This window comes from Artemia sp. Qi Xiang Cuo, chromosome 4, assembly GCF_049724085.1.
Source record: "Artemia sp. Qi Xiang Cuo chromosome 4, ASM4972408v1, whole genome shotgun sequence".
Lineage (NCBI taxonomy): Eukaryota > Metazoa > Arthropoda > Branchiopoda > Anostraca > Artemiidae > Artemia > Artemia sp. Qi Xiang Cuo.
Genome location: NC_142797.1, coordinates 58,436,250 through 58,580,428, shown reverse-complemented (window position 1 = coordinate 58,580,428; position 144,179 = coordinate 58,436,250). Strand labels below are relative to the sequence as shown.

At 34.4% G+C, this 144,179-nt stretch overlaps 1 long non-coding RNA gene across 1 annotated transcript; it reads left to right on the top strand.

Annotated features, from left to right (window-relative positions):
* Nucleotides 1-41,322: 41,322 nt before the first annotated feature.
* Nucleotides 41,323-98,024, top strand: LOC148953280 (uncharacterized). The gene is made up of 2 exons (XR_016141631.1): nucleotides 41,323-41,374; nucleotides 97,476-98,024. It is a non-coding gene; the product is annotated as an uncharacterized LOC148953280 (long non-coding RNA).
* The last annotated feature ends 46,155 nt before the right edge of the window (nucleotides 98,025-144,179 follow it).

Here is a 144,179-nt window from a genome sequence, read left to right as displayed (position 1 = left end):
TTTTTATAAAACAATATGTAAAATTTTTTTTTTTGTGTCCATATTATTTAATCTTTCAATGAAATTTTCTATTATTATTGTTTCTTTTTTATTATTTAACAAAAAAGCTTAATATTTTATTCGTGGGTGAAAAAAGTAAGAACTTCAATTTGGAAAATGGGCCCAGGAGGGATATATCAGAAAGTAACGGGCTCTGCAATAGTCTATGAAGAGTATTTCTTGGTTTCTAAATATAGAAAGAGCTGTAAAGTAAAGTTGTGGGTGAAAAAGATAAGTACTTTTCTCTGAAATGGTCTTTGAACAGTATTTATTGGTGCTGAGGTATCCAAAAAGCTGTAAAGTATAGTTGTGGGTGAAAAAGATAAGTACTTCAAGTTGGAAAATGCGCTTAGGAGGGACATTAAGAAAGTAAGTTGCTCTGACATGGTCTTTGAAAAGTATTTCTTGGTGTTGAGGTATCCAAAAAGCTGTAAAGTATAGTTGTGGATGAAAAAGATAAGTAGTTCAAGTTGGAAAATTGGTGGATGAGTCCCCTATATAAATTAACGTGCTATGAAATAGTAATTGATATTTGTTTCCGTTGGGTGGGGATAAAAATTTTTTTAAATGTGGTGTTTTGTTGAAATGAATCATTAAATTAAGAGGGAAAATGGGTTTATGTAGCACATTAAGAAAGTAAATTTATCTTAAATGGTATTTGAAAAGTATTTAGTTGAGTTGAGTTATGCACACAGCTGTAAAATAATCGTTTTGGGTGAATAAGAAAAGTACTTCAACCTGAAAAATGGGTTTATTATGGACATAAAGAATTAACCTTGACCAGATTTTTTATATGAAATTTATTTATCTGAGTTTAGTTAAACAAAAATATGTAAAGTATCGTTTAGTGTGAAAAATATAATTAATACAAGATGGACAATGGGTTTGGGAGTGACATTAAGAAATTAAGGTGCTCTGAAATTGTCTTTGAATAATATTTCTTGGTGTTGAGGTATCCAGAAAACTGTAAAGTATAGTTTTGGGTGAATAAGTAATGTACATGATGTTGGTATACTTGTTTAGGAGTAACATTAGGATAGTAACGGGCTCTAAAAATTTCGTTGAAAAGTATGTCCTGACTTTGATACTTCAATTAAGCTTTAATATCCAGTTTTGGGTGGAATAGATAATTCCATCTTGTTTAAAAATTTATGGTTAAAGGTCATATATAAATTAGCGAGATCTCATATTTGCTTTGTAAAGATTTTACTGGTATTGAGGTATCCTAGAAACCGTAAAGTATAGTATAAGGAGAACGCGACTAGTGCTTTAAGTTGTAGATCGGTCTTAGGATGAACATTAAGGCATTATCTTGCTCTTAAATGCTCCTTGAATAGTATTTCTTGGTGTTGGGGCTGACAAAAAGCTGTAAAGTATTGTTGTGGGTTAAAAGTATAAGTACGTCACGTTGAAAAATAGGATTTGGAGGGAACATTAAGAATGTAAATTGCTCTGAAATGGTCTTTGAAAAGTATTTCTTGGTGTTGAGGTATCCAAAAAGATGTAAACTATAGTTTTTGGTGAAAAAGATAAGTACTTCAAATTGGAAAATGGGTTTAGGAGGGACATTAAGATATTAACTCTCTCTGAAATGCTCTTTGAAAACTTTTCCTGGGTGATGAATAATCCCAAAAACTATAAAGTATAGTTCTGAGCGAAAAACAAAATTTATTCAAGTTGGACAATGAGTTTATGAGGGACATTAAGGACGTAACTTGCTCTAACATTTTCTTTGAAAATTATGTCTTGGTGTTGAGGTATAAAGAGAGATGTAAAGCATAGTTGTTTTAGAAAAAGATGTATACTTCAATTAGGAAAATTGGTTTAGTAGGGACATTAAGAAAGTAACTTGCTCTGAAATGTTCTTTGAAAAGTATTTCTTGATGTTGAGGCATACAAAAAGCTGTAAAGTTTAGTTTTGGGTGAAAAAGATAAGTACTTCAAGTTAGAAAATAGGTGTAGGAGGGACATTAAGAAAGTAACTTGCTCTGAAATTGTCTTTGAAAAGTATTTCTTGGTGTTGAGGTATCGTAATATCTGTAAATTATAGTTGTGGTTGCCAAATATAGGTTCTTCAAGTTGGAAAACTGGTGTAGGAGGGACATTTAGAAAATAACTCAATCTGAAATGGTCTTTGAAAGTAGATGTGTGTTATCATTTATTCAACTATCTGTAGAGTATAGTTGTGGGTGAAAAAGATAAGTACTTCAAGTTTGAAAATGGGTTTAGGATGGACATTAAGAAAAAAAGTTGCTCTGAAATGGTATTTGAAAGGTATTTCTTGGTAATGAGGTATCCAAAAAGCTGTAAAGTATAGTTGTGGGTGAAAAAGAGAAGTATTTCAACTTGTAAAATGGGTTTAGAAGGGACATTAAGAAAGTAACTTGCTCTGAAATGGTCTTTGAAAAGTATTTCTTTGTGTTGAGGTATCAAAAAAGATGTAAAGTATAGTTGTGTTTGAAAAAGATATGTAATTCAATTTGGAAAATGGGCTTAGGAGCGACATTAAGAAAGTAACTTGCTCTGAAATGGTCTTTGAAAAGTGTTTCTAGGTGATGAGGTGTCCAAAAAGCCGTAAAGTATGGTTGCGGGTGAAAAAGATAAGTACTTCAAGTTGGAAAATGGGTTTAGGAGGGACATTAAGAAAGTAACTTGCTCTGAAATGGTCTTAGATAAGAATTTCTTGGTGTTGAGTTATCCAAATTTGTGTAAAGTATCGTTGTGGGTGCCAAAGATCAGTAATTCAAGATGGAAAACTTGTTTAAGGGGGACATTGAGAAAATAACTTAAACTGAAATGGTTTATGAAAAGTATTTCTTGGTTCTGAGGTAACCAAAAATATGTAAAGTATAGTTGTGGGTGAAAAAGATAAGTACTTCAAGTTGGAAAATGGGTTTAGGAGGGACATTAAGAAAGAAACTTGCTCTGAAATGGTCTATGAAAAGTATTACTTGGTGTTGAGGTAACCAAAAAGCTCTATATTATAGTTGTGGGTGACAAAGAAAAGTACTTCAAGTTGGAAAATGGGTTTTGGAGGGACATTAAGAAAGTAACTTGCTCTGAAATGGTCTTTGAAAAGTGTTTCTTGGTGTTGAGGTATCCAAAAATCTGTACTGTAAATTTTTTTGATAAAATTAAATGTAATTTTTTGCTGATTTTTTTTTTATGTGGGAAATTTATTTATTATCGTTCAATGACAAGTTACTTTATAGGTATTTATTGGAGCTGATTTATCCAAAAAGATGTAATTTATAGTTGTGGTGAAACCCAAAAGTACTTCATGTTGGAGAATGGGTTTTGTAGGGAAATAAATAATTAATCTTGCTCTTAATATTTATTTGAAAAGTTTGTCTTTGTTATGAGGTTTAACCAAATCTTTAATATCTGGGTGTGTGGGGTATTGATCATACCATCTAGTATAAAAGGTGATGGAGGATAAAGAGAAATACATTAGATTTATTTGAAATGTTCATTAGAAATTATTTATTGGTGTTGAGGTATCCAAAAAGCTGTAAAGTATAGTTGTGGGTGAAAAAGATAAGTACTTCAAGTTGGAAAACGGGTTTAGGAGGGACAATAAGAAAGTAACTTGATCTAATATGTTCTTGGAAATTTTTTTCTTTGGTTTGAGGTATCCAAAATACTGTAAAGTATATTTTTGGGAGAAACACATAAATACTTCAAGCTCAAAACTGAGTTTATGAGGGACATTTAGACAGAAATTTGCTTTTAAATTTCCTTTGAAAAGTAATTCAGGGTGATGAGGAATCCAAAAAACTGTAACGTATAGTTGTGGGTGAAACAGATAATTACTTCAAGATGGAAAATGATTTGAGGAGGGAGACTAACAATTTAACTTGCTCTATAATTGTCTTTGAAAACTACTTTTTTTTGTAGATTTATCCAAAAAGCTTTTATGTATAGTTGTTAGTGAAGCAGATAAGAACTTTAAGTTGGAAAATTGGTTTAAAAGGGACATTAAGAAATTAACCTGTTCTGAAATGGACTTTGAAATGTATTTCTTTGTGTTGAGGAATTAAAAAATAAGTAATGTATATATCTTGGAGTAATATATATTGTCTAAAGTTTGACCATGGGTGTAGAATGGACATAAACAAAATTAAATGCTCTGAAAGGGTCATTGAATGGATTTTATTTGTAATAATATATCCAAAAAGCAGTACAGTATCGTTGGTGGTGAAAAAGAGAAGTATTTCAATTTGTAAACTGGGTTTAGGAGAGACATTAAGAAAGTAACGCTCTGAAATAGTCTTTGAAAAGTATTTCTTGGTGTTGAGGTATCCAAAAAGCAGTAAAGTATAGTTGTGGGTGAAAAAGATAAGTACTTCAAGTTGGAAAATGGGTTTAGGAGGGACATTAAGAAAGTAACTTGCTCTGAAATGGTCTTTGAAGAGTGTTTCTTGGTGATGAGGTGTCCAAAAAGCTTTAAAATATAGTTGTGGGTGAAAAAGATAAGTACTTCAACTTGTAAAATGGGTTTAGGATGGACATTAAGAAAATAACTTGCTCTGAAAAGATATAATAAAGCCTTAAAAAAGTATTAAAAAATGAGGAGGGGACTCTTTGGGGGCCCAGGGGGGGAGGCATTAGGGGGTCCGGGGGGCCCTTGGGGGCCGGGTGGTCCTGTGGGGACCCAGGAGGGCCTTTGGAGGTTCGGGGGACCCTTGGGGGCCGGGTGGTCCTTTGGGAGCCTGGGGGACCTTTGGGGGCTTGTGGCTGCCTTCGGGGTTGGGGTTGGGGGATTGGAGCCCTTTGGGGTTGGGGTAGGGACTTCACGACACTGTTCAAATGGAACTTGTGTATTATAACGACCACACTCAAAACCTCTTCTAAAACATCTTCTAAAATCATTTTTTAAAATGTCTCTAACTGTTTCGCCGAAATAATTCCCTAAAATTTCTAAAACACTTTCTCCCAAATAACCCCTAAACGTAATTTATGCGTGTTCCTTTTTTTTGGCATCTCTGCGTTGTCACATTTGAAATTACTGGGAAACCCTTTCACGCGTTAATCTCTTCATCGCTAAGATGTTTCTTGGAGAATTGTTTCCATGGCGAAGTTTATTAATATCTTTGGAGTTCGACCAGTAGAATTGTTTCCGGGGCGAAATTCATTAATGTCTTGGGTCTATTCCTGGAGAATTGTTTCTGGGCGAAGTTTTTAATGTCTGACAGATGATGTCATGGGTGATTGATTTGTCAAAAAAGGGGAATTAATTTATTGTTTCTAAGGGGAATTATTGATTCACGAAAGGGGAATTGAGGTCATTGAATCTTGACATTCGTCTCGAGCGTGCACTTGGCCAAAACATCAACAACATCAAATAAATCGACCTTGGAAAAAGAGGTCATTGACAGATTAACCACGTGTTCTCCCTAGGGACTCTATGCCCATATTTGGTGTGGGCGTGGGACCTTTAGGGTCCTTTCTACTAATGTTTAGGAACAGGTAGGGAATCCCCGCTCGTTTGGAATGGTACCAATGAAAGGCAAGCAAAACTCTCTCCCATCCCTCCAAAAATATTTTATTCAGAGATTTCTTGTTAAAAAATTATCCAATCACTAATTAGAATCAATCACACACCTATTATTCAAACATTAATTAATATCGTTCACAGTGTCCAATTTGCGAATTCCTTATCCCTTTTTGCAAATGTCGATCAAACAATTCCGATTGTAAAAGCGTGTTTAATCACGTTGCATAAGTACATGCTCTGAAAAGGTGCCAAGGAACGTAATCTCCCCAAACACGTCAAACTGTTTCCATGTGCAATTGATATCAATAGCAATCTACCTTGGAAAGCTGCCAAGGAACATAAAGGACCAGAATTCCATAGATACACCCTACTAAAGTTTTTGTTTCAGAAAGATTTTGAAGTCGTGCAGGACGATGAAAGAAATTACCAAGAATTCTTACGGCTATATTTTGCAATGTCTGGAGGGGTTTAAAATGATTAGGAAATGTATTTAGGTAAATAATGGGACAATATCTTAGGTATGATTATATTAAAGAATGATAAAGAATTTGAATAATTGAAAAAGGGAAAAAATACTTTAATCGATGTAAACATCCTAAATTTTGGGCTAATTTTATAAGGAGATGGTCAGAATGACTACGGAAACATAAACGCTCATCAAGAATAATCCCAAAATATCTATATATCTTAAACCATCTAATTCTACACCCAGAAACAACTAACTCATCAATCCCAACTTTAGCAACTCCTTGCTTAGATCTCCCAAAAACCATAAATTCTGTCTTAGACAAATTAAGAACTAGACGATTACAAGAAAACCCCTGGATAGCTGAATTCATTTCAGACGCCATATTCTCGATCAATAATGAAGGGGTTTTAGCTTCAACAGATACCACTGTATCATCTGCAAACATAACTGCTAGGCTATCCTTAGAAGATAGACAATTAGGGAGATCATTTATGTATATATATATATATATATATATATATATATATATATATATATATATATATATATATATATATATATATATATATATATATATATATATATATATATATATATATATATATATATATATATATATATATATATATATATATATATATATATCAAAAATAGTAAGGGTCCAAGTATAGACCCCTGGGGCACTCCAATAGCATCCAGGGAGTTAGGCTGAGACAGATGGCCTTGTAGGTCTACTTGGAATCCGCGATTTCGTAGATACGACTTAATTAAATTTAATGCCTTTCCACGAATTCCAGAGTTATTCAATTTTTCAAACAAAATGGAATGATTGAGAGTATCAAATGTTTTTTTTATATCGTAGAAAATGCATGATACATAATTACCATAATTACCATGATTCACTGGAATCATTAGTTTTAAGCAAAAGGGCTGCAACTGCTTGTTCAGTAGAATGACCCGATCTTTAGATTTTTAGATTTGGTTAAGAGATTTTTTTTATCCAAAAAAGACAAAATTCTTTTGTGAAAGAACTTTTCCATAATCTTTGACAAAGGAAAAAGTATTGCAATAGGTCGGTAATTATCAGCATTAGTTTTATCACCTTTTTTATACCGTGGAATAACTCGGGCAATTTTCCATTTAGTAGGGAATACCCCAGAAGATAAAAAAAAAATATATATATAAACAAGAGGTATATGAATTACAGATGCAAGGTGGCTAAAAGATTAGTACAGTGATCTATTTTGTTGCTTACATCTGACATCCTTTTCTAGTTGATTCGCTTAAGGGGAAAAATGGAAGCCACTCCTTCCCCCTCCCCTACAGCAGTTATATAGGTTTTGGAAAAGGTATACCTAATGTGCTAGCTTTTACTTCAGACTAAGTATGGGCATGGAAAAAAACATACAACAGAAGTTTTTAAAGAAAAGTAAGGAACCTTTGTAAACTAACGATAAACAAAAATTAAGTGTAATAAATTTTTAAGCTAAAATGGCCATAGATCGCTATTAATAAATAAATGAAATTGAAAATGAACATCACAATAAATAAGCAGGTTAAACTCAACACAAGCAGAAACTACCACGAAGAGGAGTAGGGCTAACTACCCCTTTGCCTTAAACAACTTTTATTTTGAATTGTTTTTTTTTTTATTTCTCATAAAATCAAATAACAAAAAATCAGTATCATAGCTAAGATCACTGAAAAGAACAAATGAACATGGATTGACAGTATGATATACTAATATTCATCCGGAAACTCTCGACAATTTTGGAAGTCGTAAAAAAGAATACGTTTAAAATGTATTTTTTTTTCTTCAGTAAAGCGCAAGTTTCCTTCTGGTCTTAAGAGAGCACAAGGGGCATTAGCCCCACTCCTCTTTCTGGTAGTTTCTGTTTCTGGTTGTTTCTGGTAGTTTCTGTTGTCTGGTTGTTTTAGTTGCTCTTTTATTACAAATGTTATTCGTTTTGGGTTTAATTTATTTATTGACAGTAACTTATGGATATTTTATACTAAAAAGACAATTGACCTTATTTTTCTTCATCTTTGGTTTCGATGTAGCTCTTTACTTTTCTTTGTAAAACTTCTTCTGTGGAAAAAGTTTTTAAAACTTAATTTCTATTCGTTTTTAATCAACATACTCCTTTCGGTTGGTTAAGAACAGAATATTTAAAATCCTCTCGTTTATTCTCTATAAGGATCTAGATTTTGGTTGACTATTTATATGTTAGACAACATTTTCTGACAATTTTTAATAATAGTTCTTCTATATTGGTTTGGACGCATGGGCACGTGGAAAATTCAAATATATGGGTTAAAAATCTTCATAATCTTTGTGGTTCTATAGGGTTGACGGAAGTATAACTCGCATCATGTTACAACATTGAATAGCCTATAGGCAAATATTAAACAACCGTCCCCTTCCACATGCCCTAAATGTTTCAACATGATTCTCTTAACCTTTTCTGAAATATCACAGATACACCCTTTTGTCAACCCTTGATGGGAATAACATCTTTTGATGTAGTTCAACTTCCCCCTTAATACGTCCTCACAGTTTTGACTTAAAACTTTTAGCCTTTCCTGAGATGTAACAAGTATACACTGCCCCTCCACAAATGGAGGGACATAGTGTCTCTTGATTCTGTTTATCATTCCCAAAATATACCCTAAAGCTTCATTTTAATACCTTTAGTTGTTCCATGATATTACATAGGCACCATTTTGACAATTTTGATACGCATATTCCCTTTTATTTAGTTGTAAATCCCCCTCAACTTTCCCTTAAAGTACCAAATTAATACCGTACTTTATTATCGACATATTGCATCTCTACAATTTTGACAACATGGATGCACTTAGAATATTTTGATCTAGTTTAGTAGCAGTAGCAGCAGTAATAATGGTAGTCGTGGCAATAGTAAGAGTCCCAGTCACAGTGGCGGTAGTAGTGGTAGCAGTTGCAGTAGTAACAGTCGCAAGTAGTCGCAGTTACAAGGAGTCACAGTCACATGTAGTCATAATTGTTGTTCCAAGTAGTCACAGCAGTAGTCGTAACTAGTCTTAGTCTCAAGAAGTCACAGTCGCTGTGTCAAGTAGTGGCAGTCACAGTCCCAAGTAGTTGCATTTGTTAGTTGTCATAAGTAGTAGCAGACAGAAAAAGTTGTTTTAATCGCAGTTATACGTAGTCACAATTCAAGTTAAGTAGTTGAAGTCGCAGTCATAGGTAGCTGGAGTCGCAGTTGGAAGTTGCTAGAGTCGCAATTAGTCGCAGTCGCAAGTATTGGCAATCTCAGGTAGTTACTTACTCAAGCAGTAAAAAGTGAACACAGTCGCATGCAGCCTCAGTTGTAAATGTCGCAATTGCCTTCATAAATAATCGAAATAGTGGTAGCATATGTAGTAGTTGCGGTTTTAGTACGAATAGCAGAATTTACAGCAGTATCTGTAGAAGCCCTGAAACTTTAAATTTAATATTATCAGCTGTTCTAGGAATCTTGCTGACAACGCTTTTTTGCAATCTTGCATGTATATAGTGTATTTGCTTTTAGTTCCACATGCACAATATATCCCCTGAAACTTTCACCTTATTGCCTGCCCTTAGCCATTCCATAGAAATCACAGATATGCCCTTTTAACAACCATATCTACTTAAACATCCCCCAAAAACATACTTTAAAAGTTATTATGTAATACTACTAACTTTTCCTGGGATGTTACACACACGCTCTTTTGACAATCTGGATACACATAGTATCCTTTTGACTTGGTTTTACATCCCCATCAGCCTTCCCTGAAAATTAAAACTAATACCCTATTTTGTTCCTGAGCCATTGTATCAATATTTTTAAAACGTGAATGTACTTAAACTATTTTGATTTAGCTCAATTTACGCTCCTATTTTGATTTAGTTCCTTTTGACCGCCTGCATACACATAGCGTGTTTCAATTTAATTCAACATTTCCCTAAACTTTTCCGGAAAATTTCTCTTTAATACGCTTAGCCTTAGTGGTAGTATTAGCAGTAGCAGTAGTAGTAGTAGCATAAATACGGTTCCCTTTGGTTGGTTTAACATCCCCTCTCTCAGTATACACTGGAAGTTTCAACTTAATACTCTACGCTGTTTCTGGTATATCGCCAATACGGCTTTTGACAATGCTTCGTTACCTGCTTCGAAAAAGTGTCCTTCAGTTGAGTTCAACATCTCCCTCAACATTCTTCAAAAGTTTCATCGTAATACTTTTAGCTTGAATAGTACTAGTAGGAGCAGTCAGAGTAGTAGTAGTAGTAGCTGTATTAACAGTGGAAGTTGCAGTAGTAGTAGTAGTGGCATTACCAGTTGTAATAGTAGTAGTAGTAGCAGTAGTAATAGTAGTAATAGTACCAGTTGTAGTAGTAGTAGCATTAGTGTTAGTATGTATATGGTACCTTTTGGATAGTTCAATATCCCTCTAAACATGCGCTGAAAATTTCAACTGAAAACTCTACGCTGTTTTCCAGATATTGTGTTTGTATGCCCTTTTGGAAATCTGCATGCAAATAGTTTGTTCTGATTTAGTTGAGACTTCCCCTAAGCATTTACTAAAAGTTTCACCTAATGTTATTCAACTCAGTAGTAGCAGTTGTGGTAGCAGTAGTTGTATATGCATAGTGCGTTTTGGTTATTTCAAATCCCCCCTCAACATACCCTGAAATTTTCACCGTAATACCATTAGCTTTACTAGTAGTAATAGTAGCGGTAATAATTGTAATAGTAGTAGCAATAGTAGCAGTAGTATTAGTAGTAGTAGTAATAGTAGTAGTAGTAGTAGTAGTGGTAGTAGTAGCATTAGTATTAGCTGTGGTAGAAGTAGTAGTTGCAGCATGCAAAATTGCTTTTTAGTTAGTTCAACATTCCCCTGAACAGGCTCTGTAAGTTTCAACATAATACTCTGAGCCGTTCTTAAGGTGATGCTTATGCGCTCTTTTGGCAGCCTGCATGCACACAGTGTGTTCTGGTTTAGTTCAAATTTTCCCCATTATTTTCTGAAGTTTTTAACTTCATACCCCAGCCTTATTGATAGACGTAGGGGACAGTAGTGGTAGTTGACGTACTACCTGTAAAAGCAATAGTAGTAGCAGTATGATTAGTAACAGCAGTATCAGTGGTGCTAGCAGCAGCAGTCGTATAATTATATTGCTTTTTGATCAGTTAAACATCCCTCTCATTACGACCTGGAAGTTTCAACTTATTACCCTAAGCCATCTCCAAGATATTGCTGATATGCCCATTTGACAACCAGCACGCACACAATGGGTTTTGATTCAGTAAAACTTTTCTCTCAAAATTCCCTGACATTCTAAACTTCACTCCCTTAGCCTAAGTGGTAGAAATCGTCACAGTAGTGACAGTAGGATTACTAGTAGTAGTATAGTAAGAGTAGTAACAATATTAGTAGTAACAGTAGTAACAATAATGGTAGTAGCAGCAGTATTATGCACATATTACCTTTAGGTCGATTGATCATCCCTCTCATCATGCCCTGGAAGTTTCAACTTAATACCCTAAGCCATCCTTAAGATATTGTTGATACGTCCTTTTGACCACCTGTATGCAACACAGTGTCTGTTTTATTTAGTTCAATTTCCCCCTTGACATTTTCAGAAATTCCCACCTTAATACCTTAGCCCTAGTAGTAGTAAAAATGAAAGTAGTAGTAGAAGTTGTAGAAGAAGAAGTAGTAGCAGCAGTATTAGTAGTAGCAACAGTAGAAGTATCGATAGAAGTAGTAACAGCGAAGTTTATAGAAGTTTTTTTAGCAATTGATCATCCCCCTCATCATTATCAGAATCTTCCAACTTAATACCCTAGGTTATTCCTGAGATACGCTCTTTTGACAACCTGCATTCACATAGTGCCTTTTAATTTAGTTCAACACTTTCCTCAACATTCTTTGCAAGTTTCACCGAAATTCCATTGGCCTTTTTGGACACGAAGGGTCAACCATAGCCCCCTATCCTTGTAACAAATACTATATTTAAACATTGGGAAAATTGCATAACTTGTAGTCTAGGCCCCAAGGGCTCTGGGGGAGGGGTTTGTTATGCTTAGAGGCTTAGCTATTCAACTTTTCAACTATGCCGAACAAGATGACTATCTAAAATATTGATTGGATGTCTTTTGGGAAAAATGTGTGATTAAGGGAAGCTGGTTGCCCTTCAATCAATTTTGACTCTTAAAAAGGGCATTAGAACTTTCATTTTCCAATTAAATGAGCCCCTTTCATAGTTTCTACTACAGCTCATTCTATACGGAGTGCCTTGGTAAAAAAAAAAAAGTAATGCATTGTACCCACTTCGCTCTTTTGAAACGTCACTTGTTTGAAACGTCAGTAATTGGCAACCGTGCTTGAAGATAAGAAATTTCCACTACTTTAAGCAGCTTGGTAACCATAAAAAATACTGTATGTAAACAATAGGCGAATTGTATAATTGATAGCTTTCCCCCAAGGAATGTGGGAAAGGGAGGGGGATTGTTATCCTGAAACGCATATTTATTGGACTTTTCGACAATGCTTAGCAAAATGGCTATCTCAAAGTTTTGATCAGATGTCTTTGGGGAAAAAAGCTACGTCGGTGAAGAGCTGGTTACCCTCCAATCAATTTCGGTTTTTGAAAAGAGTGCTAGAACTTGAAATTTCTAATCGAATGAAATTTTCCCTTTCTCAAAACGTCAGTAGTTGGCAACCCTGCTTGAAGGTGGGAAATTTTCAGTACTTATGACACTTTGCTAGCCACACCAAATTAGCTTCTACTTTGAAACTTTGATTGAAAGGACCAAAAATCCTGCTGGAAACTTCTTATCTATTCCTCGAGGGAACGTTCATCTCACTGGTGGTCTGTCAAAACTACAACCCAAGGATGGCAACTTTTTTGGTTCTAAAGAACCTTTATGAGTAAAGGAATACCAAGTTCCTCACCCCCCCCCCCAAATGGATGGTATTGATGATTTGCCAATTCATGATGCTCGCAGTTTAATAACCCATATTCATAGCTGCTAAAAATTTTAAAATGCACTTGAAAAAAACTCAATTGGGAAATTTTTTTTATTTAATTTCCAGCAAGAAGTAAGGTGAAAACTCCCATGCATTGGACAAGTATTTGATACTGATGTATTTTTTTTTTCTTTATAAGTTGCTCGTTTGTTTTGGAAACATCGAATGATTTGCCATTAATCCCGTGTAGCACTCTATCAGCTGAGGGCAGAGAATCAAGAGATCAGTACCTACGCTACACGGAACATTTGTCTGTATACGAAGAAATCTTTAAAATCTAACTTTATTATAATTATATATTCTTATAACTAGATTATATAGCTAGTTAGCCTATATAGCAAAGACTTGTCTGCAACCTTTTGCAAAGTATTCTGATGACAACGTCGTTTCTAAGACCACCTATTTAAGCAGTGATAGCAAAAGTTTCAATCAAGTCAAAAATGATCTCTTTAGTTTGAATATTAAAAGAAAATAGGAAGCACCCCGGTTGAACAATCTTTTAATCTAGGGTTGCTGCAAAGACTGCTTTATAGTATGGTCTACTCTTTGCTTCATATAAGGACAATTTAATACATAGTGTTCATCATTTATTTTGAATTTTTGTTGTTTTGCTTTTGAATATTTAAAGAAATGAGAAATTCTTTTGAAGAGCTTTCTTAAGCTGTTCCTTGGGATTTCTATCTAATTTCCTTTTTCCGTCTGTATCACTGCATTATATATAAAGAGAAAGGCGTTAAGGGACCATGCAATTGTATAATTGTGGCAATTATTTTTAGTTCCTCTTTTCTCTTGGGGCAGGATAACGATAACGAGACTTTTATCAGGCAGATTTCCATGCCAGAACGAGTTCCTGAATCCCTTTAGCTTGGAATTAATGAGCCTAGGGAATAAGAAAAGGGAGCAACAAGTGAATTTATGTGGGAATGGTTGGATACTAAGAATTAAATTCACTGTTACTTTGTTGTAGTTCTAATGTAATTGGTCTGTAGATAACACTGTATCTAATTTCCTTATTTTTCTTGAGGCAGGGAAAATATTATTCTACGTTTTAAAGGATTTCCCTCGTCTATTAAATGAATCTTAGGTCTTTATTTTGTTTTAAATAAGTAAAAAAATGCTTATGAGCTTCAAGAGAAAAAAGAGAAGAACATTTAAAAATTATACAACATTCGGAGAGCCAACATAAGACAACGCCGTTGACAACAAGAAAAGGGAACAAGAGGTCAAACTACATGGGAGTACATTGCCCTCTATTCTGATGTCAGTAGACATTATAAGAAAATTTTAAGCAAGGAAAGGTTTGTCGATATTTATTTATGGATCCTTTTGCTGAAACTGAAATTTTGTATATGCTGTCAATTATGATGCATTCTATCTATAAACTACGATAAACTTGTATATGACCGGTATACAGTTCCCCTCGGTTGAAAATGTCAAGATGTAACCTAATTAATGTGATGCTACAGTAAACATGGAAATTAATCCACAAATGTTCGCTCCTTTTAACTCAGCGCCTAAGGGATTCGAGCATATGAAAAACGCCACTAAAGCTGAATTTTATGTAGATAACATTCATAGTGCTGTTATGTGTTTGATATACTTTATCAGTAACATGGTTTTGCTGTCCAACACCTATCATAGGCAGCGTGATAGCGTTGCCTAAGTAAAGAACGATGTTGGCACAATGTACTATTATTTTTTGTTTTGTTTAGATCAGGGCACTTCGTATCGAAGGAGTTGTCGTAGAAACTTCAAAAAGGGCTCATTCGATTGCAAATTGGAAAGGCTTGTGCCCTTTTTAATAGCTGAAAGTGATTAAAAGGCAACTAACATCCATTCCAAGCTCACCATTTCACCAAACACATCCAATCAAAGTTTTGAGATATACATTTTGTTCAACGTAGTTGCAAGATCTGGAAATTAAGTCTTTGAGGAGGACACTCCCCCCCACAGTCCTCAGGGCAAGGGTTGTAATTTATGCCCTGGGGGCAAATAAGGCTCTTATTGAAAGCGTTGTCGTAGGAAGTTCAAAAGGGGTTGATTCAATTGGAAATTCAAAGGGCTAGCGCCCTTTTTAATAGCCGAAAGTGATTGGAGGGCAAGTAGCCCCCCCTCTCACGCCCAACATTTCCCAAAACACACCCAATAAAGATTTGAGATAGCTATTTTTTTCAACGTAGTTGAAAGTGCTTGGAGTTAGATCATTGAGGATGACCGACCCCCCACGGCCTTCAGGGCGAGGGTTGTAAGTTATGCCCTGGGGGTATATCAGTTTTTTTATAGAAATTGTTGTCGTAAAAACATTAAAAAGGGCTCATTCAGTTGGAAATTGTAAAGGCTAGTGCCCTTTTTATTAGTTGAAAGTGATTGGAGGGCATCTATCCCCCTCTAACCCCCACCATTTCCCCAAACACATCCATTCAAAATTTTGAGATAGCCATTTTGTTCAACGTAGTTGAAAGTTTTGGAAATTAGGTCTTTGAGGATGATGACCCACTCAGAGCCCTCAGGGCAAGCGTTGTAAGTTATGCCCTGGGGGTGTATGAGGTTCTTATAGAAAGTGTTGTCATAGAAAGTTCAAAAAGGGCTCATTTGATTGGAAACTCAAAGGGCTAGTGCACTTTTTAATAGTTGACAGAGATTGGAGGAAAGCTAACACCCCTCTCACGCCCACCATTTCCCCAAATACATCCAATCATAATTCTTAGATAGCCATTTTATTCAATGTAGTTGAAAGGTCTGGAAATTACGTCTTTGAGGATGAAAAAAAACCACACCCCTCAGGGAAAGGGTTCTAAGTTATGCCCTCGAGGCCTATAAGGTATTTATAGAAAGCGTTGTCGTAGAAACTTCGTTGTCGTAGAAAAGGGCTCATTCAGTTGGAAATTCAAAGGGCCAGTGTCCTTTTTAATAGTCGAAAGTGATTGGAGGGTAACTAACTCCCCTGTGACGCCCACTATTTCCGCAAACGCATGCAATCAAAATTTTGAGATATCCATTTTGTTCAACGCAGTGGAAAGTTTTGGAAATTATGTATTTGAGGATGACAAACCCCCCAGAGCCAGAGCCAAACCCCCTAGGTTCTGAGGATGATAACCCCCCACACCCCTGAGGACAAGGGTTGTAAGTTATGCCCTTGGGGCATATATGGTTTTTATAGAACCTTATACGCGTTGTCGTTGAAACTTCAAAAGGGCTCACTTTATTGGAAGTTGAAAGGGCTAGTGTCCTTTTTAATAGTAGAAAGTGATTGGAGGGAAACTAATCCCCCTCTCATCTTTTCAACGTAGTTGAGAATTAAAGAGATTAGGTCTTTAAGGATGACAACCCCCCACAGCCCTCAGGGTAAGGGTTGTTAATTATGCCATGGGGGCATATAAGTTTTTTACAGAAAGCGGTGTAGTAGAAAAAAGGGCTCATTCGATTGGAAATTGAGAAAGCTAGTGCTCTTTTTAATAGTCGAAAGTGATTGAAGGGCAAAAACCCTCCTCTAACGCCCACCATTTCCCAAAACAAAATTTTAAGATAGCCATTTTGTTCAACGTGGTTGAATATTCTGGAAAGTAGGTCTTTGAGGATGACACTCCCCCTACAGCCTCTAGCAACCCCCCCCCCCCGCGCCCATAATTCTCCCAAACGCATCCAATCAAAATTTTGAGATAGCAATTTTGTTCAGCGTAGTTGATTTTTAGATAGAAAATATGTTTTTTAGGAGGACACTCCCCCAAAAACCTCAGGGGAATGGTTTTAAGTTATGCCTTGGGGGCCTATAAGCTTTTTATAGAAAGTATTGTCGTAGAAACTTCAAAAAAGACTCATTCGATTGGAAATTGAAAATGTTAGTGTCTTTTTTAATAGTCGAAAGGGATAGGAGGACAACTAACCCCCTCTGACGCCCACCATTTTCCCGAACATATTCAATCAAAATTTTGAGATAGCCATTTTGTTCAACCTAGTTCAAATTTGCAGAAATTATGTCAATGAGGATGACAAACCCCCCACAGCCCCCAGAGCAAAGGTTGTAAGTTACGCCCTGGGGGCATATAAAGTTTTATAGAAAGTTTTGTCATAGAAACTTCAAAAAGGACTCATTCAATTGGGAATTGAGAGGGTTAGTCCCGTTATTAATAGTCAAAAGCGATTAGAGGGTAAATACCCCCCCCATGCCCATAATTTCCCCAAATAGCCATTTTGTTGCTATTGATATAGCCATTTTGTTGAACGTAGTTGAAGGGTCTGGAAATTATGTTTTTGAGTATGACAACTCCCCCCACAACCCCAGGGCTAAGATTGTAAGTTATGCCTTGGGGGCATATAATGTTTTTTATAGAAAGTGTTGTCGTCAAAACTTCAAAAAGGGGGTCATTGGATTGGAAATTGAGAGGGCTCCATATCATCGTAACCCCATGCCAATCCTTTCCCCAAACGTTTTCGATCAACATTTTGGTAGGGCCATTTTGTTCAACGTAGTTTAAAGGTCTGGAAATGATGCCTTTGAGGATGACAATCCTCCTCCCCCCCCCATAGCCCTCGGGACAAGCGTCCTAAGTTGTGCGCTAGGGGCATACAAGGTTCTTATAGAAAGGTTTGTCGTGGAAGCTTCAAAAAGGGCTCATTCGATGGGAAATTAAGATGACTAGTGCCTTTTTTTATTACTCAAAAGTGATCAGAGGGCAAATGCCCCCCCCCATGCCCATCATTTCTCCAAATACTTACAATCAAAATTTTGAGATAGCCAGTTTGTTCAGCGTTACAGAAAAATCTGGAAATTATGTTTTTGAGGATAGAAAATTCCTCCAGCCCTCAGGGCAAGGGTTGTAAGTTTTGCCCTGGGGACATATAAGGTTTATATAGAAAGTGTGATCATATAAACTTTTGAGGCGGCTCATTAGATTGGTAATCAGAGGCTCTTGTGCTGTTTTAAGAGTCAAAGTGATCGGAAGGCAGCTACCACCCTCCCTTCCCCCCCACACATGTCAAATTGTCCCAAAATGCATCAAAATAGAAATTTTGAGATAAGCACTCTATTCAAAATAGTTTAAGTATCATATAACAAGGCTTTGGGGTTGAAACAAACCCCAGAGATTAGGGGCAAGGGTTTTAAGTAATGTCAAGGGGATATTTAAGGTTTTTATGGAAGGATGGTTGTTTAACTTTAAAAGAGGCTCAGTCTTTATCCCTGAAAAAGACTATGTCAGTTTAAAACGAACAGAAACTAATTAAAAAACTTTTTCCACGAAATAAAATTTTCAAGAAAAGAACTCCATTAAACCAAAAATGAACAAAAATAGAATCAAATAATCTACGAAGCATACAACTACCACAAATCAGTATCAATAACCAAATGCAACCCAAAACAAACCCAGAAATTAAAATAAATAGCGTCCAATAAGAGTCCAACTTAAAACGAGCAGAAATTAACACGAGTGGGGTTCTAAGCCACATACTTTCTAAAATACAGAATATATTTTGTACTTTACTGAAAAAAATCTCTTAAATGTTTTCACTTCTATAACCTTAAGAAATCAAAAATTAATTAAGATTTTAAGGAATAAATATCAGCAGATGCATATTGAACTGACAGTGCACATTTTTTTCAGTAAATTAATTCGATTTTTTTTTCAGTAAAGTACAAATTATATTCTGACTTTTAGAAAGCATGGGGTTTAGAACCCTATTCATAATCATTTCTGCTCGTTTTGAGTTTGACTCTATTATGTATTTTAATTTATGTTTGTTTTGGGTTTCATTTAGTTATTGATACTGATTTGTGGTAGTTGTATGCTTGGTAAATGATTTGATTCTATTTTTGTTCATTTTTAGTTTAATAGAGTTCTTTACTTTTTTTTGAAAAACTTGTTTTGTGGAAAAAGTTTTTTTTTTAATTAGTGTTAGTAAATACTCTATTGCTGTAACCCAAAATGTTGCATACAGTACATGCAGTTTATTTATGCAATTTATACCTGTCAACGCAGTGGTGTAGATCTAGCAAAAGTAGTGTAGATCAGAGGTGGCTCAATTGCTTGGAAACTGAAAGTTCCACTTATTTTGGTTACAGTCAAAAGTGATCGGAGGGCATATACCCCCCCCCCACAACCTCTTTCCTTAAATGCCTTCGGTCAATTTGAGATAGTCCTACGATATGAATAGGACTTTGAAATAGTCCTACGACCAGATAACAAAAACTTCGGGGTCAAAATAACCGTTTAGTTAACGGTTTAGTTTAGTTTTAGTTAAGAGTTTAGAGTTTTTAGCTTAGAGTCTTAGTTTAGAGTTTTTTGTTTAAGTTCTAGTTTAGTTTAGAGTTTTAGCTTAGACTTAGAGTTTTAATTATAGTTCTAGTTTATTTTATTTTTAGTTAAGAGTTTATAGTTTTAGCTTAGAGTCTTAGCTTAGAGTTTTTGTTAGAGTTCTAGTTTAGTTTAGTTTTAGTTAAGAGCATAGAGTTTTAGCTTAGAGTCTTAGCTTAGAGTTTTTGTTAGAGTTCTAGTTTAGTTTAGTTATAGTTAAGAGTTTTGAGTTTTAACTTAGAGACTTAGCTTAGAGTTTTAGTTTAGTTTAGTTTTACTTAAGAGTTTAGAGTTTTAGCTTAGAGTCTCAACTTAGAGTTTTTGTTAGAGTTCTAGTTTAGTTTAGTTTTAGTTAAGACTTTAGTGTTTTTAGCTTAGAGTCTTAGTTTAGAGTTTTTGTTGAAGTTCTAGTTTAGTTTTAGTTTAGAGTTTTAGCTTAGACTTAGAGTTTCAATTAGAGTTCTAGTTATTGTAAGGAGGCCTTATTTTGTGTAAATTTCGTAACTCAATTTTATTAAAGCTTGGAATTCTCTTTAGCTTCATAGACCAGAAATATAGCGACAATTTCAAATTAGCTTGAATTTGAAATAACTTCTCTTTGCGTAACTAGCCATAAATCTTTTAGTGACACTCTTTGTCCAAGAATCAAACGAACTTTGAACCCGTGATATGTAAAGCCCTAATTTAGACCAGTTTTTCAAGTCCTTGAAAGACTGGAAAGAAACTACTTTTAACAAAAGGTGGTTGATTGGCTAGGAGAGAGAGAAGGTCGCTAAACGGATCAAGTAGCAAAAAGAATATAACTTATGGATGAGAGACAAATGGGGGTAGTTTTGCCTCGGAAACACGGTAGTCTTTTTTTGGAAACCGAACAAAGAGTAAGTGTTTACTTTGTAATAACGATAAGCTACCACTGTCTGTCTGAAATTCTCCTTGGGGATAAAAGTTTGAAGATAAAGGTTAAAAATCAGAAGATAAACCTCTAAAAAGGCTTTCTGTCACTTGGAAATAATTTTAATACATATATAAGAGAAATTGATGATTTGGGACTTATAGTTTCATTAGTATTACCATCTAGTCAAGACTTGAGCCATTTGGATAAAAGAGCATTTTTTAAGGCTATAATAAGCCAAATTAAATTTTTTACCAGAAATTTAAGCTTCGAATAACTGAGGGTTTAAAGAAGGAAGGAAACCTCAACCAAGAAGAGAGAAAGCTAGGAGAGCCATTTGGGCTCCCCCTTTTTCAGCCTAGAGTCCCTTGAGGCTTAGCTTCACTTTATAAAGACCTTATATCCAAAAATTGGAATTATCGGAAAATAACATTAATTAACACCCCCGTTTGTGCAATCTTCAGATGTTTATACGAAGAGGAACACCGTCCCCTTTTTCATTCTTTCATTTCGTTAACCCCGTATTGCTTGTTTATACAAAGGTGACCTTAATGTTTATACAGGTAGGTTTAGGGGAAAAGGGAACAATATTACAAGCTTAAGAATTTCTAAACCTTTATGTCCAGATATTTTCAATTAAGTTTCCCTGCTAAAATTAAAGCTTAATAAATGTCAAAGGAATACACAATCCTATCAAGAAATAATAAAAGAATATCTTGGTTTGGGTCAATGAAAATTTGAATTAAAAGCAAGTACGGTTATTCTTAGCTTAGCTCAAAAATAGCTTAAACTAAAGGATTTTTATAGCCCAGAACTCAAGCCTTGACTAGCTGTTCAAGTGTAACCCCTTTAAGTTGAAACATTCGTTAACTTAGGACTAAATTAATCTTTTTCTTTTCGGTATATATTGGTGGATTTGAACAAGTAGATCATTTGACCTTAGAAGAGGTTTGGAAATAGTCAACATAGATAGAATTAGAATATTTTTCCTTTTATCTTATTTTATAAATAAAATCAGTTGTCACTGAATTCTGAGTACCAATTCTTACCCAAGACTCAGTTTGTATCACGCTACCAAATTTATTAGCCCTTCTAGTAGGGGCAACCTTACAACTGGTGGCAGTGGATGGATTCGGTACAACTGGTCGCAGCGGTACTCAGATTCGGTACAACTGGTCGCAGCGGTACTCAGATTCGGTATAACTGGTTGCAACGGTACTCAGATTCGGTACAACTGGTCGCAGCGGTACTCACATTCGGTACAACTGGTTGCAGCGGTACTCAGATTCGGTACAACTGGTCGCAGCGGTACTCAGATTCGGTACAACTGGTCGCAGCGGTACTCAGATTCGGTACAACTGGTCGCAGCGGTACTCAGGTTCGGTGCAACTTTCGTTTAAGTGGGGGAGGATTAATTAAATTCACGAAATTTGATAAAATTTAGTCCTCTGTTCCTCACAAGAAGGCGTGTATTCAGTTTTTGAAACCTATCCAAGACAGAGAAGTTTGAAAAAGTGTCCATTAAGGGATATTTTAACCTAAGGGGGAAGCTCAGACAGACTTTTATCTTTTATCTTCCTAAGATTCTTTCTTTCTTCTCCTTTTCTTTCTCTTTGCTACAAGTCTAGTGTCCGTATCATCTGTAGCTTGCTTAAATCCTTTTTAACACTAGTGTCATAGTTTAATCATCTTAAAAAGTGTAATTACAATATTAGCCTTGAGGGTTAATTTAAATCGAGATATTAGAGCTAATTCTTATGCAAATTATAAACTAGCTCATTTTGTAGTTTGAAACAATTTAAAGGTTCAAACGGTTTCCACATTAAGAGTTTATAAGGATAGAAAAATCATGAGTTCAAATGAAAACAAAATCAAAGAGTTAGAAATTGCACTACAAGACGCACAGTCTAGAATAAACGCTCTAGAAGGGCAATATAGAGATGCAACGGTCAAAAGTAGGCTTCAAAACCTATTTGTGGAGCAAGCGCCTCCCATCTCGTTACTAACATATCCAAATGAAATCCATTCATGGATTATCACACTTAAACAAATACAGAGGAGTTTAGGGAAAGATGATATTGCTATGATAAATCAATCTATCTGTTATACAAGAGGAGAGATACAAAGATTCACAACAAGTTTAGATATTCCCAAAATTAAAGATTTAGACCATTTAGAAAAACTTCTAAAAGAAGCCTTTTTACATGAAAAACCAGCTGCACAAAAACTACAAGAGCTGCTCTCTGAAAAACAAAGGCCAGCTGAGTTAGTACACCAATTTTACTCCCGGATTAGGGGAAAGGCAATAGATTACGCAAAAAATTCTCCTGGTATAAGAGCAAATGACATTACGATGAGTATTTTTAAGAGTGGCATGCTCCCTTCCATCGGAAGAAGAGTATTAGAACAATCTAAGGCCTCGGACGACCAAGATGAATTATTAACACTTGCAAAAAGATTCGAAGCAATGGATTAAAAATATAGGGACTCCCCAGATATGTCCCTGGGAGCAGCGGTTGTAGACTTAAGAGACAGAAATTCTGCTAAAGAACCTGGAGTTAACCACAGAGTAGAATATAAAAACAAGGGCAATTTAAAGTATGAAAAGGGAAAATGTTTTAATTGTGGGAGACTGGGACACATGAAAGTGGATTGCAAAATCCCAAAGTGTACAAATTGTGGAAAAGCCGGACATTATCGTAATGATTGTTGGCAAAATCTAGCATGTATAAGCTGCCAAGAATTTGGGCATAGTGCAGACAAATGTATGGCACCAAATCCTATTGAAAAAAAACTAATCAGGCCAGGACTTAGAGGAGGTACGTTCCAAGACAGAAAATAAAATCACAAACCCTCTCTCTAAACAACATGAAGATATTTGTTTTAGTGCGTTACAGGAAAATAAAACTGAACCAAGTTCTTTCCCATTTATGTGGACTGCTAAAATAGCAGACCAAAATTTTGTAAAATGTTTTGTAGATAGCGGGTGCCAAAGAAGCTTATTAAAGGAGGAAATATTTCAAAAATTCCCAGTAGAGGTTCGTAGACGCCTCAAACCATCCTCCCGAAATGTAAAATCTTTAAGTGGAGAGACTTTACCACTAATAGCAGAAACAGGCTAGTGGGAACAGAAACAGGCTAGTGGGAACAGAAACAGGCTAGTGGGAACAGAAACAGGCTAGTGGGAACAGAAACAGGCTAGTGGGAACAGAAACAGGCTAGTGGGAACGGAAACAGGCTAGTGGGAAACAGAAACAGCCTAGTGGGAACAGAAACAGGCTAGTGGGAAAAGAAACGGGAGTCACTAGCACGGACAAGACTAGGACTATGAAGGTCACTAGCACGGAAAGACTAGGACTATGAAACAGGAGTCATTAGCACGGACAAGACTAGGACTATGAAGGTCACTAGCACGGAAAGACTAGGACTATGAAACAGGAGTCACTAGCACGGACAAGACTAGGACTATGAAGGTCACTAGCACGGAAAGACTAGGACTATGAAACAGGAGTCACTAGCATGGACAAGACTAGGACTATGAAGGTCACTAGCACGGACAAGACTAGGACTATGAAACAGGAGTCACTAGCACGGATGATTGAGAGGAGTTTTGTTCTGAATATGAATGAATATCTAATCTCGTTCAATAGGTATTTGTCAGCCGATAAATATGTATAAAAGAAAAAGAAAAAAAAAAGTCGTTCAATAAAGTTCATCAGAAAATTATTCTTATAGGAGACCCTATCTAGTGTTACCGGAATTATATAAAAACGTGCTTTTTTTACACCAGTTGAAAACTTATAAACGACGGTTAGTAAATATAAGACAACTTAAAAAGATAAACAAGGAAGTGACAAAAGGTTCAATTCAAATAAAAAAGGCAGTAAAGAATTATGAACTCTGTTTGAGAAGAGTTAAAGTTAGCGTTAGTTACCCCACTCTTTAGGGATAATATTTTCCCTTATGACCTTTTCACATTCGGTCAAGTGATACCACAGAAAAAAGGCGACTTAGCGCGAATGGTGACCAATGCACATTAGTAAAAATATAGTAGTAGGACCTTCTAAGGAACAATGATAAAACTAAATTGCATTGCCCATAGGATTCAGAATATTGCTGAATATAAAAGGCACTTCCGACAGGATTTAAAATATCCGTCAAATAAAGGATAAGAATTATAGAAATTTTATAAGAGACTTCTTAGAATACAGCCATACAACAGCTTAAAATAATAATAATTTTTGATTTCTGTCTCCAACAAAGGAGATGAATTCAGAATATTCGAAAGGTTCGAAATTTTCATAACTCGTAATTTGTTTAAAAATAGAGAACGGGTACAGATTTTTTTTCCTTTCATCATAGATTGTATTTGTCTTTGATTTTTCAAGTCTTCCATTGTTACTAGACCTTTTGGCACCTTTAAATACTCTTTCCAGTATTCACTAATAATTAGAAAAAAAATTGTGAATACAGTTTGAAAAGGCCAAAATAAGAAAAAAGGCATTCACCTGTTCGTAGGGGTAAATTATTATATTTTCTTTTTATTAAAGATGTGCTCAATTTTAATCTTAATGTTATCAAAGAGACGATTTATATGTGCTTGGCAATACAAGAGCAGGGGTTTCATTTCGGATTCCGCAAAACAACAAAAAAAACTCGTCGATAAGAAATATCTGCATGAACTCATAAGGATTCTGGCTGAGAACTTTGTATAAGTTCTACTACATTAGGAAGACTAAACTGAATATTTAACTTTTATTTACTTTTAGAATAGGTTGAGTTCAACCATTGGCCTAGATGAAGTGAGGAAAATTCGAGTTTCCTTACAAGAAGAAAAGGAAAGATGTAACAACATATTGGACATCACGTATAACATTTTTACACTCTTTATATATATAATAGGATTTCTTTCAGTAGGACTGATATTCAGAAAATTAAGAAGTTTATATACTGGTTATAGAGACCAAAATCTTCAGGGGTTCAATTTAGAAGTAGTGTAAGGAGAAATTGAGTTACACTAGATATTAATAAATTTGTGTTTCCTTCTGTTTATTCCTTTTCAAAACAAAAATTATACTAAGATTTTAAGGGAGGAGATTGTAAGGATTTTGTGTAAATTTCGTAACTCAATTTTATTAAAGCTTGGAATTCTCTTTAGCTTCATATACCAGAAATATAGCGACAATTTCAAATTAGCTTGAATTTGAAATAACTTCTCTTTGCGTAACTAGCCATAAATCTTTTAGTGACACTCTTTGTCCAAGAATCAAACTAACTTTGAACCCGTGATACGTAAAGACCTAATTTAGACCAGTTTTTCAAGTCCTTGAAAGACTGGAAAGAAACTACTTTTAAAAAAAGGTGGTTGATTGGCTAGGAGGAAGAGAAGGTCGCTAAACGGATCAAGTAGCAAAAAGAATATAACTTATGGATGAGAGACAAATGGGGGTAGTTTTGCCTCGGAAACACGGTAGTCTTTTTTTGGAAATCGAACAAAGAGTAATTGTTTACTTTGTAATAACGATAAGCTACCACTGTCTGTCTGAAATTCTCCTTGGGGATAAAAGTTTGAAGATAAAGGTTAAAAATCAGAAGATAAACCTCTAAAAGGCTTTCTGTCACTTAGAAATAATTTTAATACATATATAAGAGAAATTGATGATTTGGGACTTATAGTTTCATTAGTATTCCCATCTAGTCAAGACTTGAGCCATTTGGATAAAAGAGCATTTTTTAAGGTTATAATAAGCCAAATTAAATTTCTTCCCAGAAATTTAAGCTTCGAATAACTGAGGGTTTAAAGAAGGAAGGAAACCTCAACCAAGAAGAGAGAAAGCTAGGAGAGCCATTTGGGCTCCCCCTTTTTCAGCCTAGAGTCCCTTGAGGCTTAACTTGACTTTATAAAGACCTTATATCCAAAATTGGAATTATCGGAAAATAACATAAATTACCACCCCCCCCCGTTGTGCAATCTTCAGACGTTTATACGAAGAGGAACACCGTTCCCTTTTTAATCATTCTTTCATTTCGTTAACCCCGTACTGCTTGTTTATACAAAGGTGACCTTAATGTTTATACAGGTAGGTTTAGGGGAAAAGGGAACAATATTACCAGCTTAAGAATTTCTAAACCTTTATGTCCAGATATTTTCAATTAAGTTTCCTTGCTAAAATTAAAGCCTAATAAAGGTCAAAGGAATATACAACCCTTTCAAGAAATAATAAAATAATCTCTTGGTTTGAGTTAATGGAAATTGGAATTAAAAGCAAGTACGGTTATTCTTAGCTTAGCTCAAAAATACCTTGAACTAAAGGATTTTTATAATCCAGAACTCAAGCCCTGACTAGCTGATCAAGTTTAACCCCTTTAAGTTGAAACATTAGTTAGCTTAGGATTAAATTGATCTTTTTCTTCTCGGTATGTATCGGTAGATTTGAACAAGCAGTTCTTTTGACCTTAGAAGACGTTCGGAAATAACCAAAATAAGTAGAATTAGAATATTTTTCCTTTTATCTTATTTTATAAATAAAATCAGTTGTCACTGAATTCTGAGTACCGATTCTTACCCAAAACTCAGTTTGTATCACGCTACCAAATTTATTAGCCCCTCTAGTAGGGGCAACCTTACATTTAGTTTAGTTTTAGTTAAAAGTTTAGAGTTTTTAGCTTAGAGTCTTAGCTTAGTTTTATTTAGAGTTCTAGTTTAATTTAGTTTTAGTTAAGAGTTTAGAGTTTTACCATAGAGTCTTAGCTTAGAGTTTTAGTTAGAGTTAAAGTTTACTTTAGTTACAGTTAAGAATTTAGATTTTCAGCTTAGAGTCATAGCTTAGAGTTTTACTTAAAGTTATAGTTTGGTTAAGTTTTAGTTAAGAGGTTCGAGTTTTAGCTGAGTCTTAGCTTAGAGTTTTTGTTAGAGTTCTAGTTTAGTTTAGTTTTAGTTAAGAGTTTAGAGTTTTACCTTAGAGTCTTAGCTTAGAGTTTTTGTTATAGTTCTAGTTTAGTTTAATTTTAGTTATGAATTTGATGTTTTACCTTTGAGTTTCAGTTAGAGTTCTAGTTTAGTTTACTTTTAGTTAAGAGTTTAGTGTTTTACCTTAGATTCTTAGCTTAGAGTTTTAGTTAGAGTTCTAGTTTAGTTTAGTTATAGTTAAGAGTTTAGAATTTTAGCTTAGAGTCTTAGCTTAGAGTTTTTGATAGAGTTCTAGTTTATTTTAGCTTTAGTTAAGAGTTTAGAGTTTTTAGCTTAGAGTCTTAGCTTAGAGTTTTTGTTGAAGTTTACTTTAGTTTCAGTTAATAGTTTAGAGTCTTAGCTTAGAGTATTTGTTAGAGTTGAAGTTTACTTTAGTAATAGTTAAGAGTTTAGAGTTTTAGCTTAGAGTCTTAGCATAGTGTTTTTGTTAGAGTTCTAGTTTAGTTTAGTTTTAGTTAAGCGTTTGGAGTTTTACCTTAGAGACTTAGCTTATAGTTCTAGTATAGTTTATTTTTAGTTAAGAGTTTAGAGTTTTTTATCTTAGAGTCTTAGATTAGAGTTTTTGTTAGAGTTCAAGTTTACTTTAGTTTTAGCTTAGAGTTTGGAGTTTTAGCTTACAGCCTTAGCTTTGATTTTTTGTTAGAGTTCTAGTTTAGTTCAGTTTAAGTTAAGAGTTTAGAGTTTTTAGCTTAGTCTTAGCTTAGAGTTTTTGTTAGAGTTCTAGTTTAGTTTAGTTTTAGTTGCGAGTTCAGAGTTTTACCTTAGAGTTTTAGCATAGTTTTTGTCGAAGTTCTAGTTTAGTTTAGTAATAGTTAAGAGTTTAGAGTTTTAGCTTAGAGTCTTAGCTTAGAGTTTTTTTTAAATTTGAAGTTTAGTTTAGTAATAGTTAATAGTTTAGAGTTTTAGCTTAGAGTATTAGCTTAGAGTTTTTGTTAAAGTTTAAGTTTAGTTTAGTAATAGTTAAGAGTTTAGAGTTTTAGCTTAGAGTCTTAGCTTAGAGTTCTAGTTTAGTTTAGTTTTAGTTAAGAGTTTAGAGTTTTTAGCTTTGATTCTTAGCTTAGAGTTTTAGTTATTCTAGTTTAGTTTAGTTTTAGTTAATAGTTTAGAGTTTTAACCTAGAGTCTTAGCTTAGAGTTCTAGTTAGAGTTGAAGTTTAGTGTAGTTACAGTTAAGAATTTAGAGTTTTAGCTTAGAGTCATAGCTGAAAGTTGTAGTTTAGTTAAGTTTTGGTTAAGAGTTTCTAGTTCTAGCTTAGAGTCTTACCTTAGAGTTTTTGTTAGAGTTCCAGTTTAGTTTAGTTTTAGTTAAGAGTTTAGAGTTTTACCTTAGAGTCTTAGCTTTGAGTTTTAGTTAGAGTTCTAGTTTAGTTTAGTTATAGTTAAGAATTTAGAGTTTTAGCCTAGAGTCATAGCTTAGAGTTTTAGTTAAAGTTATAGTTTAGTAAAGCTTATAGTTTGTGTTAGAGTTCTAGTTTAGTTTAGTAAAAGTTAAGAGATTAGAGTTTTAGCTTAGAGTCTTAGCTTAGAGTTTTTGTTAGAGTTCTAGTTTAGTTTAGTTATAGTTAAGAGTTTGGTGTTTTACCTTAGAGACTTAGCTTAGAGTTTTAGTTTAGTTTAGTTTTAGTTAAGAGTTTAGAGTTTTTAGCTTAGAGTCTTAGTTTAGAGTTTTTTGTTGAAGTTCTAGTTTAGTTTATAGTTTTAGCTTAGACGTAGAGTTTTAATTAGAGTTCTAGTTTAGTTTATTTTTAGTTAAGAGTTTATAGTTTTAGCTTAGAGTCTTATCTTAGAGTTTTTGTTAGGGTTTTAGTTTAGTTTAGTTTTAGTTAAGAGTTTAAAGTTTTAGCTTAGAGTCTTAGCTTAGAGTTTTTGTTAGAGCTCTAGTTTAGTTTAGCTATAGTTAAGAGTTTGGAGTTTTACCTTAGAGACTTAGCTTAGAGTTTTAGTTTATTTTAGTTTTACTTAAGAGTTTAGAGTTTTAGCTTAGAGTCTCAGCTTAGAGTTTTTGTCAGAGTTCTAGTTTAGTTTAGTTTTAGTTAAGAGTTTAGTGTTTTTAGCTTAGAGTCTTAGTTTAGAGTTTTTGTTGAAGTTCTAGTTTAGTTTAGTTTTAGTTTAGAGTTTTAGCTTAGACTTAGAGTTTCAATTAGAGTTCTAGTTTAGTTTAGTTTTAGTTAAGAGTTTAGAGTTTTTAGCTTAGAGTCTTAGCTTAGTTATATTTAGAGTTCTAGTTTAATTTGGTTTTAGTTAATAGTTTAGAGTTTTGCCATAGAGTCTTAGCTTAGAGTTTTAGTTAGAGTTAAAGTTTAGTTTAGTTACAGCTAAGAATTTAGATTTTTAGCTTTGAGTCATAGCTTAGAGTTTTACTTAAAGTTATAGTTCGGTTAAGTTTTAGTTAAGAGTTTTGAGTTTTAGCTGAGTCTTAGCTTAGAGTTTTTGTTAGAGTTCTAGTTTAATTTAGTTTTAGTTAAGAGTTTAGAGTTTTACCTTAGAGTCTTAGCTTAGAGTTTTTGTTAGAGTTCTAGTTTAGTTTAATTTTAGTTAAGAATTTGATGTTTTACCTTTGAGTTTCAGTTAGAGTTCTAGTTTATTTTAATTTTAGTTAAGAGATGAGTGTTTTACCTTAGAGTCTTAGCTTAGAGTTTTAGTTAGAGTTCTAGTTTAGTTTAGTTTTAGTTAAGAGTTTAGAATTTTAGCTTAGTGTCTTAGCTTAGAGTTTTTGTTAGAGTTCTAATTTATTTTAGTTTTAGTTAAGAGTTTAGAGTTTTTAGCTTAGAGTCTTAGCTTATAGTTTTTGTTGAAGTTATAGTTTAGTTTTAGTTAATAGCTTAGAGTGTTAGCTTAGAGTTTTTGTTACATTTGTCGTTTATTTTATTAATAGTTAATAGTTTAGAGTTTTAGCTTAGAGTCTTATCTTATAGTTTTTGTTAGAGTTATATTTTATTTTAGATATAGTTAATAGTTTGGAGTTTTAAACTAGAGACTTAGATTAGAGTTTTAGTTTAGTTTAGTTTTAGTTAAGAGTTTAGAGTTTTTTAGCTTAGAGTCTTAGCTTAAAGTTTTAGTTAGAGTTCTAGTTTAGTTTAGTTTTAGTTAAGAGTTTAGAATTTTAGCTTAGAGTCTTAGCTTAGAGTTTTTGTTAGAGTTTTAGTTTAGTTTTAGTTGAGAGTTTAGAGTTTTTAGCTTAGAGTCTTAGTTTAAAGTTTTTGTTGAAGCTCTAGTTTAGTTTAGTTTTAGTTAAGAGTTTAGAATTTTAGCTTAGAGTCTTAGCTTAGAGTTTTTGTTAGAGTTTTAGTTTAGTTTAGTTTTAGTTAAGAGTTTGGAGTTATAGCTTAGAGTCTTAGCTTAGAATTATAGTTAGAGTTGAAGTGAAGTTTAGTTAGGTTAGGTTAAGTTAGGTTAGGTTAGGTTAGGTTAGCCTACGTACGCGCGCGTACGTAGGCTAACCTAACCTGACCTAACTTAACCTAACCTAACTTGATCTAGCCTAACCTAACCTAACCTTACTCGCCGGGAAAACCCCCCATGTCGACTTTGTACCAGTTAGATTAGGTTAGCTTATCATGAGCGCTCATGATAAGCTAACCTAATCTAACCTAACTTAAACGTGGAGAAACCTAACCTCTGGCCTAACCTAATCTAACCTACGGTTTTGGTATTTCTATGCAATCTTGTGTAATTTTGTGGTTATGCTAGTTTAGACTAAACTTCAACTCTAACTAAATCTCTAAGCTAAGATTCTAGGCTAAACCTTTAAGCTATAACTCTTAACTAAAACTAAACTAAACAATAACTCTAACTAAAACTCTAAGCTAAGACTCTAAGCTAAAACTATAAACTCTTAACTATAACTAAACTAAACGAAACTTAAACCCTAACTAAAACTCTAAGCTAAGACTTTAAGGTAAAACTCTTAACTAAAACTAAACTAAACTAGAACTCTTAATAAAACTCTAAGCTAAGACTTTAAGGTAAAACTCTAAACTCTTAACTAAAACTAAACTAAACTAGAACTCTAACTAAAACTCTAAGCTAAGACTCCAAGCTAAAACTCTAAACCCTTAACTATAACTAAACTAAACTTCAACTCTAATTAAAACTCTAAGCTAATACTCTAAGGTAGAACTCTAAACTCTTAACTAAACTAAACTAGAACTTCAACAAAAACTCTAAGCTAAGATTCTAAGATAAAACTATAAACTCTTAACTAAAACTAGACTAAACTAGAACTCTAAGTAAAACTCTAAGCTAAGACTCTAATCTAAAAACTATAAATTCTTAACTATGACTAAACTAAACTTCAACTTCAACAAAAACTCTAAGCTATGACTCTATGATAAAACTCTAAACTCTTAACTAAACTAAACTAGAACTCTAACAAAAACTCTAAACTACGACTCTAAGCTAAAAACTCTAAATTCTTAACTATAACTAAACTAAACTTCAACTCTAACTATAACTCTAAGCTAAGACTCTAAGCTAAAAACTCTAAACTCTTAACTAAAATTAAACTAAACTTAAACTCTAACAAAAACTCTAATCTAGGACTCTAAGCTAAAACTATAAACTCTTAACTAAAACTAAACTAAACTAGAGCTTCAACAAAAACTCTAAGCTAAGACTCTAAGCTAAAAACTCTAAACTCTTACCTAAAAATAAACTAAAATCTAACTCTAACAAAAACTATATTATATTAAACTGATCTAAAAAACTCCAAAATATTAACTAAAACTAAACTAAACTAAAACTGTAAGATAATTCTCGAAGGTTAAACTCTAAACTCTTAAATATAAGTAGAGTCAACTAGAGATATCACAAAAAGTCTAAGCTAAGACTCCACGCTAAAACTCTAAACTCTTAACTATTACTAAACTAAACTTCAACTCTAACAAAAACTCTAAGCTACGACTCTAAGCTAAAACTCTAAACTATTAACTAAGACTAAACTAAACTAACACTTCAACTAAAACTCTAAGCAATGACTCTAAGCTAAAAACTCTAAACTCTTAACTAAAACTAAAATAAACTAGAACTCTAACAAAAACTCTAAGCTAAGACTCTAAGCTAAATAACTCTAAACTCTTAACTAAAACTAAACTAAATTAGAACTCTAACTAAAACTCTAAGCTAAGACTCTAAGGTAAAACACCAAACTCTTAACTAAAACTAAACTAAACTAGAACTCTAACAAAAAATCTAAGCTAAGACTCTAAGCTAAAAAAACTCTAAACTCTTAACTAAAACTAAACTAAAACTCTAAGCTAAGTCACTAAGGTAAAACTCTAAACTCTTAACTATATGTAAACTAAAATAGAACTCAAAACAAAAATAAACTAGAACTCTAACAAAAAATCTAAGCTAAGACTCTAAGCTAAAATTCTAAACTCTTAACTAGAACTAAACTAAAATAGAACTCTAACAAAAACTCTAAGCTAAGACTCTAATATAAAAAACTCTAAACTCTTAACTAAAACTAAAATGAACACAAACTCAAATCTGAGACTCTAAGATAAAATTATAAACTCTTAACTATTACTAAACTAAACTTCAACTCTAACAAAAACTCTAAGCTAAGACACTAAGCTAAAACTCTAAACTATTAACTAAAACTAAACTAAACTAGAACTTCAACAAAAACTCTAAGCTAAGACTCTAAGCTAAAAACTCTAAACTCTTAACTAAAATAAACTAGAACTCTAACAAAAACTCTAAGCTAAGACTCTAAGCTAAAATTCTAAACTCTTAACTAAAACTAAACTAAACTAGAACTCTAACTAAAACTCTAGGCTAAGACTCTAATGTAAAACACCAAACTCTTAACTAAAACTAAACTAGAACTCTAACTGAAACTCAAAGGTAAAAAATTAAACTCTTAACTACAACTTAACTAAACTAGAACTATAACAAAAAAACTCTAAGCTAAGACTCTAAGATAAAACTATAAACTACTACTAAACTTAACTTCAACTCTAACATAAAGTCTAAGGTAAGACCCTAAGCTAAAACTCAAATCTATTAACTAAAAATAAACTAAACTAGAACTTCAACATAAACTCTAAGCTATGACTCTAAGATAAAAACTCTAAAATATGAACTAAAAATAAAATAAAAAATAACTCTAACAAAAACTCTAAGCTAAGACTCTAAGCTAAAATTCTAAACTCTTAACCAAAACTAAACTAAACTAGAACTCTAACTAAAACTCTAAGCTAAGACTCTAAGGTAAAACACCAAACTCTTAACTAAAACTAAACTAAACTAGAACTCTAACTGAAACTCAAAGGTAAAACATCAAACTCTTAACAGAAATTAAACTAAACTAGAACTGTAACAAAAAAACTCTAAGCTAAGACTCTAAGCTAAAACTCGAAACTCTTAACTAAAACTTAGCCAAACTAAAACTTTAAGTAAAACTCTAAACTATGACTCTAATCTAAAAATCAAAACTCAGAACTATAACTAAACTAAACTGCAACTCTAACAAGACCTAAAAGATAAGACTCTAACCTAAAACTCTAAACTTATAACTGAAACTAAACTAAACTAGAACTCCAACAAAACTCTAAGCTAAGACTCTAAGCTAAAACTCGAAACTCTTAACTAAAACTTACCCAAACTATAACTTTAAGTAAAACTCTAAGCTATGACTCTAAGCTAAAACTCTAAATTCTGAACAGTTACTAAACTAAGCTAGAACTCTGAATAAAACTCTAAGCTAAGACTCTAAGCTAAAAACTCTAAACTCTTAACTAAAACTAAACTAAACTAGAACTCTAACAGAAACTCTAAGCTAAGACTCTAAGCTACAAAACTCTAAACTTTTAACTAAAACTAAACCAAACTAAAACTCTAAGTTAAGTCTCTAAGGTAAAACTTCAAACTCTTACCTATAACTAAGTTGTGGGTGAAAAGGATGGGTACTTCAATTGTAAATTGGGTTTAGGACGGTCACTAAGAAAAGAACTTGTTCTGAAATGCCTTTTGAAAAGTATTGCTTGGTGTTGAGGTATCCAAAAAAACTGTAATGTAAAGTTGTGGGTGAAAAGGATGGGTACTTCAAGTTGTAAAATGGGTTTAGAAGGGACATTAAGAAAGTAACTTGCTCTGAAATGCCTTTTGAAAGGTATTTCTTGGTGTTGAGGTATCCAGAAAGCTGTCAAGTAAAGTTTTGGGTGAAATGGATGGATACTTCAAGTTTTAAAATGGGTTTAGAAGGGACATTAAGAAAGTAACTTGCTCTGAAATGTCTTTTGAAAAGTTTTTCTTGGTGTTGAGGTATCCAAAAAGCTGTAAAGTAAAGTTGTGGTGAAAATGATTCGTACTTCAAGTTTTAAAATGGGTTTAGAAGGGACATTAAGAAAGTAACTTGCTCTGAAATGTCTTTTGAAAAGTATTTCTTGGTATTGAGGTATCCAAAAAGCTGTCAAGTAAAGTTGTGGATGAGAAGGATGGGAACTTCAACTTGTAAAATGGGTTTAGAAGGGACATTAAGAAAATAAATTGTTCTTAAAAGATATAATAAAGCCTCAAAAAAGTATAAAAAATGGGGAGGGGACTCTTTGGGGGCCCGGGGGAGGCATTAGGGGGTCTGGGGGACCCTTGGGGGCCAGGTGGTCCTTTGGGGACCCGGGAGGACCTTTGGGGGTCCGGGGGCCCTTGGGGGGCCGGGTGGTCCTTGGGGCGCCAGGGGGTCCTTTGGGGGGGCCGGGGGACCCTTTGGGAGCCCGGGGGAACCTTTGGGGGCCGGGGGCTTCCTTCGCCGTTGGGGTAGGGGACCTCACGAAACTGTTCAAATGGAACTTGTGTATTATAATGACCACACTCAAAACTTCTTCTGAAACATCTTCTAAAATCATCTTTTTAAAATGTCTCTAACTGTTTCACCGAAATAATTCTCTAAAATGTCTAAAACGGTTTCGCCCAAATAATCTCTAAACGTAATTTCATCGTGTTCCCTTTGTTTTTGGCATCCCTGCGCTGTCACATTTGAAATTACTAAGAAACCTTTTCCCGCGTTAATCTCTTCATCTCTAAGTTCAAAACATTCACCGGAGTTTCTTGGAGAATTGTTTCCGGGGCGAAGTTTATTAATATCTTTGGAGTTCGACCAGGAGAATTGTTTCCGGGCGAAGTTTTTTAATGTCTGACAGATGATGTCATGGTTGATTGATTTGTCAAGAAAGGGGAATTAATTTGTTGTTTCTAAGGGGAATTATTGATTCACAAAAGGGAAACACGTGATCCTGTTTCCTATTCCTGGATCTTAACATTCGCCCCGAGCACGAACTTGGCCAAAACATCAACAACAACAAATAAATCGACCTTGGAAAAAGAGGTCATTGACCCACTTTGATTAACCACGTGTTCTCCCTAGGGACTCTATGCCCATATATGGAGCCCCCCTGGGAGTACTAGGGTCCTTTCTACTGAAGTATAAAACAAACCCAAAACGAACAGAATTTAAATAAACAATGATAGCTGGCAAACATACAATAGGTACTAATATAAATGAATAAATAAATCACAAAATGAGTGAAACTTTAATTGAACATGAAAATCAAACTTGAAACGAACAAAAATCACTACAAACAAGAATTTGGATTTTTCCTACTTCTCTGTTGTAAAAGTTTAAAACCTTCGTCATTGGCGCTTCGGCGATTTTTCGTCATTGCGTCATTGACGCGTTACTTAAAACAAATTACATTACAAATATTTTCTTTTGTACTTATACAACATTGAAAATAAACATAAAAATTACAGTAAAAATCAATTTTGAACTGATGAGCTTTCAGCAATTAAAATCGTCATATATCAAGTATTCAGTTTACTTATCTGTTCTTTCAAGACTTTTCAAGACAAATAAAGCTTCACTACAAGCAAGAGTTTGGATTCTACCCCCTTCTCTAACTGTAAAAGTCTAAAGCCTACTGCGTCATTGATGCTTCACTGAAAACGAATTATATTTCAGATGTTTTCTGTTTCCAGCTGTTACAGCATTGAAAATTAAAATTAAATTAAAGTGAAATAAAATCATGATCTGATGATCTTCAACAATTAACAGCTTTTAATATTAAACATTCATTTTAATTCTATTTGTACTTTCCAGGACTGCTCAAGAGACATACAGCATAGATTTCAGTAAAGTGCCAATGATGCAGTAGGTTTTAGACTTTTACAGTGACAGAAGGAGACAAAACCTAAACTTTTGTTTGTAATGATTTTTGTTCATTCGAAGCTTGAATTAAATATTCACTTTAACCTTCACTTGTTTTGTGATTTATTGATTCATATTATATTAGTACATATTTTAGATGTGTTTGGTATGATTGTTTATTTAATTTCTGTTAGTTTTTGGGTTTGATTTATGCTTCAATAACAAAATATATTTGTTCATTTTAAGCTTGAGTTGCATATTCAATTTATTCTTTACTCGTTTTAAAATTTATTTATTCATTTATATTAGTACCTGTTGTATGTTTATTCGCTATTATTGTTTATATAATTTCTGTTCGTTTTGGGTTTCATTTATTCTTTAATAGTAATTACTGGTCATTTTGAGTTTGAGTTATTGTAGGTTTCTATTTCTTCTGATGTTAAGTTTAATATGGCTTTTATTTTTCTTTAAACAACTTCTTTTTTAGAAAGTTTTTTTTTTAATTAATCAATAGAAAAGGGAATTGTGAGCCCAAGGCCAATCCAACAGCCAATCTCAAGGGAAAATGTTTGAGAATGCTCCAAATTTCACAATGACGAGTGAGTGCAATTTGACTTAAAAGTAACGGTTCAACAAACCCAACCAGGCACGTACAAGAAAATGTGTTTCAGAGGAGATGCGTCATTTTGGAGGAAAGGGAAAGATCTGAAAAGAATGCTGAAAAATAGGGGAATTATACTATATACACTTGACATTGTAGAAAACATTGTATACCAAGATATTTAGGGCGTATGCGTGTTCCTTAGGACCTAAAATTTGGATTGTTTCTGCTTGTTTTTACATCCGATTCTGTAATGAATTAATTATGTCGGCATTTTAAATAAGCGGTTAGTACTAGTTATTTCTGACTTTGAGTTTTTTTCTATCGTATTAAGAAATGATCAACATATGGGAAAACCATGCTGGCTTATTAATGATTCTGTTGCCATTCTGCTTGCTTATTAATCATCACGACTGGTTATTAGCTTCAATTTAAAATTAGGCAGGATAAGTCAGAAAGTGTGACAACTAAAAACTGAATTGAAATACTAGTATGACGTTGAGATAGTGGCATAAGAACCTGACACAGGTCCCGCATTGCTTAATGCCTATAAATAGTTTATCATTGAAATTCTGTTGGTACTCCAAGCCATGGTTCCCTTTTTCTGATTTTACTTCGGATGATTCTCAACCTTTTGAAGGGATTAATTAAAAAAAAAATCGGTTTCTAAGAAAAGAAAAGGTTTCCAAAAAATAGGTTTCTTGAAGAAAAGTAAACAGTCGTACAAAAAACATAGACGACCAGATTTAAAGTCATGTAAGATTTTAAATTTAAAATTAGCAGGAATTGCTATAAAAAAATAAATAAAACCCGAACCAAAGAGAAATAAAAATGAATAATTGTATCAAACATAAAATGACGAATAGGCCCAATTCTATAAATAGATGGAGGGATTTTAAAGTGAAGAGAATTGGAAATCAATAATCAGGTTAAACTTAAGATGAAGAGAAATTGCCACAAAAATGAGTAGGGATACCCTCCCCCTAAAATTCTAAAGGCCAGATCATTTTTTGTGATCTACTGAAAACGACTTGTATTTTTAGTTGTGTGTTTTTTTATTTATTAGAACATCTCAAACAATACAACAAAAATACAATCTTAAGGCTAATATTTTATTAAAAATAAGAGTGGTGTTACCTCTCTCCTTCTCTTTGTCTCAAACCCTCAAGACAACTTGAATATCATCTACATTTCATTGAAAATGATAAGTTTCTAACTTATTTGTTTTAACATCCAAAGCAAGAAAAAAGAAAGAAAGAAAATCATAACATTAAGCAAGATCAAACAGTTTGTGGTAACGAACTGCAACTAAGGAGCGATGCGGTTCAATAGTAGCCAAAACTCTAAAGATACTGAGTCTTGGTAACAATGGATATATCAAAGGAATTAAATTATGATGTTTATTCAAATAGGCCTATATGTAATTCATCAAGTTTAATGCCACCCATCAAAATTTACGAGCCTGAGAAAATTTGTCCGATTTTTGAAAAAAGGGTGGAAACAACCCCAACACATTAAGTGATCTTAATGAAAATCACACCATCAAGTTCAGCATATCAGAGAATCTCATTGTAGAGGTGCAGGATCCTATATATAAAAATTTGGAATTTTACGTTTTTTGCCAGAAGCAAGATCACGGATGCGTGTTTATTTGTTGTTCTTTCCCAGGGGTGTTTGAATTGGGAGAGGGGTCATTTGATCGGAAATAAAAACTTCCAGTACCCTTTCTAAGTGACCAAAAATATTGGAAGGCAGCTAGCCCCCTTCCCACGTCCAATTTTCCCCAAAATCTTTCGATGAAAATGTTGAGCTTCTTATTTTGTTTATCATAGTCGAAAGGTCTAATAACTATGTCTTAAAGAATGACTTGATGTCCCACAGCCCCCAGGGGAAGGGGTTTGAACTTTGCCCATCGTTTACATATGGTTTTGGCTATTGGGAAGCATACAGATACTTTTTAGAGGAAGGGGGGGGGGGGGAGATTTTCTGGACGAGGGGGAGTGTTTCATGGGAGGATTCTTTTACGGATTAATTTTTTTAGGGGAAAAAATTTTCCATGGAGGGGAAGCTGGAATTCCGAGCATTATTTAAATAAGATAGAAATTAAATATAAAAAAACAAGTTTTAAAACTGAAAGTAAGGTGCAACATTAAACATTTAAACGAACCAGAAATCATTATGCATATTAGGGAGGTTGCCCCACCCTCAATATCTCACTTTTACGCTAAAGTTGTTTTCCTAACTATAAAAAAGCTTCGTATTCTAATTAAGCGACCCTTGCGTTTCATGAATCATTCTTAAATAGTAGGAACAAAACGTCAAACTTCAGTATATAGATCGAGTTATTGAGGAGGGGGTAGCCTCCCTCATTTGCGTAATAATATCTGTAAGTCTTAAGTTTGAAACTTGCTTAATTATTGAATAGAGCAAATAAAAGTAGACTGACTGTTTATTATATACTGCTACTGATTCCTGCGAGTATAAGAATTTTTTTACCTTTTTTTAAATGTTGCAATTATAAAAAAGGTATTGTTTAAAATCTATTTTGCTTTCAGTAAAGCGCAAATGATTCCCTGGTCATTAGTAGGTCTTGTGGGCGTTAGCCCTGCTCGTTTTTGTAGTAATTTCTGTTCGTTTTTTTTTTAATTGAATATTCATTTAAACTTTTGTACGTTTTGGAATTTATTTGTTTGTTTTTTCTTGGTGCAATATCCATTTAAATCTTCGTCCGCTTTGGCTTTGATGTATTCAATGATAATTATTTCTAGATGTTTTAAGATTAGGCTAAAATTCAAGCCCAAAGGAGAATTTGTTGCTCAATTATCAAAACATAAGACTTAGTGGGGGTTAGAGCTATTGGTAAAAAAAAGAACGGTACTTGAAAACAGGGCATACCTTATATAGTGAAATTACTTTTAATTTAACTCTTGTCATCATTTAGTAGCCCTGATCATCAGTAAGTAACCCTTATCATAATTTATAATTGAAGTTAAATTTTACATTGATTTTAAGAAACGGGCTAGTAAATGCCGTGACCGCATTTGCTACAATAAGGTTATTAATGCCCGTTAAAAAAAAAAAAAACTTACTGAAAGCAAATACCAACGTTAAAACTGAAATCCAGCATTAAAAACCTTTCAGCCCCTCGCTCCTAACGCTAAAATTTGTCTAGTGCTATTCTGAAAACAATTTATGTTCCAAAAAATATATCGACTTGAGGGGCACGCCAGCCTTCTTAGTATGCATGATAACTTGTGATTGTTTCAAATCTTTATGTCACTTGTTAACTTAATTTGAAAAGAAAGATTAATTTTAGTTTCTGTTTATGCTTAGTATCATTATTATTATTAAGGAGGGAATCACTATACTGAGTCGAGGCTCAGGTCACAAAGAATGCCTCTATTCTTAATCTTCTATCTATAACTATCCTAAATAAAAGGGAAGTGCCTGACCAACGGCATATCAAGCAATCTCGTTCAGTGGGGGGGGGGGGTCATGAAAAACGTATCAAAAATTTGTATGGAAGCATATTTATTACTTTTTAACAAGTCGGACAATAAATTAAGGGGTGGAGGGGGGGGGGGGTTAAACCCGGTAACTCTCCCCTGGATACGGCCTTACTCATGACCCTTCAAATTCTCACTCTTTAGGCTAGAACTTTCAGGGTAAAATTGACATTTTGGGTCTAAAAGTATGCTATTTGGGGCTTTATCAAGATCCTCCATAGAAAAAACATTCAAAGATCCTCGTTCCCCACCCCCATGTTGTTCTGTTACCATGCACGACTGTGGTCTATGTGTTAGAGGTCTATACCAGAAAGGGCTTGATTAACAGTTTTGACTACCAGGAGATCGGTAATGTTATTAATATATGATCTAACTTTTGCAATCTGAATTTTTGGGCCATGCCCCTTATTAACATACTTTTTTAGTAGAGCCTTGCTAGAGATAAAGATATGAAACTACTGAAAAATGAAGTAAAGAAAAGAAAAAAACTCCAAGCTCTAGCTGTGGTGTGAAGGCAAACGGAAAGGAACGTCATGAATGGAACTGGTCATTGTGTTGTGTATGCATATACTTTATGCAAAATCTTATACTTTAAGGAAGCCTGTAGCAATATACTGTCCCTGGGCTATATCTTTTAATTTATACTATTTTTATTTATAACTTTACTATTATAATTAAATAATTATTTATAATTATTCTCTTTATGTAATACATACTAGCCAAATGCTTTTTTTTTCTTGTCAAATTCAGGTTTTAATTCAATGAGCACATAGAATACATAATGAAAGATTTGCGTAACAGAAAAAATGGTTTAAATTACACTCGTTACTCTTAAATATATAAAGGCAAATGATCTGTGTCACTTAGCTAGTTCAATCAACTGATTCTTCAGTGCGGTGTTTGGAATATAAAAATGATAATATACAAGGTAGTACTTCCAACCTTGAAAAATTCTCACAAGAAAATTCGAAAATTCAGGAATTGTGGAAATTCGGTGTCTAGTCTACGTAGATGATAGAGTGTTTAGCTAACGTAGATAACTTTTTTTTAGCAGCTCTAAGGAATTTGGTACTCTGGACGATAGATAGAAATAGCAGTACCAATATAATACGATTCTTCCATTATCTTAAAAGCGTTATAACAAATTCGATTAATTGTAATTAAGCTTACTGCTTGCAAATGTGTACACATAACATAAATCATGCCGAATATGAAAAATTCAGTTAAAGTCATGTAATTTTTTTAAATTGAACAATAAGTTATTATTAAAATGTGAGTCCCTGTAAACTAGTATGTCCAATCTAGCTGCCCAATTTGTCTCTTTCATACGGCAGACTTTGACTACTCTCCATGACATTGTTATTCAATGATTGATAATACCCATGATTAAAAATGTTACCATATTTGTTATACATGTTACCATTCCCAATGATTGTTATCCATGATTAATGATACAAACAAACTTCCAAAATCAAAACAAAATTATTTTAGTATTAGACTGAGAACAATTTCTTTTTTATTCATTATTATATGGAAGCTTATTAAGATATTGAAAATACAAATGGAAGGGCATTTGAAAACTGTTGAGGAAAAAGTTCACATCTGAGGCAATGCAATAGCGTTGCCTATAGTAAAGGACATACGGCTCCAATGCTTTATTATTATTAATTAAAAAAAACTTTCCGAAAAATAATTTTTTAAAATAAAATTAATGGCCATTTTAAAATTATGATCAGGAGATAAAAATACCTTTTAAAATTCAAACTCAAAACGACCAGAAATTACTATTAAAGAATAAATGAAACCTAGAACGAACAGAATCATACCAAAAACACACAACAAGTAATAATATAAATGAATAAATAGAGATTAAAGCAAGTAATGCTTAGATTGAATATGAAAATCATGCTTAAAACGAAAAAAAATATTTTCCTTTTGAAGTATAAATGAAACTTAAAACGAACAGAAATTAAATAAACAATCAACGCAAACAAACATACAATAGATATTGATGTAAATTAACAAATAAATCTTAAAACGGGTGAAACTTAAATTGAATATGCAAATCAAGCTTGAAACGAACAAAATTCACTACAAACAAGAGTTTGGGTATGACCTCCTTCTCTCACTGTAAAAGTCTAAAACCTACTGCGTCAATGGCGCTTTACTGAAAACTATATGCAACTTCAGCAGTCTTGGAAAGTATTAACATAATAAAATTGAATATTTGATGTATAAGTATATTAATTGTTGAAAGACCCATCAGTTCAAGAATTTATTTCACTGTAATTTTATTTTTATTTTCAATGCTGCAAGAACTGGAAAAGAAAATATTTATAATATAATTCGTTTTCAGTTAAGCTCCAATGACGCAGTAGGCTTTTGGTTTTTATTTACAGTTAGGAAAAGAGGCAGAATCCAAACACTTGTTTGTAGTGAAACTATATTCGTCTTGAACAACTTTAAAAAGAGCTAATAAATTAAACTGAATATTTGATGCATAATGATATTAATTGCTGGAAACTCATCAGTTCAAAATGTTACTATAATTTTAAAGTTTATTTTCGATATTAAGTACAAAAAAAAATATTTGTCATAAAATTGGTTTTCAGTAAAGTGCCAATGACGCAGTAGGTTTTAGACTTTTACAGTGAGAGAAGGAGGTCATACCCAAACTCTTGTTTGTAGTGAATTTTGCTCGTTTCAAGCTTGATTTGCACATTCAATTTAATTTTCACTCGTTTTAAGATTTATTTATTAATTTACATTAATATCTATTATATGTTTTTTTGCATTGATTGTTTATTTAATTTCTCTTTGTTATAAGTTTCAGTTATACTTCAATAGGAAAATATTTTGTTTCGTTTTAAACTTGATTTTCATATTCAATCTAAGCATTACTCGCTTTAAGATCTATTTATTCATTTATATTATTACTTGTTGTGTGTTTTTTGCTATGATTGTTTATTTAATTCTGTTTGTTTTGGGTTTCATTTATTCTTTAATAGTAATTTCTGGTCGTTTTAATTTTGAATTTTAAAATGTATTTGTATCTGCTTAGCTTAAGTTTAAAATGGCCTTTACTTTTCTTTGAAAAACTTATTTTTCGGAAAGTTTTTTTTAATTAGCTTATGTTCGTTTTTGATTGCAAAAAGTTTCAAGTTTTTAAAAATTCATTATTTTAAAATCAAATATTCATCAAAGTATCAAAACAGGTATCAAAGTACCAATATCAAAGTGAAAAAACGGCTTTGTGTCAACCTCGGAGTTTTTATTATCTAATGTTTGAATTATTTTTAACAAAATGGTCACCTCAAATTTTATCGGATGGGTTTATCCATCCGACAAACCCAAAAGCATGGAGGGCGGGAGGGGCTAGTTGCCCTCCGATTTTTTTCACTCTGAGAAAATGAACTACAACTTTTAATTCCCATTTAAATTAACCCTCTCTGAGGTTTATACGAGCATCCCTTTCATAATAACCACATACAGCCCCAGGACATAGCTTAGAATGCCTACCCGGGCCCTCGGGGGATCTGTCTACATCGGAGTTTTAGTTATCTGACCTTTGGATTATTTTGAAAAAAGTGGCTCTCTTAAGGTTCTTATCGGATTGGTTTGAGGAAAATTGGGCGTGGATAGGGGGGCTAATTGCCTTCCGATCTGTTTTGTGAACGAGAACTTTAAAGTCACTTAAAAAGTGAACGAGAACTTTCAATTTCCAATCATATAAGCCCTCTCCAAAGTTTATACGAGCATACCTTCCGTAAGAAACATATATGCCCCCAGAGCAATTCTTATAACGCCTGCCCCAGACCCTGGAGGGGTTGTGTTGACACAGGAGTCTTTTTTTATCTGACCTTTGAACTATTTTTAACGAAATGGCCATACGTAAAGGAGTTTTTGTTATATGATCTTTGAACTATTTTAAAAAAAATGGCTACCTCTAATTTTTTATCAGATGTATATGGGGGGAAAGGGCTTGGGGGGGGCAGTTGCCCTCCAATTAATTTTGACTCTTTAAAAGGGTACTAGAACTCTCGATTTCAAATCGAATGTGCCCCGTTTGAAGTTTGTACGACGACCTTTTCTATATGAAGTGCCTCTGGGAAAAAAGGGACTGTGGGGGGAGGCTAGCTGCCCTTCAATCACCTTTGACTCTTAAAGAGTGAATTCGAACTTTCAATTTCCAATCAAATCAGCCCTCTATAAAATTTATACGAACATCCCTTCCATAACAACCATATATGCCCCCAATGCATAACTTACAACGCCTGCCCCCGGGCCCTGGGGACTGTGTCGACACCGGAGTTTTATTATCTGAACTTTGAACTATTTTTAACTATATGTTTATCTCAAAATTTTTATCTGATGTATTTAGGGTGTGGAGGAGGGGGGGGGCTAGTTCCCCTCCGATCTCTTTTGAATCTTAAAAAGCGAACAAGAACTTTCAATTCAAATCAAATGAGTCCTCTCCAAAGTTTATACGAACATCCCTTTCATAACAACTATATATGCCCCTAGATTATTACTCATAACGCCTGCCTCCATGCCCTGGTGAGTTGCGTCAACACAGGAATTTTTCATATCTCACCTTTGAACTATTTTAATGAAATGGCTATTATAAAAATTTTATTGAATCGGCTCGGGGAAAAAAGGGCGGGGAGGGCTTGTTGTCCTCGGATATCTTTTGGCTCTTAAAGATTAAACTAGAACTTTCAATTTCCAATCAAATGAGCCCTCTCTGAAGTTTTTACGAGCATCCCTTTCATAAAAACCATATACGCCCCCTGGACAATACTTACAACGCCTATCCCCCGTGCCCTGGGGGGATTTTTGTATCTAATTTTTAAACAATTTCCAAAAAACTGGCTATCTCAAGATTTGTAGCGGATGGGTTTGGGGAAAAAAGAGCGTGGGGGAGGCTAGTTGCTCTGAACACTCTTGACTCTTAAAAAGTGAACTAGAACTTTCAATTTCCAATCAAATGAGCCTCTATCAAGTTTATACGAGCATCCCTTTCATAAGAACAATACATGCCCTTAGGGAATAACTTAGAATGCCTTCCCCTGGGCCCTGGGGGGTTGTATTGACAACGGATTTTTGTCTTATCCGACCTTTGCACTATTTTTAACGAAATGTCTATCTCAAAATTTTCATCAGATGGGTTTGTAAAAAGAAAGCGTCGGGGGGGCTAGCTGCACTCAGATCTCTTTTGAATCTTAAAAAGGGAACTCAAACTTCCAATTTCCAATCAAATGAGCCCTCTTTGAAGTTTATGCGAGCATTCCTTCCATAAGAACCATATATGGCCCCAGGGTATAACTTACAACGCCTGCCACCGGGCCCTGGGGACTGTGTCGACACCGGAGTTTTATTATCTGAACTTTGAACTATTTTTAACAAAAAGTCTATCTCAAAATTTTTATCTGATGTATTTAGGGCGGGGCGGAGGGGGGGGGGGGGTAGTTGCCCTCCGATCTCTTTTGACTCTTAAAAAGTGAAAAAGAACTTTAAATTTACAATAAAATGAGCCCTCTCCAAAGTTTATGCGAGCATCCCTTCCATAAGAAGTATATATGCCCCTAGATTATTACTTATAACGCCTGCCTCCATGCCCTGGTGAGTTGCGTCAACACAGGAATTTTTCATATCTCACCTTTGAACTATTTTAATGAAATGGCTATTATAAAAATTCTATTGAATCGGCTCGGGGAAAACAGGGCGGGGAGGGCTAGTTGTCCTCGGATATCTTTTGGCTCTTAAAGATTAAACTAGAACTTTCAATTTCCAATCAAATGAGCCCTCTCTGAAGTTTTTACGAGCATCCCTTTCATAAAAACCATATACGCCCCCTGGACAATACTTACAACGCCTATCCCCCGTGCCCTGGGGGGATTTTTGTATCTAATTTTTAAACAATTTCCAAAAAACTGGCTATCTCAAGATTTGTAGCGGATGGGTTTGGGGAAAAAAGAGCGTGGGGGAGGCTAGTTGCTCTGAACACTCTTGACTCTTAAAAAGTGAACTAGAACTTTCAATGTCCAATCAAAAGAGCCTCTATGAAGTTTATACGAGCATCCCTATCAAAAGAACCATACATATCCTTAGGGCCTAACTTAGAATGCCTTCCCCTGGGCCCTGGGGGGTTGTCTTGACAACGGATTTTTGTCTTATCCGACCTTTGCACTATTTTTAACGAAATGTCTATCTCAAAATTTTCATCAGATGGGTTTGTAAAAAGAAAGCGTCGGGGGGGGCTAGCTGCACTCAGATCTCTTTTGACTATTAAAAAAGGAGCTCCAACTTTCAATTTCCAATCAAATGAGCCTTCTTTGAAGTTTATACGAGCATCCCTTCCACAAGAACCATATATGCCCCAGGGTATAACTTACAACGCCTGCCACCAGGCCCTGGGGATTTTGTCGACACCGGAGTTTTATTATCTGAACTTTGAACTATTTTTAACAAAGTGGCTATTTCAAAATTATTATCTGCTGTATTTACGGTGTGGAGGAGGGGGGGGGGGGCTAGTTGCCCTCGGATCTCTTTTGACTCTTAAAAAGTGAACAAAAACTTCCAATTTCAAATCAAATGAGCCCTCTCCAAAGTTTATGCGAGCATCCCTTCCATAAGAAGTATATATGCCCCTAGATTATTACTTATAACGCCTGCCTCCATGCCCTGGTGAGTTGCGTCAACACAGGAATTTTTCATATCTCACCTTTGAACTATTTTAATGAAATGGCTATTATAAAAATTTTATTGAATCGGCTCGGGGAAAAAGGGCGAGGAGGGCTAGTTGTCCTCGGATATCTTTTGGCTCTTAAAAATTAAACTAGAATTTCAATTTCCAATCAAATGAGCCCTCTCTGAAGTTTTTACGAGCATCCCTTTCATAAAAACCATATACGCCCCCTGGACAATACTTACAACGCCTATCCCCCGTGCCCTGGGGGGATTTTTTGTATCTAATTTTTAAACAATTTCCAAAAAACTGGCTATCTCAAGATTTGTAGCGGATGGGTTTGGGGAAAAAAGAGCGTGGGGGAGGCTAGTTGCCCTGAACTCTCTTGACTCTTAAATAGTAAACTAGAACTTTCAATTTCCAATCAAATGAGCCTCTATGAAGTTTATACAAGCATCCCTTTCATAAGAACCATGCTTGTCTTCAGGGTATAATTTAGAATGTCTCCCCCCGGGCCCTGGGGGGTTGTATTGACAACGGATTTTTGTCTTATCCGACCTTTGAACTATTTTTAACAAAATAGCTATCTCAAAATTTTCATCGGATGGGTTTGGAAAAAGAAAGCGTCGGGGGGGGCTAGCTGCACTCAGATCTCTTTTGACTATTAAAAAAGGAGCTCCAACTTTCAATTTCCAATCAAATGAGCCTTTTCTGGAGTTTATACGAGCATCCCTTTCATAAGAACCATATATGCCCCAGGGTCTAACTTACAACGCCTGCCCCCGGGCCCTGGGGGGTTGAGATGACACCTGAGTTTTAATTATCTGACTTTTGAGCAATTTTTAACTTAATGGCTATCTCAAAATTTCTGTTGGATGCATTTGGGGAAAAAGGGGCGTGGGGGGGGGGGGGTAGTTGCCCTCCATTCTCTTTTGATTCTAAAAAACCTGAACTAGAACTTTCAATTTCCAATCAAATGAGCCTTCTCTGAAGTGTTTTCAAGCATCCCTTCAATAAGAACCAAATATTCCCCCAGGGCATAAAATACAACACCTGTCCTCGGGGCCTGGGGGGCTGTGTCGACCCCAGAGTTTTCATTATATGGTCTTTGAACTATTTAAAAAAAACTATCTCAAAGTTCTTATCGGATGGGTTTGAGGAAAAAATGGCGTGGAGGGGGGGGGGCTATGTGTCCTCCAATCTCTTTTCACTCTTAAAAAGTGAACTAAAACTTTAAATTTCCAATCAAATGAGCCCTCTTTGAAGTTAATACAAACATTCCTTCCAAAAGACCCATATATGCCCCCAGGACATAACTTACAACGCCTGCCCCGGGACCTGGGGGGGTCGTGTAGACACCGGAATTTTTGCTATATGATCTTTGAACTATTTTTAACAAAATAGCTATCTTAAAATTTTTATTGGATGCATTTGGGAAAAAAGGGTTTGGGGGGGGGAGAAGCTGGTTACCCTCAAATGTCTTTTGACGTTTAAAAAGTGAACTAGAACTTTCAATTTTCAATCAAATGAGCCCTCTCTGAAGTCTATACGAGCATTCCATCCATAAGAACAATATATGCCTCCAGGGTATAATTTATAACCCTTGCCCCTGAAGACTGTGGGGGGAGTGTCCTGCTCAAATATATAATTTACAGAACTTTCAACTACGTTGAACAAAATCGCTATATCAAAATATTGATTGGCCGCGTTTGGGAAAATGGTGGGCGTAGAGGGGGTATCAGTTGCCTTCCAATAACTTTCGACTAGTAAAAAGGGAACTAGCCATTTGAATTCCCAATCGAATGAGCCCTTTCTTAAATTTCTACGACAACGCTTTCTATACAAAACCTTATATGCCCCCAGGGCATAACTTGCAACCCTTGCCTTGAGGGTTGTGGGAGGGGGGGGGATATCCTCCAATCACTTTTGACTCTTGAAAAGTGAATTACAACTTTCAATTTCAAATCAAATGAGCCCTATATGAAGTTTATACGAGCATCCGTTCCATAACAACCATATATGCCCCAGGGCATAACTAACAACGCCTGCACCCGGGCCCTGGGGGCTGTGTCGACACCGGAGTTTTGTTATCTGAACTTTGAACTATTTTTAACAAAATGACTATCTCATAATTTTTATCTGATGTATTTAGGGCGTGGAGGACGGGGGGGGGGGTAGTTTCCCTCCGATATCTTTTGACTCTTAAAAAGTGAACAATAACTTTCATTTTCCAATAAAATGAGCCCTCTCCGAAGTTTATACGAGCATCCCTTCCATAAGAACTATATATGCCCCTAGAGCCTCATAACGCCTGCCTTCAGGCACTGGTGAGTTGCGTCGACACAGGAATTTTTCATATCTGAGTTTTGAACTACTTTTAATGAAATGGCTATTATAAAATTTTATTGAATGGGCTTGGGAAAAAAAGTGTGTGGGGGGGCTAGTTGTCCTCGGATATCTTTTGACTCTTAAAAATTGAACTAGAACTTTCAATGTCCAATCAAATGAGCCCTCTCTGAAGTTTTACGAGCATCCCTTTCATAAGAACCATATACGCCCCCTGGACAACACTTACAACGCCTATCCCCCGTGCCCTGGGGGGATTTTTTTTATCTAATTTTTGAACAATTTTCAAAGAACTGGCTATCTCAAGATTTGTAGCGGATGGGTTTGGGGAAAAAAGAGCGTGGGGGAGACTAGTTGGCCTGAACTCTCTTGACTCTTAAAAAGTGAACTAGAACTTTCAATTTCTAATAAAATGAGCCTCCATGAAGTTTATACGAGCATCCCTTTCATAAGAACCATACAAGCCCTTAGGAAAAACTTAGAATGCCTTCCCCTGGGGCCTGGGGGGCTGTATTGACAACGGATAATTTCTTATCTGACCTTTGAACTATTTTTAACAAAATGTCTATCTCAAAATTTTCATCAGATATGTTTGGAAAAACAAAGAGTCGGGGGGGGGGGGGCTATCTGCACTCGGATCTCTTTTGATTATTAAAAGGTGAGCTCGAACTTTCGATTTCCAATCAAATGGGCCCTCTCAGAAGTTTATACGAGCATCCCTTTCATATGATCCATGTATGCCCCAGGGCATAACTTACAACGCCTTCCCCCGGGCCCTGGGGGGTTGTGTCGACACCTGAGTTTTGTTATCTGACTTTTGAGCACTTTTTAACTTAATGGCTATTCAAAATTTCTATTGGATGCATTTGGGGAAAAAGGGGCGTGGGGGGGGGGGGGCTAGTTGCCGTCCAATCTCTTTTGTCTCTAAAAAAACTGAACTAGAACTTTCAATTTCCAATCAAATGAGCCATCTCTGGTTTATTCAAACACTACTAAAATATTCCAACTCTTGCATTTCAACAAAAGAAATTCAAAATGAACTTTGAAAAATTAAGAAAATGTAACTGTGACAAGGTAAACCACAACCGAACACTACTGAAATATTCCAACTCTTGCATTTCAACAAAAGAAATTCAAAATGAACTTTGAAAAATCAGGAAAATGTAACTGTGACAAGGTAAACTACAACAACACACTACTGAAATATTCCAACACTTGCATTTAAACGAAGGAAATTCAAAATGAACTTTGAAAAATCAAGAAAATGTAACTGTGACAAGGTAAACCATAACGAAACACTACTGAAATATTCCAACTCTTGCATTTCAATGAAAGAAATTCAAAATGAACTTTGAAAAATCAAGAAAATGTAAGTGTGACAAGGTAAACCAAACACCACTGAAATATTCCAACTCTTGCATTTCAATGAAAGAAATTGAAAATAAACTTTGAAAAAATCAGGAAAATGTAACTGTGACAAGGTAAACCACAACCAAACACTACTGAAATATTCCAACTCTTGCATTTCAACGAAGGAAATTCAAAATGAACCTTGAAAAATCAAGTAAATGTAAGTGTGACAAGGTAAAACACTACTGAAACATTCCAACTCTTGCATTTCAACGAAGGAAATTCAAAATGAACTTTGAAAAATCAGACCTTTGGAGGGGGAGGGGCCGGGGGAGGGGGTCGTTCTGTGTCTCAATGCACAAAAAAAAGTATAAAAATGGGGGAGGGAAGGGGAGGGGAGGAGGGGAGGGGAGGAGGAGGTGGGAGGAGGAGGAGGAGGGAGGAGGAGGAGGAGGAGGAGGAGGGAGGAGGAGGGGAGGATGAGGAGGGGAGGGGAGGGGAGGAGGAGGGGAGGGGAGGGGGAGGGGAGGGGGAGGGGAGGAGGGGAGGGGGAGGAGGGGAGGGGAAGGGGAGGAGGAGGGAGGAGATGGAGGGAGAGGGGCCCCTTTGGGGGGCCAGGGGGGGGGCCCTTCGGGCCCCGGGGGGGGGGGGTCTGGGGGAACCTTGAGGGCCGGGGGGCCCTTTGGGAGCCCAGTGGACCTTTGATGACCGGTGGCTTCCTTCGGGGTTGGGGTAGAGGGATTGGAACCCTTTGGGGTTGGGGTAGGGGGATCGGAACCCTTTGGGTTGTGGTAGAGGACCTTACGACACTGTTAAAATCGAACTTGTGTATCATAACGACCACAGAGTTTTACCCTCAAATTCTCTTCTATAATCATCTTTTAGAATGTCTCTAACTGTTTCGCGGAAATAATTCCATAAAATGGTTAAAACGGTTTCGCCCAAATAATCTCTAAACGTAATTTCAGCGTGTTCCTTTTGTTTTTTGGTATCTCTGTGCTTTCACATTTGGAATTACAAAAGAAACCCTTTCGCGCGCTAAGATCAAAACATTTGGTCGGAAACGATTCTTCTGGAAGAACTCCAAATTAATTCCCTTTCGTGAATCAATTCTCTTTAGAACAACAAATTAATTCCCCTTTCGTGACATATCAATCAATCTTGCCATCATCTGTCAGACATTATTAAACTTCGCCTGGAAACAATTTGATTAATGATTGACAGTACCTGTCAGACATTATTAAACTTTGCCCGGAAACAATTTGATTAATGACTGACTTTAGGTCATTGACCCCATTATCCACGTGTTTTCCCTAGGGACTCTATGCCCATATATGGTGTACTGATAGGAGATACATTCTTTTGATAACCAAATTTTGTACTGCCACGAGTCAATAAGGCCTTTATTGAAGTGTTTTCAAGCATCCCTTCAATAAAAACCATATATTCCCCCAGGGCATAACTTACAACACCAGTAGAAAGGCCTTATTGACTCGTGGCAGTACAAAATTTGGTTATCAAAAGAATGTATCTCCTATCAGTACACCATATATGGGCATAGAGTCCCTAGGGAAAACACGTGGATAATGGGGTCAATGACCTAAAGTCAGTCATTAATCAAATTGTTTCCGGGCAAAGTTTAATAATGTCTGACAGGTACTGTCAATCATTAATCAAATTGTTTCCAGGCGAAGTTTAATAATGTCTGACAGATGATGGCAAGATTGATTGATATGTCACGAAAGGGGAATTAATTTGTTGTTCTAAAGAGAATTGATTCACGAAAGGGAATTAATTTGGAGTTCTTCCAGAAGAATCGTTTCCGACCAAATGTTTTGATCTTAGCGCGCGAAAGGGTTTCTTTTGTAATTTCAAATTTGAAAGCACAGGGATGCTAAACAAAAGGAACACGCTAAAATTACGTTGAGAGATTATTTGGGCGAAACCGTTTTAACCATTTTATGGAATTATTTCCGCAAAAAAGTTAGAGACATTCTAAAAGATGATTATAGAAGAGAATTAGAGGGTAAAACTCTGTGGTCGTTATGATACACAAGTTCGATTTTAACAGTGTCGTAAGGTCCTCTACCACAACCCAAAGGGTTCCGATCCCCCTACCCCAACCCCAAAGGGTTCCAATCCCTCTACCCCAACCCCGAAGGAAGCCACCGGTCATCAAAGGTCCACTGGGCTCCCAAAGGGCCCCCCGGCCCTCAAGGTTCCCCCAGACCCCCCCCCCCCGGGGCCCGAAGGGCCCCCCCCCTTGGCCCCCAAAGGGGCCCCTCTCCCTCCATCTCCTCCCTCCTCCTCCCCTTCCCCTCCCCTCCTCCCCCTCCCCTCCTCCCCTCCCCCTCCCCCTCCCCTCCCCTCCCCTCCTCCTCCCCTCCCCTCCCCTCCTCATCCTCCCCTCCTCCTCCCTCCTCCTCCTCCCCTCCTCCTCCTCCTCCTCCTCCTCCCACCTCCTCCTCCCCTCCCCTCCTCCCCTCCCCTTCCCTCCCCCATTTTTATACTTTTTTTGTGCATTGAGACACAGAACGACCCCCTCCCCCCGGCCCCTCCCCCTCCAAAGGTCTGATTTTTCAAAGTTCATTTTGAATTTCCTTCGTTGAAATGCAAGAGTTGGAATATTTCAGTAGTGTTTGTTGACTTTTGAAATTGTCTCTCTTAGATTTTCATGTTTTTTTAAAGTTCATTTTTAATTTCCATCTTTGAAATTCAAGATTTGTACTCTTTCAGTAGTTGTTGTTTTTTAATTAAATATTATCACATAAAGATTCATGATTTTTCATGTTTCTTTTTTAATTTACTTCATTGAAATGCAAGAGTTGGAATATTTTAGTTGTGTTTGGTTTACCTTGTCACACTTACATCTTCTTGATTTTTCAAAGTACATTTTGAATTTCTTTCATTGAAATGCAAGATTTGGAATATTTCAGTGGTGTTGGGTTGTGGTTTACCTTGTCACAGTTACATTTTCTGTATTTTTAAAAGTTTATTTTTAATTTATTTAGTTGAAATTAAAGAGTTTGAGTATTTAAGTAGTGTTTTGTTGTAGTTTACCTTGTCACAGTTACATTTTCTTGATTTTTCAAAGTTCATTTTGAATTTCTTTCGTTGAAATGCAAGAGTTGGAATATTTCAGTAGTGTTTGGTTGTGGTTTACATTGTCACAGTTACATTTTCTTTATTTTGCAAAGTTCATTTTGAATTTCTTTTGTTGAAATGCAAGAGTTGGAATATTTCAGTAGTGTTTCGTTGTGGTTTACCTTGTCACAGTTACATTTTCTTGATTTTTCAAAGTTCATTTTGAATTACCTTCATTGAAATGCAAGAGTTGGAATATTTCAGTAGTGTTTAGTTGTGGTTTACCTTCTCCCAGGTACATTTTCTGGACGTTTAATGATCCTTTGAATTTCAATAGTTGAAATGTAAGAATTTGAATATATAAGAATTGTTTTGTTATGGTTTAACGTGAAACAGTTACATTCTCTTGATTTTTAAAAGTTCATTTCGAATTTCTTTCGTTGAAATGCAAGAGTTGGACTATTTTAGTAGTGTTTGGTTGTGTTTACCTTGTCACAGTTACATTTTCTTGATTTTTCAAAGTTCATTTTGAATTTCTTTCGTTGAAATGCAAGAGTTGGAATATTTCAGTAGTGTGTGGTAGTGGTTTACCGTGTGACAGTTACATTTTCTTGATTTTTCAAAGTTCATTTTGAATTTCTTTCGTTGAAATGAAATATTTGGAATATTTCAGTATTTTTTGGTTGTGGTTTACCTTGTAACAGTTACATTTTATTTATTTTTCAAATTTCATTTTGAATTTCTTTCGTTGAAATGCAAGAGTTGGAATATTTCAGTAGTGTTTGGTTGTGGTTTACCGTGTCACAGTGACATTTTCTTGATTTTTCAAAGTTCATTTAGAATTTCTTTGATTGAAATGCAAGAGTTGGAATATTTCAGTAGTGTTTGGTTGTGGTTTACCTTGTCACAGTTACATTTTCTTGATTTTTCAAAGTTCCTTTTGAATTTCTTTCGTTGAAATGCAAGAGTTGGAATATTTCAGTAGTGTTTGGTTGTGGTTTACATTTTCTTGTAAACATTTTCTCACAGATACATTTTCTTGATTTTTCAAAGTTCATTTCGAATTTCTTTCGTTGAAATGCAAGAGTTGGAATATTTCAGTAGTGTTTGGTTGTGGTTTACCTTGTCACAGTTACATTTTCCTTATTTTTCAAAGTTCATTTTGAATTTCTTACATTGAAATGCAAGAGTTGGAATATTTCAGTAGTGTTTGGTTGTGGTTTACCCTGTCACAGTTACATCTTCTTGATTTTTCAAAGTTCATTTTGAATTTCTTTCGTTGAAATGCAAGAGTTGGAATATTTCAGTAGTGTTTGATTGTGGTTTACCTTGTCACAGCTACATTTTATTGATATATCAAACTTCATTTTGAATTTCTTTAGTTGAAATGCAAGAGTTGGAATATTTCAGTAGTGTGCTGTTGTAGATTACCTTGTCACAGTTACATTCCCTTAATTTTTCAAAGTTCATTTTGAATTTCTTTCGTTGAAATGCAAGAGTTAGAATATTTCAGTAGTGTTTGGTTGTGGTTTACCTTGTCACAGTTACATTCCCTTAATTTTTCAAAGTTCATTTTGAATTTCTTTCATTGAAATGCAAGAGTTGGAATATTTCAGTAGTGTTTGGTTATGGTTGACCGTGTCACAGTTACATTTTCTTGATTTTTCAAAGTTCATTTAGAATTTCTTACGTTGAAAAGCAAGAGTTGGAATATTTCAGTAGTGTTTGGTTGTGGTTTACCAGGTCACAGTTACATTTTCGTGATTTTTCAAAGTTTATTTTGAATTTCTTTGGTTGAAATGCAAGAGTTGGAATATTTCAGTAGTGTTTGGTTGTGGTTTACCTTGTCACAGTTACATTTTCTTTATTTTTAAAAGTTCATTTTGAATTTATTTAGTTTAAATTTAAGAGTTGGTATATTTAATTATTGTTTGTTTGTTGTTTACATTGTAACAGTTAAATTTTATTTATTTATAAAAGTTCATTTTGAATATCCTTCGTTGAAATGCAAGAGTTGGAATATTTCAGTAGTGTTTGGTTGTGGTTTACCTTGTCACAGTTACATTTTCTTGATTTTTCAAAGTTAATTTGGAATTTAATTCTTTGAAATTCTAGAGTTTGAATATTTAATTAGTGTGTGGTTGTGGTTTACCTTGTCACAGTTACATTTTCTTGATTTTTCAAAGTTCATTTTGAATTTCCTTCGTTGAAATGCAAGAGTTGGAATATTTCAGTAGTGTTTGGTTGTGGTTTACATTTTCTTGTAAACATTTTCTCACAGATACATTTTCATGATTTTTCAAAGTTCATTTCGAATTTCTTTCGTTGAAATGCAAGAGTTGGAATATTTCAGTAGTGTTTGGTTGTGGTTTACCTTGTCACAGTTACATTTTTCTGATTTTTAAAAGTTCATTTTGAATTTCTTTCATTGAAATGAAAGAGTTAGAATATTTCAGTAGTGTTTGGTTGTGGTTTACCCTGTCACAGTTACATTTTCTTGATTTTTCAAAGTTCATTTTGAATTTCTTTCATTGAAATGCAAGAGTTGGAATAGTTCAGTAGTGTTTGGTTGTGGATTACCTTGTCACAGTTACATTTTCTTGATTTTTCAAAGTTCATTTTGAATTTCTTTCTTTGAAATGCTAGAGTTTGAATATTTCTGGAGTGTTCTTTTTTTGTGGACCCTCTCACAGTTACATTAACTTCATTTTTCAAAGTTTATTTTGAATTTCTTTTGTTGAAATGCAAGAGTTGGAATATTTCACTAGTGTTTGGTTGTGGTTTACCCTATCACAGTTACATTCCCTTAATTTTTCAAAGTTCATTTTGAATTTCTTTCATTGAAATGCCAGAGTTGGAATATTTAACTAGTGTTTGGTTGTGGTTTACCTTGTCACAGTTACATTTTCTTGATTTTTCAAAATTCATTTTGAATTTCTTTCGTTGAAATGCAAGAGTTGGAATATTTCAGTAGTGTTTGGTTGTGGTTTACCTTGTCACAGTTACATTTTCATGATTTTTCAAAGTTTATTTCGAATTTCTTTCGTTGAAATGCAAGAGTTGGAATATTTCAGTAGTGTTTTGTTGTGGTTTACCGTGTCACAGTTACATTTTCTTGATTTTTACAAGTTCATTTTGAATTTCTTTCGTTGAAATGCAAGAGTTGGAATATTTCAGTAGTGTTTGGTTGTGGTTTACCTTGTCAGAGTTACATTCTCTTGATTTTTCAAAGTTTATTTTGAATTTCTTTCGTTGAAATGCAAGAGTTGGAATATTTCAGTAGTGTTTGGTTGTGGTTTACCTTGTCACAGTTAAATTCTCTTGATTTTTCAAAGTCCATTTTGAATTTCTTTAGTTGAAATGCAAGAGTTGGAATATTTCAGTAGTGTTTCGTTGTGGTTTACCTTGTCACAGTTACATTTTCTTAATTTTTCAATGTTCATTTTGAATTTCTTTCGTTGAAATGCAAGAGTTGGAATATTTCACTAGTGTTTGGTAGTGGTTTACCGTGTCACAGTTACATTTCCTTGATTTTTCAAATTTCATTTTGAATTTTTTTCGTTGAAATTCATGAGTTGGAATATTTCAGTAGTGTTTGGTTGTGGTTTACCTTGTCACAGTTACATTTTCTTGATTTTTCAAAGTTCATTTTGAATTTCCTTCGTTGAAATGCAAGAGTTGGAGTATTTCAGTAGTGTTTGGTTGTGGTTTACCTTGTCACAGTTACATTTTCTTGATTTTTCAAAGTTCATTTTGAATTTCTTTCGTTGAAATGCAAGAGTTGGAATATTTCAGTAGTGTTTGGTTGTGGTTTACCTTGTCACAGTTACATTTTCTGGATTTTTCAAAGTTCATTTCGAATTTCCTTCGCTGAAATGCAAGAGTTGGAATATTTCAGTAGTGTTTGGTTGTGGTTTACCGTGTCACAGTTACATTTTCTTGATTTTTCAAAGTTCATTTTGAATTTCTTTCTTTGAAATGCAAGAGTTGGAATATTTCAGTAGTGTTTGGTTGTGGTTTACCTTGTCATAGTTACATTTTCCTGATTTTTCAAAGTTCATTTTGAATTTCTTACATTGAAATGCAAGAGTTGGAATATTTAGGTAGTGTTTGGTTGTGGTTTACCTTGTCAGAGTTACATTCCCTTGATTTTTCAAACTTCATTTTGAATTTCTTTCGTTGAAATGCAAGAGTTGGAATATTTCAGTAGTGTGATGTTGTAGTTTACCCTGTCACAGTTACATTCACTTTATTTTTCAAAGTTCATTTTGAATTTTTTTCGTTGAAATGCAAGAGTTGGAATATTTCAGTAGTGTTTGGTTGTGGTTTACCTTGTCATGGTTACATTTTCTTGATTTTTCAAAGTTCATTTTGAATTTATTTCCTTGAAATGCAAGAGTTGGAATATTTCAGTAGTGTTTGGTAGTGGTTTACCGTGTCACAGTTACATTTTCTTGATTTTTCAAAGTTCATTTTGAATTTTTTTCATTGAAATGCAAGAGTTGGAATATTTCAGTTATGTTTGGTTGTAGTTTACCTTGTCACAGTTACATTTTCATGATTTTTCAAAGTTCATTTTGAATTTCTTTCATTGAAATGCAAGAGTTGGAATATTTCAGTAGTGTTTGGTTGTGGTTTACCGTGTAACAGTTACATTTTCGTGATTTTTCAAAGTTCATTTTAAATTTCCTTCATTGAAATGCAAGAGTTGGAAAATTCCAGTAGTGTTTGGTTGTGGTTTACCGAGCCACAGTTACATTTTCCTGATTTTTTAAAGTTCATTTCGAATTTCTTTCGTTGAAATGCAAGAGTTGGAATATTTCAGTGGTGTTTCGATGTGGTTTACCTTGTCACAGTTACATTTTCCTGATTTTTAAATGTACATTTTGTATTTATTTCTTTTAAATTCAATAGGTTTACATTTTATTGAATTTTTGGTTGTTGATTAAATTGTAACATATACGTAATATTTAATTTTATTTTTTCTAATGTTTTAAAAATAGATTTTTATAAATTTTTTTTATATAAAAGACTTTTAATTTTGATTGTTACATATTAAAATTTTAATATTCTTTTTTTTTAAAATTTCAATTTTAATATCCTTAGTTGAAATGCAAGAGTTGGAATATTTCAGTAGTGTGTGGTTGTGGTTTACCGTGTCACAGTTACATTTTCTTGATTTTCAAAGTTCATTTCGAATTTCTTTCGTTGAAATGCAAGAGTTGGAATACTTCACTAGTGTTTGATTGTGGTTTACCTTGTCACAGTTACATTTTCCTGATTTTTCAAAGTTCATTTTGAATTTCTTTTATTGAAATGCAAGAGTTGGAATATTTCAGTAGTGTTTGGTTGTGGTTTACCTTGTCACAGTTACATTTTCTTGATTTTTCAAAGTTCATTTTTAATTTTTTTCGTTGAAATGCAAGAGTTGGAATATTTCAGTAGTGTTTGGTTGTGGTTTACCTTGTCAGAGTTACATTCTCTTGATTTTTCAAAGTCCATTTTGAATTTCTTTCATTGAAATGCAAGAGTTGGAATAATTCAGTAGTGTTTGGTTGCGGTTTACCTTCTCACAGTTACATTTTCTTGATTTTGCAATGTTCATTTTGAATTTTTTTCATTGAAATACAAGAGTTGGAATATTTCACTAGTCTTTGGTAGTGGTTTACCTTGTCACAGTTACATTCTCTTGATTTTTCAAAGTTAATTTTGAATTTATTTCGTTGAAATTCAAGAGTTGGAATATTTCAGTAGTGTTTGGTTGTGGTTTACCTTGTCACAGTTACATCTTCCTGATTTTTCAAAGTTCATTTCGAATTTCCTTCGTTGAAATGTACGTGTTGGAGGATTTCAGTAGTGTGTAGTTGTGATTTACCATGTTACAGTTACATTCTCTTGATTATTCAAAGTTCATTTTGACTTTATTCCGATGACATGCATGAGTTGGAATATTTCAGTAGTGTTTGGTAGTGGTTTACCTTGTCACAGTTACAGTTTCTGGATTTTTAAAAGTTCATTTTGAATTCCTTTCGCTGAAATGCAAGAATTGGAATATTTCAGTTGTGTGTGGTTGTGGTTTACCTTGTCAAAGTTACATTTTCCTGATTTTTCAAAGTTCATTTCGAATTTCTTTCTTTTAAATGCAAGAGTTGGAATATTTCAATAGTGTGTGGTTGTGGTTTACCTTGTCATAGTTACATTTTCCTGATTTTTCAAAGTTCATTTTGAATTTCTTACATTGAAATGCAAGAGTTGGAATATTTAGGTAGTGTTTGGTTGTGGTTTACCTTGTCAGAGTTACATTCACTTGATTTTTCAAAGTTCATTTTGAATTTCTTTCGTTGAAATGCAAGAGTTGGAATATTTCTGTAGTGTTATGTTGTAGTTGACACTGTAAAAGTTAAATTACCTTAATTTTTCAAAGTTCATTTTGAATTTTCTTCGTTGAAATGCAAGAGTTGGAATATTTCAGTAGTGTTTGGTTGTGGTTTACCTTGTCATGGTTACATTTTCTTAATTTTTCAAAGTTCATTTTGAATTTCTTTCATTGAAATGCAAGAGTTGGAATATTTCAGTAGTGTTTGGTAGTGGTTTACCGTGTCACAGTTACATTTTCTTGATTTTTCAAAGTTCATTTTGAATTTATTTCTTTGAAATGCAAGAGTTGGAATATTTCAGTTCTGTTTGGTTGTAGTTTACCTTGTCACAGTTACATTTTCGTGATTTTTCAAAGTTCATTTTGAATTTCTTTCGTTGAAATGCAAGAGTTGGAATATTTCAGTAGTGTTTGGTTGTGGTTTACCGTGTCACAGTTACATTTTCCTGATTTTTCAAAGTTCATTTTGAATTTCTTTCGTTGAAATGCAAGATTTGGAATATTTCAGTAGTGTTTGGTTGTGGTTAACCTTGTCACAGTTACATTTTCCTGATTTTTCAAAGTTCATTTCGAATTTCTTTCATTGAAATGCAAGAGTTGGAATATTTCAGTTGTGTTTCGATTTGGTTTACCTTGTCACAGTTACATTTTCGTGATTTTTCAAAGTTCATTTTGAATTTCTTTCCTTTAAATACAAGAGTTGGAATATTTAAGTAGTGTTTGGTTGTGCTTTACCTTGTCACACTTAAATGTTCTTGATTTTTAAAAGTACAATTTGAATTTCTTTCGTTGAAATGCAAGAGTTGGAATATTTCAGTAGTGTTTGGTTGTGGTTTACCTTGTCACAGTTACATTTTCTTCATTTTTCAAAGTTCATTTTGAATTTCTTTCGTTGAAATGCAAGAGTTGGAATATTTCAGTAGTGTTTGGTAGTGGTTTACCGTGTCACACTTACATTTTCTTGATTTTTAAAAGTTCATTTTGAATTTATTTCGTTGAAATGCTAGAGTTGGAATATTTCAGTAGTGTTTGGTTGTGGTTTACCTTGTCACAGTTACATTTTCTTTATTTTTCAAAGTTAATTTTGAATTTCCTTCGTTGAAATGCAAGAGTTTGAATATTTCAGTAGTGTTTGGTTGTGGTTTACCGTGTCACAGTTACATTTTCTTGATTTTTCAAAGTTCATTTCGAATTTTTTTCGTTGGAATGCATGAGTTGGAATATTTCAGTAGTGTTTGGTTGTGGTTTACCTTGTCACAGTTAAATTTTCTGGATTTTTCAAAGTTCATTTTGAATTTCCTTCGTTGAAATGCAAGAGTTGGAATATTTCAGTAGTGTTTGGTTGTGGTTTACAGTTTCTTTTAAACATTTTCTCACAGTTACATTTTCTTGATTTTTCAAAGTTCATTTCGAATTTCTTTCGTTGTAATGCAAGAGTTGGAATATTTCAGTAGTGTTTGGTTGTGGATTTCCTTGTCACAGGTACATTTTCGTGATTTTTCAAAGTTCATTTTGAATTTCTTACATTGAAATGCACGAGTTGGAATATTTCAGTAGTGTTTGGTTGTGGTTTACCCTGTCACAGTTACATTTTCTTGATTTTTCAAAGTTCATTTTGAATTTCTTTCATTGAAATGCAAGAGTTGGAATATTTCAGTAGTGTTTGATTGTGGATTACCTTGTCACAGTTACATTTTCTTGATTTTTCAAACTTCATTTTGAATTTCTTTCATTGAAATGCAAGAGTTGGAATATTTCAGTAGTGTGTTGTTGTGGTTTACCTTGTCAAACTTACATCACCTTAAATTTTCAAAGCTCATTTTGAATATTAGTTGCTGAAATGCAAGAGTTTAAATATTTCAGTTGTGTTTGGAAACGGTTTACCTTGACACAGTTACGGTACCTTACTTTTTAAAAGTTTATATTGAATTTCTTACATTTAAATTAAAGAGTTGGAATATTTCAGAGGTGTTTTGTTGTTGTTTTCCTTATCACAGTTACATTCTCTTGATTTTTCAAAGTTCATTTTGAATTTCTGTCGTTGAAATGCAAGAGTTGGAATATTTCAGTTATGTTTCGTTGTGGTTTACCTTGTCACAGTTTCATTCTCATGATTTGTCATAGTATATTGTGAATTTCTTTCGTTGATACGCAAGAGTTGGAATATTTCAGCAGTGTTTGGTTGTGGTTTACCATGTCACAGCTATATTTTAGTGATTTTTAAAAGTTACTACTGAATTTCTTTAGTTGAGATGCACGAGTTGGAATATTTCAGTAGTGTTATGTTGTGGTTTACAATGTCACAGTTACAGTTTATGGATTTTTCAAAGTTCATTTTTAATTTCTTTCGTTGAAAAGCAAGAGTTGGAATATTTCAGTAGTATTTGGTTGTGGTTTACCTTGTCACAGTTACTTTTTCCTGATTTTTCAAAGTTCATTTGAATTTCTTTTACTGAAATGCAAGAGTTGGATTATTTCAGTAGTGTTTGGTTGTGGTTTACCTTATCACAGTTACATTCTCTTGATTTTTCAAAGTTCATTTTTAATTTTTTTCGTTGAAATGCAAGAGTTGGAATATTTCAGTAGTGTTTGGTTGTGGTTTACCTTGTCAGAGTTACATTCTCTTGATTTTTCAAAGTCCATTTTGAATTTCTTTCGTTGAAATGCAAGAGTTGGAATATTTCAGTAGTGTTTGGTTGTGGTTTACCTTGTCACAGTTACATTTTCTTGATTTTTCAAAGTTCATTTTGAATTTCTTTCGTTGAAATGCAAGAGTTGGAATATTTCACTAGTCTTTGGTAGTGGTTTACCTTGTCACAGTTACATTTACTTGATTTTTCAAAGTTCATTTTGAATTTTTTTCGTTGAAAATCAAGAGTTGGAATATTTCAGTAGTGTTTGGTTGTGGTTTACCTTTTCACAGTTACATTTTATTGATTTTTCAAATTTCAATTTGAATTTGCTTCGTTGAAATGCAAGAGTTGGAATATTTCAGTAGTGTTTTGTTGTGGTTTACCGTGTCACAGTTACATTTTCTTTATTTTTCAAAGTTCATTTTGAATTTACTTCATTGAAATGTAAGAGTTGGAATATTTCAATAGTGTTTGGTTGTGGTTTACCGTGTCACAGTTACATTTTCTGGATTTTTCAAAGTTCATTTCTAAGGTCTGTACTTGATATGCAAGTGTTGGAATATTTCAGTAGTGTTTGGTTGTGGTTTACCTTGTAAAAGTTACATTTTCAGGATTTTTCAAAGTTCATTTGGAATTTCTTTCATTGAAATGCAAGAGTTGGAATATTTCAGTAGTGTTTGGTTGTGGTTTACGTTGTCATAGTTACATTTTCCTGATTTTTCAAAGTTCATTTTGAATTTCTTACATTGAAATGCAAGAGTTGGAATATTTAGGTAGTGTTTTGTTGTAGTTTACCTTGTCACAGTTACATTCCCTTAATTTTTCAAAGTTCATTTTTAATTTCTTTCGTTGAAAAGTAAGAGTTTGACTACTTCGGTAGTGTGTTGTTGTAGTTTACCTTGTCACAGTTACATTCCCTTGATTTTCCAAAGTTCATTTTGAATTTTTATTATTGAAATGCAAGAGTTGGAATATTTCAGTAGTGTATCGTTGTGGTTTACCTTGTCATGGTTACATTTTCTTGATTTTTCAAAGTTCATTTTGATTTTATTTCATTGAAATGCAAGAGTTGGAATATTTCAGTAGTGTTTTGTAGTTGTTTACCGTGTCACAGTTACATTTTCTTGATTTTTCAAAGTTCATTTTGAATTTTTTTCATTGAAATGCAAGAGTTGGAATATTTCAGTTCTGTTTGGTTGTAGTTTACCTTGTCACAGTTACATTTTCATGATTTTTCAAAGTTCATTTTTAATTTCTTTAGTTGAAATGCAAGAGTTGGAATATTTCAGTAGTGTTTGGTTGTGGTTTACCGTGTCACAGTTACATTTTCCTGATTTTTCAAAGTTCATTTTAAATTTCTTTCGTTGAAATGCAAGAGTTGGAAAATTTCAGTAGTGTTTGGTTGTGGTTTACCTTGTCACAGTTACATTTTCTTGATTTTTCAAAGTTCATTTAGAATTTCTTTCGTTGAAATGAAAGAGTTGGAATATTTCAGTTGTGTTTCGATGTGGTTTACCTTGTCAAAGTTACATTTTCTTGATTTTTCAAAGTTTATTTTGAATTTCTTACGTTGAAATGCAAGAGTTGGAATATTTCACTAGTGTTTGGTTGTGGTTTACCTTGTCAAAGTTACATTTTCTTGATTTTTCAAAGTTTATTTTGAATTTCTTTCGTTTAAATGCAAGAGTTGGAATATTTCAGTAGTGTTTGGTTGTGGTTTACCATGTCACAGTTACATTTTATTGATTTTTCAAAGTTCATTTTGAATTTCTTTCGTTGAAATGCAAGATTTGGAATATTTCAGTAGTGTTTGGTAGTGGTTTACCATGTCACAGCCACCTTCTATTGATTTTTCAAAGTTCATTTTAAATTTCTTTCGTTGAAATGCAAGAGTTGGAATATTTCAGTAGTGTTGGGTTGTGGTTTACCTTGTCACAGTTACATTTTCTGGATTTTTCAAAGTTTATTTTGAATTTCTTTCGTTTAAATGCAAGAGTTGGAATATTTCAGTAGTGTTTGGTAGTGGTTTACAGTGTCACAGTTACATTTTCCTGATTTTTCAAAGTTCATTTCGAATTTCTTTCGTTGAAATGCAAGAGTTGGAATATTTCAGTTGTGTTTCGATTTGGTTTTCCTTGTCACAGTTACATTCTCTTGATTTTTCAACGATCATTTTGAATTTCTTTCGTTGAAATGCAAGAGTTGGAATATTTCAGTAGTGTTTGGTTGTGCTTTACCTTGACACACTTACATTTTCTTGATTTTTCAAAGTTCATTTTGAATTTCTTTTGTTGAATTGCAAGAGTTTGAATATTTCAGTAGTGTTTGGTTGTGGTTTACCTTGTCACAGTTACATTTTCTTAATTTTGCAAAGTTCTTTTTGAATTTCTTTCGTTGAAATGCAAGAGTTGGAATATTTCACTAGTGTTAGGTAGTGGTTTACCGTGTCACAGTTACATTTTCTTGATTTTTAAATGTTCATTTTGAATTTCTTTCGTTGAAATGTAATAGTTGGAATATTTCAGAAGTGTTTGGTTGTGGTTTACCTTGTCACAGTTACATTTTCTGTATTTTTCAAAGTTCCTTTTGAATTTGCTTCGTTGAAATGCAAGAGTTGGAATATTTCAGTAGTGTTTGGTTGTGGTTTACCATGTCACAGTTACATTTTCTTGATTTTTCAATGCTCATTTCGAATTTCTATAATTGAAATGCAACAGTTGGACTATTTCAGTAGTGTTTGGTTGTGGTTTACCTTGTCACAGTTACATTTTCTGGATTTTTCAAAGTTCATTTTGAATTTCCTTCGTTGAAATGCAAGAGTTGGAATATTTAAGTAGTGTTTGGTTGTGGTTTACATTTTCTTGTAAACATTGTCTCACAGTTACATTTTCTTGATTTTTCAAAGTTCATTTCGAATTTCTTTCGTTGAAATGCAAGAGTTGGAATATTTCAGTAGTGTTTAGTTGTGGTTTACCTTGTCACAGTTACATTTTCCTGATTTTTCAAAGTTCATTTTGAATTTCTTACATTGAAATGCAAGAGTTGGAATATTTCAGTAGTGTTTGGTTGTGGTTTACACTGTCACAGTTACATCTTCTTGATTTTTCAAAGTTCATTTTGAATTTCTTTCATTGAAATGAAAGAGTTGGAATATTTCAGTAGTGTTTGATTGTGGATTACCTTGTCACAGTTACATTTTCTTGATTTTTCAAACTTCATTTTGAATTTTTTTCGTTGAAATGCAAGAGTTGGAATATTCCAGTAGTGTGTTGTTGTAGTTTACCCTGTCACACTTACATTCCCTTAATTTTTCAAAGTTCATTTTGAATTTCTTTCGTTGAAATGCAAGAGTTGGAATATTTCAGTAGTGTTTGGTTATGGTTTACCTTGTCACAGTTACATTCCCTTAATTTTTCAAAGTTCATTTTGAATTTCTTTCATTGAAATGCAAGAGTTGGAATATTTCAGTAGTGTTTGGTTGTGGTTTACCGTGTCACAGTTACATTTTCTTGATTTTTCAAAGTTCATTTTGAGTTTCTTTCGTTGAAATGCAAGAGTTGGAATATTTCAGATGTGTTTAGTTGTGGTTTACCTTGTCACAGTTACATTTTCTTGTTTTTTCAAAGCTCATTTTGAAATTCTTTCGTTGAAATGCAAGAGTTGGAAAATTTCAGTAGTGTTTGATATTGGTTTACCTTGTCAAAGTTACATTTTCTTGATTTTTCAAATTTCATTTTTAATTTCTTTCATTTAGCTTCACGAGTTGGAATATTTCAGTAGTGTTTGGTTGTGGTTTAAGTTCTCACAGTTAAATTTTATTGATTTTTCGAAGTTCATTTCGAATTTCTTTCGTTGAAATGCAAGAGTTGGAATATTTCAGTAGTGTTTGGTTGTGGTTTACCTTGTCACAGTTACATTTTCATGATTTTTCAAAGTTCATTTTGAATTTCTTTTATTGAAATGCAAGAGTTGTAATATTTCAGTAGTGTTTGGTTGTGGTTTACCTTGTCACACTTACATTTTCTTGATTTTTCAAAGTTCATTTTTAATTTTTTTCGTTGAAATGCAAGAGTTGGAATATTTCAGTAGTGTTTGGTTGTGGTTTACCTTGTCAGAGTTACATTCTCTTGATTTTTCAAAGTTCATTTTGAATTTCTTTAGTTGAAATGCAAGAGTTAGAATATTTCAGTAGTGTTTGGTTGTGGTTTACCTTGTCACAGTTACATTTTCTTGATTTTTCAAAGTTCATTTTGAATTTCTTTCGTTGAAATGCAAGAGTTGGAATATTTCACTAGTGTTTGGTAGTGGTTTACCGTGTCACAGTTACATTTTCTTGATTTTTCAAAGTTCATTTTGAATTTTTTTCGTTGAAATTCAAGAGTTGGAATATTTCAGTAGTGTTTGGTTGTGGTTTACCTTGTCACAGTTACATTTTCTTGATTTTTCAAAGTTCATTTTGAATTTCCTTCGTTGAAATGCAAGAGTTGGAATATTTCATTAGTGTTTGGTTGTGGTTTGCCATGTCACAGTTACATTTTCTTGATTTTTCAAAGCTCATTTCGAATTTCTTTCGTTGAAATGAAAGAGTTGGAATATTTCAGTAGTGTTTGGTTGTGGTTTACCTTGTCACAGTTACATTTTCTGGATTTTTCAAAGTTCATTTTGAATTCCCTTCGCTGAAATGCAAGAATTGGAATATTTCAGTAGTGTTTGGTTGTGGTTTACCGTGTCACAGTTACATTTTCCTGATTTTTCAAAGTTCATTTCGAATTTCTTTCTTTTAAATGTAAGAGTTGGAATATTTCAGTAGTGTTTGGTTGTGGTTTACGTTGTCATAGTTACATTTTCCTGATTTTTCAAAGTTCATTTTGAATTTCTTACATTGAAATGCAAGAGTTGGAATATTTAGGTAGTGTTTGGTTGTAGTTTACCTTGTCACAGTTACATTCACTTAATTTTTCAAAGTTCATGTTTAATTTTTTTCTTTGAAAAGTAAGAGTTTGATTATTTCAGTAGTGTGTTGTTTTAGTTTACCGTGTCACAGTTACATTCCCTTAATTTTTCAATGTTAATTTTGAACTTATCTCGTGGCAATGCTAGAGTTGGTATATTTCAGTAGTGGTATATTGCGGCTTACCTTGTCATGGTTACATTTTCTCACTTTTTCAAAGTTAATTTTGAAATTCTTTTGTTGAAATACATGAATTGGAATATTTAAGTAGTGTGTGGTTGTGGTTTACATTGTCACAGTTACATTTTCTTGATTTTTTAAAGTTCATTTTGAATTTTTTTCATTGAAATGCAAGAGTTGGAATATTTCAGTTCTGTTTCGTTGTGGTTTAACTTGTCACAGTTACATTTTCATGATTTTTCAAAGTTCATTTTTAATTTCTTTAGTTGAAATGCAAGAGTTGGAATATTTCAGTAGTGTTTGGTTGTGGTTTACCGTGTCACAGTTACATTTTCCTGATTTTTCAAAGTTCATTTTGAATTTCTTTCGTTGAAATGCAAGAGTTGGAAAATTTCAGTAGTGTTTGGTTGTGGTTTACCTTGTCACAGTTACATTTTCTTAATTTTTCAAAGTTCATTTCGAATTTCTTTCGTTGAAATGCAAGAGTTGGAATATTTCAGTTGTGTTTCGATTTGGTTTTCCTTGTCACAGTTACCTTTTCCTGATTTTTCAAAGTTAATTTGGAATTTCTTTCGTTGAAATGCAAGATTTGGAATATTTCAATGGTGTATGGGTTGGGTTCACCTTTCCACAGTTACTTTTTCTTGATTTTTCAAAGTTTATTTGGAATATCTTTCGTTTAAATGAAAGAGTTGGACCATTTCAGTCGTGTTTGTTAGTGTTGTAACGTGTCACAGTTACATTTTCCTGATTTTTCAAAGTTAATTTCGAATTTCTTTCATTGAAATGCAAGAGTTGGAATATTTCAGTAGTATTTGGTTATGGTTCACCTTGTCACAGTTACATTTTCTTGATTTTTCAAAGTTCATTTCGAATTTCTTTCGTTGAAATGCAAGAGTTGGAATATTTCAGTAGTGTTTCGTTGTGGTTTACCTTGTCACAGTTACATTTTCTTGATTTTTCAAAGTTCATTTTGAATTTCTTTCATTAAAATGCAAGAGTTGGAATATTTCAGTAGTGTTTGGTTGTGGTTTACCTTGTCACAGTTACATTTTCTTGATTTTTAAAAGTTTATTTTGAATGTCTTTCTTTTAAATGCAAGAGTTGGTATATTTCAGTTGTGTTTGGTTATGGTTGAAATTTTCACAATTACATTATACTGATTTTTCAAAGTTCATTTTGAACTTCTTTCGTTGAAATGCAAGAGTTGGAATATTTCAGTAGTGTTTGGTTGTGGTTTACCGTGTCACAGTTACATTTTCTTGATTTTTCAAAGTTCATTTAGAATTTCTTTCGTTGAAATGCAAGAGTTGGAATATTTCAGTAGTATTTTGTTGGGGGTTACCTTGTCACAGTTACAATTTATTGATTTTTCAATTTTCATATTGACTTTCCTTGTTTTTAATTAAAGTGTTGGAATATTTCAATAGTGTTTGTTCGAGGTTTACCTTGTCAAAGTTACATTTTCTTGATTTTTCAAAGTTAATTTTGAATTTCTTTCATTGAAATGCAAGAGTTGGAATATTTCAGTAGTGTTTGGTTGTGGTTTACCTTGTCAAAGTTACAGTTTCTTAATTTTTCAAAAGTTCCTTTTGAATTTATTTCTTTGAAATGCAAGAGTTGGAATATTTAAGTAGTGTGTGGTTGTCTTTTACCTTGTCAAAGTTACATTAGATTAATTTTTAAAAGTTAATTTTTAATTTATTTAGTTGAAATGCAAGAGTTGGAATATTTCACTAGTGTTTGGGTGTGGTTTACCTTGTCACAGTTACATTTTCTTAATTTTTCAAAGTTCATTTTGAATTTCTTTCGTTGAAATGCAAGATTTGGAATATTTCAGTTGTGTTTCGTTGTGGTTTACCTTGTCACAGTTATTTTTTCTTGATTTCTCAAAGTTCATTTTGAATTTCTTTCGTTGAAATGCATGAGTTGGAATATTTCAGTAGTGTTTCGTTGTGGTTTACCTTGTCACAGTTACATATTCTTGATTTTTCAAAGATCATTTTGAATTTATTTCGTTGAAATGCAAGAGTTGGAATATTTCAGTAGTGTTTGGTTGTGGTTTACCTTGTCACAGTTACATTTTCTTGATTTTTCAAAGATCATTTTGAATTTCTTTCGTAGAAAAGCAAGAGTTGGACTATATCAGTAGTGTTTGGTTGTGGTTTACCTTGTCACAGTTACATTTGCTTGATTTTTCAAAGTTCATTTTGAATTTCTTTTGTTGAAATGCAAGCGTTGGAATATTTCAGTAGTGTTTGTTTTTGGTTTACCTTGTCACAGTTACATTTTCTTGATTTTTCAAAGTTCATTTTGAATTTCTTTCGTTGAAAAGCAAGAGTTGGATTATTTCAGTAGTGTTTGGTTGTGGTTTACCTTGTCACAGTTACACATTCTTGATTTTTCAAAGTTCATTTTGAATTTCTTTTGTTGAAATGTAAGAGTTGGAATATTTCAGTAGTGTTTGCTTGTGGTTTACCTTGTCACAGCTACATTTTCTTGATTTTTCAAAGTTCATCTGAATTTACTTCCTTGAAATGCAAGAGTTGGAATATTTCAGTAGTGTTTCGTTGTGGTTTACCTTATCACACTTACATTCTCTTGATTTTTCAAAGTTCATTTTGAATTTCTTTCGTTGAAATGCAAGAGTTGGAATATTTCAGTAGTGTTTCGTTGTTGTTTACTTTGTCAGTTACATTCTCTTTATTTTTCAAAGTTCATTATGGATTTCTTTAGTTGAAATATGTTTTGTCGTTCTTTACCTTGACACAGTTAACTTGCCTGTTTTTTGTTAGTTTAGGTTAGGCAAAATCAAGTTAGAGTTAGGGTAAGTTAAGTTCGGTTAGGTTAGCCTACGTACGTGCGCGCACGTTGGCAAACCTAACCTAACCTAACTTAACCTTAATCTAACTTCACCACACCCAAACACTTCTAAACCAGTGTTAAAGTGTTCTAAGCACTTTAATCTAAACCACAACCAAACCCTTCAGAAATATTCCAACTCTTGCATTTCAACGAAAGAAATTCAAAATGAACTTTGAAAAATCATGAAAATGTAACTGTGACAAGGTAAACTACAACCAAACATAACTGAAATATTCCAACTCTTGCATTTCAATGAAAAAAATTCAAAATGAACTTTGAAAAATCAAGAAAATGTAACTGTGACACGGTAAACCACTACCAAACCCTACTGAAATATTCCAACTCTTGCATTTCAATGAAAGAAATTCAAAATGAACTTTGAAAAATTAAGAAAATGTAACCATGACAAGGTAAACCACAACCAAACACTACTGAAATATTCCAACTCTTGCATTTCAAAGAAAAAAATTCAAAATGAACTTTGAAAAATCAAGGGAATGTAACTCTGACAAGGTAAACCACAACCAAACACTACTGAAATATTCCAACTCTTGGATTTCAATGTAAGAAATTCAAAATGAACTTTGAAAAATCAGGAAAATGTAACTATGACACGGTAAACCACAACCAAACACTACTGAAATATTCCAACTCTTGCATTTCAATGTAAGAAATTCAAAATGAACTTTGAAAAATCAAGAAAATGTAACTGTGACACGGTAAACCACAACCAAACACTACTGAAATATTCCAACTCTTGCATTTCAAAGAAAGAAATTCAAAATGAACTTTGAAAAATCAAGAAAATGTAACTGTGACAAGGTAAACCACAACCAAACACTACTGAAATATTCCAACTCTTGCATTTCAACGAAAGAAATTCGAAATGAACTTTGAAAAATCTAGAAAATGTAACTGTGACACGGTAAAACACAACCAAACACTACTGAAATATTCCAACTCCTGCATTTCAACGAAAGAAATTCGAAATGAACTTTGAAAAATCAAGAAAATGTAACTGTGACAAGGTAAACCACAACCAAACACTACTGAAATATTCCAACTCTTGCATTACAATTAAAAAAATTCAAAATGAACTTTGAAAAATCAAGAAAAAGTAACTGTGACACGGTAAACCACAACCAAACACTTGTGAAATATTCCAACTCTTGCATTTCAAAGAAAGATATTAAAAATTAAATTCTAAATATCAAGAAAAATTAACACTCTCAATATAAAACAATGCAACACACAACTGAAATAGTCCAACTCCTGCATTTCAACTAAAGAAATTCAAAATGAACTTTGAAAAATCAAGAGAATGTAACTCTGACAAGGTCAACAACAACCAAACACTACTGAAATATTCCGACTCTTGCATTTCAACGAAACAAATTAAAAATGAACTTTGAAAAATCAAGAAAATGTAACTATGACAAGGTAAACCACAACCAAACACTACTGAAATAGTCCAACTCTTGCATTTCAATGAAAGAAATTCAAATGAACTTCGAAGAATCAGGAAAATGTAACTGTGACAAGGTAAACCACAACAAAACACTACTGAAATATTCCAACTCTTGCTTTTCAACGAAAGAAATTCTAAATGATCTTTCAAATATCATAAAAATGTAACTGTGACAATGTAAACCAAAACCAAACACTATTGAAATATTCCACCTCTTGCATCTCAATGAAAGAAATTCGAAATGAACTTTGAAAAATCAAGAAAATGTAACTGTGACAAGGTAAACCACAACCGAACACTAATGAAATATTCCAACTCTTGCATTTCAACGAAAGAAATTCAAAATGAACTTTGAAAAATCATGAAAATGTAACTGTGACATGGTAAACCAGAACGAAACAGAACTGAAATATTCCAACTCTTGCATTTCAACGAAAGAAATTCAAAATGAACTTTGAAAAATCATGAAAATGTAACTGTGACAAGGTAAACCAGAACGAAACATAACTGAAATATTCCAACTCTTGCATTTCAATGAAAGATATTCAAAATGAACTTTGAAAAATCAAGAAAATGTAACTGTGACAAGGAAAACCACAACAAAACACTACTGAAATATTCCAACTCTTGCATTTCAATGACAGAAATTCAAAATGAACTTTGAAAAATTAAGGGAATGTAACTTTGACAATGTAAACAACAACCACACACTATTTAAATATTCAAACTCTTGCATTTAAAAGAAATAAATTCAAAATGAACTTTGAAAAATTAAGGGGATGTAAGTGTGACAGTGTAAACTAAAATAACACACTACTGAAATATTCCAACTCTTGCATTTCAACGAAAGAAATTCAAAATGAACTTTGAAAAATCAAGAGAATGTAACTGTGAAAAGGTAAACCACAACCAAACACTACTGAAATATTCCAACTCTTGCATTTCAAAGTAAGAAATTCAAAATAAACTTTGAACAATCAAGAAGATGTAACTTTGACAAGGTAAACCACAACCAAACACTACTGAAATATTCCATCTCTTGCATTTCAATGTAAGAAATTCAAAATGAACTTTGAAAAATCAGGAAAATGTAACTGTGACAAGGTAAACCACAACCAAACACTACTGAAATATTCCAACTCTTGCATTTCAACGAAAGAAATTCGAAATGAACTTTGAAAAATCAAGAAAATGTAACTGTGACACGGTAAACCACAACCAAACACTACTGAAATATTCAAACTCTTGCATTTCAAAGAATGAAATTCAAAATGAACTTTGAAAAATCCAGAAAATGTAACTGTGACAAGGTAAACCACAACCAAACACTACTGAAATATTCCAACTCTTGCATTTCAACGAAGAAAATTCAAGATGAACTTTGAAAAATCCAGAAAATGTAACTGTGACATGGTAAACCACAACCAAACACTACTGAAATATTCCAACTCTTGCATTTTAACGAAAGAAATTCAAAATGAACTTTTAAAAATCAAGAAACTGTAACTTTGACACGGTAAACTACTACCAAACAATAGTGAAATATTCCAAGTCTTGCATTTCAACGAAAGAAATTCAAAATGAACATTGCAAAATTAAGAAAATGTAACTGTGACAAGGTAAACCACAAACAAAAACTAATAACATATTACAACTATTTCTAAAAATATAAATAAATTAAAAATTAAATTTTTTAAATCAAGAAAATTTAAGTTTGACAAGTTAAACCAAAAACAAACACTACTTAAATATTCAAACTCTTACATTTCAACTAAAGATATTCAAAGGAACTTTAAAAAATCAAGAAAATGTTACTGTGACAGGGTAAACCACAACAAAACACTACTGAAATAATCCAACTCTTACATTTCAATGAAAGAAATTTAAAATGAACTTTGAAAAATCAAGAAAATGTAACTGTGACAAGGTAAATCACAACGAAACACTACTGAAATATTCCAACTATTTCATTTCAACAAAATAAATTCAAAATGAACTTTGAAAAATAAAGAAAATGTAACTGTGACAAGGTAGACCACAACCAAACACTACTGAAACATTCCAACTCTTGCATTTCAACTAAAGAAATTCAAAATTAACTTTGAAAAATCAAGAAAATGTAAATGTGACAAGGTAAACTACAACAAAACAATACTGAAATATTCCAACTCTTTCATTTCAACTAAAGATATTCAAAATCAACTTTGAAAAATCAAGAAAATGTAACTGTGACAAGGTAAACCATAACCAAACACTACTGAAATATTCCAACTCTTGCATTTCAACGAAAGAAATTCAAAATGAACTTTGAAAAATCAAGAAAATGTAAGTGTGACAGGTTAAACCAAACACTACTAAAATATTCCAACTCTTGCATTTCAATGAAAGAAATTCAAAATGAACTTTGAAAAATCAAGAAAATGTACCTGTGACAAGGTAAACCACAACCAAACACTACTGAAATATTCCAACTCTTTCATTTCAACTAAATAAATTCAAAATGAACTTTGAAAAATCAAGAAATAGTAAGTGTGACAAGGTAAACCACAACGAAACACAACTGAAACATTCCAACTCTTGCATTTCAACGAAGGAAATTCAAAATGAACTTTGAAAAATCAGACTTTTGGAGGGGGAGGGGCCGGGGGGAGGGGGTCGTTCTGTGTCTCAATGCACAAAAAAAAGTATAAAAAATGGGGGAGGGAAGGGGAGAGGAGGAGGGGAGGGGAGGAGGAGGTGGGAGGAGGAGGAGGGAGGAGGAGGAGGGGAGGAGGAGGAGGGGGAGGGGAAGGAGGGGAGGGGAAGGGGAGGAGGAGGGAGGAGATGGAGGGAGAGGGGCCCCTTTGGGGGGCCAAGGGGGGAGGGGCCCTTTGGGCCCCGGGGGGGGGGTCTGGGGGAACCTTGAGGGCCGGGGGGCCCTTTGGGAGCCCAGTGGACCTTTGATGACCGGTGGCTTCCTTCGGGGTTGGGGTAGAGGGATTGGAACCCTTTGGGGTTGGGGTAGGGGGATCGGAACCCTTTGGGTTGTGGTAGAGGACCTTACGACACTGTTAAAATCGAAATTGTGTATCATAACGACCACAGAGTTTTAGCCTCAAATTCTCTTCTATAATCATCTTTTAGAATGTCTCTAACTGTTTCGCGGAAAGAATTCCATAAAATGGTTAAAACGGTTTCGCCCAAATAATCTCTAAACGTAATTTTAGCGTGTTCCTTTTGTTTAGCATCCCTATGCTTTCACATTTGAAATTACAAAAGAAACCCTTTCGCACGCTAAGATCAAAACATTTGGTCGGAAACGATTCTTCTGGAAGAACTCCAAATTAATTCCCTTTCGTGAATCAATTCTCTTTAGAACAACAAATTAATTCCCCTTTCGTGACATATCAATCAATCTTGACATCATCTGTCAGACATTATTAAACTTCGCCTGGAAACAATTTGATTAATGATTGACAGTACCTGTCAGACATTATTAAACTTTGCCCGGAAACAATTTGATTAATGACTGACTTTAGGTCATTGACCCCATTATCCACGTGTTTTCCCTAGGGACTCTATGCCCATATATGGTGTACTGATAGGAGATACATTCTTTTGATAACCAAATTTTGTACTGCCACGAGTCAATAAGGCCTTTCTACTAACACCTGTCCTCGGGGCCTGGGGGGCTGTGTCAACCCCGGAGTTTCCATTATATGGTCTTTGAACTATTTAAAAAAAAAAACTATCTCAAAGTTCTTATCGGATGGGTTTGAGGAAAATATGGCATGGTGGGAGGGGGGGGGCAGGTGCCCTCCAATCTCTTTTCACTCTTAAAAAGTGAACTAAAACTATCAATTTCCAATCAAATGAGCCCTCTTTGAACTTTATACGAGCATTCCTTCCATAAGAACCATATATGCGCCCAGGGCATAACTTATAACCCTTGCCCTTGAAGACTGTCGGGGAAGTGTCCTGCTCAAACATATAATTTCCAGAACTTTCAACTACGTTGAACAAAATCTCTATATCAAACTACTGATTGGATGTGTTTGGGGAATTGGTGGGCGTGGAGGGGGTAGCCGTCAATATCTTTTGATGCTTCAAAGTGAACTAGAACTTTTAATTTCCAATCAAATGAGCCCTCTCTGAACTTTATACGAGCATTCCTTCCATAAGAACCATATATGCGCCCAGGGCATAACTTATAACCCTTGCCCTTGAAGACTGTCGGGGAAGTGTCCTGCTCAAACATATAATTTCCAGAACTTTCAACTACGTTGAACAAAATCTCTATATCAAACTACTGATTGGATGTGTTTGGGGAAATGGTGGGCGTGGAGGGGGTGTCAGTTGCCTTCCAATAACTTTCGACTAGTAAAAAGGGAATTAGCCATTTAAATTCCCAATCGAATGAGCCCTTTCTTAAATTTCCACGACAACGCTTTCTATACAAAACCTTATATGCCCACAGGGCATAACTTACATCCTTTGCCTTGAGGGCTGTGGGATGGGAGGGGGGGGGTTGTTATCCTCAAAGACCTAATTTCCAGGACTTTCAACTACCTTGAACAAAATGGCTATCTTAAAATTTTGATTGGATGTGTTTGGGCAAAAGGTGGGCGTGGGAGAGGGGTTAGTTGCCCTCCAATCACTTTCGACTATTAAAATGGGCACTATCCCTTTGAATTTCCAATCGAATGAGTCCTTTTTGAAGTTTCTACGACAAAGCATTATATAAAAACCTTATATGCCCCTAGGAAATAACTTAAAGCCCTTGCCCTGAGGGCTGTGGGGGAGTTTCCTCCTCAAAAATGTAATTTCTATCTGGAAATCAACTACACTGAAAAAAGTGGCTATCCCAAAATTTTGATTGGATGTGTTTAGAGAACTGGTTGGCATGGAAGGGGTGTTAGTTGCCTTACAATCACTTTTGACCCTTAAAAAAGGCATTAGAACTTTCGATTTCTAATCAAATGAGCCCCCTTTGAAGTTTCTACGACGACCTCTTCCATATGAAGTGCCTCTGGAAAAAAAATAATAATTAATAAAACATTGGAGCCGTATGGCCTTTACTGTAAGCAACGCTATAGCGTTGCCTCTATTTTTTTTTTCCAGAGGCGCTTCATGTGGAAAGGGTCGTCGTATAAGCTTCAAAGGGGGCCCATTCGATTGTAAATTGAGAGTTCTAGTACCATTTTTAAGGGTAAAAAGTGATTGGAAGGCAACTAACACCCCTTCCACGCCAACCATTTCCCCAAACACATCCAATCAAAATGTTGAGATAGCAATTTTGTTCGACATAGTTAATTTACAGATAGAAATTGTGTTTTAGAGGAGGATACTCCTCCCACAGCTCTCAGGGCAGGGGTCGTAAGTTATGCCCTGGGGGCATATAAGGTTTTTCTAGGAAGCTTTGTCGTAGAAACTTCAAAAAGGATTCATTCGATTGGGAATTCAAAGGGCTAGTGCCCTTTTTAATAGTCAAAAGTGATTGGATGGCAACTAACCCCCTTGTCACGCCTACATTTTCCCCAAACACATCCAATCAAAATTTTGAGATAGCGATTTTGTTCAACGTAGTTTAAAACTGGAGATTATGTCTTTGTGGACGACACCCCCCCCCCCCCCCAGCCCTAAGGGCAAGAGTTGTAAGTTATGCCCTGGGGGTATATAAGGTTTTTATTAAAAGTGTTGTCGTAAAAACTTCAAAAAGGGTTCATTCGATTGGAAATTAAAATGGCTAGTGCCCTTTTTAATAGTCAAAAGTGATTGGAAGGCAACTAACACCCCTTTCACGCCCACCATTTCCCCAAACACATCCAATCAAAATTTTGAGATAGCCATTTTGTACAACGTAGTTGAAAGTTCTGGAAATTATGTCTTTGAGCAGGACACTCCTTCCACAGTCTTCAGGGCATGGGTTATAAGTTATGCCCTGGGGGCATATATGGTTCTTATGGAAGGAATGCTCGTATAAACTTCAGAGAAGGCTCATTTGATTGGAAACTGAAAGTTTTAGTTCAGATTTTAAGAGTCAAAAGAGATTGGAGGGCACATAGCCTCCCCCCCTCCACGCCCTTTTTTCCTCAAACCCATCCGATAAGAACTTTGGGATAGCCATTTTTTTTAAATAATTCAAAGATCATATAACGGAAACTCCGGGGTCGACACAGTCCCCCAAGGCCCGAGGGCATGGGTTGTAAGTTATGCTCTGGGGGAATATATGGTTCTTACGGCAGGGATACTCGTAAAAACTTCAGAGAGGGGTCATTTGATTGGAAATTGATAGTTCTAGCTCAGTTTTTGGGAGCCAAATAGATTGGAGGGCAACAAGCCCCCCCCTATGCCCCTTTTTCCCCCAATACATCCGATAAAAATTGTGAGATAGCCATTAAGTTAAAAATTGTTCAAAAGTCAGATAACAAAAACTCAGATGTTAACACAACCCCCCAGGGCCAGGAGGCAGCGGTTCTAAGCTATGCCATGGGGCATATATGGTTCTTATGAAAGGGATGCTCGTATAAAATGCAGAGAGGGCTCATTTGATTGGAGAATGAAAGTTCGAGCTCACTTTTTAATAGTCAAAAGAGATCATTGGGCAACTAGACCCCCACGCCTTCTTTTTCCAAACCTATCTGATGAAAATTTTGAGATAGACATTCTTTTAAAAATAGTTCAAAGGTCGGACAAGAAAAACTCCCGGTGTCAATAAAACCCCCCTGGGCCCGGGGGAAGGCGTTCTAAGTTATGCCCTAAAGGCTTGTAGGGTTCTTATGAAATGGATGCTCGCATAAACTTCACGAAGGGCTCATTTGTTTGGAAATTGAAAGTGCTAGTTCACTTTTTAAGATTCAAGAGATTTAAGGGCAACTAGCCCCCCCCCCTACGCCATTTTCCCCCCAAACCCATCCGCTATAAATTTTTACATAGCCAGTTTTTTGAAAATTGTTCGAAAATTAGATAACAAAACTCCGGTGTCAACACAGCCCCCCAGGGCCCGGGAAGTAGGCTTTGTAAGTGTTGTCCTGGGGCATATATGGTTCTTATGAAAGGAGTACTCTTATAATCTTCAGAGAGGGCTCATTTGATTGGTAATTGAAAGTTGTAATTCACTTTTTAAGGGTCAAAAGTAATCGGAGGGCAGCTAGGCCCCCCACACTCCAATTAATTTTTTTCCCAGAGGCACTTCATATAGAAGGGGTCATCGTATAAACTTCAAAGGGGAATCATTCGATTGGAAATCGAGAGTTCTAGTGCCCTTTTTAAGAGTCAAAAGTGATCGGAGGGCAACTAGCTCTTCCTCAAGCCCTCTTTCCCCAAATACATCTGATAAAAAATTGGAGATAACCCTATTATTAAAAATAGTTCAAAGATCATATAACAAAAACTCCTTTACGAATGGCCATTCGGTTAAAAATAGTCAAAGGTCAGATACGAAAAACTCCTGTGTCGATGCAACCCTCCAGGGCCCGGGGCAGGCATTGTAAGTATTGCTTTGGGGGTATATATGGTTCTTATGGAGGGTATGCTCGTATAAACTTCGGACTCATTTGATTGGAAATTGAAAGTTCTAGTTCACTTTTAAAGAGTCAAAAGATATGAGAGGGCAACTAGCCCCCCCCCGTCCATGCCCTTTATTCCTCAACCTCATCTGATTAGAAATTTGAGATAGCCATTTGTTTAAAAATAGTTTAAAGATCATATAATGAAAACTCCAGGGTCGACACAACCCCCAGGGCCCAGGGACAGGTGTGCTAATTAATGCTCTGGGGGCATATATAGTTCTTGTGGACAGGATGCTCGTATAAACTTCAGAGAGGGCTCATATGATTTGAAATTGGAAGTTCTCGTTCACTTTTTAAGAGTCAAAAGAGATCGGAGGGCAACTAGCCCCCCCCCTCTCCACACCCTATTTTCTTCAAACCCATCCGATAAGAACTTTGAGAGAGCCATTTTTCAAAATGGTTCAAAGATCATATAACGAAATCTCCAGGGTCGACACAATCCTTCAGGGCCCGGGGTAGGAGTAGGAAAAGGGGTACCAGCCCCACGAGAACACCGTGCTGCCATCTACAATTTAGTTTAATGCCGACGGGGCACCATATATGGGCATAGACTCCCTAGGGGAAATGGATTTCTAAGAAATTGATTGCGTAATCGAAAGAGAAGTGGATTTCCGAGAACTTGTTTGCGTAATCGAAGGGGAAGTGGATTTCCGAGACATTGATTGCGTATATATATATATATATATATATATATATATATATATATATATATATATATATATATATATATATATATATATGGACATAGAATACTGAAAGAACACCGTGCTGCCATCTACAATTAAGTCTAACGCCGAACGGAACTCAATTTATTCATGTTTTATCAATGTCTAATGGGTTATACGACAGTCTAGTGATTTGTTGTTGTTGTTGTTGTTTGGCCAAGTGTAATAACAAGAGGGGTGATTTACATAATCACTAGGGGAATTTATTGATCTAGTGAAAGTGAATTTCCGAGAACTTGATTTACATAATCGGGGGGAGAATGTTATGATCCAGGAATGGGAAACAGGAAGTACGTGCCTCCTTCTAAACCAATCAGAGAGTCGGTTACATCTCCTTATAAGCCAATCAGAGCGTCGCGTACAAATTGTTTCCCCAATTCATCGCAATTCGCCCTTGAGATTTCGTATATAACGGACATGCGTTGTGATTAAACATTCAGAAAGTTCTGTGACACTAAGGATATAACAATGAATATTATTGATTTGGATACTCTGGATACATCGATTAACAATGTGAGTTCTGTTTAGTACATTTTCATTCTTTATTTTCAAATAAAATCATTTTACATAGCCCCCACAATATATTCAAATTAAGGTAATCTATTTTATCTATTTTTATCTATCATTTATCTATTTTAAAATCTATAGACGGGAACATTTTAAAAAAATTTCTGAAAGGTAAAAATAGAAACATTGATTTCTATCCTAAGGCTATAGACTACTGTTCGTCAAGGTTTATTTTTCTCACAAGTTGTACAATAAAAATAAATGATGTCCATGCAGAGCATATTTCACGTAAAATTTTACTTTTTGCATTGCTTTTTTGGCATAGGGGAGGGGGCTTCTTTGTGATAAAGGCTGTCTACACAATATTAGGGCTCGGGGCAGGGGATATTAATTTTTACTTTGTGAAAATGGGGAAAGTTATTTCAATACTAACTTTTTTCACTTCTTTTAAGGTAAATTATGAAGAATGTATGGCTATTAGAAATAGCTATGGTTCCAGTTCAAACGGCCTTTATTTTTGAGCAGTTTTTCGCAAGGAATTGGGAAAAAAGCCCAACTTTAGCGGAAATAGTGGGGCTTGAGGAGGGGGAAACCTTCTCATACACAGTATAATCTCTGCTTGTTTGGAGCTCTAATGTGTCTCTTTACTTTCACTTAAAAAAACCTTTTTTCTGTAATTTAATTTCTGTTCATTTTTAATACCATACCCAGTGTAATTATAAAAAATAGGAGAACTACCACCCCCTCAAGCATGACTTTAAATATTAAAGTTACTTATGTACAGAATAAGTAACTGTATAAGTGCTTCGAAATTCGTAGGAAAAATTAGAAAATTCGCATTTTGTATATTGTGACTTCAGCCTGAATTTCACGCGTTGAATTTCAATACATAATTTCCATCATTATTAAACCTATATCCAATTTCCAAAATTGTACCAATTTTTCATGTGCTAATATTATTCATACTGAACGTTCGTATAATAATGCTTTGAGTTATTTCTGAGAAAAGTTGAATTTATTATAATCAAACTATGATTTTCAGAGTTTAGGGTGCTTTCGACAAAGATTTCTCTTTACTTACGGCAAATTTGCACAAGGTGATTGATCCATGGCCCTTCTAAATGTGATAGAAGCTACTGCACCCTGCTTCAATCCATTCTTACGAATTCAAACTGAATGTTCGTATAACAATGCTTTGAGTTATTCCTCAGAAAATTGACCCCTCCAAATATTTACTCAGAGGGGCGGGTGCTGAAATGTCAAACGTTACTTATTTGCCCATCATTTTCACAGTTTTCAAGTCGGGATCTTCGAACACACTCCCTCCTTCTCAGTTTATTCTAAGAAAGTGAGCTGTATTTGTTAGAGTTTCAGAAACAGTATATATTTATTTAATTTAAGCCCTTTTTTTCAGATATAATAATGTTTGGTGTGATTGACACAAAATATATTGGTCTGAAATATTCCTCAACTGGCATTATATTCGAAGCAGCTTACCTAACCTAACCAAACCTCAGGAGGTCCCATGATTACACCCATATATGGGCATAGAATCCCTAGGGGAAATGGATTTCCGAGAAAATGATTGCGTAACCTAACCTAACCTCATGAGTTCCCACGAATACAAAATTCGTTTATCAAAAGAATGTATCTCCGAACGGGGCTCCATATATGGGCATAGACTCCCTAGAGGAAATGGATTTCCGAGAAATTTATTTGCTGGTGTTCGTCCCGGAGAATTGTCTCCGAGCAAAGTTTATTAATGTCTGATATTTGATGATGTCAAGGTTGATTGATTTGTTGGTGTTCGTCCAAGAGAATTGTCTCCGGGCGAAGTTTATTAATGTCTGATGGATGATGTCAAGGATGATTGATTTGTTGGTGCTCGTCCAGGAGAATTGTCTCCGGCCGAAGTTTATTAATGTCTGATGGATGATATCAAGGTCGATTGATTTGTTGGTGTTCGTCCAGGAGAATTGTCTCCGGGCGAAGTTTAATAATGTCTGATTTATGATGTCAAGGTCGATTGATTTGTTGGTGTTCGTCAAGGAGAATTGTCTCCGGGCGAAGTTTGCACATGCAAATTAACGGCGGGGAGAATGTTTTGATCTTAGAGATGAAGAGATTAAAGCGGGAAAGGGTTTCTTATGAATTTCAAATTTGACAGCACAGGGATGCCAAAACAGAAGGAACACGCAGAAATTACGTTTAGGGATTATTTGGGCGAAACCGTTCTGAGAAATTTTGGAAGATGATTTAAGCGGAACCGTTTGAGGTATTTTAGAAGATGATTTTAGAAGATGATTTAGAAGTTGATTTGAGGGTGAAACTCTGTGGTCGTTATAATACACAAGTTCCATTTGAACAGTGTTGTGAGGTCCTCTACTCTAAAGACCCCAAAGGGCCCCTAAGTGCCCCTGGGCCCCCCAAAGAGCCCCCCAAGTCCCCGTCGCTCCTTACTTTCAGTTAAAAAAACTAGTTTTTTTATTTAATCTATTAAAGGGCCTAACAATTTATGTTCTGCATAAATCCTTTTACAGAAGGTATTTAGTGAAATAAAAAGACATGATGCTAGAAAAAATTACATAAAAAATTGTCTGCTGTGGGGTTCGAGCCCACGACTCCGAATGGGGACCAGATCTTAAGTCTGGCGCCTTAACCACTCGGCCAACCTGACTTGTAAACAATTCTTGATCATATTCATATTTTAATTCAGTTTTGTCCTTTTTAAATACAACAAAACAAGAAATAGCCTCATAAGCTGCCAATAGCCGAATTTGGTCAAAAGCCTGGGGGGTAAAGTTGGAGTCAATTTTCCCAAATCAAGTGAAAATAAGAAAAAAATAAAAACATGGTTTTGGCTTGGAGTCTTAGCTTAGAGTTTTTGTTGAAGTTCTAGTTTAGTTATAGTTCAGAGTTTAGAGGTTTAGCTTAGAGTCTTAGCTTAGAGTTTTAGTTAGAGTTGAAGTTTAGTTATAGTTATAGTTAAGAGTTTAGAGTTTAAGCTTAGAGTTTTAGTTAGAGTTCTAGTTTAGTTTAGATTTAGTTAAGAGTTTAGAGTTTTACCTTAAAGTCTTAGCTTAAAGTTTTAGTTAGAGTTGAAGTTTACTTTAGTTTTAGTTAAGAGTTTAGAGTTTTAGCTTATAGTTTTAGTTAGGGTTCTAGTTTAGTTTAGTTTTACTTAAGAGTTTAGAGTTTTTAGCTTAGAGTCTTAACTTAGAGTTTTATTTAGAGTTGAAGTTTAGTTTAGTTTTAGTTAAGAGTTTAGAGTTTCAGCTTAGAGTCTTAGCTTAGAGTTTTAGTTAGAGTTGAATTTTAGTTTAGTAAGAGATAACAGTTTAGAGTTTTAGCCTAGAGTTTTAGCTTAGACTTTTAGCCTAGAGTCTTAGCTTATTATATTTAGTGTATTATAACGACCACAGAGTTTCACCCTCAAATCATCTTCTAAATCATCTTCTAAAATCATCTTCTAAAATACCTCAAACGGTTCCGCTTAAATCATCTTCTAAAATGTCTCAGAACGGTTTCGCCCAACTAATCCCTAAACGGAATTTCTGCGTGTTCCTTTTGTTTTGGCATCCCTGCGCTCTCACATTTGAAATTCCTAAGAAACCCTTTCCCGCGTTAATCTCTTCATATCTAAGATCAAAACATTCTCCCACCGTCATCCATCAGACATTAATAAACTTTGCCCGGAGACAATTCTCTTGGACGAACACCAACAAATCAATAATCCTTGACATCATCCATCAGACATTAATAAACTTCACCCGGAGACAATTCTCCTGGACGAACAACAACAAATCAATCAACCTTGACATCATCAAATATCAGACATTAATAAACTTCGCCCGGAGACAATTCTCCTGGACGAACACCAACAAATCAATTTCTCGAAAATCCATTTCCCCTAGGGAGTCTATGCCCATATATGGAGCCCCGTTCGGAGGTACATTCTTTTGATAACCGAATTTTGTACTCATGGGAACTCATGAGGTTAGGTTAGGTTACGCAATCATTTTCTCGGTAATCAATATCTCCTTGGGAGTCTATGCCCATATATGGTGTTCGTTCTGAAGTTAGACTCAATTACAGATTGCAACACATCTTTTCTGCCCGGGGAGTCTATGCCCATATATGGTGCCCTTTCACGAGTCATTAGTTCAATACATTTCCTCCACCGTTAATGCGCATGTGCAAACTTTTTTAGGGTTAACTTACCTTTTTAGGGGTGACTATTTAGGGTTCTCCAACATGCTGAACTTGAAAGTGTGTTCCCTGGCATGTTGAATCTGAAATTATAATTTTCATGGCGATGGACTATTCTAAAGAATAAAAACGGCTGATGCTTAAGATATTTATTGCTTAAACATATTTAAAAACATTTGAAAAAATACATAATGACATATTAAAAAAAAAGCTTAATGCATTTGATATGAGGAAGAGCAAATTTAGGTCTTTGGATATCTGATGCATTTTTCCATTTCAGGTATCTTTTCCGGTATCCATTGAGCGAAATATCTAACTTCATCTTCTGGGTCATGTACTGAATGCAGGTATTTCTCGCATTTGAATTCTTCTAAATTGAATAATGCTATGTTTTTATCACATTTTTCTAGTAAGAGTTTATCAGTTGGCACGCTTCCCTTAACATAAACATCTTGCACACCGAAAAAACTGCATATTTCCTGAATTTCCTCTTGTACATATCTTATTTCATAGCCATTTTCATTACGTGGTCTTATGGTTTTAACGTAAAAGCCGTTTCGATTTATAAAATTTAGTGTTGGACTCCATCTGTTTTTCTCGTACTTATACATATTGTATCTGACGTTCCATTTATAGCTATGAATTTCACGTTGTTGATTGTCTAGGAGTAAGAAAGCTGCTTCGAAAATAATGCCAGTTTAGGAATATTTCAGACCAATATACACTGTGTCAATCACACCAAACATTATTATATCTGAAAAAAGGGCTTAAATTTAATAAATATGTAATGTTTCTTAAACACTAACAAAAACAGCTCACTTTCTTAGAATAAACTGAGAAGGAGGGAGTGTGTTCGAAGATCCCGACTTGAAAACTCTGAAAATGATGGGCAAATAAGTAACGTTTGACATTTCAGCACCCGCACCTCTGAGTAAATATTTGGAGGGGTCAATTTTCTGAGGAATAACTTAAAGCATTGTTATACGAACATTCAGCTTGAATACGTAAAAAAGGATTGAAGCAGGGTTCAGTAGCTTCTATCACATTTAGAAGGGCCATAGATCAATCACCTTGTGGAAATTTGCCGTAAGTAAAGAGAAATCTTTGTCGAAAGCAACCTAAACTCTGAAAATCATAGTTTGATTATAATAAATTCAACTTTTCTCAGAAATAACTCAAAGCATTATTATACCAACGTTTAGTTTGAATAATATTAGCACATGTAAAATTGGTACAATTTTGGAAATTGGATATAGGTTTAATAATGATGGAAATTATGTATTGAAATTCAACGTGTGAAATTCAGGCTAAAGTCACAATATAAAAAATGCGAATTTTCTAATTTTTCCTACGAATTTCGAAGCACTAATACAGTTACTTATTCTGTACATAAGTAACTTTAATATTTAAAGTCATGTTTGAGGGGGTGGTAGCTCTCCTATTTTTTATAATTACACTGGGTATGGTATTAAAAATGAACAGAAATTAAATTACAGAAAAAAGGTTTTTTTAAGTGAAAGTAAAGAGACACATTAGAGCTCCAAACAAGCAGAGATTATACTGTGTATGAGAAGGTTTCCTCCTCCTCAAGCCCCACTCTTTCCACTAAAGTTGGGTTTTTTCCCAATTCCTTGCGAAAAACTGCTCAAAAATAAAGGCCGTTTGAACTGGAACCATAGCTATTTCTAATAGCCATACATTCTTCATAATTTGCCTTAAAAGAAGAGAAAAAAGTTAGTATTGAATTAATTTTCTCCTTTTTCACAGCGTAAAAATTAGTATCCCCACCCCCCTAACCATCATTTTGTCTAAAAAGCATTTATCACAAAGAAGTCCCCCTCCCCTATGCCAAAAAAGCAATGCAAAAAGTAAAATTTTACGAGAAATATGCTATGCATGGAAATCATATGTTTTTATTGCACAACTTGTGAGAAAAATAAACCTTGACAAACAGTAGTCTATAGCCTTAGGATAGAAATCAATGTTTTTATTTTTACCTTTCAGAAATTTTTTTAAAATGTTCCCATCTATAGACTTTAAAATAGATAAATGATAGATAAAAATACATAAAATAGATTACCTGAATTTGAATATATTGTGGGGGCTATGTAAAATGATTTTATTTGAAAATAAAGAATGAAAATGTACTAAACAGAACTCACATTGTTAATTGATGTATCCAGAGTATACAAATCAATAATATTCATTGTTATATCCTTAGTGTCACAGAACTTTCCGAATGTTTAATCACAACGCATGTCCTTTATATACGAAATCTCAAGGGCGAATTGCGATGTAATGGGGAAACCATTTGTAAGTGACGCTCTGATTGGCTTAGAAGGAGATGTAACCGACTCTCTGATTGTTTTAGAAGGAGGCATTTACTTCCTGTTTCCCATTCCTGGATCATAACATTCTCCCCACCGATTATGTAAATCAAGTTCTCGGAAATTCACTTCCCCTAGATCAATACATTCCCCTAGCGATTATGTAAATCACCCCTCGTGTCATTACACCTGGCCAAACAACAACAACAACAACAACAAATAAATCGACCTTGGCATCATCCATTAGACATTAATATACAATGAATAAATGGAGTCCCGTTCGGAGTTAGACTCAATTGTAGATGACAGCAATGGTGTTCGTTCAATATCCTTTCCTGAAGCCCTTGCTGATTCCAGGTGGGAATTAAAGGTCAAGCTAAGCTTGTATACCTCCATGGCAGTGATGGTAGTTACAGGCAATGAGGCTCGATCTTCCGTCCCTGGGCAGCAGAGGAAATCCGTCAGCGCACCTCAAAGCAGTGGAAGGGTGTAAACACCACTGAGCTCCACGCCGAGCGATTTGGTGGCCAATGCGCTCCGGGTGACCCGCAAGACTGGGGACCTTGTGGTCAACTCTATTCCAAAAAAACATCAATGGATCTGAGACCTAGAAGAAAAGTTGTAATGGCTACGGCGTCCCCAGCAAGCGACGCGGCCCCTGTATTGGCGCGGGTGTCGAGAAGTAAACAAGCCAACCATACTACGGCGTTCCCGGCAGGCGCCGCGACTTCGAATATGGCGGCGAAGTCGAAAAATCCTTTTCATGCCATAAATCTAGGAAAACCCACTACAGTCATTAAACAGGCAAAATCTAGAATAAATGTGGGATGCTGGAATATAAGATCCGTCAAACAAGAAGCCACGCAAGTTTTTCTTGTCCTTGAGATGGAGAAGTACAACATAGACATACTTTGCATATCCGAGACCAAAATTTCAGGTTCTGGCTCCATAGTTATTACAGCTCCTGAAGCGCTACGTCAATTCTATTTTTTCTACTCCGGAGTAGAGGATAATTCGGGAATCCACAGAGTTGGTTTCAACATGAACCAAAGAACCAGAAATGCTCTCCTAGAATGGGAATCAGTCTCTTGTAGACTTTCCAGAATCAGACTAAAAGGAAACCCCGCAAATGTGTCGATAATTTCTACCTATGCTCCCACCCGTGACGCTGCTGATACGACCAAGGATGATTTCTACGGCGAGCTACAGCAGCTGTCTTCTTCTGTTGCCGCACGTGATTACTTGATTGTTGCTGGAGACTTCAACGCAAGAGTTGTTCCCTCTGACCAAACCACAAGACAAGTCCTGGGAAAATTTGGACAAGGTCACAGATGCGAGAATGGGCGAAGGTTGTTAAACTACGCCTTGATGAACCACCTTGTTGTCACCAATACCATATTTCAGCACAAACCTAGCCACCTTTTAACTTGGCATTCAAATGACGGTGTCACTAAGGCTCAAATAGACTTCATTCTCGTACGCCAGCGCTGGAGAAGCTCCGTACAGGACTCTCACTCTTACAACGGCGCGGACACAGGCTCGTAGTCTGGGTCTGACCACAGGATTGTTGCTGCAAAAATTTTGCTACGTCTTGCAACTCGGAGGAAAAACAAACCCAAGGCCGGATTCGACATTGGTAAGCTCCAAGACAAAGAACTTTGGCAAGCCCTCAATTTGGAACTGACTTACCAATGTGACGCCGTGAGTTCTGAAGAAAACCCAGACCCCAAGAAGAGATGGGAGACCTTTTAAACAGTGATGACAGAGACTGCTGATGAGATCCTAGGCCATGCAAAAATCAAACAAAAGCACTGGATTACCGCTAGGACCCTGTCAATAGTCAGTGAGCAAAGACAAAAGATGAGCAGCGCTAAAGAAGAAACAAAAGAGCTGTAAAGACAGGTAAAACGCTCTGTTTGTCTGGACCGCCACCAAACGTGGGAAGATGCTACCGTGTCGTTAGAGAAAGCAGCACGCTCACATGATACCCGCAAGCATTACCAGATCCTGAAAGAGTCCGTTGGTAAGAAAGCTGCTGTCTCAGAAATAGTCAAAGACAGATCAGGAAAAATCATCAGTTGTCAGAAGGAGCGCTTAGCAAGATGGAAGGATCACTTTCAGATCCTCCTAAACCCATCCCCATCATCCGCCCCTGATGCTTTCCCACCTGCCGTTTCTAAAGAACCCTATGACGTCAAGCTGGATACACCGACCAGAGCCGAAATACTAAAAGCGATCAAGACCCTGAAGAACCACAAAGCCCCAGGTGAAGACGGCCTCCCCCCGGAAGTGTATAAACAATGCCCTGAGGTCACTGCTGAACAGCTCCATGGCATTCTCGAAGAAGTGTGGAGGACCAATTCTTTCCCAAAAGATTGGAAGACATCAGTCATTCTCCCCTTCTATAAGAAAGGAGATAAAACCGAATGCAAAAATTACCGTGGAATAAGTCTTACAGACATTGCGGTCAAAATATTGGGGATTATACTCTTGAACCACTTCAAAGGGGCAAGGGAGGAAAGAACCCGAGAAAATCAAGCCGGCTTTCGGCCAGGTAGAGGCTGTACTGATAATATCTTCGTTTTTCGCCTCATTATCCAGCAGTTTGAAAGGTACAATCTACCCCTGATCTTGATGTTCCTGGACTTCATTGCCGCCTTCGACTCTGTCACTCGCCAGAAACTTTGGAAGATCCTAGAGAATGATGGAATGCCACTGAAGTTTGTTGAACTGATGAAGGCATACTATGACGCGTCAGTGAGCCGAGTTCGAGTCTATGGTGAAGAAACTGAAGAATTCCTGGTTGAGTTCGGAGTAAAACAAGGGTGTATCCTCTCTCCGACTCTGTTCAATTATTGCGTCGATTGGGTGCTTGAAAATGCACTGTCGTCCTATCCAGGAGTTCAGATCGGACAGAATCTCTCACTGACTGACCTCGATTATGCGGATGATGTTGGCCTCCTGTCAGAACCCGTAGAAGCTCAAAACATGCTTGACAACGTGGTGGCCTGGGCAGACCTGATCGGCTTGAAAGTCAGCACAGAGAAAACGAAATTCATTGCTATTAACCACGACACAGGACCATTCACACTAACTGTCAATCAAGTTCAACTGGAAAAAGTCAACTGTTTCACATACTTAGGCTCCCAAATATGTATTGACGGATCCTCCGACGCTGATATCCAACAGAGAATACAGAAAGCGCAGACAGTCTTTGCCTCCCTTCGGAAACCCTTATGGAATCGCCGCGAAGTCAGTGTCCGAACGAAAGTTCGAATCTACATGGCACTAGTCCGCACCGTTCTCCTTTACGGATGTGAAACATGGTCGGTAAAACTACAGCATGAGAATACGCTGAAGGTGTTTGAGCATACCTGTCTGCGAAGAATTCTCAGAATACATCTGCGTGACCGTATCTCCAGCACGGATCTACGTCGAATGTGTAATATTCAGAGAGATGTTGCGCTCACTATTAAAGAACGCCGTTTGAAATGGTTGGGCCATGCTTTACGGAAGCCGCCAGAATACTTGCCTCACCAAATACTTCTAGTCGAGCCTATTAGCTCCTGGAAGAGACGCCAAGGAGGACAGAGGAAAAACTGGTGAAACCTGGCCAAATCGGACCTTGAGCCTATCGGGGGATTCAGAAAGTTCGGACACAGATGGTCAGCTCAGTGGCTTACTTTTGCAGAGCAGCTGGCAGAAGATCGCTCAACATGGTCCAAGAAGGTCTCCAAGATCATCGATGCTGGGCGAGGTGGAGACGCCTGATTCCCGCCACAAGTAAGTACAAGTAAGTTCGTTCAATATTCTATGCCCATATATATATATATATATATATATATATATATATATATATATATATATATATATATATATATATATATATATATATATATATATATATATATATATATATATATATATATATATATATATATATATATATATATATATATATATATATATATATATATATATATATATATATATATATATATAAACAAAAAATCGCGAAGAAAGGAAACGAGGACAATTAACAGCCAGTGAAAAAATTGAAAAATTATACAAATATTTCGGTCAAGACCTCCGCTTGACCGTCCTCAGTGCAGAATAAAACTGATAAAAATATAAAAACCAAACCTTAAAATAAAAACACGAAACTAAAATTGGACGACCCTTTCCTGGTAACGGTGAAAGGGTACTGCACTGAGGACGGTCAAGCGGAGGTCTTGACCGAAATATTTGCATAATTTTTCAATTTTTCCACTGGCTGTTAATTGTCCTCGTTTCCTTTCTTCGCGATTTTTTGTTTATCATGATTAGCCAGTTTGGTCTCAGAAATTATATATATATATATATATATATATATATATATATATATATATATATATATATATATATATATATATATATATATATATATATATATATATATATATATATATATATATATATATATATATATATATATATATATATATATATATATATATATATATATATATATATATATATATATATATATATATATATATATATATATATATATATATATATACGCAATCAATGTCTCGGAAATCCACTTCCCCTTCGATTACGCAATCAATTTCTCGGAAATCCACTTCCCCTTCGATTACGCAATCAATTTCTTAGAAATCCATTTCCCCTAGGGAGTCTATGCCCATATATGGTACCCCGTCGGCATTAAACTAAATTGTAGATGGCAGCACGGTGTTCTCATGGGGCTGGTACCCTTTTTCCTACTGGTAGGCGTTGTAAGTTATGCCTGGGGGCATATATAGCTATCATGGAAGGGATGCTAGTATAAAATTCCGAGAGGGCTCATTTGATTGGAAATTGAAAGTCCTAGTTCAGTTTTTAAGAGTCAAAATAAATCAGAGGGCAACTATCCCTCAAGCCCCTTTTCCCCCACATGCCTTTTATAAAATTTTGAGATAGCCATTTTGTAAAAAAAAATAGTTCAAAGGTCAGATAAAAAAGACTCCGGTGTCGACACAACCACCCAGGGCCCGGGGGAAGGCGTTGCAAGTTATGCCCTGGCAAAAAAGGCTCTTATGGACGGGATGCTCGTATAAACTTCAGAGAGGGCTGATTTGAATGGAAACTGAAAGTTCTAGTTCAATTTTTAGGAGTCAAAAGAGATCAGACGGCCCCTATCTCCCCCCACGCCCTTTTTCCCCAAACCCAGGTGATACAAATTTTTGATTTAGCCGGTTTTTTTTTTAATCAGTTCAAAGGTAAGATAATTGAAAGTTCGGTGTCGACACAACCCCCCAGGGCCTAGGGGCAGGCATTGTAAGCTATGTCCTGGGGTCTTATATGATTCTTATGAAAGGGATGCTCGTATAAACTTCAGAGAGGGCTCATTTGAATGAGTATTGAAACTACTAGCCTATTCTATCGAATCAAAAAAAGATCAGAGGGCATATAGCCCGACCTATCCTCTATGGCTTGGGGTTTATTAGGTGGATAAACCCATTTGATAAAATTTTGAGGTGACCATTTTGTTAAAAATAGTTCAACCATCAGATATTAAGACTCCAGGGTCGACACAACCCCCAGGACCCAAGGACAGGCGTTGTAAGTTATACTCTGGGGGTATGTATGGTTCTAACAGGAGGGATGCTCGTATAAACTTCAGAGAGGGTTCATTTAATTGAATATACAAAGATCTAGTTCACTTTTTAAGAGTCAAAAGAGACTGAAGGGCAATTAGCCCCCTCCCCCAAATTTTTACCCAAACCCATCTGATAAAAATTTTGGGATCGCCATTTTTTTTAAAAATAGTCCAAACATCAGATAATAAAAACTCTGAGGTTGACACAAACCCATTTTTCACTTTAATATTGTTGCTTTGATACCAGTTTCGATACTTTGATGAACATTTGATTTTTTTTTTCATATAATAGTAATTTCTGGTTGTTCTGAGTTTGAATTTTAACAGGTATTTGTATCTGCTGAGCTTAAGTTTAAAATAGCCTTTACTTTTCTAATAAAAACTTATTTTTCGGAAAGTTTTTTTAATTGATACTTGAAGATATTGAAAGCTCTGAAGAATTAGTAATCCTTCTAATTTGTTTTATTATTGGTTTAGTGCTAAATACAGAGGAAGGCGTGATAAGGAATTTGGGCAACTAAAGTTTGCATCATTATTTTGTGTTGCGGGAATTTCCTCGTTATTCTAAGTTTTTACCCTGTTTTCTGTGGCGTGCAGTTATAATCATAACCTATCTACCTTCCACTTTGATCGAACTAAACGAAAAAAATTAAAAAATAAAACAGGATATTAGAAACTACAGTGCTACTATCTACAATTTTGGTTTATACAAAAAATAGAAAAACAGTCATTAGCCAATCTGAAATCAGACTCTTCTCCAATCGTTTCTATTACATTCCTGAACGTTTGCAATAGAGGTTTTCTACAAGCAAAATGATCAGTCTATGCCTGCAAAAAAAAGGGAAAGGAAAAACCTGGGTTGTAGAGCACCACTGCTACTTTCTTTTTTTCTTCTTTACTTTTCTTTTACTTTCGTTATCAGTGGTGTTTTGCTTGGTAGTGGTGAGAGATAAATATTGATAAATGCTCCTCGTTCTTGAGATTACAAAGTGGAGAGGAAAATTCCCCCTGAAGTTTACCAAGTTTTTCGTAATTTTCCAGCATATATTTATTTATTCGTGTATACTAAATAGAATAAACAAGAAGCAAAGAGAAATTGCATTAGCCGTAGAAGCAAACTTCTTATGGATCAGGCAATGATGGAATATGTAGAAAATTATCTCTTCTAGAAATAAAACCTGTATGCCTTTTATATTTCTAAGATAAGATTCAGTAAAAGCCAATTTGGAAATTCCAAGTGTATTTATTGTCCTTTAGAAATCTCTGAATTTTCGCATTCGTGTACAGCCTAGGCCCAGAATTTGACTGGAACAGGTCCATCCTTATTCCGAATCACCGGTGGAGAAAAGGGGGAGGGTTTTCCCTCGACCCAGTCATTTGCATATTTATCAGAAGGTTCAGTTCAATTTGGTGTATATTAAAATTAAATCATTGCGTATGTAGCAAATATGTAATCAATTAAGAAAAATTATCCAATTAATGATAAATTTGTTTCCCTCTAGGAACAATTAGGGCTGGGAATTTAGGGATGTTTTATTTCACTTAAACTTTGCAGGGAAAAAATTAGTTTCCTGCTTGGATTTTTAAGGTGTCCAAGAACAATCTTACAACTTTGGGTAGACCATAGGAGGAAGCGGTCCTTAAATTCTTGTTCTTAGGACATATAGGCTACCAGAACGAATTTTCGGATCTCGACTGTCTTTTGGGGGAACTAAAAACTACTTCCCTTGTTACGTCCTTTGAGGATTAGAACCCAAAGAAACTTCTATGGAAGTTAGAAATAGGGAGAATCAATTGCCCTGAGGTTATCTATTAAAATGCATAGATAGTTGTTATCTAAAATAATGGAGAGTATGTATAGATGTCCTGGTTGTGTTTTTCGTGTCTCTAAAATACGCTATTAGACCTCGATCGATCCTTATGGTATGTATGTGTCAGTGCTAAGTGGCTTATTCAGACTTTTTAGTGTTCGAAATGTCATTCATTCTCCGCTGGGAGAAGGTCTTACCAAACTTATCTTCAGCTTCTCTACCAGAAAAAATGGGCATATCTCCACCAAATTTTCAAGGAAGTTAACACTTTCTTTCTGGTTATGTCGTTTAGTGATCAGGATCCTACGGGATTTTTCGGGGAGTTGAGGAGTCCTGTAGTTTTTGTGACCGGGGATCTTGCAGAAGGATAGATCAGATCTCAGCCAAATTTGACAGGCTTTAGATTTAGTGTATCTTAGTTATTGCTGTCGGGTGTCGGTACCCATTCTGACCTTTGTTGGGGAGGGCTTTCAAAGATTCTTCCCAATACAAAATCGAGCAGAACAAGCTCCTTAACCACAACTATACTTGCTGGGAAGTTAAAATATGTGACCTAGCTGCGTCTTTCAGGACACAAAGGGATATACCTTTGTCTTTCAAATTATCAACAAGTGTTTGATTCAGTCGATAAAAGGGCTTTAGAAAAGGTGCATATATTTTGTATGGTATACCAGATAAACACATTAAAGTGATTATTGCTATATGCGATAATAAAATTGTTGCAGCTAATGCACAAAATGAAATTAGTAGCTGGTTTCTTGTTGAAATAGGACTTTAGCAGGATTTTGGTCCATTTTGATGAACTCTGTAATAAGGAACACGACAAAGGCTATCAAAGAGCTTGGAATGATAAGGTAAAGTAAAAAATCTTCTTGGATTAGATTGTGTCCCAGATAAAAATGCTAGCAAAATAAAGTTTTTTGGAGGTTTTGGGAGTTCGTGTTGCATGAATATGCTTAAAAATGAATGTTAAGCAGACTAAGTCACATAGACTGGGAATAAGTGAGGTTGAAAAGGCGATTTTGAGAAACGATAAGGTCGATTAAATGAATTCACTTACCTAGGTAGTATTATTAGAAAAGATGGTGGGGCAGTGAACATGTTAAAGTACAAAAGTCAAGGACCAGGGTGCTTTTTCACGATAAAAATTTTTTTGGGAGAATAGAAAGATAAGTCTCCGTACCAAGAATAGAATATCGGAACTTGCGGTGATGACAGTGGTCAAGTATGGTTTTGAAACTTGGTTGCTCTGAATGGCGGAGGAAGATTTGTTAGATATTTTCCAGAGGAATTGTCTACCGATACTTTGGGTACCCGTCTGAAAGATCGTATGCTAAACAGTAAGGTTTAAATTAAATGTGGTCGTATCCCGCTTTCAAGGTTGAAAGGGATAGAACACGAACTGGAGACGAAGGATGACAGATTGCCAAATATTGTCCTTTTCGACCGACCATCTAAGACCAAAAAAAAAAAAAACGGTTGTTCCTGATGAGACGAGGTCATAATTAAAGGTTTAAAGGGAAATTGGAGCCTCTTGAGAGGGTGTAAAGAGGGCGGCTTTGAATAGATTATAATATAGAAGGAGCTTGTGTAGCTGTGTTAGTATCAGGTGGCTTGGTGCTGCAGGGAGTTGTTAGAAAAAGTAGTAGTGACCAAGTTTTATAAGAGATAACAACTAATGTTTCAGTTTTGATGTTTAGTAGGGGGGGGGGGGAAGAAAGGAGGTCAAATGCTTACCAGGTGTACGTTTGCCAGAAAAAGGCCTTGGGTCCAAACTGACCTTGCGGTATAATAGAAAAGCTTATACTTGTGTTTGTGATCTACAGCTTATCCAATGTTAGTAAGAGCCAGAGGGGTAAATGTATCAATATCTGACTTAATGAGCCTGATAAAATGGTGGGCTGGTTCAATTCATTCGAGAAAGCCTGCTAAGCAGCTACAGCGAAGGCGTCTTGCGTCCATACTGCATTCGGCCTGGAGGGCTAAATTCTTGCGTCTGTATCCACAGAACGGCCGTCTTAACCTCAACTTCATATTGCAAAGATTAGCAGCCATGACTTTTACTGTGCCTTTGCAGGGTTTTGTTCAAACGAATTCACACTTTTGCTTGTGTTGCTCCATAATTCTATTCCATGGGCTAAAGCTGCTGCAATAGTTCACAGAGTTGTCATGTAGCTGCCTCTATTTTTATAATTTTAAAACAAACAATCTTTTAGTAGTGTCCATCGTTTCAAACAGCCACTTTTTTAACTTTTTTTCAAATTCTGTTCTCCTTGTAAATGGAAGAGAAAAAATCTGAATGTGTAGACTTGTTCCAGATAATGATGCTGTTTCTACTCTTGGTGGTGCAGACTTCGACACTGCCTCGTCCTCCTATTTTCGGCTCAGATCAACGAGTTCCCGATGAAGCCTATGGCTCTTATATTAATACGGCAAATCAGGGCCATCCTGACGACAGAGAGTCTATATGGGAAAGTGATTTACTACCCTATCTATTTTATGGTAGATAACAATAATTAATGTTCTGATTACATAAATATGGCAAGTTTTGAAGTGAACATTTCTGAAGTACCTCTGAATATTAACACAAAATCATTTAATATGATTCTTAAGTATTGTTTAGCCGCTATGGCTGTACCAATTTTTTGGCTTATTTTTGTAAACGTGTGCAATTTTATACATTATTTATTCAATTTCAGGTTTATCTTTGATTTTTATTTATATATTTATTGTTTTAGTTGTGTGGATTATGTCTTACTTTTTGTCATTTTTTAGATTGAAATTTACAGCAAGTGCCTTTTATAATCACGAGCACTTTAATTTTGTATTAAAAAGTTTGTGCCCTGTTTGAGGTGGAAGTTTAGAAATAAATGATTGAATCACATACAAAGATCACTCAAATTTAAAAAAAGTTGTATTGAGTATGTTATTTACGATTTAATTTCGCTCTTGAGAAAAAAACACAGGCAAGTGAATGAATGGGAAAAGTATAGGAAAATGATGTACAGATAGAAACGATATGTTTAGTCGTAGCTGGTCGTAAGGTTATTTGAAAAAGAAATTTTTATCGTGTAGGACTAACTAATAAGCAATTAACTAAATAAGCAATTGTCCCTGGTTTCCCTAGTTTTGGGGGAAGAAACATCAAATTCCCTAGAACCATCTCCTGCTTTGCGACGAAAAAAAAATGATTATACTCGTAGATAAATGAAAGCTATATATTAAATACAAAAAAAAAAAAAAAACGAAAAGGTAAGATAGAGCGAAACGAATAAGTACAGCGGGATATCCTACAGTTGACATTAATAATCCAGTCGCATACCCTTTTTGATACAAAATCAAAAATTTTGAGACATTCTGCATCAAAATTGTCAAAAAATTGCAATGAATATGAATCTAGGGATGATATAGCTCCCCCTGTCGCCAAAGACATGGGGTATGAATGATACAAATTGATGATTATTTACAAATTATAGGCAGCGCAATAGCGCTGCCTAAGTAAAGAGCAAACTGGGCTCCACCTATTATAAAACAAAAAAGGTTTTTTCAACTGAAAGTAAGGAATAATATTAAAACTTAAAACGAAAATAAACTATTCCTTATATAAAAGCGGCTGCCCCCTCCTCAATACCCCTGTCTTCACACTAAAGTGTTTTAGTACTTTCAAAAAAGCTTTTGATTCTATTTAAATGGCCCTTGTGTTTAAAGAGCCGTTCTTAAAGAAATAGCACAAAAGGTCAAAAGTTTAGATAAAAGAACGGGGTGTTAAGGACGGGGTAATCCCCCTCATATACGGAATAATCTCTGTTCGTTTCAATTTTCAATGTTGCTCCTTACTTATTTTGAAAAACTTTTCTTTAGTTCAGTTTCTGATCGTTGTTAAAATAATGCCGGGATATTCACCTTCTTCTTAATGGAAAATTACCCTACCCCGCGAACAATTTCTCCATAGAAAGTTCTTCCCACGTATAATCTTTTAGTGCTTTTATTACTTTTAAAAAAGCTTCTGATCCTATTTAAACGGCCATTATGTTTCCAGCATTGTTCCTAAGGAATTGGAACAAAACGTCTAACCTTAGGACAAAGAATGGGGCATTGAGGAGGGGGCAGTCCCCCTTACATGGAGAATAATTTCCGTTCATTTAAGTTTTAATGTTGCTTCAACTGAAAAAAATTGTTTTTTATCTAGTTTCTGATTGTTTTTCAAATAGTGCCGGGAAATAACCCCCCCCCTCATGAAAAATTCGTCCCCCAAAAAAATTTCTCAATTGAAAGCTGCTTCCCGTGTAAAATACCACCCTCGAGAAATTAGCCCTGGACACCTCCATCCTTGCTGCAAATTCTCCCAGAAAATTTCTTACGGACGATATCGCCGGAAAAATTCTCCTTAGCAAACTATCCTTTGAAAAAAAAAGACTTGTTTCTCATTTAATTTCTGATCGTTTTTCAAGTCAATCCTGAACTCCCGCCTGCGCGGAACATTTTCCCGGAAAATCTGCCCCGAATGGAAAGTTTCTCTTGCGGAAAATTTCCCCATGGAGAATTGCTCCTGGTGATAAATCCCCATGGATAATTTTTCCCACTGAAAATTCACTCACAGAAAGATCCCCCAGAGAATCCCAGGAGTATATACCAAGGTACTACTTCTGAGGGGCCCCCGTACAAACAGGTTTTTCTGGTAGGTAAACAGGTCATTACACTCGGTCATTACACTCTTTGTCAAGAGGATTTACGCAATTTCAAAGTTCTGCAATACCGGGTCCTAGCGTGATTGATTTTTTGGACAATTGCCTTTAGTCAAGACTAGTTTTTTGGGAATGTGTCGTTGCTAAAGCTAACTCTCATTGGAAAAAGGGGTAAAAAGCTTTTTGCTTTTGATAATAATTGCACTATGAATGTATCGTTTGACGTGGGCATTTTTTATGAGCCAATCAGAGGTTGTTCAATATATGATAACTTGATTTGTGGTTGGGATTTGAATAAAAGAAATGGTTATGCTATTTGCTTGCATGTATAGGAATTCCCAAGTTATTTGCTTGCGTGTATAGGAATTCCCTTGTTATTTGCTTGCATGTATAGGAAATCCCATGTTATTTGCTTGCATGTATAGGAATTCCCAAGTTATTTTGCTTGCTTGTATAGGAATTCCCATGTTATTTGCTTGCATGTATAGGAATTCCCTTGTTATTTGCTTGCGTGTATAGGAATCCCCATGTTAGTTGCTTGCGTGTATAGGAATTCCGTGGTTATTGGCTTGCATTTATAGCTATTCACATGTTATTTGCTTGCCTGTATAGGAATTCCCATGTTATTTGCTTGCGTGTATAGGAATTCCCTTGTTATTTGCTTGCATGTATAGGAATTCCCATGTTATTTGCTTGCTTGTATAGGAATTCCCTTGTTATTTGCTTGATTGTATAGGAATTCGCTTGTTATTTGCTTGAGTGTATAGGAATTCCCATCTTATTTGCTTGCATGTATAGGAATTCCTATGTTATTTGCATGCGTGTATAGTAATTCCCATGTTATTTGCTTGCGTGTATAGGAATTCCCATGTAACTTGCTTGCATGTATAGGAATTCCCATGTTATTTGCTTGAGTGTATAGGAATTCCCATGTGATTGGCTTGCGTGTATAGGAATTCCCATGGTATTTGCTTGCATGTATAGGAAATCCCATGTTATTTTCTTGCATGTATATGAATTCCCACGTTATTTTGCTTGCGTATATAGGAATTCCCATGTTATTTTTTTGCATGTATAGGAATTCCCATGTTATTTGCTTGCGTGTATAGGAATTCCCATGCTATTTTAATGGCTTATGTCCCCCCCATGCTATTATAAGAGTTTATATCCCCTTCCTATGCTATTCCAGGAGCTTATGTTCCTTTCTATGCTATTATAAGGGACTTTTCCATGTGGTTTTTCTTTACTTGGTACCCATTAAAAACAAAATTGTTGTGTTAAATAAGTAGTTCTTATATATTTTAAAAGAGCTTTATAGGGTTTTAGACACTCTGTTGCCTGATTACGTTTGATTTTTATTTAATTAGTGATCATTAAAAACGAAATTTTTGTGTTGAATAAGTAGTTCTTGTATCTTTTAAAAGAGCTTTACGGGGTTTGAGAGACTCGGTTGTCTGATTCCGTGTGATTTTTCTTTACTTGGTGCCCATTAAAAAAGTTGCTAGCGAAAACCCCGTGTGGATGAGTTGAAATAAAAAAATTTAACAAGAAATGGCTGAAAAGTGTTTTGGGGGAGATGAGTTGATTGGCAGAAGGATGTATTAGCGAATTTAAAGTGGAGGGCGAGTTGCTAACGAAAAATCTAAGCTAATAGGGGTTTTTGACCGTAAACTCTAGTTTTTTGTAAGAAAATTATGGAAAATACAATTCGTTGGTTCATAGGTGAAACTTAAGTCCAGGTATGGATCGAAAAATAAACTATTTCTGTAGAATCTGAGCTAATAAGGGTTTTTGACCATAAACTCTAGTTTCCTGTAAGAAAATTGTGCAAAATACAAGTTTCGCGTTCAAATACAAACCGTATGTCCATAGTCTGCTTCAAACTTGGAAAACCCCATGTGATTGAGTTGCTATAGATTTTTTTTAACAATAAATGTCTGAAAAGTGTGTTGGTGGAGAGGGGTTAATAGGCAAACGGATGTAATAGCGTAGTTATAGTGGAGGCCGAGTTGCTAGCGAAAAACCCGTTTGGATGAGTTGAAATAAAAATTTTTAACAAGAAATGTCTGAAAAGTGTTTTGGGGGAGATGGGTTGATTGGCAGAAGGATGTATTAGCGAACTTATAGTGGAGGGCAAGTTGCTAGTGAAAAATCTAAGCTAATAAGGGTTTTTGACCGTAAACTCTAGCTTTTTGTAAGAAAATTAGGGAAAATACAATTTGTTGGTTCATAGGTGAAACTTAAGTCCAGGTATGGATTGAAAAATAAACTATTTCTGTAGAATCTGAGATAATAAGGGTTTTTGACTATAAACTCTAGTTTCCTGTAAGAAAATTATGGAAAATACAATTCTCTCGTTCAAACGTGAAACTTAGGTCAATTCTCTGATTCAGATGTGAAACTTAAGTCCAGTTTCGAATACTCATAATAATGAGGACTGATGGTTCTCATTCAATATTTTTTTTTTCATAAAAGCAAACTATTTTTTTAAACTTCGAAATTATTCAACTTTTTTTTTGTAAGTATCTTAAAATGACAAAATATGCTTGCGGCTCTAACAATTGTACTCTGTGATTGGTCAGAGACACAATGTGGCTTTCCCACTGATATTATATGTCCGAATATCGACACTAACTAGTCTATTGCATGTATTAAATCAGTATTTTTTACGCAGTAGAACGATAAAAACATAAGTCATATATTTAAAAAAAGTGAATATGGAGCATTTTAATAAAGTGTTTTCACATGTCAATGTTATTTTAGCATTGAATGCTGACAAGGAGAAGTATTTAAACTATGAAACAAGTAAAAATGGTAGCACTATTGGAAATGTATGTGTGCATTGTCATGACAGTAAGGAATTTAATTTCTTTGGAGTACCAAAAAATTCAACTCTTTTTATGGTGGATATGCAAGAGTGAGATATCCAGAGATGATAGCACTCAAAGAAAATGCCAACATAAAAATAATAGTTGATGAAGAGTGACACCTTCTTGCCAGTGCTTGTGGTAAAATGCTACCTATTGTTACACCCCATCGTCAACTTTCGGGTATTAGCATTCAACAGAAGATCAAAAGAAGACATTCATACTCTCCTACTAATATCATATACATATCTTGTCTAAGTGTTGAAACTGTTACCTTTGTAAAAATAATGTTTTAATAGACGTTGAAATTGCCGGAAAAACAAAAAGGGCATTTGCAGAAAATATTACTAAGGACTATAAAGATGAATCGATGAAAAAAAAGTACCAGCAAACTTTACTACCATTAATCAAACAATTAATGAACCAAATAATAGCAAAGATGAAGTGCATATTGAACATGTGGATAACCCCCCATGAAAAATGTGTTCACATGCTAGTATTATTGTAGTATTGAATGCTGACAAGGAGAATTATTTTAACAATAAAACAAGTAAACGTGGTAGCACTATTGGACACGTATGCGTGCGTTGTCATGAAACTATGGAATTAAATTTCTTTGGAGTACCAAAAAAAATTCAATTATACAAATGGTGGATATGGGAAAGTATCGTTTCCAGAGATGTTAATACTCAAAGAGAATGCCAACATAAAAATAATAGTTGATGAAGAGGGATATCTTCATGCTAGTGCTATAGGTAACATGCTACCTATTGATAGAACCTTTCGTCGGCTTTTAGGTATTGGCATTCAAATGAAAGCAAAGAGGAAAAGAAAGGCCTACTCTGCTACTAATATCATAAACTATATCTTGTCTACGTGACTAAACTGTTACCTGTGTAAAAATAATGTGATAATAGACAGTGAAATTTCCAGAAAAATAAAATGGGTATTGTCAGAAAATATCACTATGGAATATAAAGATGAAACGATGAAAAACAAAGCACCAGCAAACATTACTGGCATTGATCAAACACTCAATGAATCAAATAATACCAAAGACGAAAAGCATATTAAATCTGTTCATGAGACACCAGTAAAAATTGTGTATGATTCAAAATGGAATAATGATTATTCCACTGATTACGAACTAAGAGAAGACAATAACTACAATATAAAGAGAGAACATGGTGAACCATTTTATGGAAAAGATTCAAAATGTCCAAAGTTAATGAGTGATATTAATAATGTATCATAATATATTTTTGTATTAATATTCTACATAACACTATTTCATTAAAAACATTACATTGTTATGTGTTCATTATTTTTTAGAGTAAGCTAGCACGTCAAGCGTTTAGAATGTCTATTAAAACATCGACGATGTAAGAAAAGGAATTTGCGTACATCTATTGTCAAACACATGGGATAACATTGTCAAAATCTAGGTATCATAATGAAAAATTGTAGGTAAGTAAGTAAGCAAGTAAGTAAGTAAGTAAGGAAGTAAGTAAGTAAGTAAGTAACAAACTCTTTCTTGAATTCACCTCATGGATACACAATGCAGAAATTTCAATTAAGAAATTATGAAAAAATTGTAAGCAAGTAAAAAAAAATTTTAATCAAGTAACAAAACCTTTCCTGAAGTCACCTCTCTGATCAAACGCTTTATTGATTCCACCTCTTGGATATACAGTACAGATACTACATTAGAGAAATTATGAAAAAAATCGCAAGTAAGTAACTTTTTTTCTCTTTATCACAAACAATTTTCACTTAGCTCCATGATGTAGAAATTTAATTCAAGAAATTATGAAACAATTCTCAGTCATTAACAATTTCTTTCTTGAAGTCAACTCTTAGATACACAATACGGAAATTTCATTCAAGAAATTATGAAAGTATTTGTAGGTAAGTAACAATCTCTTTATTTATTTCACCTATTGAATTTACAGTACAGATACTTTATTCAAGAAACGTGATTCAAAAAGTTTTTTGAAACTACATGCTATTTGCTTGCCTTTCCTTGGCACCTTTCCAAATGAGCGGGGACTCCCCACTGCTTCCTACACATTGCAAAAAGTGAGCAGTACGAAAACTCACGGGGTTACGTGCGCGCACGTAACCCCGTCTAAATGAACCTTAAAAAAAATGAAATAAAGCTGTGTCGACTTTGCATATCTCTCCTGATTGGTCCCTAAAAAACCAGTCTGGTTGAAAACGTGGAGTTTTCGTACTGCTCACTTTTTTTGCAATGTGTAGGAACCAGTGGGTAATCCCCGCTCGTTTGGAAATGTGCCAAGGAAAGGCATACAAATAGCATGTAGTATCAAAACGTGTTTAATCACGTTTTTCTTGACTGAAGTATCTGAACTGTATATTCAAGAGGTGAAATCAATAAAGAGCTTGTTTCTTATTTACAAATATTTTTTTTATAATTTCTTGACTGAAATTTCCGGATTGTGTGTGTCATCTCTGTTAGTGTGTTGTCTAAAAAAACAGTCCGGTTGAAAACTTGGGGTTTTCGTACTACTCACTTTTTGCAATGTGTAGGAACCAGTGTGGAATCCCCAATCTTTTGGAAAGGTGGCAAGCAGAGGCATGCAAATAGTATGTAGTTTCAAAACGTGTTTAATCACGTTTTTTGAATGAAGTATCTGTACAGTATATTCAAGAGAAGAAATCAATAAAGAGACTGTTACTTACTTACAAATACTTTCATAATTTCTTGAATTTAATTTCAGTATTGTGTATCTAAGAGTTGACAGAGAAAAAAAAATGTTACTTACTTACTTGCGATTTTTTTCATAATTTCTTGAATGAAGTATCTGTACTGTATATCCAAGAGGTGGAATCAATAAAGAGTTTGTTACTTACTTACAAATATTTTCATAATTTCTTGAATGAAATTTCCGTACTGTGTATCCAAGAGTTGACTTCAAGAAAGAAATGGTTACTTCTTGAGAATTTTTTCATAATTTCTTGAAATTAATTTCTACATCGTTTATCTAACTCGTGAAAACAATAAAGAGTTTGTTACTTACTTAGAATTTTGTCGTAATTTCTTGAACGAAATGTCTTTTTGTTTATCCAACAGGTGAATTCAAGAAAGAATTTACTAATTAGTTACAATTTTTTAATAATTTCTTGAATTTAATTTCTAACTCGTATATGTAACTCGTGAAAACAATAAAGAGTTTGTTACTTACTTAGAATTTTGTCATAATTTCTTGAATGGAATGTCTTTTTGTTTATTCAACAAGTGAATTCAAGAAAGAATTTGCTACTTAGTTACAATTTTGTCATAATTTCTTGAATGAAATTCTCGTATTGTGTATCCAAGAGTTGACTTCAAGAAATAAATTGTTACTTACTGAGAATTTTTTCATAATTTCTACACATGAGTTGACTTCAAGGAAGAACTTGTTACTAGCTGATAATTTTTTCATAATTTCTTGAATTTAAAAAAAATGAAATAAAGCTATGTCGACTTTGCATGTCTCTCGTGTTGTATAAAAAACCAAAAAACCAGTCTGGTTGAAAACGTGGAGTTTTCGTACTGCTCACTTTTTGCAATGTGTAGGAAGCAGTGGGAAATCCCCGCTCATTTGGAAAGGTGCCAAGGAAAGGCATGCAAATAGCATTTAGTTTCAAAAAACGTGTTTAATCACGTTTCTTGAATGAAGTATCTGCACTGTATATTCAAGAGGTGAAATCAATAAAGAGATTGTTACTTACCTACAAATAATTTCATAATTTCTAGAATGAAATTTCCGTATTGTGTATCTAAGAGTTGACTTCAGGAAATAAATTGTTGCTTACTGAGAATTTTTTCATAATTTCTTGAATTAAATTTCTACATCATGGAGCTAAGTGAAAATTGTTTGTGAAAAAAAGAAAAAAAGTTACTTACTTGCGATTTTTTTCATAATTTCTTTAATGGAGTATCTGTACTGTAAATCCAAGATGTGGAATCAATAAAGAGTTTGATACGAGAGGTGACTTTAGGAAAGGGTTTGTTACTTGCTTACAATTTTCTGTTACTTGCTTACAATTTTTTTCATAATTTCTTAAATGAAATTTCTGCATTGTGTATCCATGAGGTGAATTCAAGAAAGAGTTTGTTAATTACTTACTTACTTACTTCCTTCCTTACTTGCATACTTGCTTACTTACTTAACTACAATTTCTCATTCTGATATATAGATTTTGACAATGTTATCCCATGTGTTTGACAATAGATGTACGCAAATTCCTTTTATTACATTGTCGATGTTTTAATAGACATTCTAAACGCTTGACGTGCTAGCTTACTCTAAAAAATAATGAAAATATAACAATGTAATGTTTTTAATGAAATAGTGTTATGTAGAATATTAATACAAAAATATATTATGATAATTATTAATATCAATGATTAACTTTGGACATTTTGAATCTGTTCCATAAAATGGTTCACCATGTTCTCTCTTGATATTGTAGTTATTGTCCTCTCTTAGTTCGTAATCAGTGGAATAATCATTATTCAATTTTGAATCATACACAATTTTTAGTGGTGTCTCATGAACAGATTCAATATGCTTTTCGTCTTTGGTATTATTTGATTCATTGACTGTTTGATCAATGCCAGTAACGTTTGCTGGTGCTTTGTTTTTCATCGTTTCATCTTTATATTACATAGTGATATTTTCTGACAATACCCATTTTATTTTTCTGGAAATTTCACTGTCTATTATCACATTATTTTTACACAGGTAACAGTTTAGGCACGTAGACAAGATATAGTTTATGATATTAGTAGCAGAGTAGGCCTTTCTTTTCCTCTTTGCTTTCATTTGAATGCCAATACCTAAAAGCCGACGAAAGGTTCTATCAATAGGTAGCATGTTACCTATAGCACTAGCATGAAGATATCCCTCTTCATCAACTATTATTTTTATGTTGGCATTCTCTTTGAGTACTAAAATGTCTGGAAATGATACTTTCCCATATCCACCATTTGTATAATTGAATTTTTTGGTACTCCGAAGAAATTTAATTCCATAGTGTCATGACAACGCACGCATACGTTTCCGATAGTGCTACCATTTGTACTTGTTTTATAGTTCAAATACTTCTCCTTGTCAGCATTCAATGCTACAATAACACTAGCATGTGAACACATTTCTAATGGGGGGTCATCCACATGTTCAATATGCACTTCATCTTTGCTATTTTTTTTTTAATTAATTTTTTTATTAATGGCAGTTAAGTTTGCAGGTACTTTTTTTTTCATCGATTCATCTTTATATTCCTTAGTAATATTTTCTGCCAATGCCCTTTTTATATTTAATACACTTTCACCGTCTCTTAAAAAATTATTTCTAAAATTTTTAAAGTTTAGAAAATTAAACCTGATATGGTTTATGAGATTAGTAGAAGAGTATTCATGTCTTCTTTTGATCTTCCGTTGAATGCTAATACCCGACAGTTGACGATGGGGTGTAACAATAGGTAGCATGTTACCACAAGCACTGGCAAGAAGATGTCCCTCTTCATCAACTATTATTTTTATGTTGGCATTTTCTTTGAGTGCTATCATCTCTGGATATCTCACTCTTGCATATCCACCATAAAAAGAGTTGAATTTTTTGGTACTCCAAAGAAATTAAATTCCTTACTGTCATGACAATTCACACATATATTTCCAATAGTGCTATCATTTTTACTTGTTTCAGATTTTAAATACTAAACTATTTCAGCATTCATTGCTACAATAACATTTAGATCTGAACGGAATTTATTAAAATAACTCATATTCAATTTTTCAAAATATATGACTTATGGGTTTGTTGTACTATTGAGTAAATAATACTGATTTAATACATACAATAGATTAGGTCGTGTCAATATCCGGAAATAGAATATCTGTGGGAAAGCCAAATTTTGTCTATGACAAATCACATATTAAAATTGTTATATCCTTAAGAATATTTTTTAATTTTAATATACTTAAAAAAAAAAAAGTTTAATAATTTATAAGTTTAAAAAAATAGTTTGCTTTTACGAAAAAAAAAATATTGAATTAGAACAATCAGTCCTCATTATTATTATTATCCGAAACTGGACTTAAGTTTAACATTTGAATCATAGAATTTACCTAAGTTTCACTTTTGAACGAGAGAATTGTATTTTCCATAATTTTCTTACAGGAAACTAGAGTTTATTGTCAAAAACCCTTAATAACTCAGATTCTACAGAAATAGTTTATTTTTCAATCCATACCTGGACTTAAGTTTCACCTATGAACCAACAAATTGTATTTTCCATAATTTTCTTACAAAAAGCTATAGTTTACGGTCAAAAACCCTTATTAGCTTAGATTTTTTACTAGCAACTTGCCCTCCACTATAAGTTCGATAATATATCCTTCTGCCAATCAACCCATCTCCCCCAAAACACTTTTCAGACAGTTCTTGTTAAAAATTTTTATTTAAACTCATACACACGGGTTTTTCACTTGCAACTCGGCCTCCACTATAACTACGCTAATACATCCTTCTGCCAATTAACCCATCTCCTCCAAAACACTTTTCAGTCATTTATTTTGAAACAATTTCTATTTTAACTCAGTCACACGGGTTTTTTCCACATTTGAACCAGACAATGGACCTAAGTTTCACATTTGAACGAGAGAATTGTATTTTCCATAATTTTCTTACAGGAAACTAGAGTTTATGGTCAAAAACCCTTATTAGCTCAGATTCTACAGAAATAGTTTATTTTTCGATCCATACCTGGACTTAAGTTTCACCTATGAACCAACGAATTATATTTTCCATAATTTTCTTACAAAAACTAGAGTTTACGGTCAAAAAACCCTATTAGCTGAGATTTTTCGTTAGCAACTCGCCCTCCACTTTAAATTTGCTAATACATCCTTCTGCCAATCAACTCATCTCCCCCAAAACACTTTTCAGCCATTTCTTGTTAAATTTTTTTATTTCAACTCATCCACACGGGGTTTTTGCTTGCAACTTTTTTAATGGGAACCAAGTAAAGAAAAATGACACGGAATCAGACAACCGAGTCTCTCAAACCCCGTAAAGCTCTTTTAAAAGATACAAGAACTACTTATTCAACACAAAAAGTTCGTTTTTAATGAGCACTAGGTAAAGAAAAATCAAACGTAGTCAGGTAACAGAGTGTCTCAAACCCCCGTAAAGCTCTTTTAAAATATATAAGAACTAATTATTTAACACAAAAATTTTTTTTTTAATGGGTACCAAGTAAAGAAACACCACATGGAAAAGCCCCTTATAAGAGCATAGGAAGGAACATAAGCTCCTGGAATAGCATAGGAAGGGGAGAAAACCTCCTATAAGCCCCTGGGGGGGGAACATAAGCCCTTAAAATAGCATGGGAATTCCTATACACGCAAGCAAATAACTCGGGAATTCCTATACATGCAAGCAAATAACAAAGGAAGTCCTATACACGCAAGCAAAAAAACTTGGCAATTCCTATACATGCAAGCAAATAACCTGGGATTTCCTATACATGCAAGCAAATAACAGGGGAATTCCTATACACTCAAGCAAATAACATGGGAATTCCTATACACGCAAGCAAATACCTTGGGAATTCCTATATAGGCAAGCTAATAACAAGGGAATTCCTATGCACGAAATCAAAGAAAAAGGATGTTTCTATAAACGCCATAATCTCACAGAGTAAGTCATATAATTTCAAGAATAGATGATTGTGAGTACCATAAGCTTAATCGAATACCAAGGGAATAAAGATACCTGCACGATCAAAACAAGCGACTTCCTCTTGCAACACGCAAATAGCATGGGCCATACTATCCTAGACCGAGCCTAACATGGGAATTCCTATACACGCAAGCAAATAACATGGGAATTCCTATACATGCAAGCAAATAACCTGGGAATATCTATACAAGCAAGCAAATAACATGGGACTTCCTATACACGCAAGCAAATAACCTGGGTATTACGATACAAGCAAGAAAATAACAAGGGAATTCCTATACCTGCAAGCGAATAACATGGGAATTACTATACCCGCAATCAAAATAACGTGGGAATTCCTATACATGCAAGCAAATAACATGGGAGTTCCTATACATGCAAGCAAATAACAAGGGAATTCCTATACACGCAAGCAAATAACTTGTGAATTCCTATACATGCAAGCAAATAACATAACTATTTCTTTTATTCAAATCCCAACCACAAATCAAGTTATCATATATTGAACAACCTCTGATTGGCTCATAAAAAATGCCCACGTCAAACGATACATTCATTGTGCAATTCTTATCAAAAGCAAAAAGCTTTATACCCCTTTTTCCAATGAGAGTTAGCTTTAGCAACGACACATTCCCAAAAAATTAGTCTTGACTAAAGTCAATTTTCCAAAAATTCAATCACGAGAGGACCCTGTCGTGCTGAACTTTGAAATTACGCAAATACTCTTGACAAAGAGTGTCATGACCGAGTGTAATGACCTGTTTACCTAACAGAAAAACCTGTTTGGTACGGAGGCCTTGGCAAAGTAGAACCTTGGTATATACTCCCAGGCCCACTGAAAATTTCCCCCGGAATATTCTCCCAAAACATCTCCACATGGAGAAAGTTCAAAGAGAAAGTAAGTAGGAATGACCCAATTGATCCCACGAGAACACATGTGCTGCCATCTACAATTTGGTCTAACGCCGACAGGTTATAATTTATTCAAGGATTATTGATCCACGAAGGGGAGAGAATTTCTGAGAAATTGATTTGCATAATCGAGGGGAATGTATTGATCGACTCGAGGGGTATTAATTTGTTGTTTCAAAGGGAATTATTGATTCACAAAAGGAGAATTAGAAATGACATCACTTGTTATCTTGGAAATATGCGGGAGTCTAAAGAGATAGAAATTCAATTTTTAAATACGGCTTCTTCGATCTTTAAGTCAGAGAGATAAATTGATATTCTAACAAAACCATAATAGTGTAGCTAGGAACATTTATGAGATGAAAAGATTAACACGGGAAAGGGTTTCTTAGGAATTTCAAATGTGACAGCTCAGGGATGCCGAAACAAAAGAACACACAGAAATTACTTTTAGGGGATTATTTGGACGAGACCGTTTTAGACATTTTAGGGATTTTTTGGGTGAAACAGTTTGAGATACTTTAGAATATGATTTTAGAAGATAACTTAGAAGATGATATGGGGTGAAACTCAGTGGTCATTATAATACACAAGCTCTATTTGAACAGTGTTATGAGGTCCCCTACTCCAACAACCTACCTACCCAAAAAGACCTTGACCCCCATACCTCGACCCCGAAGGAATCCCCCCCCCTCAAAGGGCCCCCCAACCCCCAAAGGCCTCCCGGACCACCAAAGGCCCCCTGGGCCCCAATGGCCCCAAAAGGGCCCCCGGACCCCCAAAGAGTCTCCTCCCCTCCCCTTCCTCCAACCATCCCCTCCCTCCCCTCCTCCTCCCCTTATCCCCCTCCCCTCCTCTCCTCCCATCCCCTCCCCTCCCCCCATTTTTTTAAAATATTTTTTTGAATTTTTTTAACATGGTATTTTTTTCAACTTTTTTTACGTATCTTAAAATGACATAAAATATGCTTACGGCTCTACCAATCGTACTCTGTGCTTGTTCATAGACACGACGTGGCTTTCCCACTGGTACTCTATTGCAGGTTATCGACACAACCTAGTTTATTGCATGCATTAAATCAGTATTTTTTACGCAGTGGAAGGATAAACACACAATTAATATCTGTAAAAAAGTGAAGTTGAATTATTCGACGAAAGTATGTGCACATGATAAAATCATCGTCGTGTTGAATGCTGACAAGGAGAAATACCTGAACTATGAAACGAGTGCAAGTGGTAACACTTTTGGAAATGTATGCATGCGTTGTCATGACAGCGAGAAGTTACATTTCTTTGGAGTACCCAAGAATTTCAATCGTGTAAACGGTGGATATGCGAGAGTAATATTACCAGAGAGTAACATTACATGCGAGAGTAACATTACCAGTAACATAAATTCAGAAGAGAACTTGAACATTTTGCACTTCTTCGAGAAAACTCAGAATTAAAGTGGAGCTCCTTAACTTCATGTCGAATATTCACAATCAATGTATAACTTTTTCTATCTTCTATGAAAAATTTGGAACAGAACTTTAAATTTTTTATCTCTTTGAGAAAAATCGGAACTGAATTTAAGAAAAATTAGAAATAAAGTGAAACTTTTGATCTTCATGAAAAATAATCACAATCATAGTATAACCATTCCTATCTTCTACGGAAAAATTTAAAACTGAACTTTAAATAATTTCTTTGAGAAATTATGAACTGAAATGGAAGCTTTTTCATTTTCATTGGTAAATTTCAGAATCGAGCTAACTTTTTTCTCTTCTTTAAGAAAATTCAGAAGAGAACTTTAACATTTTGCACTTCTTCGAGAAAAGTCAGACTTAAAGTGGAGCTCCATATCTTCATGAAGAATATTCACAATCAAAGTATAACTTTTCCTATCTTCTATAAAAAATTTTGAACATAACTTTAAATTTTTTCATCTCTTTGAGAAAAGTCGGAACTGAATTTAAGAAAATTTAGAATTAAAGTGAAACTTTTTATCTTCATGGAAAATAATCACATTCATAGTATAACTTTTCCTATCTTCTGTGGTAAAATTCAGAACTGAACATAAAATTTTTTATGTCTTGGTGAAATTAAAACTGAAATTGAAGCTTTTTATTTTCTCTGGACAAATTAAAATTGAATTGTGTTCTTTTGTAAAATTAAGAATAGAACTTGAATATTACCGATGATAGTTTAACTTTTCCTATCTTCTATGAAAAATTTGGAACAGAACTTTAAATTTTCTCATCTCTTTGTGAAAAGTCGGAACTGCATTTAAGAAAATTTAGAATTAAAGTGAAACTTTTTATCTTCATGGAAAATAATCACAATCATAGTATAACTTTTCCTATCTTCTACGGAAAAATTTAGAAGTGAACTTTAAATTTTTTATGTTTTGGTGAACTAAAAACTGATGTGGAAGCTTTTTATTTTCTCTGGAGAAATTAGAATTGAATTGTGTTCTTTGGTAAATTCAGAAGAGAACTTGAACTTTTCTATCTTCTATGAAAAATGTATCTAATGGGGGTTTTTCAATTAAAAAAAAGTTTTATTCTTATGTTTTTGTTTGATTCCTTATACAGGAATTTTTTAATTAATTATTCCTATGGATAATTTTCAGTTAAGCTCTTAGTCGGTGGTTCGTGAGCAGCATGCCAGAGTAGAGAGAGAACTTCGTGTGTGGGGAGCTTAAATTAGCGGTTCAAATGGGGAGCTTGTATTAATGGCCATACTGAGTCGAAATCAGATTGAAAGGTTTCTGGTTCCCTTGAGAGCGAGTGGAGCCACAAGGACTAACTATCTTGAGAAATACTAACATAAAGAGAATAAAATAAGAAAGTAATGTATTTATTTTTTACTCACATAATCGGTACAGAGCTTGTTGGCTATATCGAAATTATTTCACAGTCATATACACTAATATAAGATTGTTGTCAAAATTTAATTCACTGATAATAAATATTCTCAAAAATTCATTCCCAATAGACTGCAAGTAAACTCACATAAGACTGATCACATAAAACTCATCGTAGACTTCTCCTAGACTCTCGCTAGACTCGACTGCTTGTAAAACTGTCCCAAAAATTGCTAAGTCCTAACTATCTACTCTCTCCAATTTCGCCAGAGGCCACGTTCGGGCGTTACTAAAAAGTACATTACGCTGATTTTATTGGTTCAACTATATGTCCTATATTTCTATTGGATAGGTATATACCAATGGGCTACTTGAGTTTAATTACGATTTATAACTTTAAGATATCACTTTGGAATTTTTCTTAACAAAACAAAGTTTTAAATTGTAATATTTTGCTGGCGAGGTGTCACTTAGTTTCCAGAAGACTTTTAATTTATTTCTGTGAAAGTTGTTAAGGGACAATACGATTTAGTTACATTTTGATACATAGTTTTAAACTTAGTTTTCAGAACAATGCAATTAGATTACACAAAGATATTTTGTATCTCGAGTGACTATTTTTTTGTATAATAAATTCTACCATCTCTTGATAGTTTGAAAATTCAAGCTCTTAAGATTTAAATAACATTGTTAGTCACCTGTCATATAAGATTTGGTCAGACTGATATTTATTGCATACTTTGGCGACGCGGAGGTGGATTTATTTATTACATTTTCTGTGGGAAAGATTCTTACAATGTATGTTTGAATAAAATACATTTGTTTTACTATTTTGAATTGATCGTTTGAGTCTTGCTTGATCTGTAGGCTACTTGAGTTCTTAGGTTCATATTTTGGGTGATTTTAGTTTACATGGGTAACTTCTATTGGAAAATTTCGGGGTTTTGAAAATTGATTACATTACATATCATCCTTCCCATTCTTAACGATTTCCTCATCGTTGTGTTACCCTACTCTTTCTACTATTTCAAATTTTGATCTTTCTTTAAAAAGAATTTAGCTTGGTACTTATTACTTGAATTAACTCAGCTTAGGTAAAATGTAAATTTTTTTTTTTTCATATTCCCGATTGCTTTATGAGACTACATATATGAAGACATTACTTTAAAGTCCATCACCTACTCACTCTATTTGACGAAGGGGTCAAAGAGTTTCTATTGACTAACACATTTGGTTATATGATTACATAATAATTATTATTTCCTCCACCTAACACTAAGATTACCTTCACCTGATATGCTAATAATTCTACATGGTTTTATTAATTAAGTTCTGCTTTTATAATTATTTTACTACTTGACGTAGTACATGTTCGCTACTTCTAATACTAGTTTATACTTCCACCTGACGCTATATTGGTACGATAAGTATCTGACTTCAAAAACATCTAACTACATCTAAGTTTTAACACATTGATATGTATGAATTAAAATAATTTGCAAGAAAAGTTTGACACATTAATATTTGCTAACTTAATAACCTACTGCAACACTGGGATAAGGTAGCTTGCACTTGTGTTCATCTGTTTTATGATAAGTTTTTCAATATTCATTAAAGTTACAAGTTAGATATATAAGGCTTCACACTTACTTCATCATTCTACGTGTCTATAATACTCACATATGTTGTCACTTTATTTTGGGTTCCCGTTGAACTAATTACTGTGTCGGCTAATTGTTTATGGTTTGTCTTCGTGGTGTTTCATCTTTTGGCACTTGTTGCCTGGGATAAGCCTTTACATTGTTCATAAGTATGACTATTGCACAAAATTGTCCGTGCGTGGTTTGTCATGTCAAATACGAGGGGTTGATGTCACAGGGATGTTGAAATGTTTATTAGGTACATAACCCTTGGGGAATTGATCACATGAAATGGGTATCTTGATCGCTGGGCTGGGTATCTTTTCTTGGACACTTTTATTCTCGGGAAAATCTAATACTCGTAAAGTCTGTGTTTCCCGTAAATTATTCACATTTAGTCTTTCTATTATGTTACGCCATGTAAGGATAACTATGGTTGGAACAGAACTTTATCTCAGGTTTTATGTTTGATGTATTGTCTTTTATTCCTGCCCCAATGATACATAATCATTGAGGGCTTAGTCATTGGGATTTTGGCTAAGATAACTTAGTTTGGTCTCTTCTCTAACACTTTATTTTGGGAAAGTTTGCACGTACAGTTTATATTTCCCGCAAAATTGATTATGATTGGTTTTTCTTCTCATGGAGAATAGTTTGGTTTCGTGACATCTAATAATCATTGGATAGGGTCAAAACCTAAGCTTGGGATCTTGGTTCAACATATTGTCTCTGATTTGGGGCATAAGATATATAATCTTTGAGGGATTGACTCCAGGGTTGTTCTTGGTCCTTAGGATTTAATTTTTGGGACCTTGCCGTCTAATGATAGTTATCGACGGATTTTATATAGTTTTACGACATTGCTGTCGGGGTGGTTCTCTAGATAATCATTAATTCAGGTATGTACCTATGTATGGGGTTCTTGGTTTGTCGATATTGTTTGGGGGTAGTGTTACCTGGTACTAGGCTTGGGTGACTTGGATTGTTGTCAGGGTATTGTCCTCAAGGGTTTCCTTGGTGGGTATTCGTCGGTGGTTGACGAATGATGAAAGTAGATGCTACTGGGTTGTATCTGTGTCGCCTGCTGGTATGCCAATAATTAATTTGCACTGATTACTCTGCCCCTTGGAATATATATGTCTGGGCAGAATCACATGCTCTTTACAATTACATAAGTTATAACATATATAGCAATAACACAATTTATACGATATTATACGGGGACTATTGTCTAAAATAATAGTCGTGAATACTCTTACTAATAACAGCAATTTAATATGGGTACGGTTAAACTCCAAAATTAAATGTATGAAGGCAATCTTCATGCTTTTACATGAATATTGCAGCGATACTAGGTTACTACGATATAAGCAAGATAATCATAAGAAAAATGATTGTGTCTAAGAAAAATAACACTATATGAGATTTTCAAAATTTGTTGATTATATGTATACATGTATATATGTGCATTTGGCAAATGTTCAATATTCAACACATTTTTAAATGTTATTCAACACTCATCTACTTTAGTATTTACTTTTCTATTATATAACTACATGCGAGGTAGGTTACATGGCTTATGAGAGGTCTTGACTTACTATAAATTTTCAAGTCTTTACTGTTTACGCGCGTCCATGCTGCTTAAGAAATACATCCCTGCAGCTGCATGGGTTTACGCAAACAGTAAGTAGAGATTTGGGACTGGACATGGCACGAATGAGGACCTCTACCCCCATTCACTCGATCATGTCCTCCCTTACATTTTTTTGGCTTAAGGGTTATCAGGGAGTTCCGGGTTTAGGTTTTGCATCTCACACGACTCGATGTGATCTGTCTTTGCCCTTTTTCTACGTGTTGTCATAATTCTTCCGTAATTCAGGTTCAATAGCATTCTTATAGTTAGAGAAATCATGAATACAAATCCTACTGTCAGGAGGATACTCCACCAAAAATTTGTTGAGAATAGTCCGTATCTACTTTCTACATACGTCAATTTTTGGTCTTCATTAGTAAATAAGGGAATTTGAGAGTCTAAGGCTTCTCTTATTTTTTTTAGTGGTAAGGTTCCTTTGACATTCTCTATCTTTGACCATATTGAGGCTTTTACTTCTTCGTTTTTGATATTAGGAATTGTATGCGATAAATTGACTGGTTTGAAATTGACCACCTTGGGGCTTATTATATTCGTGCTTGTGGTTATCAGTGGTGTTTGTACTGTGGCTTCTTTGGTTACTAATCGACACCCTTGTTTTATGGTTATTGTTCCCACGTCTTGTAATAGTAGTTCAGTTCTGTAGCTTGGATCAATTCTTTCTGTGTTATTATAGCAAGAGATAGTCCCAACTGTTTCTTTTGGGACCGAAAATAGCCATAGATCATTTCTAAGATGAATGAATATTTCTCGTTTTGTACTATCTACTAGCGCTTCGCATGAATTAGGAATTTCTTCTTGTTGAGTCTCTTTTAAAAATATATCTAACATACAGGATCCGGGTTTTACGTTATAAATAGGCAGGGTTAGTTGACATACTAGGTTTTTGAATGCTACACATTCCTTAAGGTCCTGTGGATTTGCTAAGGCGTATTTCCTTCAATCTTGATCGAATAGCAAGTATTCCGCTTCGGGGGTGATAGTCATGAACGAATTAGTTCTACCTATGTTGGCTGGGAACGTAGAAATTTTATACAAGTCATATATGGATTGTTGATTTATTAATGGAATTATTACTACTGCAAATAGTTGTTCGTGCGTGGTTTGTCATGTCAAATACGAGGGGTTGATGTCACAGGGATGTTGAAATGTTTATTAGGTACATAACCCTTGGGGAATTGATTACATGAATTATTTTTTCTTTTTTTTAAGAAAAAAGTTTTATTCTTATGTTTTCGTTTGATTCCTTATACAGGAATTTTTCAATTAATCATTCCTATGGGTAATTTTCAGTTAAGCTCTTAGTCGGTGGTTCGCGAGCAGCATGCCAGAGTAGAGCGAGAACTTCGTGTGTGGGGAGGTTAAATTAGCGGTTCAAATGGGGAGCTTGTATTAATGGCCATACTGAGTCGAAATCAGATTGAAAGGTTTCTGGTTCCCTTGAGAGCGAGTGGAGCCACAAGGACTAACTATCTTGAGAAATGCTAACATAAAGAGAATAAAATAAGAAAGTAATGTATTTATTTTTTACTCACATAATCGGTACAGAGCTTGTCGGCAATATCGAAATTATTTCACAGTCATATATACTAATATAAGATTGTTGTCAAAATTTAATTCACTGATAATAAATATTCTCAAAGATTCATTCCAAATAGACTGCAAATAAACTCACATAAGACTGATCACAAGAAAACTCATCGTAGACTTCTCCTAGTCTCTCGCTAGACTCGACTGCTTCTAAACTGGCCCAAAAATTGCTAAGTCCTAACTATCTACTCTCTCCAGTTTCGCCAGAGGCCACGTTCGGGCGTTACTTATAAGTACATTACGCTGATTTTATTGGTTCAACTATATGTCCTATATTTCTATTGGATAGGTATATACCAATGGGCTAGTTGAGTTTAATTACGATTTATAACTTTAAGATATCACTTTGGAATTTTTCTTAACAAAACAAAGTTTTAGGTTGTAATTTTTTGCTGGCGAGGTGTCACTTAGTTTCCAGAAGACTTATAATTTATTTCTGTGAAATTTGTTAAGGGACAATACGATTTAGTTACATTGGGATACATAGTTTTAAACTTATTTTTCAGAACAATGCAATTAGATTACACAAATATATTTTGTATCTCGAGTGACTATTTTTTGTATAATAAATTCTACCATCTCTTGATAGTTTGAAAATTCAAGCTCTTAAGATTTAAATTACATTGTTAGTCGCCTGTCATATAGGATTTGGTCAGACTGATATTTATTACATACTTTGGTGACGCGGAGGTGGATTTATTTATTACATTTTCTGTGGGAAAGATTCTTACAATGTATGTTTGAATAAAATACATTTGTTTTACTATTTTGAATTGAACGTTTGAGTCTTGCTTGATCTGTAGGCTACTTGAGGTTCATATTTTGGGTGATTTTGTTTTACATGGGTAACTTTAATTGGAAAATTTTCGGGGTTTTGAAAATTGATTCCATTACTTTTGGAACAGTATTTAAAAATTTTACATCTCTTTGAGAAAAATCTGAACTGAAGTGGAAAATTTTTATATTATTTTGGGAAAATAGAATTGATAAATAACTTATTTCATTTTCATTGAGAAAACTCAGAATCGAAGTTGAACTTTTCTTCTTCCGGGAAAATACTTGGAACAGAACTTTAAATTTTTTCATCTCTTTGAGAAAAATCGGAACTGAATTTAAGAAAATTTAGAATCAAAGTAAACATTTTTATCTTCATGGAAAATAATCACAATCATAGTATAACTTTTCTTATCTTCTACGGAAAAATTTAGAACTGAACTTTAAATTTTGTATGTCTTGGTGAACTTAAAACTGAAGTGGAAGCTTTTTATTTTATCTGGAGAAATTAGAATTGAAGTATGCTCTTTGGTAAAATTCAGAGGAGAACTTGAACTTTTCTATCTTCTATGAAAAATTTGGAACAGTATTTTAAATTTTTTCATCTCTTTGAGAAAGATCTGAATTGAAGTGGGAAATTTTTATATTATTTTGGAAAAAATAGAATTGATCAATAGCTTCATTGAGAAAATTAAGAATCGAAGTTGAAATTTTCTTCACATCATTGAGAAAATTTAAAATTGAAGTAGAACTTTTTATCTTCATAGCAAATATTCGCAACTATGGTATAGCTTTTTCTATCTACTACGGAAAAATTTAGAACAGAAATTTAAATTTCTTTATGTCTTAGTGAACTTCTGACAGAAAAGTTGTGTTCACAATAAAAAATGTTGCTTCTAAGAAAAAATTTGGTATCTTAGGTAGAAAACTTGCTAGTTCGACCAGAAAAAGTGTTATCACTGATGAAAAATATTATTTCTAAGAGAAATTTGTGTGTGTTCAGTAAAAGTATGTTATTAAGGTAAAATCTCGTTACTTTGATAGAAGGTTTGTTAGTGTTAAGCAGAACTTGCTACTTTTGACAGAAAAGTTGTTAACACAGTAAAAAAAATTGTTACTTGTAAGAAAAAATTTGGTATCTTTGGTAGAGAGTTATTATATTTAAGTGATAGTACCTTGATTTTTTTTTATTGAAATCAGGGATGCCAAAAAGTTGAAAAGTTAACAAAAATCAACAAGATTTTTGTGAGTTATACTTGATACAGCACTTGTATAGTTTTATCGTCCAAAAGGACACTTGCGTTCAACCCGGTTTTTTTTCTTATTGATGAAACGAGTTTACTTTGAAAACATTCATTCATAAGTATCAGGCAGATTCACACTAAAACGAATTGTTGTGACGAAAGCGATATCGACAGTCCCACCTAACGTTGTGCTCGAGTGACAATGGCGCCCTTGGTCCAGGGCCCAAGTGACATTAAAAGGCCATGTCATAATGAAAGCTTTTAATTTGGGAGGTTCAAGGAGGAGTATTTGACAGTCTAATGACCTCAGGGTACTAGATGTTGCAATGTTCTTACGTATCTACAGTTGTTTAAAAAATTCGATCACCCCACAAATGATGACCAAAAATATGCACAAATATAACAAATGTAACATTCGGAATATTATAACACTTTTTTCAAATCTTTGAAGAAAAGCAAAAAAGTCTAAATACCCCTAACAAGGCTTGAAAGCTATTTTAAAAAGAAACTCTTTTAAAAGAAAGAGTAAAAAATAGAAGAAGTATAAAGATTTTTGAATTTCGGCGATTTACAAGCAAAATACAAATTATTTTTTCCCGATCAAGTAAAAAATGAACATAAACAAATTTTGATGCATTTCGTAATTTAATGCATTTCGAGATTTCCATGGATATGACCGTAGCAGAAGCTTTGACCCTGGGTGGGGATCAAAGAGGAGTCTTTGAGTATTTTAACCACAGGTGACTTATTGTTGCGACTTTCTTAAATTTGGTAATTTTTGTGACCATTTGGAAATCAAAGCTTAAACTCAATAACAGATACTAAATCTCCTAACATTTTGCTTGGATTAAAAGTTACGAACTAGGGAGAAAATATCAAAATCTTCCTGGAGCTACTTCAGTCTGCATATTATTTCATTTAATTACATTTAAAACGGATGAGCTTTTCATTTTTTACCTAAGAAAATAGCTGGCACTTCATTTTTCTTCATACCGAATAAACCATTAAGTGTTTTTTGTTTCATTTTAATTGTATTGTTCTCAAGTGAAGTGTTCATCATGTATTTTTCGGTTTGATAAATTTACTCTTTTTAGATACAGTTTATAATTTAGCTAATATTAGGGATTTATGAGTTTATAATTTGGAATGAATCTCAAAAAGAAAAAATGAACAATATCCAAAAGAGCAGCCAAAAGCAATAAAAAAGCAGCAGTTCAGCCTTAGCCTACAATACATATCTTCTATAAAGAAGCCAAAAAAACAACTTTAAAATGTATTTTTTTTTAATTGTTATTAAACACCAGTTTTTAATACAAGGAAGGTCAGTTTTAATACAATATCAAAGTCACCCATTTCAACTGTTTTAAACAAACAACAAAAGTACGAAGAACAATAGGGAAATCTTTTTGCAAGACAGTGGAGATAATTTGAATGAATATTTCGGCCCTATGTCCAAGGGCCGTCCTCTGTAAGACAAAAATATATGAAAGAAAAAAGACTCACAACAACATGCGACCAATAAAACCAAAAAGTAAAAATTTTTCAAAACAGTCCTAGCATCCTTGCTTCAGCGAAGTTCAACCAGGACTGATAAAAAGTAAGGTAAAACAAGGCGATTCAATGAGATGAAAGAGAAATAATTTCACAATCTGTTCCCATTGTTAACCTCGCTTTTTTGGCAGCTAACATTAACTGTCTTTGTGCGGTCAACTCTTTGTTAATGTCTATTGGTTTTTTAAAATATTTTGCGAGGACATTTATATTCGAATTTTTGCATAAAGAAGTTAGTTTATAATACTCCATGTCCCAATTTAAGAAAATATTATTAATAATCTTAAGTCTGATTTCAATTGATTCTCGGACTATCTGCTTTATGCCTATGTCATTGCTAATAAGGACGGATTCATCAAAAAGTATATTGTGGTCAAGATTTTCAAAAATATGGCTGCCTAATGCAGAATCAGATGAAACAGTGAAAATTTAGAATCTAGAGCTTTGACTATATCATCTTTATGCTGTTGTATGCGCTTTTCTAAATTCTGGTGTGTTCTACTTATATAATATTTGCCACAACCGCATGGTATTTGATAGACCCCTCTTTGGCGAGTAACTGGGGTTTTATCTTTACCAGAACTTAGAAAATTTATGATTCTAAAATTATTTGTGAATACTGCATACAGATTATTTTTTGTGCAAACTTTTTTAAGATTTGTAGTGATTTTTGGGATAAAGGGGAGGTAAATTATGTTTAAGGGCTTGTCAGACATCTCACTCGATAAACTATCATTAATTTTACGGGAATGTCTTTTCAGTCTACAGTTAATTACACTATTAATAAATAAAATAGGATACCCATTTCCAAAAAGTGTGTCCTTGATAAAGTTTAATTCTGCTGTGATGTGGGAATCAGAACAAATATTTAGGGCACGATCGACGAGGGATAATACGACTGCTCTTTTAACTTGTGGGGGGTGGTTTGATTTAAAATGCAAATATCTATTATTTTGTGTTGGTTTTCTATAAATAGTAAAATTGAGTTTATCGATGCGACGAATAACTAACACATCTAGGAATGGTATTTTATTTGCGATTTTGATTTCTAAAGTAAACTGTAAATTTCTATCGTACGTATTAAGGTGATCTAAAAACCCTTAAGCTCATTTTCCCCATAGTTCCAGCGTGAAATAACGTCATCCATGTAGCGTCCCCAAAAGATATGTTTGAAAAAATACGAATCTAATGCCCAATTTTCAATATGTTCCACATAAATATTCGCCAGTAACCCGGAGAGTGGGCGCGCCCCTCTCTTTTATTACGTTTATGTTATTACGTATATGAGGGGGTTCTCCCCTTAGTCAATACCTCGCTCTTTACATTAAAAGTTAAAAAAAAAAATTCACAAACTCCTGAATCACAAAGGCCGTTTAATTAGAATAGATAGCTCTTTAGAAAGCACTAAAAAAAAACTGTAGCGTAAAGAGCGAGGTATTGAATTGTGGGACAACCCCCTCATATACGTAATAATTTCTGTTCGTTTTAAGTTCTAATGTTGCTTCTTACTTTCAGTTGAAAAACCTTATTTTTTTTTAATTTAATTTCTGATCGTCTTTTAAATAATTGAAATCCGGCTTGGAAATCCGGTGCCCCCTTCATAGAAATGTCCCTTACCCCAAACAAACATCCTCCATGGAAATATTCTCCCGAGTAACCCCTCCTTCATCCCCCCCATCAGACGAAACTCCTTCCTGAAATTGTCAGTATACTTGCCAATAACCAATACAATATGTAAGCAATGGGCAAAGTTCATATCTTGCTGCCCTTCCCCTGGGAACTGTGGGAGATTTAGTCATCCTAAAAGACATATTTATTAGATTTTTGACTATGCTGAACAAAATGGCTATCTCAAAATTTTGATCGGGTGACTTTGAGATAAAATGAGCGTGGGAGGGGGCCTAGTTGCCCTCCATTTTTTTTTGTCACTTAAAAAGGGCACTAGAACTTTTAATTTCCATACCAATGAGCCCTCCCAAGATATTCTAGGACCTTTGGGTCGCTACGATCACCCCAGGAAAAAAAAAAAAAAAACACGCACCCGTGATCTTTCTTCTGGCAAAAAATGCAAAATTCCACATTTTTGTAGATAGGTGCTTAAAACCTCTGCAATAGGGTTCTCTGATACGCTGAATGCTATGGTGTGATTTTCACTAAGGTTCTATAGCTTTTAGGGGGTCTTTCCGAACTTTTTTTGAAAAGTTCGCGTAACTTTTGATAGGTAGGACTAAACTTGATGAAACTTATATATTCAAAATTAGCATTAAAATCTGATTCTTTTGATGCATCTATTGGTATCAAAATTCCTTTTTCTACAGTTTCGGTTACCATTGAGCCGGGTCGCTCCTTACTTACAGCTCGTTACCACGAACTGTTTGATATTACTAGAATGAATGGATTTTTAGAAGTTTTGCGAGTTCACGGTGCAAGAACAGGTTTTAAAATTAGTGTTAAGAAGACAAAGTTGCTAAGACTTGGAATAAGTGTAGGTGAAGAGCTAATGCTGGATAATGAGTAGGTCGATCGAGTTGACAGCTTTACTTACCTAGGTAGTATTGTTAATAAATACGATGGGTGCAGTAAAAATGTTAAAAGGAGAATAGCCAAACCCCGGGTTTTGTTTCACAATTGCATAAGTTTGGAAGAATAGGAAGATAATTCTTCACACCAAAATTAGAATATTGGAAGCTACATTGATGACAGCGGTCAGGTATGGTTCTGAAGCTCTGGTGCTCCAAAAAACGGAGAAGGATGTTCTAGAGAAATTGCCTATGGATTGTTTGGGCATTCTACTGCCTGACCGTACCTCAAACAGTAAGCTGTACGAAAAATAGTGGTTCAAGCCCCTTTTCTAGGGCTATAATGAGAGAAAGCTGGATGTGAATAGGAAAAGTTCTGCGGATGAGGGATGACAAATTGCGTAAGATTGTCCTTGGCGGGCAAATGTCTAAAGCCAAATGAAAAGTAGGTCGTCCCTGAATGGAATGGGAGGACATCGTAAAGAAAGATTTCAGAGAAATGGTAACTTCTTTCGAGGGTTTAAAGAGTAATGCTTTGAATAGATTGGGATGGAGGAGGAGCATGCACAGCTGTGTTGACCTCAGTCCATTTGGTGCTGCAGTGAGTTGATAGTAGTAATAGTAGTATTATCAACGGAATTAAGAGGACCAACCAGTTTTTTGGTAGGGAGAAGGGTGGTAAGGTGCCTGAAAATAGGCTAAAACCTTGTTGTTTACAATCAGTTCAAAACTTAAAGCCATAAGTATATCTGCCATACTAAGGGATCCTAATGTAATATATCATATTAAAGGCATAGTCTCCCTAGAAAAAGGGTCAAAAAAGGAATAGAAATTTTGCTGATACGCTCAAAACTTATACCCTTAAGTTCTTAGGGGGTCAATAGGATTCCAATGCACAAGAAAAAGAGAAAAATATTGATTCGCCCGTAAAAATGGCCAAAAATATTTTGCTCCCAACGGCTTTTAACTTACAACCGTGAGGTCCAGGGCCAAGTGAATCCTTGTAAACAAACAAAATTAGTTTTGGGGCTAGGAAACCCAAAAGAGGCACAAAAATATGTTTCATCGATTGGATAACATTGGATTCCCTGAAAAAAAGGCCCTAGAAAGGACCAACGACCTTTTTTTTCTCGACACCCTTAAACTAAAAAAAAAAATAAAAAAAAAAGTATATATACCTATCCAAGTAAACCTTGATGTAACATTTAACTGGGAGCACAAGCTGCCTCAAAATTAAAGACGAAAACGCTTGAAAGCTTTTTTCCTATTGGCTGAAAACATTCAAGGATCACTGCCTCAGATAAAAAGGGGAATACGTATTTTTGTTTGAAGGCGGGATCTTGCTATGGTCCATGATAATAGACCCAAAACCATTTGTCCCTCATTGAATTGGTTTTTGCAGCTGTAATTCTCCAGGCCATGAGGAGCCAAATATAGAAAACTATTTGAGGGTATGGTCGGCACAAAAATGCCCGAAAAAGGTCAAAAAATATTTTTTGATCAGCTCAAAACTCATATCCTTAATTCTTTTAGCCAAGAACTGAACAGATTAAAATTGAAAGCCCTGTCCCAGGACAAAATGAACCATTATGCGCAAGAAAAAAAATCTTGTTTGGGTGTGCGGTCCCTCCTCTGAGTATGGGTCCTAATATGGATCAAAATAATTTTTCTATTGGCTTGAAACTTTCAAGGATTGTTGCTTGAGATGAGGAGGGCACTTATTTTTGCTAAGAAGAAGGAGAATGTTAGTGGGCATCATAACCTTTTGCTTCTTAATATTTTGAAGCTTACAGCCATAAGTCACTGAGCCAAGGAGAACCTAGTGAGAAGTATTTTTTTTTTTTTTTGAACGCAGATTTGTAAAGCTATATATGAGTATTTCTTGATTGATTTTAAAATTTTTTATTGACAGGGCCACATGAAGACGGACTTTAAAAAAGAATAAACAAGCTGAATCAAGTTATGACGTTAGAAACTAGGTCAAATACTTGTCTCTGTCTATTCTACAGTCTACCAACAAGTGTAATAAAGCCTTGGTATGGTCAAATGCTATTTGTTCTGGAAACATGCCTTAGGGTATCTTTGTTTAAATAAAAACTATTAAATTCTCAATTTTCGTAAAAAAAGCATGCACACAAGTTCAAGCTGGGAAAATTTTAATTATTTATGATACAATACTGAATTTACTCTTAAATTCCTGATAGGATCAATAGAGTAAGTCCTTGGGACGTATTTTTGTTTAAAGAAGAGATACTTAATTCGTAAAGGCGAAAATTGTAAATTAATTTTGGCTGTATTAATTTTTGAGACCTCAACAAGGTTTAAGTTTTTTTTTTCATCTCCAACAGGCTTGAAACATAAAGGAAAAGGAGACAGGGCTAGGTGGACTTCAATGAAGACAAAGCATCTCAAATTTGACTGTATTGACAGATGGTGTCAAAAACTGGGCACCAAGTTTCGTCCTTCCGATTGGTTTAATCTCACAGTGTATGTAGAAAAGGGCACGGGGAGCTTAAAGATGGCAAAAAATATTAAAAATCATTAGTTTTTTTATTCGTTGCGTCCAAATAGGTCTATATTTGTTCCGTCTCCGATCAGTTTGCTAATTACTTTGCAAACATACTGGGTAAAACAGGCATAAGAGGACAAAATATTTGGGAAATTCAAGTTGTATCGATTCTTGTTACCCCACTATGGGCCAAACCTTGTTTTTCTCCAATTTGCAGGAAACTTTCATTGTAAATAGAAAGGAAAAAGAGGGCCTTCATGAGGACAACAAATCTTGGAAGAAAAAAACAAACAACTGTATTGATTAGTAGTCTGCTAAAATTTTTTTCACTGGTCCCCATGGATATGTCAGGGATCCAAGTTCGTAAACAGGACCAAGAGAGTCTCTATTAAGACGAAAAAAAAAGAAAACCAGTCAGTTGCATTGACAACGCAAAAAAAACTTTAGTTTTCTATAAATTAATTTAGGCACTTATTAAAAAAAAATTACAACAAAATGAAATAAAAACAGATTTTTCTAAAGTGGCTGATTCAGTTAGGTATATATTCAATGGCAATTAAAGAATGGGATTGAGGATCGCTTCGGCCCTACGGAAGAACTATTAAACAAAACTACTTCCCATCTAACATGAATATTTCAATTTTGCTCAGAATTTAAACTGAAATCCAACTTTTTAATTTTTAGGTAGAACAAATTAAAGAATTTTACAAATACTGAAAAAATTAACAAAAAATGTGTAAAGATATTTATCGACAGAGCTTACGCTCAGTCGAAAACAAGTGTCGGGTTACAGAATACATTGCACTTATATAATGTGGGCTATATGTTTGCACATTTGGGAGAGGGGGGGGGGTAAAGTTTTGGGACAACGTGAAGTTAGAAAACAATTCTTACTTCCTAATATGCAGAATAATTTTAGCTAACGCATTTTGCATGCAGACCCGCTATGCTTTACCCCCATCCCCCTATTGTGTAAATATAACCTATAGCCAATTTTTTTTCTAAAGTATTATATTTTAATCATAATTTGGTAATTTTCATTAGGATTAACGTAGCTTCACTTCTTGAATGTCAGCGCTATAATACATATGTACCCAACATTTTTTTTTAAAGAAAAAAAAATGGGTTTTCTTTTTTTGTTTTTCTAAGAAAATTTAAGAGCCATAATAAAACTTAAGGAAAGCAGATTTGAAGCCATACTGTAACTGATATTTAAAAAAAAGTAAACTACTATGAATGAATCAATGAAATGCGATATTTAAAAATGTTACGATGCATAAACGCATCAAACATAGAGAAAATACATATTATTTTGTATGAAAAGATTAATCCCAAAATGAACTGAAATTAAAAGGAACGGTCAAGTTAAACTTAGAACGAACAGAAACTACCACAAATAAAAGGTAGAGATAACGCCCCTCTAAACCCTCTAAAGATCACAGCGTCACTTAAGTAGTATTGCTACAATTCAAGGTAGCGCACAGTCCCCTCAAATTGCTACAATTAAAGGTAGCGCACAGTCCCCCATATAGCTACAATGCTTAAGAGCGCACAGTCCCCCATATAGCTACAATGCTTACAAGCAGACAGGTAGCCAATGAAGCTATAATATAAGGTAGCAGAGAGTCTCCCCATATAGCTACAATGCTTACAAGCGGTGTGTCCCACCATATAAATATTAAAGTTAAGAGCGGGGTGTCCCACCATATAGCTTTAACGATAAGTAGCGCACAGTCCCACCATATAGATATAATGGTAGAGAGCGGGGTGTCTCCCCATATAGCTACAATGCTTACAAGCGGAGTGTCCCACCATATAGCTATAACAGTTAAGAGCAGAGTGTCCCCCCATATAGCTACAATGCTTACAAGCAGACAGGTAGCCAATGAAGCTATAATATAAGGTAGCAGAGCGTCTCCCATCATACAAGCAGACAGTACGATGACCGGATTCAACTACCGTGAAAATTCGTGCTGATCTCTGTTCAAAGTGCGTGATGTTTTCTTGGTAGTGATTCGTTTCCTTTATACTGTAGTAATTTCCTACCTGTCTTCTCTCTTTAATTGTACACAGTAACTTTTTTTTTTGTATGAAAGTTTTATTGTATGAATATATGAATTTTTAATTTTAATAGTTTTTTTTATTGATGTCATTTTATTGTACTCTAATAATGACATGTTTTCTTTTCAAACGATACAGTTTTTTACATTCTAAGTATCTTCCCATTGATTCTTATGAAATTTGTGTTTGATGTAGGAATCGAACGTGAGACCCGTGATTTCCTAAGGTAAAAGAACGACACGTTAATCGACTGAACCAACAGGCCATTGAACATATTATGATTTTAGAAATACATCCAATGTATCGTTTCTGGAACATTGCCCAACTGATGTTAAGCGTCACAATATCGTAACAGGTTCATTCCATTGAACTGGAACAAGTTCAAGCACATTCGATTAATCAATTGGATTTTTAATAGGTGTTAAAAGTGACCTGTTTCAGGATATTTTTATGGCATTATCGTGAGAATATGTATACCAAGATGATTTGAGATGCATACTAGACAAACAATTTCTTCTGATACTTGGGCCCCAAGTCCCATCCCTATCCCTCAACCCTATCTCTCCACCCTATCTCCAACTCCTCCCCCTCCTCCCTCCCACCAACAACCCCCCCCCCCCAACTTTTTTTTTTTTACTTTTTTTTTTACTTTTTTTTAACTTTTTTTTATGGTCATTGTAATGTCTGCTTGTACCTTGGTTTACCTTGTCACAGTTACATTCTCTTGATTTTTCAAAGTTCATTTTGGATTTCTTTCATTGAAATGCAAGAGTTGGATTATTTCAGTAGTGTTTTGTTGTGGTTTACCTTGTCACACTTACATTCTCTTGATTTTTCAAAGTTCATTTTGGATTTCTTTCGTTGAAATGCAAGAGTTGGAATATTTCAGTAGTGTTTTGTCATGGTTTTCCTTGTCACTGTTACATTCTATTAATTTTTCAAAGTTCATTTTGAATTTCTTTTGTTGAAATGCAAGAGTTGGAATATTTCAGTAGTGTTTTGTTGTGCTTTACCTTGTCACAGTTACATCTTTTTGATTTTTCAAAGTTCATTTTCAATTTCGTTCATTGAAATGCAAGAGTTGGAATATTTTAGTAGTGTCTTGTCGTGGTTTATCTTGTCACAGTTACATTTTCTTGATTTTTCAAAGTTCATTTTGGATTTATTTCGTGAAATGCAAGAGTTGGAATATTTCAGTAGTGTTTTTGTCGTGGTTTACCTTGTCACAGTTACATTCTCTTGATTTTTCAAAGTTCATTTTGGATTTCTTTCGTTGAAATGCAAGAGTTGGAATATTTCAGTAGTGTTTTTGTCGTGGTTTACCTTGTCACAGTTACATTCTCTTGATTTTTCAAAGTTAATTTTGGATTTCTTTCCTTGAAATGCAAGAGTTGGAATATTTCAGTAGTGTATTGTCGTGGTTTACCTTGTCACAGTTACATTCTCTTGATTTTTCAAAGTTCATTTTGGATTTATTTCGTGAAATGCAAGAGTTGGAATATTTCAATAGTATTTCGTCGTGGTTTACCTTGTCACAGTTACATTCTCTTGATTTTTCAAAGTTCATTTTGGATTACTTTCATTGAAATGCGAGAGTTTGATTAGTTCGGTAGTGTATTGTGGTGGTTTACCTTATCGCTGTTACATTCCCTTAATTTTTCAAAGTTCATATCGGATTTCTTTCGTTGAAATGAAAGGGTAGGAATATATCATTAGTGTTTTGTCGTGGTTTACCTTGTCAAAGTTACATTCTCTTGATTTTTCAAAGTTCATTTTGAATTTTTTTGTTGAAATGCAAAAATTGGAATATTTCAGTAGTGTCTTGTCGTGGTTTAACTTGTCACAGTTACATTCTCTTAATTCTTCAAAGTTCATTTTGAATTTCTTTCGTGAAATGCAAGAGTTGAAATATTTCAGTAGTGTTTTGTCGTGGTTTACCATTTCACAGTTACATTCTCTTGATTTTTCAAAGTTCATTTTGAATTTCTTTCGTGAAATGCAAGAGTTGGAATGTTTCAATAGTGTTTTATTGCGGTTTACCTTGTCACAGTTACATTCTCTTAATTTTTCAAAGTTCATTTTAGATTTCTTTCATTGAAATGCAAGAGTTGAAATATTTCAGTAGTACTATGTCATGGTTTACCTTGTCGCAGTTACAATCTCCTCATTTCTCAAAGTTAATTTTTTATTTTTAAATAATATTGATTTTTAAAAATTCTTTTGGAATATCTTTAGTTGAAATTAAAGAGTTGGAATATTTAAGTATTGTATTGTTGTGCTTTACCTTGTCACTATTACATTCTCTTGATTTTTCAAAGTTCATTTTGGATTTCTTTCGTTGAAATGCAAGAGTTAGAATATTTCAGTAGTGTTTTTTTGTGCTTTACCTTGTCACAGTTACATTCTCTTGATTTTTCAAAGTTCATTTTGAATTTCTTTTTAGATTTCTTTCAAAGATTTCTTAGATTTCTTTTTAGATTTCTTTTTAGATTTCTTCAGAGTTCATTTTGAATTTCTTTCATTTGGGATTTTTACATTCTCTTGATTTTTCAAAGTTCATTTTGAATTTCTTTTGTGAAATGCAAGAGTTGGAACATTTCAGTAGTGTTTTTTCGTGGTTTTCCTTGTCACAGTTACATTCTATTGATTTTTCAAAGTTCATTTTTAATTTCTTTCGTGAAATGCAATAGTTGGAATATTTCAGTAGTGTTTTGTTATGGTTTAAATTGTCACAGTTACATTCTCTTGATTTTTCAAAGTTCATTTTAGATTTCCTTCCTTGAAATACAAGAGGTGGAATATTTCAGTAGTTTTTTGTCGTGGTTTACCTTGTCACAGTTACATTCTCTTGATTTTTCAAAGTTCATTTTTTGATTTCTTTCATTGAATTGCAGGAGTTGGAATATTTCAGTAGTGTTTTGTCATGGTTGAGTCTTGCTTGATCTGTAGGCTACTTGAGTTTTTAGGTTCATATTTTGGGTGATTTTATTTTACATGTGTAACTTTAATTGGAAAATTTCGGGGTTTTGAAAATTGATTCCATTACATTTGGAACAGTATTTAAAAATTTTTCATCTCTTTGAGAAAAATCTGAACTGACGTGGAAAATTTTTATATTATTTTGGGAAAATAGAATTGATAAATAACTTATTTCATTTTCATTGAGAAAATTCAGAATCGAAGTTGAACTTTTCTTCTTCCGGGAAAATATTTGGAACAGAACTTTAAATTTTTTCATCTCTTTGAGAAAAATCGGAACTGAATTTAAGAAAATTTAGAATCAAAGTAAAACTTTTTATCTTCATGGAAAATAATCACAATCATAGTATAACTTTTCTTATCTTCTACGGAAAAATTTAGAATTGAACTTTAAATTTTTTATGTCTTGGTGAACTTAAAACTGAAGTGGAAGCTTTTTATTTTCTCTAGAGAAATTAGAATTGAATTGTGTTCTTTGGTAAAATTCAGAAGAGAACTTGAACTTTTCTATCTTCTATGAAAAATTTGGAACAGTATTTTAAATTTTTTCATCTCTTTGAGAAAAATCTGAATTGAAGTGGGAAATTTTTATATTATTTTGGAAAAAATAGAATTGATCAATAACTTATATCTTTTTATTGAGAAAAATTCAGAATCGAAGTTGAACTTTTCTTCACTTCATTGAAAAAATTTAAAACTGAAGTAGAACTTTTTATCTTCATAGCAAGTATTCGCAACTATGGTATAGCTTTTTCTATATACTACGGAAAAATTTAGAACAGAACCTTAAATTTCTTTATGTCTTGGTGAACTTCTGACAGAAAAGTTGTGTTCAAAATAAAAAATGTTGCTTCTAAGAAAAAATTTTGTATCTTTGGTAGAAAACTTGGTAGTTCATCCAGAAAAAGTGTTATCACTGATGAAAAATATTATTTCTAAGAGAAATTTGTGTGTGTTCAGTAAAAGTATGTTAGTATTAAGGTAAAATGTCGTTACTTTGATGAAAAGTTTTGTTAGTGTTAAGCAGAACTTGCTACTTTTGACAGAAAAGTTGTTAACACAGTAAAAAAAATTTAACTTCTAAGAAAAAATTTGGTATCTTTGGTAGAGAGTTATTATATTTAAGTGATAGTACCTTGATTTTTTTTTTATTGAAAGCAGGGATGCCAAAAAGTTGAAAAGTTAACAAAAATCAACAAGATTTTCGTGAGTTATACTTGATACAGCACTTGTATAGTTTTATCGTCCGTAAGGACACATGCGTTCAACCCGGTTTTTTTTCTTATTGATGAAACGAGTTTACTTTGAAAACATTCATTCATAAGTATCAGGCAGATTCACACTAAAACGAATTGTTGTGACGAAAGCGATATTGACCTCCCCACCTAACGTTTTGATCGAGTGACAATAGCGCCCTTGGTCCAGTGCCCAAGTTACATGAAAAGGCCATGTCATAATGAAAGCTTTTAATTTGGGAGGTTCAAGGAGGAGTCTTTGACAGTCTAATAACCTTAGGGTACTAGATGTTGCAATGTTCTTACGTATCTACAGTGTTTTAAAAAATTCGATCACCCCACAAATGATGACCAAAAATATGCACAAATATAACAAATGTAACATTCGGAATATTATAACACTTTTTTCAAAGCTTTCAAGAAAATCAAAAAAGTCTAAATACCCCTAACAAGGCTTGAAAGCTATTTTAAAAAGAAACTCTTTTAAAAGAAAGAGTAAAAAATAGAAGAAGTATAAAGATTTTTGAATTTCGGCGATTTACAAGCAAAATACAAATTATTTTTTCCCGATCAAGTAAAAAATGAACTTAAACAAATTTTGATGCATTTCGTAATTTATTGCATTTCGAGATTTCCATGGATATGACCGTAGCAGAAGCTTTGACCCTGGGTGGGGATCAAAGAGGAGTCTTTGAGTATTTTAACCACAGGTGACTTATTGTTGCGACTTTCTTAAATTTGGTAATTTTTGTGACCATTTGGAAATCAAAGCTTAAACTCAATAACAGATACTAAATCTCCTAACATTTTGCTTGGATTAAAAGTTACGAACTAGGGAGAAAATATCAAAATCTTCCTGGAGCTACTTCAGTCTGCATATTATTTCATTTAATTACATTTAAAACGGATGAGCGTTTCTTTTTTTACCTAAGAATATAGCTGGCACTTCATTTTTCTTCATACCGAATAAAACATTAAGTGTTTTTTGTTTAATTGTAATTGAAGTGTTCTCAAGTGAAGTGTTCATCATGTATTTTTCGGTTTGATAAATTTACTCCTTTTAGATACAGTTTATAATTTAGCGAATATTAGGGATTTATGAGTTTATAATTTGGAATGAATCTCAAAAAGAAAAAATTAACAATATCCAAAAGAGCAGCCAAAAGCAATAAAAAAGCAGCAGTTCAGCCTTAGCCTACAATACATATATTTTATAAAGAAGCCAAAAAAAACTTTAAAATGTATTTTTTTTAATTGTTATTAAACACCAGTTTTTAATACAAGGAAGGTTTTTTTGGAATCCAAAAGAGCAAAAAAAACAATCAATATCAAAGTCACCCATTTCAACTGTTTTAAATAAACAACAAAAGTACGAAGAACAATAGGGAAATCTTTTTGCAAGACAGTGGAGATAATTTGAATGAATATTTCGGCCCTATGTCCAAGGGCCGTCCTCTGTAAGACAAAAATATATAAAAGAAAAAAGGCTCACAGCAACATGCGACCAATAAAACCCAAAAAAAATATCCAAAACAGTCCCAGCATCCTTACTTCAGCGAAGTTCAACCAGGACTGATAAAAAGTAAGGTAAAACAAGGCGATTCAATGAGATGAAAGAAAAATAAATTAAAAACACGTTCTTATTGCTAATCCAGCCTTTTTGGCAGCTAACCTCAAAGGCGTTTTTGTGACCGGTTCTGTGTTAATGTCTATCGGATTTTTAAAATATTTTGTAAGATCATTTTTAATTAAATTTGTGTATTGAGCATTTAGTGTATATTCCCCCAAGTCCCTATTTCAGGAAATATTATTATTAATCTTAAGTCTGATTTCAATTGATTCTCGGACTATCTGCTTTATGCCTATGTCATTGCTAATAAGGACGGATTCATCAAAAAGTATATTGTGGTCAAGATTTTCAAAAATATGGCTGCCTAATGCAGAATCAGATGAAACAGTGGAAATATTAGAATTTAGAGCTTTGACTATATCATCTTTATGCTGTTGTATGCGCTTTTCTAAATTCTGGTGTGTTCTATCTATATAATATTTGCCACAACCGCATGGTATTTGATAGACCCCTCTTTGGCGAGTAAGTGGGGTTTTATCTTTACCAGAATTTAGAAAATTTATGATTCTAAACTTATTTGTGAATACTACATACAGATTATTTTTTGTGCAAACTTTTTTAAGATTTGTAGTGATTTTTGGGATATAGGGGAGGTAAATTATGTTTAAGGGCTTGTCAAACATCTTACTTGGTAAACTATCATTAATTTTACGGGAATGTCTTTTCAGTCTACAGTTAATTACACTATTAATAAATAAAATAGGATACCGATTTCCAAAAAGTGTGTCCCTGATAAAGTTTAGTTCTGCTGTGATGTGGGAATCAGAACAAATGTTTAGGGCACGATCTACGAGGGATAATACGACTGCTCTTTTAACTTGTGGGGGTTGGTTTGATTTAAAATGCAAATATCTATTATTTTGTGTTGGTTTTCTATAAATAGTAAAATTGAGTTTATCGATGCGACGAATAACTAACACATCTAGGAATGGTATTTTATTTGCGATTTTGATTTCTAAAGTAAACTGTAAATTTCTATCGTATGTATTAAGGTGATCTAAAAAACCCTTAAGCTCATTTTCCCCATAGTTCCAGAGTGAAATTACATCATCCATGTACCGTCCCCAAAAGATATGTTTGAAAAAATACGAATCTAATGCTCAATTTTCAATATGTTCCACATAAATATTCGCCAGTAACCCGGAGAGGGGCGCGCCTATCGCTAAGCCATTAATTTGCTGGTAAAAAGAATTTCGTAATTGGAAATACATTGAGTATTTTTTAAAAAAATACGTTGCAGATGTAGTTGTGGATTTTTGCAGATATTAGCCTCCCTCCTCAACGCCTCGCTCTTTACACTAAAGTTTTTTATTGTTTTAAAAAATAAAGTTGTGAGACAGAGTCAAACTTTATCGTAAAGAGCGAGGCGTTGAGGAGGGGACAGCCCCTTTCATATACGGAATAATTTCTATTCGTTATAAGTTTCAATGTCGCTCCTTACGTTCAGTTTAAAAAACTTGTTTTTTTAATTTAATTTCTGATCGTTTTTTAGTTAATGCAGCTTTTATTTTGGCTCACCGTCATTGAATAAGTAGACAAAATTTGCATAAAAATTTTACTCTTCTTTTGCTAAATGGCTGTCTCTAAATTTGGTTCTGACATAATTTACAAATCAATTTACGTAACGAAGTTCTATATTCGTATATGTTTCTTCTGGAAAAAAATACGTTGCAGATATAGTTGTAGATTTTTGAAGATATGAGCTTGAAACCTATGTAATAGAGTTTTCTGATACGCTGAATCTGACGGTGTGATTTTCATTAAAATTCTTTCACTTGTAGGGGATGTTTCCTCCCTCTTTAAAAAATCAGGTAAATTTTCTCAGGCTCGTAGCCTTGGATGAGTAATACTACACTTATTAAGATTTATATATTTAGAATCAGCATTATAAGCCCTTTATTTGATACATTTATATACATCAAAATTCCGTTTTTAAAAGTTTCGATTACTATTGAGCCGTATCGCTTGTTTTTTTTCTTATTGTTTTTTTTATTACGTTTATGTTATTACGTATATGAGGGGGTTCTCCCCTTAGTCAATACCTCGCTCTTTACGTTAAAAGTTAAAAAAAAAAAAATTCACAAACTCCTGAATCACAAAGGCCGTTTAATTAGAATAGATAGCTCTTTTGAAAGTACTAAAAGAACTGTAACGTAAAGAGCGAGGTATTGACTTGTGGGAGAACCCCCTCATATACGTAATAATTTCTGTTCGTTTTAAGTTCTAATGTTGCTTCTTACTTTCAGTTGAAAAACCTTATTTTTTTTTTTTATTTAATTTCTGATCGTCTTTTAAATAATTGAAATCCGGCTTGGAAATCCGGTGCCCCCTTCATAGAAATGTCCCTTACCCCAAACAAACATCCTCCATGGAAATATTCTCCCGAGTAACCCCTCCTTCATCCCCCCCATCAGAAGAAATTCCTTCCTGAAATTGTCAGTATACTTGCCACTAACCAATACAATCTGTAAGCAATGGGCAAAGTTCATATCTTGCTGCCCTTCCCCTGGGAACTGTGGGAGATTTAGTCATCCTAAAAGACATATTTATTAGATTTTTGACTATGCTGAACAAAATGGCTATCTCAAAATTTTGATCGGGTGACTTTGAGATAAAATGAGCGTGGGAGGGGGCCTAGTTGCCCTCCATTTTTTGTCACTTAAAAAGGGCACTAAAACTTTTAATTTCCATTCCAATGAGCCCTCCCAAGATATTCTAGGACCACTGGGTCGCTACGATCACCCCTGGAAAAAAAAAAAAAAACACGCACCCGTGATCTTTCTTCTGGCAAAAAATGCAAAATTCCTCATTTTTGTAGATAGGAGCTTGAAACCTCTGCAATAGGGTTCTCTGATACGCTGAATGCTATGGTGTGATTTTCACTAAGGTTCTTTAGCTTTTAGGGGGTCTTTCCGAACTTTTTTTGAAAAGTTCGCGTAACTTTTGATAGGTAGGACTAAACTTGATGAAACTTATATATTCAAAATTAGCATTAAAATCTGATTCTTTTGATGCATCTATTGGTATCAAAATTCCTTTTTCTACAGTTTCGGTTACCATTGAGCCGGGTCGCTCCTTACTTACAGCTCGTTACCACGAACTGTTTGATATTACTAGAATGAATGAATTTTTTGATGTTTTGCGAGTTCAGGGTGCAAGAATAGGTTTGCAAACTAATGTTAAGAAGACTAAGTCGCTAAGACTTGGAATAAGTGTAGGTGAAGAGATAACGTTGGGTAACGAGAAGATCGATCAAATTGACAGCTTTACTTACCAAGGTAGTATTGTTAGTAAATACGATGGGTGCAGTAAAAATGTTAAAAGGAGAATAGCCAAACCCCGGGTTTTGTTTCACAATTGCATAAGTTTGGAAGAATAGGAAGATAATTCTTCACACCAAAATTAGAATATTGGAAGCTACATTGATGACAGCGGTCAGGTATGGTTCTGAAGCTCTGGTGCTCCAAAAAACGGAGAAGGATGTTCTAGAGAAATTGCCTATGGATTGTTTGGGCATTCTACTGCCTGACCGTACCTCAAACAGTAAGCTGTACGAAAAATAGTGGTTCAAGCCCCTTTTCTAGGGCTATAATGAGAGAAAGCTGGATATGAATAGGAAAAGTTTTGCGGATGAGGGATGAAAAATTGCGTAAGATTGTCCTTGGCGGGCAAATGTCTAAAGCCAAATGAAAAGTAGGTCGTCCCTGAATGGAATGGGAGGACATCGTAAAGAAAGATTTCAGAGAAATGGTAACTTCTTTCGAGGGTTTAAAGAGTAATGCTTTGAATAGATTGGGATGGAGGAGGAGCATGCACAGCTGTGTTGACCTCAGTCCATTTGGTGCTGCAGTGAGTTGATAGTATTAATAGTAGTATTATCAACGGAATTAAGAGGACCAACCAGTTATTTGGTAGGGAGAAGGGTGGTAAGGTGCCTGAAAATAGGCTAAAACCTTGTTGTTTACAATCAGTTCAAAACTTAAAGCCATAAATATATCTGCCATACTAAGGGATCCTAATGTAATATATCAGATTAAAGGCATAGTCTCCCTAGAAAAAGGGTCAAAAAAGGAATAGAAATTTTGCTGATACGCTCAAAACTTATACCCTTAAGTTCTTAGGGGGTCAATAGGATTCCAATGCACAAGAAAAAGAGAAAAATATTGATTCGCCCGTAAAAATGGCCAAAAATATTTTGCTCCCAACGGCTTTTAACTTACAACCGTGAGGTCCAGGGCCAAGTGAATCCTTGTAAACAAACAAAATTAGTTTTGGGGCTAGGAAACCCAAAAGAGGCACAAAAATATGTTTCATCGATTGGCTAACATTGGATTCCCTGAAAAAAAGGCCCTAGAAAGGACCAACGACCTTTTTTTCTCGACACCCTGAAACTAAAAAAAAAAGAAAAAAAAAGTATATATACCTATCCAAGTAAACCTTGATGTAACATTTAACTGGGAGCACAAGCTGCCTCAAAATTAAAGACGAAAACGCTTGAAAGCTTTTTTCCTATTGGCTGAAAACATTCAAGGATCACTGCCTCAGATAAGAAGGGGAATACGTATTTTTGTTTGAAGGCGGGATCTTGCTATGGTCCATGATAATAGACCCAAAACCATTTGTCCCTCATTGAATTGGTTTTTGCAGCTGTAATTCTCCAGGCCATGAGGAGCCAAATATAGAAAACTATTTGAGGGTATGGTCGGCACAAAAATGCCCGAAAAAGGTCAAAAAATATTTTTTGATCAGCTCAAAACTCATATCCTTAATTCTTTTAGCCAAGAACTGAACAGATTAAAATTGAAAGCCCTGTCCCAGGACAAAATGAACCATTATGCGCAAGAAAAAAAAATCTTGTTTGGGTGTGCGGTCCCTCCTCTGAGTATGGGTCCTAATATGGATCAAAATAATTTTTCTATTGGCTTGAAACTTTCAAGGATTGTTGCTTGAGATGAGGAGGGCACTTATTTTTGCTAAGAAGAAGGAGAATGTTAGTGGGCATCATAACCTTTTGCTTCTTAATATTTTGAAGCTTACAGCCATAAGTCACTGAGCCAAGGAGAACCTAGTGAGAAGTATTGTTTTTTTTTTTTTTTTTTAACGCAGATTTGTAAAGCTATATATGAGTATTTCTTGATTGATTTTAAAATTCTTTATTGACAGGGCCACATGAAGACGGACTTTAAAAAAGAATAAACAAGCTGAATCAAGTTATGACGTTAGAAAGTAGGTCAAATACTTGTCTCTGTCTATTCTACAGTCTACCAACAAGTGTAATAAAGCCTTGGTATGGTCAAATGCTATTTGTTCTGGAAACATGCCTTAGGGTATCTTTGTTTAAATAAAAACTATTAAATTCTCAATTTTCGTAAAAAAAAGCATGCACACAAGTTCAAGCTGGGAAAATTTTAATTATTTATGATACAATACTGAATTTACTCTTAAATTCCTGATAGGATCAATAGAGTAAGTCCTTGGGACGTATTTTTGTTTAAAGAAGAGATACTTAATTCGTAAAGGCGAAAATTGTAAATTAATTTTGGCTGTATTAATTTTTGAGACCTCAACAAGGTTTAAGTTTTTTTTTTCATCTCCAACAGGCTTGAAACATAAAGGGCAAGGAGACAGGGCTAAGTGGACTTCAATGAAGACAAAGCATCTCAAATTTGACTGTATTGACAGATGGTGTCAAAAACTGGGCACCAAGTTTCGTCCTTCCGATTGGTTTAATCTCACAGTGTATGTAGAAAAGGGCACGGGGAGCTTAAAGTTGGCAAAAAATATTAAAAATCATTAGTTTTTTTATTCGTTGCGTCCAAATAGGTCTATATTTGTTCCGTCTCCGATCAGTTTGCTAATTACTTTGCAAACATACTGGGTAAAACAGGCATAAGAGGACAAAATATTTGGGAAATTCAAGTTGTATCGATTCTTGTTACCCCACTATGGGCATAACCCTGTTTTTCTCCAATTTGCAGGAAACTTTCATTGTAAATAGAAAGGAAAAAGAGGGCCTTCATGAGGACAACAAATCTTGGAAGAAAAAAAAAACAACTGTATTGATTAGTAGTCTGCTAAATTTTTTTTCACTGGTCCCCATGGATATTTCAGGGATCCAAGTTCGTAAACAGGACCAAGAGAGTCTCTATTAAGACGAAAAAAAAAAGAAAACCAGTCAGTTGCATTGACAACGCAAAAAAAACTTTAGTTTTCTATAAATTAATTTAGGCACTTATTAAAAAAAAATTACAACAAAATGAAATAAAAACAGATTTTTCTAAAGTGGCTGATTCAGTTAGGTATATATTCAATGGCAATTAAAGAATGGGATTGAGGATCGCTTCGGCCCTACGGAAGAACTATTAAACAAAACTACTTCCCATCTAACATGAATATTTCAATTTTGCTCAGAATTTAAACTGAAATCCAACTTTTTAATTTTTAGGTAGAACAAATTAAAGAATTTTACAAATACTGAAAAAATTAACAAAAAAATGTGTAAAGATATTTATCGACAGAGCTTACGCTCAGTCGAAAACAAGTGTCGGGTTACAGAATACATTGCACTTATATAATGTGGGCTATCTGTTTGCACATTTGGGAGGGGGGGGTAAAGTTTTGGGACAACGTGAAGTTAGAAAACAATTCTTACTTCCTAATATGCAGAATAATTTTAGCTAACGCATTTTGCATGCAGACCCGCTATACTTTACCCCCATCCCCCTATTGTGCAAATATAACCTATAGCCAATTTTTTTTCTAAAGTATTATATTTTAATCATAATTTGGTAATTTTCATTAGGATTAACGTAGCTTCACTTCTTGAATGTCAGCGCTATAATACATAAGTACCCAACATTTTTTTTTAAAGAAAAAAAAAATGGGTTTTATTTTTTTGTTTTTCTAAGAAAATTTAAGAGCCATAATAAAACTTAAGGAAAGCAGATTTGAAGCCATACTTTAACTGATATAAAAAAAAAAAGTAAACTACTATGAATGAATCAATGAAATGCGATATTTAAAAATGTTATGATGCATAAACGCATCAAACATAGAGAAAATACATATTATTTTGTATGAAAAGATTAATCCCAAAATGAACTGAAATTAAAAGGAACGGTCAAGTTAAACTTAGAACGAACAGAAACTACCACAAATAAAAGGTAGAGATAACGCCCCTCTAAACCCTTTAAACATCACAGCGTCACTTAAGTAGTATTGCTACAATTCAAGGTAGCGCACAGTCCCCTCAAATTGCTACAATTAAAGGTAGCGCACAGTCCCCCATATAGCTACAATGCTTAAGAGCGCACAGTCCCTCCATATAGCTACAATGCTTACAAGCAGACAGGTAGCCAATGAAGCTATAATATAAGGTAGCAGAGTGTCTCCCCATATAGCTACAATGCTTACAAGCGGTGTGTCCCACCATATAGCTATTAAAGTTAAGAGCGGGGTGTCTCCCCATATAGCTATAACGATAAGTAGCGCACAGTCCCACCATATAGATATAATGGTAGAGAGCGGAGTGTCTCCCCATATAGCTACAATGCTTACAAGCGGGGTGTCCCACCATATAGCTATAACAGTTAAGAGCAGGGTGTCCCCCCATATAGCTACAATGCTTACAAGCAGACAGGTAGCCAATGAAGCTATAATATAAGGTAGCAGAGCGTCTCCCATCATACAAGCAGACAGTACGATGACCGGATTCAACTACCGTGAAAATTCATGCTGATCTCTGTTCAAAGTGCGTGATGTTTTCATGGTAGTGATTCGTTTCCTTTATACTGTAGTAATTTCCTACCTGTCTTCTCTCTTTAATTGTACACAGTAACTTTTTTTTTTGTATGAAAGTTTTATTGTATGAATATATGAATTTTTAATTTTAATAGTTTTTTTTTTATTGATGTAATTTTATTGTACTCTAATGATGATATTTTTCTTTTCCAATGATACGATTTTTTACATTCTAAGTATCTTCCTATTAATTCATATGAAATTTGTGTTTGATGTAGGAGTTGGACATGAGACCCGTGATTTCCTAAGGTAAAAAAACGACACGTTAATCGCTGAACCAACAAGCAATTGAACATATTATGATTTTAGAAATACATCCAATGTATCGTTTCTGGAACATTGCCCAACTGATGTTAAGCGTCACAATATCGTAACAGGTTCATTCCATTGAACTGGAACAAGTTCAAGCACATTCGATTAATCAATTGGATTTTTGATAGGTGTTAAAAGTGACCTGTTTCAGGATATTTTTATGGCATTATCGTGAGAATATGTATACCAAGATGATTTGAGATGCATACTAGACAAACAATTTCTTCTGATACTTGGGCCCCAAGTCCCATCCCTATCCCTCAACCCTATCCCTCCACCCTACCTCCAACTCCTCCCCCTCCTCCCTCCCACCAACAACCCCCCCCCCCAACTTTTTTTTTTACTTTTTTTTTAACTTTTTTTTAACTTTTTTTTATGGTCATTGTACTGTCTGCTTGTACCTTGGTTTACCTTGTCACAGTTACATTCTCATGATTTTTCAAAGTTCATTTTGAATTTCTTTCA